The sequence below is a fragment of the Hemiscyllium ocellatum genome, chromosome 8 (assembly GCF_020745735.1).
Source record: "Hemiscyllium ocellatum isolate sHemOce1 chromosome 8, sHemOce1.pat.X.cur, whole genome shotgun sequence".
Taxonomy (NCBI): domain Eukaryota; kingdom Metazoa; phylum Chordata; class Chondrichthyes; order Orectolobiformes; family Hemiscylliidae; genus Hemiscyllium; species Hemiscyllium ocellatum.
Genome location: NC_083408.1, coordinates 100,535,448 through 100,657,343, shown reverse-complemented (window position 1 = coordinate 100,657,343; position 121,896 = coordinate 100,535,448). Strand labels below are relative to the sequence as shown.

The 121,896-nt window shown below is 40.5% G+C and overlaps 2 protein-coding genes across 2 annotated transcripts; one reads left to right on the top strand and one right to left on the bottom strand.

Moving 5' to 3' along the window:
- Window positions 1-1,490: 1,490 nt before the first annotated feature.
- prox2 (prospero homeobox 2) lies at window positions 1,491-51,273 on the bottom strand. Its single transcript, XM_060828997.1, has 4 exons — window positions 49,697-51,273; window positions 40,044-40,161; window positions 18,836-19,030; window positions 1,491-1,676 (listed from the first exon to the last, which is right to left on the bottom strand). The coding sequence occupies exons 1-4, from the start codon at window positions 51,271-51,273 to the stop codon at window positions 1,491-1,493; spliced, it is 2,076 nt and encodes a 691-aa protein (XP_060684980.1).
- A 14,647-nt stretch (window positions 51,274-65,920) lies between these two features.
- dlst (dihydrolipoamide S-succinyltransferase) lies at window positions 65,921-116,347 on the top strand. Its single transcript, XM_060829390.1, has 15 exons — window positions 65,921-66,036; window positions 77,028-77,061; window positions 78,967-79,006; window positions 79,823-79,884; window positions 81,704-81,778; window positions 84,106-84,161; window positions 86,168-86,279; window positions 86,756-86,914; window positions 87,540-87,619; window positions 92,530-92,627; window positions 106,653-106,783; window positions 107,982-108,055; window positions 110,564-110,647; window positions 112,414-112,581; window positions 113,726-116,347. The coding sequence occupies exons 1-15, from the start codon at window positions 65,962-65,964 to the stop codon at window positions 113,858-113,860; spliced, it is 1,383 nt and encodes a 460-aa protein (XP_060685373.1). The 5' UTR covers window positions 65,921-65,961; the 3' UTR covers window positions 113,861-116,347.
- Window positions 116,348-121,896: the final 5,549 nt, after the last annotated feature.

The following is a 121,896-nucleotide window of genomic DNA, read 5'->3' as shown; positions in this document are numbered from 1 at the left end:
ATTCTGTTTTGCTAACGCCCTTTGGAGAAAGAAACCTGTCATCCTTATTTGGTCTGGTCTACATATGACTCCAGACCCACAGCAATATGGTTGACTCTTAGCAATAATTAGGGATGGGAAATAATGCTGTCTTCGCCAGCAAAGCTCACATCATCTGAATGAACTTTTTAAAATATGCAGTATTATTTCAATGGAACTATTGATGCACTGTGTTTGAGAACAGTTTCTTTTGCATGCAAGATTTTATTACTTAATTTATTATTTAAATAGACATATTTAATTTTGTCCTCACCCCAGCCAGATTCCTGTTCCTTCTGAATTCATTGCTTGGATTATCTGAGAGTCAGCAGGGCAGCCAACTCAGATCAGAAAATCCAGTGTGAGCAGTTTGCTATTTTTGTTAGTTTCCTACCATTCATGATGCAGAGTATCAGGAGATTCAACCAATTTCCTCAAGAAGTTGATCAAGAACAAGTTGGTCAAGTCTTCTCCCTGACCAGCTCTATATCTTGTCATCATGCTATGGATGAGAGTAACACAGTGGGAGACAGTGCTTTATTTCAGAACTTAGTGTCTGATCTTTCCATCCATATTTGTCCTTCTTCTCTCAATTTTCTACATTTTGACAAAAATATTAATATTTGCAGCAGAATTCTACATATCATCAGATTTCTTTTTCAAATTTCGCACAGACTTTTCTCCTTCAGGATTGGATGGATAAATTTGGACAGATTATCCCCCTGTCAACTGAATCATGAATGTTCTTTCCATGGAATTGAACCTGGAGCTCTGGCCCAGAGACAGGGACAATACTCACTGAGCCATAAGACCTCACCTGCCCTTTGATGAAAGGGGCAAGTAATTTCAACCTTCCTCCTGCTGTGCATGGATGTCCCCCTTTCTACACTTCTAGTGCTTTTAGCCACAGCGTTTGATCGATCGCACCTGCTTCAAGACTCCTGGACACCCTCCTTAGCTGATTGTGAAATCTCCATTGAATTTCTTTCCCCCTCAAACATGTCCATTCTTGCTCAGCAGAACTCCAATTGGGAGTATAGTGGAATGGAAATGATGACCTTCCATTCTCTGGATTATTGACACATCAGTGCTTGAGTCCACTGAACTATTTTCACAACCAGAAATCTTTAGCTCGTATAATAAGAGGAAATTCTACTGATGTAGTCCTCTTGTCAATATGGAAGGTGGCTTGGGCGTGAGAAGAAATCCAAAACAGTTTTTTTTTTACTTTAAACATAGCAACAGTAGTAGGCCATTCGGGCCCTTTTGTCTTCCAATTAGATTGTGGCTAACATGCGTCTCAACTCCATTAGCTGTTTTAGTTCAAATCCCGCGATCCTGTGACAAAAACCTATGAACCTCAGTCCTGATTGGCTCCAATTGCCCCCAAACATCAAAATGTGCATTGTTGCAGAATGTTGTTCCCCCCAAGCCGAATCCCACAAACCCAGAAGCTGGTGCAGCCCACAGTTCTAATTGTACAGGATGTCTTGCAGACTCCCCTGAGAATTAAATATCTCAGGGACCTCACTGTCCAGTTTACAGATCACCTTATAAATGTTTTTTTTCCAGGAAGGGTCCGAGTCTTTTCCAGAGTAGATTGCATTAAAAAATTCTCGAAGTGTCACTTCTGCAACTTCCAAAAACTGTTTGGGAATCTGAGAAAAGAAATGATCAGAAAATGCTGATTGAAAGAACCTGGAGAAACAATGTAAAACAACTTTAAGGTCGTGCACTACCTGGGTGTATACATGTATAATTCATTAAAAGTGGCAAGACAGGCTAAGAGAGAGCAGTTAATAAAGCCTTCATTATCTTAGGCTTTATTAACAGCAACAATGAACACAAGAGCTAGGAGAATATGTACAAGGCACTATTTTGGCCTCTGATGGTATATTGTGTACAGTTTTGGCCCTTGCACTTTAGGAAGAATGTAAAAGCACTGGAGAGAGTTTAGAAGAGATTTACAAGAATCTTTCCAGGAATGAGGAATTTCAGCAGGATATTTAAAGGGGACCCAGGAAATGTAATATATTTGAATTTACAAAAGGTTTTTGATAAGGTATTGCACATGTGGTTACTTAATAAGATAAGGGCCTGTGATGTTTGGTAGCATGGATAGAGGATTAACTAACTGATAGAAGGTAAAAGGTAGACAATTGCGATAAGGGGGCATTTTCAGAATGGCAACCTGTAACCTAGTGGTGCGCCGCAGGGATCAATGCTTGCGCCATATATATTTACAATATATATTAATGACTTGGATGAGGGAAATGAAATATTGCCAAGTTTGCAGATAGTACAAAAATTGCAGGCAATGTAAGTCGTGATGACACAAAGTGAGCACAGAGGAATATAGTCAAATGAAGTGAGTAGGCAAAAATTTAACAGATGGAGTATATTTTGAGAAAATGTGAGGTTATGTAGATTGGCAGGAAGAATACAGAAGCTGAACATTTATTTAAATAGAGAAAGACTGCAGAAAGATAGTGGGGGGAAGGTGGCCTCGTGCATGAATCAGAAGAAGTTAGTATATTTTGCACATACTCAAGAAAAAGTCAATCACATGTAAAAGTGGACCCCCTGTTTTGGATCAAAACCATCTGGAATTTTCCATATATGTTGCATAACAGTTGATCCTAGTTCTTCACAGATAACAGATGAACATTTGAGAGTCAAGGTATTATCCTGTCCATAAATGTTCCAGCTACAATGATCAGTGAGACTGTATGAGAGTCAAAAGTCTGATAAATTTTTTTATCAGAAAAGTGTAAAATGTTAGTTCGAAGAAATAAAAACAACAGTAGACAAGAGAAAACGGAGGAAAGTGGAAGAATTTGGCACGAAAGTTTAAGACGCATCAGTCAGAGTCAGGTGACAATCTCCCTTTGTGTGTAGCTCACAATTATATGATTTGTCATTTTGTCCAGAAAAAACAATAAATATGCAGCAATGTTTGAACTGAAAATTATTGAAGTTGCAGAGAAGACTGTATAGCAGAAATTACTGTAATTCATTGTGTTTTATTTCTTTATTCGTTTAGCGATCAATTAGGCTTCTGTTAATGATACAATATCTTGGAATGTAGCATGAATTTCAGTCCCTCAAAAGTAGTATCCATGTGATAGTCAACAGCATAAATGTATCCTTAAAAATAGTCTAAAAAATACTTTTACACAAGTACATACAGTATGTTCAGCCGTAATAAGAAGTGGAAATGGAATGGAATGGGCTTTATTTCAAATCATATGATGTATAAAATCAGGAAAGTCTCGCAAAAATTATACAAGCCACTAGTTAGCCCACTCCTAGAATACTGTAATCAGTTTTGCTTCTCTAATCTATAAAAAGATGTACTGGCATTGGAGATAATTCAGAGAAGGATCATAGAGGCATAAAGTGATACATTACAGAAACAGGTAAAAACAAGGACTGCAGATGCTGGAAACCAGATTCTAGATTAGAGTGGTGCTGGAAAAGTACAGCACTTCAGGCAGCATCCGAGGAGCAGGAAAATCGACGTTTCGGGCAAAAGCCCTTCATCAGGAATAAATGCTACATTCCTGATGAAGGGCTTTTGCCCAAAACGTCAATTTTCCTGCTCCTCGGATGCTGCCTGGCCTGCTGTGCTTTTCCAGCCCCACCCTTTTCAACTCTGACTCTCCAGCATCTGCAGTCCTCATTTTCTCCTAGTTCAGTAGGTTGGACCTGTACTTATAGGAATTTAGAAGAATGAGAGTAACCTTATGGAAACAAAGGAGGGAGACAGAGGATGGTGGTGGAGGGTTGCTTTTCAGACTGAAGACTTGTGACCAGCATTGTGCCACAAGGATTCGTGCTGGGTCCACTGATTTTTGTCATTTATATAAATGATTTGGATGTGAATATAAGAGGTACAATTAGTAAGTTTGCAGACGACACCAAAATTGGTGGTAGAGTGGACAATCAAGGTGTTTATCTCAGAGTACAGCGGAACCTTGATCAGATGGGCTGTTGGGCTGAGGAGTAGCAGATAGAGTTTAATTTAGATAAATGTGAGGTGCTACATTTTGGTAGGGTAAATCAGGGCAGACTTCCACACTTAATGGTAAAGTCCTGGGGAGTTTTGCTGAACAAAAAGACCTTGGAGTGCAGGTTTATAATTCCTTGAAAGTGGAGTTGCAAGTAAGCAGGAAGTGAAGAAGGTGTTTGGTATGCTTGCCTTTATTGGTCAGGGCATTGAATATAGCAATTAGGTGGTCATGTTGAGGCTATACAGGACATGGGTTCGACTACTTTTGGAATACTGCATTCAATTCTGGTTGCCCTGCTATGGGAAAGATATTGTTAAACTCCAAAGGGTTCAGAAAAGATTTACAAGTATGTTGTCAGGATTGGAGAGTTTGAGCTATAGGGAAAGGCTGAATTTTCCCTGGAGTGTTGGAGGCTAAGGGGTGACCTTATAGACCTCTTAAAATCATGAAAGGTGTGGATTGGGTGAATAGTCAAGCTCTTTTCACCAGGGTAGGGGAGTCCAAAGCTAGAGGGCATAACTTTAAAGTGCGAGGGGAAAAGATTTAAAAGGAATCTTAGGGACAACTTTTTCATGCAGAGGATGGTGCTTCTATGAAATAATCTACTATGAAATAAATGGAATAAGCCAGAGGAAGTGGTGGCTGGTGCAATTACAAAACTAAAAAGGCAGCTGGATGTGTATATGATTAGGAAAGGTTTAGACGATATGGACCAAATGCTGGCAGATGAAACTAGATTAACTTCTGACATCTGGCTAGCATGGACGAGTTAAACCAAAGGGTCTGTTTCTGTACTGTACAGCTCTATGACTGTGAAACACACAAGATTCTTAAGGGGCTTGACATTGTTGATACTGAGAGATTGCTTCCCCTTCTAGGATGAGAAAGTATAATCTCAAAGTAAGGGTTTCCCATTTAAATCAGAGATGAAGAGGAATTTCTTTTGTCAGAGGGTAGTGAATCTGTGGAATTCTTTATTAGAGAATCTACGGAGGGTTTTTGAAGTTGGATTGTTCATTTATTCAAGGCTGAGGTTGACATTTTTAATCAGCAAGGGAATCAAGAGTTATGTGGAAAAAGCAGGAAAGTGGAGGTGAAGATTATCAGATCTGCAAATGATCCCATTGAAAGGCACAGCAGACTCAATGGGCCAATGGACTTCTGCTTCTGTGTCTTAGAGTCTTTTGGTGATGAAGATAAATTAGAGAAGTGGAGAATATTTTCCTCAGAGATAAGGCAGCTGACAGGAGATCTGATTGAAATATTCAAAATCATGTGAGATCTCGACACAGTAATAGGGATAAATTGTCCTTATCAAAAGAAGGATTAGGGATGGGTCAAAGATTTCGAAGCAAAGGTGGTATTAGGAAAAGCTTTTCATGCAACAAGGGGTTAGGATCTGGAATGTACTGCCTGACAGTATGGTGGAGGCAAGTGGAAATGATGGTCTCGTGCTATTATTGCTAGAGTGTTAATCCAGTGACCCTGGTAATATTCTGGGGACAATGGCAGATGATGCAATTAGAATTCACTAAATATCTGGAATTAAGAGTCAAATGATGACCATGAGTCCATTGTTGATTGTCGGAAAAACTCGTCTGGTTCATTCATGTCCTTTAGGGAAGGAAACTGCCATCTTTACCTGTTCTGGCCTACACATCCTTAATCTAGCTTTGTACTGCCTGGAGTCCTCAAAGCTGCTGGTTATGTGATTTCATCTTGGACCTTCACTCCATGGTCAGCGCTAACAGCATTAATATAATTAAAACCATGACTCCAGACCCACAGCAATGTGGGATTGTCTCTGGGCAATTAGGGAATGGGCAATAAATACTGGTCTGACTAGTGATGCCCACATTCCCATGAATGAAGAAAAAATTCCACCTGAACATCGGCAATTTTCATTCTCCATGATTGGTGGCTGCTCCTTCAGCTATTTGGACCATAAGCGCTGAAATACCCTCACTATTTCTCTCCCATGGCTCCTTCCCTCTCTCCACCTTTCAAATGTACCTTAAAGCCCATCTCTTTGACCAAGTTTTTAGTTACTTATCCTAATATTTCCTAATGTAGGTTAGTGTCAAATTGTCTTTAATAATGCTCCCATAAAGCACCATTGGGCATTTTATGATGCTAAATGCTTTATAGAAATATAAGTGTTGTTGTTAGTTCGCTCGGCTAAGGAGTGGGGAAAATGGGAAAAACTATTTCTGTTCCTGGTTACTATCCAGTGACTGGTACCGGAGGTTTGTTTAGATATTGTGGAGAACAGAATTATAATTGTGATGGTATATGTGGTCAAATATTTGGCCAGAACTTGCTACTGAGGCATTTTCATGAAAAATGGTTGCATGTATGAGCTATGGGAATGGAAAGACTCAGGAAATAAAAATCACTTGCTTATCCTTTTGACCCTCTACCCCACTATCCTAGCTGAGAGAGTGAACACAGACATATGATCCATTCACAGGAAATTGCCGATATGACTGCACCAGCAAGATAATGCATGCACTTTGGGGTACTGCATTGTACAGGAAGCAGATAGCAAACCTCTATCCTTTATATAATGTGTTGATAAAATAATCTGATCTCAGCATACGATGGTCAATTATTCTGTGTGTTAGTAAGTCGGTTTACTATTGCTGATCACTGTGCTTGTTGGCTTAAGCCTGGGTGTGGACTCAGAAAAAAAAAACAAGTTGGAGAAGGAAATGGAAGCCAGAGCTGCAGCATGAAATAGACATTTATAGCACCAAGTAAAATCGGTTATTCACATAGAATCTGGTATCATCTCTTCATTGATCGAGATATAAAATATTTAACATATCACACTGGCTAACTGCTGAATATGATAGGAATAAGGCCAGACTTGGAAAAAATGTTTCCCTAATTCACACCACTTAGATATCTCTATATATTCCTGCTGAAGTCAGGTACAGTAATATTCCGATGATTCCTCCATATCTAGCCATAAGCAAAAGGTACAACATCGCAGCCTATTCACCTGACCTGCACATCTTTGGACTGTGGGAGGAAACCCATGCAGACTACAGGGAGAATGTACAAACTACACACAGACAGTCGCCTGAGGCTGGATTCAAACCTAGGACCCTAGTGCTATGAGGCAGTAGTGCTAACTACTGAGCCACCGTGCCGATCCACCATGACTAGCATGCAGGTATTGAACTACCTAATCTGCATACAGGACAGAAGGTCAGAGTCATATATCCTATGCAAGGAGCCTGGTTACCCACAGTGGCATTCCAAGCTTAGATCCTATCAAGTTAGACAACCTAATGGAGCAACACTTAAAGGAAACTGAAGCCAACTGACCCATAAAAATATGATTGGATAATGAAGGTGTCAAAGATTACCATGCCAACAATCATCAATAATGACGCACAAGAAAATCAACTCACATGCAAGTGGGGAGCAACCAAGTTAAAAAATCCAGAAGGTTATTCTATTACAAAACCTGTAAAGTTTGTTAAACCTGCATATTCAGACCCTTATACTGTTAAACTGATGCATTATACAGTTCTTATGTCGGTGTAAATAGTTTTGCAACTACCTATTGTACATGTATTTTTATTCTACTGTGTGAAATTTTACTATGAAAGTAAAGAGAATTCTGTGTTACTGCTTTAAGATCTATGCTGGTGATCCAAAATGAACATATGACTAGCAGCCATAAGGAGTCTAAGTAACTGCATGTCAGACTAAGGATGTGTACATCAATTGGTGTGTAGCTGCAAGTTGTCAGTGTTTTTTTTAAGTAAACCTGTTTGAGATTTTATCCAAGAGAGGAGTAATTCTGTATTAAGGAACACAACACAAGAATGTGGCACCAATATTTTCTGTCAAAGAGACCTCCTGCATAAAATAACATGAGATGAAATGTAAATCGCAAATGTTGCCAATCTAAACAAAATGAATATGTGTTGGAAATATATAACAAGTTAACGTCTGATAGAGGAAAGACAGGCTGATGCATATGCTATGGTCCTAGGTCCCACTTTTCTGATCATTAAAAATTTCATCCAGAAGGCTAATTTTCTTGACTGACAATTGATCTTCTTTACATTTTCAGCAGTTTTCCTTTGTATAATGTCTGAGACAGTGTTCTAAATCCTACTGTGTCATCTCCACCCTCACCTTGTCTTCCCAATAGAAGGTCCAATATATGTGTTGCTGTAAATGTTAGTGAGGACTGAATTGAATAGCTCAACAGTCAGTATAGTGATCATAATGTATGTAATGTATAATATATGAAATGTGTCATATTTGAAATGTAGACAGCTCACTAAGTTGCCTGCTCACTGAAAAGATTTCTACCTGTAGTCATTGTTAACCAGGCTATTGATTGGCTCAATGTATCAGTGCATCAAGCCATAAGACCTTCAAACTTTTAAAAATTAGCCTCATGTTTAAATAGGGAACTAAATCTGTCTGGTGCTGAGAATTAATCTTTCCTGTGAAACAGTGAGGAATGAAAGAGAGCAGGCTCCAAGGTTTTTAGGTGCTGCACTGGAGGTTTTATGGAAAGGAGGAGAGAAAGGAATGAGGTGAGGAGCATATCAGCCATGATTGAATGGCAGAGCAGACTCAATGGGGTGAATGGCCTAATTCTGCTCTTACATCTTATGAACTTACGAACTGTGTCTGCAAAGTGCTCTCCAAAAATATGGTCAAAAGACAGTCGGAAAAGATAGTCATGACGGTCAATACCTAGCCTCAAGCTGTAAGGACTTGGATACAGTGCTAACAAGAAGTTTAGAGATGTCATATCAGTAATCAAAATCAGTGTATTCACCGTCAACTGCTATGCTTCATCCAACTGTATCACTAGACTCAGAAACTGTTCCATATCCGCCACAAGTTCACCTGTACCTCCACACACATCATCTATTGCATCCGCTGCACCCGATGTGGCCTCCTCTATATTGGTGAGACAGGCCGCTTACTTGCGGAACGCTTCAGAGAACACCTCCGGGCCGCCCGAACCAACCAACCCAATCACCCCGTGGCTCAACACTTTAACTCTCCCTCCCACTCCACCGAGGACATGCAGGTCCTTGGACTCCTCCACCGGCAGAACACAACAACACGACGGCTGGAGGAGGAGTGCCTCATCTTCCGCCTGGGAACCCTGCAACCACAAGGTATGAATTCAGATTTCTCCAGTTTCCTCATTTCCCCTCCCCCCACCTTGTCTCAGTCGGTTCCCTCAACTCAGCACCGCCCTCCTAACCTGCAATCCTCTTCCTGACCTCTCCGCCCCCACCCCACTCTGGCCTATCACCCTCACCTTGACCTCCTTCCACCTATCCCACCTCCATCGCCCCTCCCCTTAGTCCCTCCTCCCTACCTTTTATCTTAGCCTGCTTGGCTCTCTCTCTCTTATTCCTGATGAAGGGCTTATGCTCGAAACGTCGAATTCTCTATTCCTGAGATGCTGCCTGACCTGCTGTGCTTTGACCAGCAACACATTTGCAGCTGTGATCTCCAGCATCTGCAGACCTCATTTTTTACTCAGAAACTGTTCAGTTCACCAAACCTTTTGTAGGTCTCCTTCAATTCACAGACCATCCTGACATTGAATTATATCCCTACTGTGTCAAAATCCTGCTCCATCTTCCTTAACAGAACTGTGAATGTACCTACTCCACATGGTCCTAGCCTTGCCAACAATACTCACATCCTGATAATGAATTAAATAAACATCATTGATCTACCAGCAATCTTTATCCATCAGGACCCCTCACCAATATTCAGAGCTTCACCTCATCCTCATGCACTTGCTACTATTGCAAGCCTCACATCCACATCTCGCACTGCCAACCAGCTGTTCAACCACATTATCAAAACTGGTTGCATAGTACTCACTGACAAACTTCCAGGGTAAGGTGATGCTCGTAGGCATCACCAGAGGTAGTCGGAAATGTTCAAAAGGAGACAGTTACGCCTGCAGGTCCTAATTTCCAAGAGGTAGGGAGAGGTAGGAAAATACTTTGGGCAATTACTAAAATGTACCCATATCCAGTGGAACTGCTGCAACCCAATATGACAGTCGCTTTGTACCTAACATTTCTTCAGAAATCCAATTTCTCACTATCTCTCCTGATTTACAATCTGCAGGTAGTGTAAGCATGCACTTCTTAATTTCCTGCTCCCTTCACCACAAACCTAGCCCTGTGCCTTTCTCCTTTCACGACCTGAGAACTGTAGTCTGGCTGGGCGGAGGAGGAACACCAATGAAAGAGTGATGATGAAGACACAGGACTCATCAAGTTTCACACTCATTGTCTCCAGCTCAGATACTGACACTGATTGAGAGAGATTAGAGATGGGATCTGCAAGTGGTAAGACACAGAGTGTGAGTGCAGTGCAGCTGGGGGAGGAAGGCTGATGCAGATATCACCTTACTAGATACTGAGATGCCACAAAGCTGAGCAGATTCAGATGATGCAGCCAACAGAAGAAGGCTGATGGGTTTATTGTATTCAGTGAAATGATTGGTTTATGCCAAAAAGCCTGTACAGTATTTAATATCAAGAGATATTGAAGTATTAAACACTAACCTTGTACAGGAGCTTTTACAAATTATAGAGCCGATCCTTTCCAACATTGATGTAGAGGGCAACAGTGTTTACACACTTGTGCACTACTTCAAGACACATTCCAAGGCACTTGATATACAGTTAAGTTCTTTCAGATCTAATCACTGAGCTGTTATGATGTGAGCAATATGACAGCCAATTTACACATAGCAAGATCCTGTCAAAATAATGCAATAGTCTGTGCTTGTTGTTATGTTACTTAAGAGATAACCATTGGGCAGTACACTCATAATACCTTCCCTGCTCTACTTCAAAAGAACACCATGATGTCTTTTACATTCACCTGAGAAGATAGACATCTGAATATCTCATCTGAAAGGAGGCACTGACAACAGCTCAGTACTCTGTCAGTATTACACTAGAATGTCAGCTGAGATCTTTATGGTCAAGGATCTTGTCTGGGACTTGAACCTAAAATTTTCTGACTCCGAGCCAGGAGTGCAACCAAATGAGCCAAAACTGCTACATCGATTTAAATATAGTTTATGCTCCTTGAATAGATGAGAGCCTCAATGACTGTCCTTACACAACAGTGGATGCAAAACAGAAACATGATGCAAGTATCACCAGTTCTAATGTGGAAGGATCCCCAGCCAGATAAATGTTCATTACCATTATTTTCACTGACTATGTAATCCTTGCTGTGGTCAGAGGGTACAGTTATTACTGCAGTAAGTAGCAAATTTAAGCGAGAGCTTCTTTATTAAAATACAACTGTCTCACACATTGTGCATCAGTAAAGTGCGGCTGGAGAATTCCTCCCTGAACATTTTGCTGGATAAGTCTTGTGGCCAGGAAAAAGTCAGAAACCACTAACTGCAACACCACTCCTTTGCTGCAGACTGTTGTAATTAGCAGCAACAGACAGAAGAAATTATTCTGCATATTAACCTGCATATAGCTGCATATAGCTGATGACCTCCTTTAAATACTCTTGATAATGAAGTAGTAGGGGAATCCTTCCTGCTATTTAATATGAGCTGAGCTGTGCTAAGTTGCAAGAAAACATTAACCGGTGTGTTAAATTCACCAGGTTTGTACACTCACTTATGAAGACGCTCTGCTCTGCATATCAAGAGGCCATTAGCTACACCATACTACAATCCCTCACCGAGCATGATTCATGGCAAAAGTATATGAATGCTCATTCCATACCATTTTAGTCCCCAACCATCACCCACAGCGTCCAAACAGCTGGTACTATGGAATCCAGTTTTGCACCCAGTGCCTTGGAATGGAATGTCTTAGCGTTGAGATAAAGCAAACACTGTTAATCTCTCTCTGCAACCTTCCCACTGTAAGAATGCACACAATCATTTCTCAGGATCCTGAGCCAATCCTGGTTTCAGCCTCACTCAAGCGTGTGGATTACTTAATCCTGAGTTGTTTTAGTGTGATCGCGTGACTTCCGATTCCCACACTTTGCTTGATGAGTATATCATGGTGAGTTACCCGCAATGGACTTGACATCAAAGAGAAACACATCAAAAGTCATTCTCATCACTGGAAATAATAAGGATAGTATGGGATTTGGGAGAGGGAAGGTACATTGATATTGGAGGTATAACCTTGATATAATTCTCATAACATTTAAGTATTTAGAAGTGCGCTTGTGATGCCAAAACATACAAGGTTGGAGGCCAAGTGCTGGAAAATTGGATTAGAATAGTCAGGCAGTTGTTTATATCTGGCACAGATGCGATGGACTGAAGGGACTTCTTTTGTGCTGTGGACATCGATGACTCATTGAGGGTTGATTTGTGAGGTGATGAGGAGAGGATGGATATTCTGGTGTTTGTCTGCCAATAAGTGTGGCTTACCTGTTAGAAACCCTTCAGGCTTCCCTGGCTAAGGGATGTCAAGGAGATGATGTTTGTTTGAGGAATAATTATAGCACCACAAAGTGAAGTTAATCTACAAACAACAGTTCTTGAGTTAAACTGTACTGTTTAGAGAAGACTTCTGTTCAGATGTCTCCCATGGAGGCAGAAGGAAGAATTGAAAAGGAATAGGAAAATCATTATTAGATTGATGCTGAATACCTACTAGGCCTGAACCAAAGAGCAGCAATCATCATTCACCATAACACGGTGAACCTGCCCCCTAATAACGGGATTTGGGATTAAGAACTATTGCAAGGCAGAAGAGGGAAAAAAAAGAACCGTTACACCCTGAAATACATTATTAAACTAATCAGTTCTTACCATGGTATGGTAAATTTATGAAATTGTTTTAAAAAAGAATGTTTGGCTTCCTAATTCAATTTCAGATCAATTGGAATATTTGAAAATGGATCTCCAGCTCTCCTGACACCACAACCTAAAGCAATGTAAGCAAAGAGATTTACTGTGCTAACAGAACAGCAATCATGGCTTGTGGGTCTCTGAGTAAATGCAGGGGAATCAGTTTGCCTGCCTACTAGAGAAAGTGGTTATGTTCTATGCCATCACATCCGGATAGAGCCTGATTTCCAACAGTCACTAAACAACATCACACATGTGAAACCAGCCACTCAATGAAGTACCAAGCTCTGATCTCTTGTGACACCACCTACAAGCATTTCTCCAAGTCACTCACTATTCTTGAATATATATACTACTGTTCATTCAACGTGCATGGGTCAAAATCCTGGAATTCCCTCCCTAACAATATTGTGGGTCTGCCTACACCAAGTGAACTGCAGCCATTCACCACACCTTCTCAGGGACAGTTATGGATAGAGAATAAATGTTGGCCCCAGAGCAAAACCCATATCACGTCATTGAATTTTTTAAAAATGCAATTGTCTGATGGAATATCTGCAGAAGAGTAAATGGTTAACTACTGTTGATTAATATGATTTCCTCTGGAAAACAACTCCATAAACAAAGGAAGGCATAGCTAAGTACCAAAGTTAATCAGATTGTTGCAGATTCAATTCAATGTTGGAGAAATCTGAACTCATATACTGTATACTGTAGAAGCAAGAACAGAGAAAGGAAATATACCTCAAATGGATTACAGCAGCAGAGGGAATTTAGTGTGTTGATGCATAGCTTTATGAAGGCAAATGCATGAGCAGATAAGGCCCGATAAAAGACAAATTGGATCTTTGGTTTTGTACCAAGAGATAGGAATGGCAGCTCAACATTCCATGGTATAGAAGTTTCATGCACAACCGAGGGGGAAGTAAGAGAAGTGGGGGCATTGCATTATTGATAAAGGAAAGCACCATTGGAGTAATGAGGGAGAAAGTTCGAAAACAGTCTTCAAATGAGGCCATCTGAGTACAGCTTCTGGTAAAATGGATGTGAGGCTCATCCACCCCATTTGCTTTTCTCTTTGTTCTTTTTTTTCCTCTTTTTTCCTTGTTTCTTTTCTTTTTTTCTTTTATTTATTTTACCCACCTCTCGTTGAAGAATTCAGTCGCAGCGACAGCTTCGGTGGTGGGGACTGAGCCCAGCATGGACTTGTGACAGCGGCATCAGTTTGGGTTCCTGCCAACATGTGCACCCAACGCAGATTCATGGAGGCAGCAGTGGTGGAGGAGAATTTGGACCCAGTATGAGACCCAACAGTATCAACAAGGTGGGCCTGAAGCAGACACGTGGCGGTGGCAGAGTAGAGTTTGGGCCAGTGTGGCACCCCGCGGCATCCTTGGCATCTGCATTGGCGAGGTCTAGCGAGGACTCAAAGTGATGAGGGGGTCAGTAGAGGCAAGATGGTGCCAAAGAGTGGCAATTTTCATTCGAGCAGTGACAGCGCATTAAAGGGGGCTCGTGTCTGGCCACTAGGCCCACAGAGCATAGAACATTACGGGCCCATCAGCCCTCGATGTTGCACCAAACTGTGAAACCAATCTAAAGCCCGTCTAGCCTACACTATTCCATTATCAACCATATGTTTATCCAATGACCATTTAAATGCCCTTAATGTTGGCGAGGGGCATTCCACGCCCTTACTATCTCTGAGTAAAGAACCTCTGACATCTATCCTATACCTATCATCCCTCAATTTAAAGCTATGGTCCCCTTGTGCTAGCCATCACCATCTGAGGAAAAAGGCTCGCACTGTCCACCCTATTTAATCCACTGATTATCTTGTATGCCTCTATTAAGTCACCTCTTAACCTTCTCTCTCACAAAAACAGCTTCAAGTCCCTCAGCCTTTCATCACAAGACCTTTCCTCCATATCAGGCAACATTCAAGACTCCACCATGGCCCATGGTGGAGCATTTGACAAGAAGGACTGTAAAGTTGAATACTTTTTCTTAAATTCTTTATTTTTCTGCCTTTATATTCTATGTTTTAGTTTATTTTTCTGCATTTTAGGATGGCACCAAACAGTGGCAAACTACATAATACATTTCACTGTATTTTGTAAAAAAAAAATGGTAATAAATAAATCAATCAAATCAAAAAAAACTCAAATAGGCTCAGAAACAAAAACGGGGCAGTTACCTTGCTGGGATTATAGGATAGGCTTCCCAACAATCAGAAGGAGATAGAAGAGGAGATGTGTAGCCAATTCACAGAAAGGTGTGAGAGAAACAGGGTTACAATTGTAGGGAACTTCAACTTTGCTAACCACTATTGGCGTCCCCTTAGTATGAAGGGATTAAATAGGTGGAATTTTTAAAGTGCATCATGAGAGCTTTTTGTGCCAGTGCCCAGACAGTGCTCCTGGAGATGGAGCAGTGCTAATCCTATGGGATGAAGCTGGTCAAATAGTTGAAGTTTCATTGGGCGTGCATTTTGAGAACGAACCAAAACTCTGAAGTTTCAAAGTCATAATGGAAAGGGATAAGGATAGTGCACAAGTTAAGTGGCTAAATTGGGAGAAGGTTGATTTCAACATCAAACACAATCTGCACAATCTGGCAAACATTAACTGGGGACAGCTACTTGTAGGTGAGTCTATATTTGGAAGCTGGGAGTCTTTTAAAAGTAGTATAGTGAGAATTCAGGGCCAGCATGTTCCTCTTAAGTGCAAAAGCAGTTAGTAGAGGGAACCTACATGTCAAGGAACCTTCCTATTCCTGAAAAAGGGCTTTTGCCCGAAACATTGATTTTCCTGCTCCTCGGATGCTGCCTGACCTGCTGCGTTTTTCCAGCACCACTCTGATCTAAACTCTGGTTTCCAGCATCTACAGTCCTCACTTTTGCCGAGTCAAGGAACCTTCCAGCTCAGCGAGCAAACCTGTATCCAGAACCTCAACCTGAGCTACAAATCTTCTCAAAACTCATTAATGTCAAGGGATATTGAGAGTTTGAAAAAGAAAAAGAAGAAAGCATATTTCAGGTACAGCGTATTCAAAACAGGAGGGGAGGCCCTTCTCGGTACAGAGAATGTAGGGGGTTGCTTAAAAGGGAGATCAGGATGTCAAGGAGGTACCACAACATATCTTTGATAGATGGGATCAAGGAAAACCACAAGGCTTTTTATAATTTATTAAGAATAAGAGAATTATTAGGGAAAGCGACCAAAGGGCAACCTGTGCATGGAGCCAGTGGACATGGGTGAAGTCTTAAAGAATACTCCTCATCTGTATTCACAGAGGAGAAAGACATTGTAGGGGATGTTAATTGGGATGATGAGGTTCTAGAACATGTTAAGATAAATAAGGAAGAGATATCAGGTGTTTTACTGGAGATTCAGGTGCATTAATCCACAGGACCTGATATGGATTACTATGAGAAAAAATGGCTGGAGCGCTGGCAGAGACATTTAGGAACATAGGAACAGGAATAGGCCATTCACCCCTTGAGCCTGCTCTGCTGTTCAGTAGATCTATGGCCTAACACCATATGCCTGCCTTGGACCCTTATCCCTTGATATCCTTGCTTAATAAAAAATTCTCTCTCTCTGATTCAAGTTAAACAATTAAATTAGCATTGACCACCATTTGAGGTAGAGACCTCTGCAACTCTATGCATGTAAAAGTGATTTCTAACAGCTTTCCTGACTGGCGTGGCTCTAAATCTTAGAAAATGCCCCTTGGTTCTAGAATCTTCAACTAGTAGAGATTGTTCATATTTGTCTACTTCCCCGTTAATATCTTGAAGACCTCAATTAGATCACTCTTTAATCTTCTAAATTTCAGGGAATTAAGGCCTAATTTGTCTAATCTTCTCATAACTTACTGCCTGACCCCCAGGTATCATCCTTGCAAACATGCATTGAACTCCCTCCATGGGCCAAGACATTCTTCATAAAGTTTGGTGTCCATATCTGCTCACTGTACTCTAAGTGGGGTCTAATTAGGGTTTTGTATACATTGCAGCATAACCTTTGTATCCTTATACACCAGCCCTTTAGATATGAAGGCCAGTATTCTATTCGCCTTCTCGACTATTTTCTGCCTCTGTAGTGGCATTTTAAAGAGCTCTACACCTGTACCCTCAAATCTGGCTGGGCATCACCTGCATTTAACTTTCTGCCTGATAAAAACATCCTGATCTTTTTCAGTCTGAAATGGATAACCTCACACTGGCTTATTTCAAAATCCATTTACAATAGCTTGCCCATTCACCTAGTTCCTTCATTTAAGAAAGGCAGCAAGGGTAGGCCAGGTAACTACAGACCATTTGGTCTGACATCAGTGGTCAGGAAATTATTGGGAAAAAAAAATCTGAAGAAGAGAATTAATCAATAGTTGGAAAGGCAAGGATTACCCAGGAGTATTCAGCACAGATTTGTTATAGAGAGATCCTATCTAACTAATTTGATTGAGCTTTTGAAAAAGTGACTAAATATATTGATGAAAGTACAGGTACGGAATCCTTTATCTGAAATCCTTGGGGCCAGTTGTTTTTCAGAATTCAGAATTTTTCAAATTTCAGAATAAATGACATTTTCACAGTGAAATTTAAAAAAAAAACACCGAAACAGCAGACACACATGTGACTAGTATGAGCAGTGAGACACAGTTGGCCCCTGCCAGTGCTGAGCCACACCGCTACGTCACATCTGAGTGATGTGGTTTGAGTTGGGTCACCTGTTTGCATGCCAAAATGACACTTCACACTCCACGAAAAAGATTTCAGAGCCTTTCTGATTTCGGAATTTTGGACAAAGGATTGTGTGCCTGTAGTGCACGTGACGTGGTTTACATGGATGTCAGTAAGACTTTTGACAAGGTCTCACATAGAAGACCCATCCAGAAGGTGACAGCCCGTGGGATCCAAGGCAAGTTGGCAAACAGGATCCAAAACTGGCTTGCAAAGAGGCTACAGATGGAATACCATGTGCAGCTTTGGTCGTCACATTTTTGGAAGGATGTGATTGCACAAGAGAGTGTGCCGAGGAGATTCATCAGGATGTTGACTTGGATGAAAAGTCTCAGTTACGATGAGAGACTGGAAAGGTTGGGTTTGTTTTCCTTGGAGCAGAGGAGGCTGTATTATGCACTGTTTTGAACACCCGATTTTGGTCCAAAAATAGTCAAAATGGTGCAACATAAGTTGACTCAGAGGCAACCAGGAATGAGAGGCTATAGTGATAGAAAATTTTGAGAATATATGACTGAGAAGATTGAGAGGTATCTAATTTCAGTTTCTGAGATTATTTGAAGTCTAATAAAGATAAATGGTGATACCAGTTGGTGAGATGTTAAGACATTTCAGATAATCATAAAAGAGATTAGAAAAAATGTTTCTTTAGACTAAATTCAATTCAATCTTGATACGAAATCAGTGTAGTCTTTAAGGAAGAGTGCTAGCAAGGTGCCTGAAAAAGAAATGAAGGGAATAAGCAAGAATAAAAATTGGTGGAGAAACTCAGCAGCATCAGCAGAGAGAAGAGTTAAAGATTAGTCCAGTGACCTCAGTTCTGAACAAGTGTCAGTGGACTTGAAACATTAATTTTCTTTTCTCTTCACACACCTGCTGAGTTTCTCCAACAATTTCTATGTTTGTGTGTTTCACATCTCCAGTATTTGGAGTTCTTTGGTTCATTTCATGAATAAATAAGTGTTGATTGCATCCAAATGGGGAAACACCAGTACACATTGATGGAACAATGACTGACCTCTTTGCTGAGACATCAAATGATCTTTTGTAGTACGTATTTCATGCTTTATCCATAAATTACTGGATTTATGTGGATATATGTGGATCGCAGGATGGTGAAATGGGGTACAAGTGTCTACTAAATATCAATATCAATATAGAGAGAAATCTTCAAAGTAAATGTAAATGACTGACCTGAAAATCATTAGCTTTGTTGTAGTGCATGTTGAGTGCACGGTAAAGTTCAGTGTCTCTGGTGACTTTTAGGTCATTGGCATTGGTTATGCCATCACTTACAGCCTGCCGGGCAAATTTCTCCATCTGGATATAGTAAAACTCTCGAAAATTGCTGAACCATTTGATAAGCTGTGACGTGATACATCTGTTAAACTGGTGATAAAACAGATCAAAGAGAAGTTGGTCTTTACAAATCAGATCTGTCTCTGCATCACCTAATACATCCTTAATTCCTTTTGTTAAATCATATATTAATGAACTTATTAAAAATATACAAATGATGACAAAGACAGTATTAAATATCTGATAAATGTTCCCAAAATTCACAAGTAGGTATTATCTCATGATTAAGGAATTATATAATATGTATCAGAGATGTATTTAAAACCATGTAAATAGTTCCTTGGTTATACAGTATTTCTGATAAAGGAACAGGCTGTTGAATGTTTTCATCCTGGATTCATCAGGGCAGACACAGCAATTTCAAAGGAAACAATTGTTTATTGGCATGAGAAACATGGTGCCGACGAGATAACAAGTGGACTCTCTTTGGTCCGGGAGTTGTCATAGAAAACACAAGCTTTGTTTTAATTGAAAAGGTACAATCCATGGACAAGATTCTTTTCCTGCAGACGACCAATCCCTGCATTTCAATATATGTAGCTTCTCACACCCATTAATGAACCAACTTGCAAACTGAATCGATAATCTTCAGCTGTTTTTACCGTAATTCTTAGCACACGCAGGATTGTTCAGTAAATGCTGTGTGATTGCAGAATATCATTTAATGCTGAACACCATATTCCACGTTTTGAGAGCACAGGATGTTTAAGGATAATCTTTGCTTGTTGTGATCCACCAGTCATTAGGATGTATGGGTTATGTATCCAGCACTGCACCAGCACTGAAATTCATTATACCCCATTACTTATTTGTAGAATATCCTTTTAGCCAGACAGCTGTATCCTATTAATGGAGAATAATACTCATTTTATGACTGTATAGTAGCAAAGTGTGGCAGTTAGCTTTACCTGTTCCTCAAATTCTTGAGATAGCTGACTATTCTAGGGTACCTTGAGGTAGATTGGACACATTTCAGAACTGAAAATGACAAGCTTAGGCCTATTTGTGAATTCACATGTTATGTATTCGGTGCTGCATAGCTATTTGGGCATCAAGTTTACAAGTTAAGCAAATAGCTTTGGCCATTAATAGCAGGGGCTGATAAAACCAGTCATAGCAGGTGGAGCTATAGGAATTCCAATTGTATATGTCAAATAGTGAAGGAGGCTTGTTGTAAATTATCACATTGTGTAAAGGGACCGCTCCCTTTCAAATTTCTAGTTAATTGAGAGATGAAGCCCGTTAAGTGTTCTGTGCACTTTCTATGTTGAACTGAAAACTTGTAACTTTGGCCTGAATTTTTGTAATGGTGGAGAACATCTCTAACTTAGTCAATTTATCACTGAAGCCCCCATTGTGGAATCCCACCCCTGGGAAAACATGCAACCTCCAACAAACAGATCTATTTTTTGTTGGTGGGAGCACAGTTTGTGGATTTTATACTTTGCAAGAGAAGGTTTAAACTTATTGGAGCTCTTTGGAGATGTAGAGTCTCCTTTTGAAGAGGCAACATTTCTTTTTGGGTATTCCAGGGCCCTCTTTGGGGGAGATCAGGTACCCTTTGGGAGGGTAAAAAATGAGGTCTGCAGATGCTGGAGATCACAGCTGAAAATGTGTTGCTGGTCAAAGCACAGCAGGCCAGGCAGCATCTCAGGAATAGAGAATTCGACGTTTCGAGCATAAGCTCTTCATCAGGGGTCATGTTTCTTTAGAATGGTAAAAATGGACATGAATGTGCAATACAAGTGAATGAACACATTGCAACTTTTCAGCCTATCAGAACTATCGAGCTGTTAAGATAGCAAAATATCCCGTTATTCAAATTCTTAAAAAGTTTTTTTTAAATTCACTAACGGGACATAGGCATCGCTAGCTGGCTGGCATTTATTGCCCATCTCTAGTTGCCCCTGGGAAGGTAGTGGTGAGCTGCCTTCTTGAATGACTGCAGTCCACCTGATGTGGGTTGGCCCAAATGCCATCAGGAAAGGAAGTCCAGGATTTTGACTCAGCAACAGTGAAGGAATGGTGATATATTTCTAAGTCAGGGTGGTGAGTGGCTTTGAGGGGAGTTTGCAGCTGGTGGCGTTCCGATGTATCTACTACTCTTATCCTTCTATATGGAAATGGTCATGAGTTTGGAAGGTGTTGTCAAAGGATCTTTGGTGAATTTCTGGAGTGTATCTTATAGATGATACACACTGCTGCTACTGAGCATTAGTGGTAGAGGGCGTGGATGTTTTGTGGATGCGCCAATCAAAGTGGGTTGCTTTGTCCTGGTTGGTGTCAAGCTTTTTGAATGGTGTCGGAGCTGCCCCTATCCAACTGGTGGGGATATTCCATCACACTCTGACTTGTGCCTCAGACAAACTTTGTGGAGTCAGGAGGTGAGGTACTCGGTGCAGTATTCCTAATCTCTGACCTACTCTTGTAGCCACTGTGTTTATATAGTCAGTCCAGTTGAGTTTCTGGTCCATAACCAACGTTGAGTTTTTAAAAGATCATTACTTGGTGTTTCACTCCGTCTGTATGTTTACATAAACCGGATTCTTGCTCCATGCTCACTTCACAGTCTACAGTTAACATAACCAAGTGCTTGTCAATTCTCTATTCCTGAGATGCTGCCTGGCCTGCTGTGCTTTGACCAGCAACACATTTGCAGCTGTGATCTCCAGCATCTGCAGACCTCATTTTTTACTCACAATTTGATTGACAACTCCAAGTGGTTTGAATTAAAATATTTGCCTATAAGAGATTTGGTTGTTAAAGGAATGGAGAAGTAGTTAATGAGATTTTAACATTGCATTTTTTTAAGAATATGAAGTCAGCATAGACTTACAACATTATTGTATTTAATTTCAACATGGGTCCTGAGGTCTGCCTGTTTGGATGTTAGGTGAGTTGGCATGAGAGCGTAAGAGCAAAGGGTGGTGATTAGGGGTATGGGCTCATATAAGTTGGCATAGATGCTACAAGGGGATGTTATAGAATGGTTAGAGAGGCACACATTGAAGTTGGAGCAGGAGAAAGCACAGGACCTCACAAGCCTGCTTTATTATTCAATAAGATCCTGGATGATCTGATCACTCCACCACTGCTCACCCCTGTTGATCTTCCATCCTTTGTTTACTAAGAATTGATCTAGCTCTGCTTTTAATATATTCAAAGACGCTGCCTCTATCAAAGTTTGAGGATGACAGTTCAAAGTACTTAACAAAGAAAATGTTCTCCTCATCTCAATGTTGAATGATTTTAAATATTGTCCCTTCATTCTCCCAGAATAAGAAATATCTTTTCCACATGCACCTTATCAAGATCCCTTAGATTCCTATATTTCAAGTGTTGCACCTTACTCTTCTAAACTCCAGCAGGTACAAACCTAGCTGATATACACTGTCCTCAAAAGGTAATACCACTCAAACACACACCCCAACCCCACCTCCATGTATTAGCTTTTACATCCTTAAATAAGGAGGCTAATGCAGTATTCAGCACCTCAAATGTCCTTTCACCAATGCACTGTATAACAGAAACATAACCTCACTATTTTGTATTAAATTCTCCTTACAGCAAATAATTATGAAAGGTAATAGAATGTTATCATTTATTGCATCTGAATACTAACATTTTGCAATTCATGCACTAGATTACCCAGATTACAGCTGAAAATGTGTTGCTGGTTAAAGCGCAGCAGGTCAGGCAGCATCCAAGGAACAGGAAATTCGACGTTTCGGGCTAAAGCCCTTCATCAGGAACCTATTACCCAGATTACACTTCATCTCAGAGTTTTACAATCAATTACCATTCACATATGCAGATTGGGTGGATTGGCCATGCTAAATTGCCCAGGGATATGCAGACTGAATGGATTAGCCATGGGAAATGCAGGGTTACAGAGATAGGATAGGGGAGTGGGTCGGGGTCGGATGCTCTTTGAAAGATCAACATGGATCCGATAGACCAAATGGCCTGCTTCCACATTGTAGGGATTCTACGATTCTGCCAAAATGGATGATTTCACATTTTCCTATTGTATTTCATTTGTCAGATGTTTTCCCACTCACTTAATATTGCCATATCCATTTATAGCCTCATTATGTCCTTTTCACAGTTTACTTTGCTACCTACCTTTGTGCCATCAGGAAATTAGACAACCATATCATACCCAATACCATGAGCTTATATTTTCTACAATAACGTTTGATGTGGTGCCTCATCAACTATGTGCTATAAATTTAAGTATAGTACTTCCACTCATTCAATTTTAACCACAACACATATTACGTCTTCAAAGAACTCCAATAACATGGTTAAACATGATTTCCCTTTTGCAAAAGAATATCTACATTGCCCGATTATCTTGAATTTTATTAAGTGCTCTTCTACAATGTCTTTTAATAATAGCTTTGAACTATTTCAGATGTTAAACTAACTGGACTGAAGTTTCCTGCTTTTTACGTCTGTTCCCTTTTGAATAAAGGAATTGCATTCACTATTTCCCAATCTATAGGAATTTTCCCCAATCTACAGAATTTTGGAAAATAAAAACAGAAATTGCTGGAAAATCTCAGCATGTCTGGCAGCATCTATGAGAGAATTCAGAGTTAATGTTTCAGGTCCAGTGACCATTCTTCATACTGGAGATCTAATCGTTTGTTGTAAAAGGCTTTGAACAAAGGAACGTTTGAGTGCTATTGGAGTTGCACCTATCCAGACAAATTAGGAGTATTCCATCGCACTCCTGACGTGTAGATGATGTACAGGCTTTGTGAAGAAAGAAGGGGAGTTACTCAGTGCAAGGCTCCTGGCTTCTGACCTGTTTTCATAGTCGCAGTATTTATGTGACAAGTTCAGTTCAGTTTTTGTCAGTGGTGAACTCCAGGATTTTGGTAGTGAAAGTTTCAGTACCAGTGAATATCAAGGGCCAATGATAAATGTTCTCTTCTTGGAAATGGTCATTGCCTGGTATTTGGGTGACATGAATATTACTGTTACTTGTCAACATAAATTTGCACCTTGTCTTGATAATGTTGCATTAGGACCTGGACTGCTTCAGTGTCTGGGAGTCACAAATGGTGCTGAACATTGATGACTGCACAATGAACATGCCCACTTCTAACATTATCATGCAGGGAAGGTTATTGATGAAGTAGTTGAAGATGGTTGGAATAGGACACTACCCTTAAGAACCCCTGTAGAAATGTCCTGGAGCTGCAATGATTGACTCCCAACAACCACACCATCTTTCTTTGTGCCTGGCATGACTCCAACCAGTGGAGAGATTTCCTGCTGATTCCAGTTTTGTTGGGGCTCCTTGATGCCGCACTCAGTCAAATGTCACTCTCAACTCACCTGTGGAATTCAGCCTATTTGTTCATCTTTGGACCAAGGCTGTAACGATGTCAGGAGCAGAGTGACCCTGGTGGAGCCCAAACTAGGTGTCAATGAGCAGGTTGTTGCTGAGCAACTGCTCTTTGATAACACTGTTGATGATATCTTCCATTACTTTACTGATGATCAAGATGTTGTGATAATTGGCCAGGTTGGATATGTCCTGCTTTGTGTGGATGGGACATGCCTGGGTGATTAGAGAGATGTCGGGCTTATAGATGCCCTGGAACAGCTTGGCTTAGGGATTGGCAAGCTCTGGTGCACAAGTCTTCAGTATTATTGCTGGAATATTGTCTGGGCCCATGGCCTTTGCAGTATCCAGTGTCTCCAACTGTTTCTTGACATCACATAGAGAGAATCAAATTGGCTGAAAACTGATATCTGTAATTCTCGGACCATTGGAGGAGACAGAGATGGATCATTCACTCATTATTTCTGGCCAGAGGTTGCAGTCAGTGCTTCAGTCTTATCTTTTGCAATGACATGATGGGCTCTTCGATCATTGAGGATGTGGATATTTATGGCACCTCCTCCTCCAGTGAGTTGTTTAATTGTCCACCACCATTCATAACAGGATGTCTCAGGATTGTTAAGCTTAGATCTGTCTTTCACTTGTTGCTTATGGCTATCTGGCATGCAGGTAGTCCTATTTGTTGACTTCTTCAGGTTGATACTTCACTTTTAGTTCTGCCTGGTGCTGCTCTCCATTGAACCAGAGTTGGTTCCCTGGTTTTATCATAATGGTTGATTGGGGGGATTTGTGGGCCATGAAGATGCAGATTGTGTTGGAGTACAATTTGGCCATCGGTGATGGCCCACAGCACACCATAGAATTGAATTGCTCTGTCTGTTCTAAGTCTGTCCCTTTTTGCACAGAAATAGTGTCACACAATAAAAAGGTGGATGTTCTCAACAAACATGTGTGGAGGTCACTCTTACCACCACTTTCATGGACAGCTGCATATGCAGCAGGCAGATTGGTGATGATAAGTTCAAGTATGCTTTTTGCCTCTTGTTAGTTTCCTCATCAACAGCCACAGATCCAGTCCTGTAGCAATGTCCTTTAGGACCTGATCAGCTCAATCAGTGGTGATGCTGCCAAGCCAATCTTGATTGTAGACATTGTAGACCTCTACCCACAGGATATTTTGCACCCTTGCTCCTCTCGGGGCTTCCTTTAAGTGTGGTTCAAAATGAAGAAGCACTGATTCATTAGCTGAGAGAGGATGGTATGCATAATCAGTTGGAAGTTTCCTTGCTCATATTTGACTTGATGCCATGAGACTTAATGGGTTGGAGTCAATGTTCAGGACTCCTTGGGGCATATGCCTCCTGACTATATACCACTGTGCCGCCACCTCTGCTGCATCTGCCCTGCTGGTGGGTCAGGATAAGATGGTATTGTGTGGATGTTGTGTGCAAGGTGTGCTTGAGCATGGTTATGTCAGCTTACTGGGGGAAACTGAGGACTCCAGATTCTGGAGAGTCAGAGTCGAAAAGTATGGCGCTAGAAAAGCACAGCAGGTCAGGCAGCATTTGAGGATCGGGAGAGTCAATGTTTTGGGCATAAGCCCTTTATCAGGAATGTGGGGGCAAGGGGGTTGAGAGGTAAATAGGAATGTGGGAATGGGGCTTGGGGGAAAGTAGCTGGGAAAGCAATAGGTGGATGCAGGTGGAGAGTGATTGTGATAGGTTGGTGGGGAGGCTAGAGCAGATAGGTAGGAAGGAAGATGGACAGGCAGGACAGGTCAAGATGGCAGTGCCAAGTTGAAGAGTTGGATCTGGGATAAGGTAGATTTGGAAACTAGTGAAGTTGACGTAGATGTTGTGTGGTTGGAGGGGTCTAAGGCGGAAGACGAGGTGTCCTTCCTCCAGTCGTTCAGTGGCTTGGATTTGTTAGTGTAGGAGGCCCATGACTTTACATATCCTTGGTAGAGTGGGAGGGGGGGGCTGAAAAGGTCAGCCACAGGGCGGTGGGATTGTTGGGTGTGTGTGGCCCAGAGATGTTCCTTGAAACGCTCTGCGAATTGATGTGCTGTCTCACGGATGTGGAGAAGACCATATTAAGAGCAATGGACACAGTAGATGAGGTGGGTGGATGTGCAGGAAAATTTCTGCCGGATGTGAAAAGATCCTTTGAGGCCTTGGACGGAGGTGAGGGGGAAAGTGTGGGCACGGGTTTTACACTTCTTGTGGTTAAAAGCAAAGGTGCCAGATGTGGAGGGTGAGCTGTTGGGGGTCGTGGACCTAACAAGGGAGTCATGGAGGGAATGGTCTCTGCAGAATGCAAATAGGGTTGGGGAGGTAAATAATGTCTCTGGTGGTGGAGTCTGATTGTAGGTGACAGAAATGGCAGAGAATAATGCATTGCATCTGGATATGATCAGGTGTACCCGAGAACTCTGTGGGAAGCTAGAGAAGTGATTGCTAGGCCTGAGATATTTGTATCATCAATAGTCATAAGTGAGGTGCCGGAAGACTGGAGATTGGCAAATGTGGTGCCACTGTTTAAGAAGGGCGGTAAAATTAAGCCAGGGAACTATAGACCGGTGAGCCTGACCTCGGTGGTGAGCAAATTGTTGGAGGGAATCCTGAGGGACAGGATGTACATGTATTTGGAAAGGCAAGGACTGATTTGGGATAGTCAACATGGATTTGTGCGTGGGAAATCATGTCTCACAAACTTGATTGAGTTTTTTGAAGAAGTACCAAAGAAGATTGATGAGGGCAGAGCTGTAGATGTGATCTATATGGACTTCAGTAAGGCGTTCGACAAGGTTCCCCATGGGAGACTAATTAGCAAGGTTAGATCTCACGGAATACAGGGAGAACTAGCCATTTGGATACAGAACTGGCTCAAAAGGTAGAAGACAGAGGGTAGTAGTGGAGGGTTGTTTTTCAGACTGGAGGCCTGTGACCAGTGGAGTGCCAAAAGGATCGGTGCTAGGTCCTCTACTTTTTGTCATTTACATAAATGATTTGGATGCGAGCATAAGAGGTACAGTTAGTAAGTTTGCAGATGACACCAAAATTGGAGGTGTAGTGGACAGTGAAGAGGGTTACCTCAGATTACAACAGGATCTGGAACAGATGAGCCAATGGGCTGAGAAGTGGCAGATGGAGTTTAATTCAGATAAATGCAAGATGCTGCATTTTAGGAAAGCAAATCTTAGCAGGACTTATACACTTAATGGTAAGGTCCTAGGGAGTGTTGCTGAACAAAGAGACCTTGGAGTGCAGGTTCATAGCTACTTGAAAGTGGAGTGGCAGGTAGATAGGATAGTGAAGAAGGCGTTTGGTATGCTTTCCTTTATCGGTCAGAGTATTGAGTACAGGAGTTGGGAGGTCATGTTGTGGCTGTACAGGACATTGGTTAGGCCACTGTTGGAATATTGCATGCAATTCTGGTCTCCTTCCTATCGGAAAGATGTTGTGAAACTTGAAAGGGTTCAGAAAAGATTTACAAGGATGTTGCCAGGGTTGGAGGATCTGAGCTACAGGGAGAGGCTGAACAGGCTGGGGCTGTTTTCCCTGGAGCGTCAGAGGCTGAGGGGTGACCTCAGTTTACAAAATTATGAGGGGCATGGATAGGATAAATAGACAAAGTCTTTTCCCGGGGTCGGGGAGTCTAGAACTAGAGGGCACAGGTTTAGGGTGAGAGGGGAAAGATATAAAAGAGACCTAAGGGGCCACCTTTTCACACAGAGGGTGGTACATGTATGGAATGAGCTGCCAGAGGATGTGGTGGAGGTACAATTGCAACATTTAAAAGGCATTTGGATGGGTATATGAATAGGAAGGGTTTGGAGGGATATGGGCCAGGTGCTGGCAGGTGGGACTAGATTGGGTTGGGATATTTGGTTGGCATGGACGGGTTGGACCGAAGGGTCTATTTCCATGCTGTACATCTCTATGACTCTGTGACTCTATTAGTGGGGTGGAAGGTGAGAACTGGGTATCTTCTATCCTTGTTGTAGATGGAGGGGTGGAGTTCAAGGGCAGAGATGCAGGAGGTGGAGGAGATGCACTGGAGGGCCTTGTTGACAATGTGGGAGGGCAAATTGCACTCCTTGAAGTAGGAGGCCACCTGGGATGTTCTGGAGTGAAATTGCACCTCCTTGGAGCAGATACGGCAGTGGCAGAGGAATTGGGAGTAAGGGATCATGTTTTTACCGGGGGGTGGGGGGGGGCATGGGATGAGGTATAGTCCAGGTTGCTGTGGGAGTTGGTGGATATGAAATAATGTTCGTGTTCAGTTGGTTGCCAGAGATGGAGAGGTTCAGGAAGGGGAGGAAGGTGTCTGAGAAGGTCTACGTGAACTTAAGGTCAGAGTGGAAGGTGTTAGTGAAGTTGATGAACTGTTCCACCTCCTCGTAGAGCACGAGGTGGCTCCAATACAGACATCAGTGTAGCGGAGGAAGAGGTGGGGATGTTGCCGGTCTAACTGCGGAGGATGGACAGTTCCATGTATCCTACAAAGAGGCAGTCATAGCTGGGGCCCAGATGGTGCCCGTGGCCCTGGCCTCCAATGCCTCATCTTCCCCATGGACATCCAGTCCCTACACACATCCATCCACCATGGCAAAGGCCTCCAAGCCCGCTATTTCTTCCTGTCCTGCCAACCCAACCAGTACCCCACTGCCAACATTCAATTGGGGGAACTGGTCCTGACCCTCAACAATTTCTCCTTCGAATCCTCCCACTTCCTTCAGAACAAAGGGGTATCCATGGGCACAGTTCTCCCACTTCTGACACAAGCCTCTAAATGTTTGTGAGAAGGGCTTTGCAAGATTGACAAGACTGTTTCTGCCATTGTTGAGTCTGGTGCCTTATTCGATGCCTGGTTGTCCATCTGGTTGTCATTCCTTTTCTCCCTTCTAGCAGTTGATTCAACTGAGTGGCTTGCTTGGCCATTTCAGAGGATAGTTGTGAGTCAGTCACATTGCTGTGGTCTGGAATCACATGTAGGCCAGACTAAGTGAGCATGGCAGTTTCCTTCCCTAAAGGACATTAATGATTCAGATGGGCTTTTACAACAACCATTTCACAGTCACCATTAGACATGAAATTCTAATTTGAATTCAGAAATTAAATTCACCTTCCATCATCTGCTGTTGTGAGATGCAAACGCAGGTTCCCAGAACATTACATGGGTCTGTGGATCACTAGTCTAGTAACAATAGCACAAGGCCATCTCTCTCCCTGTAGCAGTGACTGTCTCCTTGCCATCATCTGGGGCCTAATGCCAACGTTTGAAGAATTATCGCACAGATTAATCAATTTATCTTAAAATAATGGTCTTAGCATAAATGTAAGTGTTGCTTCCTATTAATGCACTGGGAACAACCTAAGCCAGAGTATTCACAAGATTTTTTTTTTAAATTACTCACCTTAATTCTGAGTTACTTCCCACTCAAAACATAAGTTGTGGGAATTTCACCCCACTCACCAGCACTGGCTGCTTATTTCAGAAAGCAACATAAATATATCTTGAGTATACAGAGTCTTGAGACCACAGAAATGTGATTGCTGTGGGTTGTGGGCTGATACCTGAAATAACTTGATAGAGAACTTCAGAATCAAAAAGAACAGCACTGCTTTGTTCTAATTTTCAAGTTTGGGCAAATTGTAAAGCACTCTTTGTTTTTGGTGCTTTTATTTCATTTCAGAACTAGAGGGCATAGGTTTAGGATAAGAGGGGAAATGGATCTAAGGGGCAACATTTTCAGACAGGGTGGTGCTTGTATGGAATGAGCTGCCAGAGGAAGTGGTGGAGGCTGGGACAATTACAACACTTAAAAGGCATCTGGATTGGCATCTGGAGCAAATAGACAAGTAGTGGTTATAGGGGATTCTATAATTAGGGGGACAGATGGTATCCTTTGCAAGCCGGATCGGGAGTCTCGCATAGTGTGTTGCCTGCCCGGTGCCAGGGTGCGTGACATCTCCGATCGGCTTGAAAGGATATTGGAGTGGGAGGGGGAGGATCCAGTTGTTGTGGTCCACGTTGGTACTAACAACATAGGCAAGACTAGGGTGGAGGACCTGTTTGGGGATTACGAAGCACTAGGCAGGAAATTGAAGCACAGGTCCTCAAGGGTCATAATCTCCGGATTACTGCCTGAGCCACGTGCCAATTGGCACAGGGACAAGAAAATTAGGCAAGTAAACACGTGGCTAAGGGATTGGTGTGGGAAAGAGGGATTCCACTTCATGGGGCACTGGCATCAGTTTTGGAACAGTGGGGATCTGTACCTTTGGGACAGTCTCCACCTGAACCGATCAGGTACCAATGTTCTAGCGAAGAGGATAAATAGGGTGGTCAGTAGGACTTTAAACTTCTGAGTTGGGGGGGAAGGGAAAGTGAAAGCGACAGGGAGTACGGAGTTAAATGGAAAGATAAGCAATAGGATAGCATATGTGCAGGCGGATCTAAACTCGAGGCAGACTGGGAATGCAGCAAAAAGGAAGGATAACTTCGGACATCTTAAGACTTCCAATACCTCTAATGATAAAGTTAGCATTAAGGCACTTTACCTGAATGCTCGTAGCATTCATAACAAAGCAGATGAACTAATGGCACAGATCGTGATGAATGATTATGATATGGTAGGCATCACAGAGACTTGGTTACAGGGGGGTCAGGACTGGCAGTTCAAATCCTTGAAAATCCAAGGATTTTCAGCTTATTGAAAAGACAGGGAGGTGGGCAGAGGGGGTGGGGTTGCCTTGTTAGTTAAGAACAAAATTAAATCTATGGCACTGAAAGACATAGTGTCAGATGATGTGGAGTCTGTGTGGGTGGAATTGAGGAACCACAAAGGCAAAAAAACCATAATTGGAGTTGTGTACAGACCTCCTAACAGTGATCAGGACCAGGGACGCAACATGTACCGGGAAATAGAGAAGGCATGTCAGAAAGGCAAGGTCACAGTTATCATGGGAGACTTCAACATGGACTGGGTAAATAATGTTGCCAGTGGATCCAAAGAAAGGGAATTCATGGAATGCTTACAGGAACAGCTTGTCCTGGAGCCCACAAGGAGCAGGCTATTCTGGACCTAGTGCTTTGCAATGAACCAGACTTTATAAAAGATCTTAAAGTAAGGAACCCTTAGGAAGCATCGATCATAATATGGTAGAGTTCAGTCTGCAGTTTGAAAGAGAGAAGGCAAAATTGGATGTAATGGTGTTACAGTTAAATAAAGGTAATTATGAGGGCATGAGAGAGGAACTGACAAAAATAGACTGAAAGCAGAGCCTAGCGGGGAAGACAGTAGAGCAAAAATGGCAGGAGTTTGTGGGTATAATTGCGAACACTGTACAGAGGTTCATCCCCAAGAAAAGAAAGATTATCCGGGGAAGGATTAGACAGCCATGGCTGACAAAGGAAGTCAGGAAATGTATTACAGAGAAAGAGAGATCCTATAAAATGGCCAAGAGCAGTGGGAAATCAGAAGATTGGGAAGGCTACAAAAACAAACAGAGGATAACAAAGAGAGTAATAAGAAAGGAGAGGATCAAATATGAAGGTAGGCTAGCCAGTAATATTAGAAATGATAGTAAAAGTTTCGTTCAATACATAAGAAACAAATGACAGGCAAAAGTAGACATTGGGCCACTTCAAACTGATGCTGGAAGCCTAGTGATGGGAGATAAGGAAATAGCAGGAGAACTTAACAAGTACTTTGTGTCAGTTTTCACAGTGGAAGACATGAGTAATATCCCAATAATTAAAGGGAGTCAGGGGGCTGAGTTGAGTATGATTGCCATTACAAAAAAGAAAGTGCTAGAAAAGCTAAAAGGTCTTAAAATTGATAAATCTCCTGGCCCCGATGGGATACATCCTAGAGTTCTGAGAGAGGTGGCTGAGGAAATAGCGGAGGCATTGGTTGAGATCTTTCAAGAGTCACTGGAGACAGGGAAAGTCCCGGATGATTGGAAGATCGCTGTTGTAACCCCCTTGTTCAAGAAAGGATCAAGACAAAAGATGGAAAATTATAGGCCAATTAGCCTAACCTCAGTTGTTGGTAAAATTCTAGAATCCATCATTAAGGATGAGGTTTCTAAATTCTTAGAAGAGCAGAGTCTGATTAGAACAAGTCAACATGGATTTAGTAAGGGGAGGTCATGCCTGACAAACCTATTGGAATTCTTTGAAGAGGTGACAAGTATGTTAGACCAGGGAAACCCAGTGGATGTGGTCTATCTAGACTTCCAAAAGGCCTTTGATAAGGTGCCACACGAGAGGCTGCTGGGCAAGGTGAGGGCCCATGGTGTTCGAGGTGAGCTACTGGTATGGATTGAGGATTGGCTGTCTGACAGAAGGCAGAGAGTTGGGATAAAAGGTTCTTTTTCGGAATGGCAGCCGGTGACGAGCGGTGTCCCGCAGGGTTCAGTGTTGGGGCCACAGCCGTTCACATTATATATTAATGATCTGGATGAAGGGACTGGGGGCATTCTAGTGAAGTTTGCGGATGATACGAAGTTAGGTGGACAGGCAGGTAGTACTGAGGAAGTGCGGAGGCTACAGAAGGATCTAGACAGTTTGGGAGAGTGGTTCAGGAAATGGCTGATGGAATTCAATGTGAGCAAATGCGAGGTCTTGCACTTTGGCAAAAAGAATAAAAGCATAGACTACTTTCTAAACGGTGAGAAAATTCGTAAAGCCAAATTACAAAGGGATCTGGGAGTGCTAGTCGAGAATTCTCTAAAGGTAAACATGCAGGTTGAGTCTGTGATTAAGAAAGCGAATGCAATGTTGTCACTTATCTCAAGAGGGTTGGAATATAAAAGCACCGTTGTGCTACTGAGACTTTATAAAGCTCTGGTTAGGCCCCATTTGGAGTACTGTGTCCAGTTTTGGTCCCCACACCTCAGGAAGGACATACTGGCACTGGAACGTGTCCAGCGGAGATTCACACGGATGATCCCTGGAATGGTTGGTCTAACATATGAGGAATGGCTGAGGATCCTAGGATTGTATTCATTGGAGTTTAGAAGATTAAGGGGAGACTTAATAGAAGCTTACAAGATAGTACATGGCTTGGAAAGGGTGGATGCTAGGAATTTTTTTCTGTTAGGCGAGGAGACTAGGACCCGTGGACACAGCCTTAAAATTAGAGGGGGTCAATTCAAAACAGAAATGCAGAGACATTTCTTCAGCCAGAGAGTGATGGGCCTGTGGAATTCATTGCCGCAGAGTGCAGTGGAGGCCGGGACGCTAAATGTCTTCAAGGCAGAGATTGATAGATTCTTGCCGTCTCGAGGAATTAAGGGCTACGGGGAGAATGCGGGTAAGTGGAGTTGAAATGCCCATCAGCCATGATTGAATGGTGGAGTGGACTCGATGGGCCGAATGGCCTTACTTCCACTCCTATGTCTTATGGTCTTATGGTATATGAATAGGAAGGGTTTAGAGGGATATGGGCCAAGTGCAGGCAAATGGGACGAGATTAGGTTGGGATATCTAGTCAGCATGGATGAGTTGGACCAAAGGGTCTGTTTCTGTGCTGTAGTCTCTATGACTCTAATAGAAGCCTGCAGACAAATGTGTTCTGACTGCAGAAGATTCTTCCCAGACTCCTCTGGTACCTTGCCCAAAACATTTAATCCTTGCACATGATCTGGAACGCTGATTGGGGGCTGACTACATGAAGAGTACCACAAAACAATGGGGAGTTGTTCAGGCTCTAGCTTCCCCCTTCCCCTAGCTTTGTACAGTGATAAGCTAGTAATTTAAATATTACTAATAGTTTCTACCATGGCTCATTGGTAACAATCTTTCTTCTGAATCAGAGGTTGAAGGTTCAAGTCCAGCTCCAGCGATGTCAACACAACAATCTAGACTGCCATCCCAGCCCCATACTGAGCGCTTGCAGCACTGCTGATCATAATATCTTTTGTGATGAGGCATTAAACTGCAAACTACCCACAAAGTAAAACTGGTGAATGAGATTATACGTATCTGCTATACTTCAAAATGAAGGTGCTGTATACCCATTTCCAAGTATCACAGGCTTTTCCCTCTTGGTCATCGGCCCTGTCAATTTGAGTACATGAGAGAGAGAGAGGAATAGAAGGATATTCTGATTGGAGTATGTTGCAAGGTAGCTCATGTCAAACATTAATCTCAACACTTTTAAGTCTGAATGGTTTCTGTGCTGCAAAAAAAGACACAATTCTAATTCACAATTCTAAGAGCTGCAGTTATATTAGCTGCTGCATTTATGACAGTGCAATAACAACCAGATTTCAAAAGAGTTTACTGTAAAGAATTTTAGGATGTGCAGATTACGAAAGGTTCTACATAAATGTAGATCCCCAAATATTGTTTTGACTAATTCAGCACCATGTTTCCTCTTCAGCTCTGCTTGGCTTCACAACAAGTAGTACTTAAAAGGGAAGGACTTACATTTAGAGAAAGAGACCCTGAGTAAAACAGAACTCTTATCACAGACACAGTACCATTTCATGACACTGAACTATCCCAAATGTGTTCACATGCAACTGAATGATTCCTAAGTAGGCAAAGAGGGAGGCCATTTGCATCCACTAAGATTCACAAATGAATATGACTTAAGTCATATGGTGATCGCCTATTATATCACCATCTCTTCTTCCCTCATTGCCCACTTAGAATTAGCAGCCGTTTCTCCAGTTGAAACAGGTCAACCAAAGTTTGGACACCAACTTGTTTAATCTGTGACTAAGGAGTGATTGTTCGATAGAATGCTACAGTGGAAGCTATACTCTAGATTAAAGGAGCTGGATGTTAGGCAAGTTGCGTCAACTTCATTTTTGTGGTTCTCCCACTATCAACAATTTTTCTTCAAAGAGAACAGCCATAAGTTTTTAAACTGTGCTGCCAGTGTCGACCTACAATTCTTGGGTGCCTCACATTCTGCCATCAGCGCAATTGTTTCCTTTGTGGCCCACTAATCCAGGCCAGCGAGTCAGCAGGCTTGTGATGTGAAGCCAAATAACTTCATAAGCGCAACAACTGCTGACACATATAGGCTGACCCACCATAAAATTGTAATTGAAACAATCAAGCTAACAACAACAGGAAGATTCTCACCCAGTTACCTTTAATGATTTTTTAGATTTAGCTTGGAAAATGTAACCATTAGTGAATTCAGGATCTCTTCACGTGTTTGGTTGGGATTTTGAAGAGCTACTTTTTGAACAGATCTACAGGAAACTGGCAGTAAGAAAATGACTTACATTGCTGTAGTTCCCTTTTTTAATTCACTGTTGTAGAAAATGCATAATTAAGTTGCAAAGTCCCCAAAACAGATAAATAATTTATCTGATAATCTGTTTGAATGATGCTTATGATAAGTAAATAATTTTACACAACACATGGAAAAGCTAAAACTGAAACAGCTGGAGTTGCCCTGACTGTATTTCACCGTTACCATTCAGGCCTGCAGTATTGGGGAATGCTCTAACTTGAGCTAGCTGGAATACCATATACAATTCTGACCACCATACTTTAAAAAGGATACAAAGACATCGGAAAGAATGGTTGATGAGAATAAGAGCATAAGACTTAGCAGCAGAATTAAACTATTTAGCCCATCGATCTGCTCCACATTCGATCGTAACTGATATGTTTCTCAACCTCATTCTTCTGCCTTCTCCCCATAACCCTTGATGCCTTTATTAAGAAGAAACCTATCTCTATCTTAAGTACACTCAATGACTTGGCCTCCATACCCCTCTGTGGCACAGTTCTATGGATTAACCACCATGTGGCTGAAGGAATTCCTCCTTACATCAAAAAGGTTGTCTCTTCATTCTGAGGCTGTTCCTTCAGGTCCTAATTTCCCCACCTAGTGGAAACATCATCTTCATGTCCACTCTATCCAGGCCTCCCAGAATTCTCTAAGTTTCAATCAAATCCCCCCTTATCCTTCTAAACTCCATGAGTACAGACCCAGAGTCAGCAACCACCCCTCGTATGACAAGCCCTTCATTCTTGTAAAGGAGCATTCTTGTAAACCCCCTCTGGACTCCCTCCAATGCCAACTCACCCTTCATTAGGTACAGGGCCCAAAACTGCTCACAACATTTCAAATGCAATCTGACCAGCCCCTTATACAGCCTCAGCAATACATCTCTGCTCTTGTATTCTGAGAATGGTTCCAGGGATGAGAAAGTTCAGTTAAGAAGTAGCAAAGAGGATTAATGAGGGCAGAGCAGTGGACGTGATCTATATGGACTTCAGTAAGGTGTTCGATAACGTTTCCCATGGGAGACTGGTTGGCAAGGTCAGATCTCAAGGAGTACAGAGAGAACTAGCCATTTGGAAACAGAACTGGCTCAAAGATAGAAGACAGAGTGTGGTGGTGGAGGTTTGTTTTTCAGACTTTGACCAGTGGAGTGCCACATGGATCGGTGCTGGGTCCACCATTTTTCATCATTTATATTAATGATTTGGATGTGAGCATAAGATGTATAGTTAGTAAGTTTGCAGATGAGACCAAAATTGGAGGTGTATTGGGAAGCAAAGAATGTTACCTCAGATTACAACAGTATCTGGACCAGATGGGCCAATGGGCTGAGAAGTGGCAGATGGAGTTTAATTCAGATAAATGCGAGGTGCTGCATTTTGGGAATGCAAATCGTAGCAGGACTTATACACTTAATGGTAAGGTCCTAGGGAGTGTTGCTGAACAAAGAGACCTTGGAGTGCAGGTTCATAGCTCCTTGAAAGTGGAGTGGCAGGTGGTTAGGATAGTGAAGAAGGCATTTGGTATGCTTTCTTTTATTGGTCAGAGTATTGAGTACAGGAGGTAGGAGGTAATGTTGCGTCTGTACAGGACATTGGTTAGGCCACTTTTGGAATGTTGCATGCAATTCTGGTCTCCTTCCTATTGGAAAGATGTTGTGAAACTTGAAAGGATTCAGAAAAGATTCACAAGAATGTTGCCAGGGTTGGAGGATTTGAGCTATAGGGAGAGGTTGAATAAGCTGGGGCTGTATTCCCTGGCGTGTCAGAGGCTGAGGGGTGACTTTATAGAAGTTTACAAAATCATGAAGGGCATGGATAGAATAAATAGACAAAGTCTCTTCCCTGGGGTGGGGGAGTCAGGAACCAGAGGGCATAGGTTTAGGGTGAGAGGGGAAAGATATAAAAAGAGACCTAAGGGGCAACTTTTTCAAGCAGAGGGTGGTACATGTATGGAATAAACTGCCAGAGCATGTGGTGGTACAATTGCAACATTTAAAAGGTGTCTGGCTGAGTATATGAATAGAAGGGTTTGGAGTAATATTGTCCAGATGCTGGCAGGAGGGACTAGAGTGGGTTGGGATATCTGGTCGGCATGGATGAGTTGGACCAAAGGGTCTGTTTCCATGCTGTACATCTCTATGACTCTATGACTTTAAGAGCACAGATTGGACATATTGGGACTGTTTTACTTGGAGAGGTGAAGACTAAGAGGAGATCTGATAGACATTTTCTAAATCACATGGGGACTGGACAGAGAAAATATTTTGGAGAAGAAGCAAATGCATGGTGAGAAAAAACATTTTCATGCAGCAAGTATTTAGGGTATGGATCACAGAGCCTGGAAGTAGAGGGCAGTAGATAAATAGAAAAATGGAAAATAGAAAGTAAAAAATAGAAAAAAAAGTGCAGACTTACATGGCAAATACACAAGTTTGTGACAAGATCAAAATGCTTCACGAGCCAGTACAAACTCAAGGGGGCGAATGGCCTCCTTCTGCATCATAACAATTCTGTTTTCACAATCTTGATAAGTTATTTCATTCAAAATATGGAAAAACTAATATTGAAACAGTCACAATAATCCTGATAGCAACCAAAGAGACAATCAGATTATAATGTTGTGGCAATGCAACAACCGGAGGGAGGACCATTCAGCACAGAAATGAAGGGAAAGTGAAAGAAATATCACAGGAAGAATGACTGGGCTTTGATATTGGGCGTCTTTTCTGAGCCGTTTTCAAGAGACCATTGTGTTGTGGACAAGTTGGTTGGACTGACGTCTCATATGGGATTAACTCGCAGTTGAAGTGTGCAAATACTCCCATCCACTTCTGAGAAAACACAATATTCATGGGTGAGTGAGCAGGTCTGTGTCTTTCCTGGGAGATACTCTCAGGAGATTAAGGGATGAGTTTGTGCTTGGGTCACTGATCACCTTCTGATTTAATTGTCTGTTCAGCTGTCAGCTTCTGTCCACTTCTCAGCTGAAGACTGAGCTGTTTAGAACTTCAACCCTTTTCCACTCAGCATAGTCTCCGAAGGAACATTTCTACTATCCTGTTTATGAAGATTATTCTCTTTGGGTTAGACTAGTTGGTCCCTTGCTGTCTCGTACATTCCACATAACTTATCAGCCTGTCATTAACTTTACAAAAACTCGGACCTGCTGTGTTCATGCAACTGAGGAAAGGAAAATTAATACAGTTCAGCCATGATCTAACTGAATGTGCAATAAGATCGAGGGCTGAATGGTCTCCCTCTGTTCTTATGTGCAAGCCCTGTTTGGTTGATGATAAACAATTTATAGATTTTAAGACCAGCACTATCTCCAGCTGAAAAAAAAGTATTTGTATGTTGTCCCAGTTACAATGAGAGTGGAAAAGAAATGCTTTAAACTGCAAAATCTCTTCAAAGTGAAGTACTTTTATTGGGAAATACTGGCACTGAATTCTCCTTCACTTTCTAAAGCTGTAGAGAGGTAAAAGAGCCATGACGAATTGAGTCAGACACCCGGGATTAGCTTCCCATTGTTCCTGAAGACTCTCTCACGCTGAATTGCAAGAATGGGGAAGGGAAGCAAGTTCACTACATGACCTGTCAGTGACCTCAAAGGGGGTCAGTGATGCACAAAAACAGGGATCATACTCATAGAAGACCAAAAGGAAGAGATTGCTAGACTAAGACACTAGGATCAAACAGTTTGCACATGGTTATTTTCATAACAAGTGTTCTACTATTTAGCGAACAAGCTCCATGATCCACAGGATTGCCCATTTCCACTGTGGCTCAGTGGTTGGCACTGCTGCCTCACAGGACATGGGACCTGGGTTTGATTACAGCCTCGAATGACTGTATATGTAGAGTTTGCACATTCTCCCCATGTCTGCATGGGTTTCCTCTGGGTGTGCCAGTTTCCTCCCACATTCCAAAGATGTGTAGGTTAGGTGGATTGGCCATGGGAGAGGTGGGGTTATGGGGATGGGGTTGGGGACTGGATCTGCATGGAATGGTCTATGGAGGGTGAGAGTAGACTCGCTAGGATGTTTGGTCTCTTTCCTCACTGTGGGGATTCTCTGATTCTGAAATGGTGTTCTCATTAAGGATTTTTATTTGTGCAAGAGCCTGTTCTCATGAAAGCTGCACCCATCACTTTTTTTTTAACTAGGTGTCAATGTGAGAATAAGTAGAGACTTATTGCTGTCCTTTTCCAGCGCAGAGCTGACAGACCTTCAACCTGTCTCAGAGGCCACCAAGAACCCTGCATGCATAATCTAACCCACTGCACTACTGTACAGACTGTCCCTAACAGACAGTCACACATCCCCTTTCTGGAACACGCACGGTTTCTTGTCTCGAACACATACTTGGTGCTCCTCAGTTGTTGTCAAGGATCAGCTATGATTTTAATTTGCTTACCTTAACATCCAGGAAGTATGTTTTCAATGTGGCTGAGCTGGGATAACGGATGTAGAAGAACATCAGCTTGGCTTTCTTCAGGTGATTAGGCGTTAGTCCGTCCTGAACATGAAGACTGGTTAAGGGAAGATGCACCAGGATGGTCAACACTGCTACAAAACGTTAAACATTTCTGAATAAAAACTGAAAGAACCGCAGAAGCAAAAGCAGAAATTGCTGAAATAGCTCAGCAATGTCTGTGGAGAGAAATCAGAGTTAACATTTCAGGCCGAGTGACCCTTCATCAGAAGCTATTAAATATTCCCAACCTACTTTACGTTGTTACAGTGCCTATTCTTTAGAAAAACGGTCTTATTCTACCACTCACCAATTCCTAAAGATGAAACAAACTAAATGGAGATTATTTATTTCTTAGCACATATTGGAAGCACCACAACCTCTGCCTTTTGTGTAATCCCGATCCATTTCAACCAAAGCAGAGAATAACATTTAGTTAGAGAATAATATTAAATTTTTGCCTATCGAATTTGTCACACATCAGATGAAGTTTAAAAGATACATTGTCAAGATAATATGTTGTAAAGGACTGAAGAAGGGCTTATGCCCGAAACATTGATTCTCCTGCTCCTTGGATGCTGCCTGACCTGCTGCGCTTTTCCAGCAACACATTTTTCAGTAAAAGAAAATAGATTCAGGATAACGGGTCATTTTTACCCCGGGTACGTGCAGTCCCATAGGCAAGACAGGCCCACTAGAAGTGGTAGCACAGTGATATACAGTCAGGAAGAAGTGCTCAACATTGACTCTGGACCGCACAGTGTCAAGGCATTGAGTCAAACTTGTGAAAGGAAAACTCCTGTTGATTACTATCTCCTAGCATTCAGCTCAAGAATCAGTTCTATTTAACATTGAATGCCATTTGGAGGAATCACTTCAGGTACCAAGGGCACACAAAGTACTCTGGGTCGAGATTCAATGTCCATCATCAAGAATGGTTCATTAGCACTTCTACTGACTGAGTTCGTAAAGTCATCAAGGTCCTAGCTGCTAGGATGGGCCTCTAGGGGTGAGGGAACCAGCAAGAGGGAAAAATGTATTGATCTTATCCTTGCAAATCTACCTGAAGCAGATGCATCTAATGACAGTATCAGTAGGAGTGACCACTCTACAGTCCTTGCAGAAACAGAATCCCTTCTTCACATTGAGGATATCCTGTGTTGTGTTGTATAGCACTAACAAATTGTTAAATGGAATAGATTTTTAGCAGATCTGCTAACTCATACCTGGACACTCTTGAGGTGATGTGGACTATCAGCAGCAGCATTATATTCAACTACAACCTAACTTCACATTCCCAATTTACCATGACCATTAAGGAAGGATGAGTGCAGCTCCAGTCACAACCTTGTTTGGTAATAACAGGAAACACCTGTTCACAGACAAAGTCATTTCTTTGTGGAAGAACTTACGTTGTAAAAGATGAAGACTGACCAGGTTTATCAGCTCCTGAGAAGTCTGAAGTCACATGCGGCCTTGGTTTTTGTTGCTATGAAACAACATTGTATGTGTGTGTTTGGGGGGTGGGAGGGAGGTGGGGGTCCTGATCAGATCAACAAGCCTGCGCAAGCGAGGCAGCCACACTGGTCGACAGCAACAACCCTAACTGGGCCATGCAAGCTGAACTCTAAAGGTTCTAACAGAGGAGAGTTAACAAGAAAGGAATGGCAGGCAATGGAACTTAAAGAACATGGATAGAGGTAAGGAGGAGAAGGAAGGTGGGGACTGCCTATTTAGGGTGGGGGACACAATGGGGTAATTAGGAGTGCTAGGGAGGGGAGAAAGAGCAAATGAATCGAATACAGGATCAACACCGACCATGGGATTTGGATGGGAATGAGATTGAGAAACGAGGAGAACTATCAAGGGAAATAGCCGATTGAAGAAAGACAAAAGACACCAGAGAATAGAAGAGGGCCATCTACAGTGATGTAGGAAAATCATAGTGTAGAGCAGGAGGGTAAAGAGTGAACAAATCAAGTGCAAAATAAACAGTCTCCTAAAATGCATCACAACAAAAAAGGCCTCAAAGAGAATGGCCAGCAAGCTGTTTGCACATATTCCTATACAGCACTAACATATTCAACTGAAGTAACCATAACAGAAAGTGTTAAATACTACTGTGCATGCAATCTGTTAAAGGCTTAGCACTAAGCAAAGGTTACTACAGAACAAAGGCTCTGACAGCTCCAAACACTGACATCCTAACTCATTGATTAATTTAACTCTGAGAAGAAGGGGACTCAAGACTCTCTCAACAGTGCTGACAATGGTTTGGAGATGTTTGGACAGTGTGTGTGTGTGTGTGTGTGTGTGTGTGTGTGTGTGTGTGTGTGTGTGTGTGTGTGTGTGTGTGTGTGTTTCCACATGCAGCCTTGCAGGAGCATTAGCAGGCTGAGATACATGAAAGCAAAGAACATGGGAATGAAATCGTTATGCAGCTTGTACATTCCAAGGTTGTAGGACTATATTGCGGGGAGAATGAAAGCCAGTAACAGTCAGATTTGGGTAATTGTCATATGCATGGAGAGCAATGATCCAGGCAACAAAGATCTTTCACATTACTGAGGAATGAAGGGCAGGAAAAGCAGTCAGGTTGCGTCTGACCTTGTAGAGATGAGCATGTGAGCAGTATTTCCATAACAAATGTTTCGGTAACCAAACCCAATGCTTTACTGGCATTGGTGAGGCTAAGGAGGTGGAGTAAAAAGGAGCATCCAGCACCAGCCAGAGACAGGGGGCTACAGTTGTGGATAAGTAAGTAGTGTCTGAAGCAGGAAATCAGAATCTTCAGCACTCTTTAACCATGTACCAAGGCAATGTGTACTGATCGCATTGTAACAACCTAGAGGAGTGAAAGTCAGAGGTGAAGACATCTTCAGTTGCTGAGTTAGGCAGTCACCGATACCACCACCACCTAATGGCTAATGTGCAGTCATGCAGCATGGGAAGCAGTGTTATGACTGTGCTGCTGAAGGTCACAGCGGTATTGAACATGCAATCCACCAGGCAACCTCAAATCTCAATTCAGAACGTTTTATAAATTCCTATGTGGAACATGGGCCTTGCTGGCTAGCCAGCATTTATTGGCCATCCCCAGATGCTGTTGGTGAACTGCAAGCTACATCTGTGGTATCTCCCAATCGGTAGCCCACACGTGCATTTGTGAGCTCAACCAGATGGAGGAGTTGTGGATGGAAACGGTTCAGGACTTTTTTCCCCAAGAAGAATGAGAGAGCCCCGAGACCATCCTGATGGGGAATGGACACGTAAAAGGGCCAGCGTTTACTGTCCATCCCTTATTGCCCAGATGGCTGTAAAGATTCAATCACATTGCTGTGGAGTCACATGTAGGCCAGATCAGGTAAGAATGGCAGTTTCTTTCTCTAAAGGACATGAGTGAACCAGATGAGTTTTTCCTGACAATCAGCAACACCTTCACGGTCATTATTAAACTTTTAATTCCATTTGTTTTTATTAGTTTCAAATACCACCATCTAGATGGCAGAATATTATTTGGGTTCCTGGATTAATATTATAGTAATAATACCATCAGCTGCATCTCCCCGCAGCAGATTGGAGTGTTTCTGCTAAAGGATATGATAAATCAAAAGTTAAAATTGTTATGTTCTGACCTAAAGGATGCTATGATTGAATATTTTATCTTTCTCACATATGTATCTAAAATGCAAGGGTATACATCTATACCATTGCATACGCACAGAAAAGAATCTCTTGTCTATCTGGTGTATTTCTTTGTTTAGAGAATCTGTCTCTATCAATCTCTATGTTGATGTGTTTCAGTTTCTCCAGCTCTCATTCTACTTTTCCATGCTTGGATCCCTGACTACATATTTCCATGCAATTATTCCCCATGTATCGAGAATTCAATTAAACTGGTTGCTCTTGCTTCATTTGAATAATAAAAGATGGGCATATCAGATTTCAACCTATCTAATAGTTTGTGGCACTATTTGAGACACTGCAGACTACATTTGAAATTATATTTCGAAAGGGCTACTTGACTTGTAAAAAATAAAGAGAAGTGCATTAATGCTGATCACTCCCAATGATCAACCAGGTAAGAGGACATTATCAGCTGGAAACTATGAGATATTGTATGCATTAACATCAGAGAGATCACTGGAATAAGAGTGGGACTGGAGGAGTGAGTGGTAATGGAAAGCTCGGAGCTACTCAGCTTTCCTTGAGTACCACTAAATCTTATTTAAAACAAAGCACTCTAATAATTTAAAGTTTGCTAACTCATCTTAAATTAAACAAAAACATTTTTTACATACTAAATAAGCAAAAAACAAAAGGTGATCCAATTTTATTTGGAAATATGAATCACTTTAGGGGTTTCTGTATTAAGTCGCTCTACTTTCCCATTTCTTAATGTGTCAATGCATTTTTGTCTGTCTTCAACCCTCGGGACTGAAAGTGCTCTGGGGTTGGGGAAGCCGTGTTGGTGGAGTTACAAGTGGTGCAAGTATTTATGAAGAGCATTATGTTAAACTCTTAGTTATTGAGTGAAAAGTTCACTGAACCCCCAATTGTTATATTCTGGAAGCACATCAATGATCAAGATTTTCTATTTTGTTAGCTGTCCACATCACAAAAAAAAATGCTTTATTCATGGATGTAATAGGAATTTACTGAGAGTTCTGTTTCACTGGTGTTGTATTTCTCTACCCCAATCCACCTCCCCAAAACATCCCTCCCCAAAGCTGCCTCAAAAAGGTAGTGACTGGAGCTGTCCGTTCAATGGCACTACTGTATAGTGGCCATCAAACAGATTTGTTACGAATCTTAATAGAGGGGATCATCCAAGTCCTGGATCATTATGGACCAACACAACCACCTCTTGCATTATGCTGATCTGAATATACAATTCCAAAGCTGCTGTCCATGTTTCTTCAAACATTATCGAGTTCCTTTTGATCATTTCACCCTACTTGTGTGTGTGAGAGAGATGCCTGCAGAAAATCTGCTTGGCAAACCTTTTTTATTCCACTTTCAGATGGCTGGGTAACCAAATGAGCACCACGTTTGGCACAATGTCAAGCATCATTAATGTGGCCAAGTGTTTTGGTATTATTTATATCAGTAAACTTGCAAACAAAGGAAAGAGTGGCATTTTAAAATATTCCCTCAGGCAATGCGTTTTGGAGTGTGATGCATTGTGTCAATGGAAAAGAAAACTGTTAGAACAATGGACGGGCACAAACCTTTCTTTATTCAAGATCATGTTGGTAACCCCTCCAGCTCAGGGATTTCTATCTGTTCATTTTAGTAGGTGGTCACAGGCTGAGATGCTCAATTTATTTAAATTGCAGGGACACTGAAAGTGCAAGGACTCTTCTAGGAAGACCTAGGACACAATTTTCCCATAGGAACAGTGTGCCAGGTGACTAGCATATCGCCTCCACCACTGAGTTAACTCACCCAATCACACATATTAAGATATACTCCTTAAGACCTAACAAACAGTTTAGGAGAGATTTTTGGACCATCACAGGCTTTGACATTGGTGGCCTGGGCTAGAGGCAGGCAGCCTGTGGTTCCAAAAGACTACTCAGGGAGTCAAGAAGCCAAGCAAATGTTTTTTTATCTTCTTGTTGCATGGTGAAGGTCATAGGGAGAGAGGTGGTCAGAGACAAGAGTGAGAGGTAGCTTTGAGTCTTGATTCCACTTCTGCCTCCAATTGTCCCCAACTGGGTAAATTACAGCCCCTCCCCAAATTTGACAGGCAGGTCACCATAACTTCCCTATTGGAAAAACACCCCCCAATCTCACTCATTGGGAAGGTAGGTAATGAGGGAAACAGTGATTGAGGTACTGGTGAGAAATTGAGACTGTCCCGAATGGCGCTTCTTAGCAAGCACTTGATTGGTGATCCCTGTACTTCCCCAGAGATAACTCACTCAAAATATTACCCCCTTATTGATACCTCTCTCTCTCTCACTCAACAACTCCAATTAGAAGGATCAGCAAGACGGCTTTTGTGTGGAGCCGCAGAAAATGAGGCAGATACTAAACGAGTATTTTGCATTACTGTTTACTGTGGAAAAGGACATGGAAGGTATAGAATGTAGGGAAATAGATGGTAACATCTTGGAAAATGTCCATATTATGGAGGAGGAAGTACTGGATGTCTTGAAACGCATAAAGGTGGATAAATAGCCAGGACCTGATCAGGTGCACCCTAGAACTCTATGGGAAGCTAGAGAAGTGATTGCTGGGCCTCTTGCTGGGATATTTGTATCATCGATAGTCACAGGTTAGGTGCTGGAAGACTGGAGGTTGGTTAACGTGGTGCCACTGTTTAAGAAGGGTGGTAAGGACAAGCCAGGGAACTATAAACCGGTGAGCCTGACGTCGGTCGTGGGCAAGATATTGGAGAGAATCCTGAAGGACAGGATGTATATGTATTTGGAAAGGCAAGGACTGATTAGGGATAGTCAACGTGGCTTTGTGCATGGGAAATCATGTCTCACAAACTTGATTGAGTTTTTTGAAGAGGTAACAATGAGAATTGATGAGGGCAGAGTGGTAGATGTGATCTATATGGACTTCAGTAAGGCGTTCAACAAGGTTCCCCACGGGAGACTGATTAGCAAGATTAGATCTCATGGAATACAGGGAGAATAGCCATTTGGATACAGAACTGACTCAAAGATAGAAGACAGAGGGTGGTGGTGGAGGGTTGTTTTTCAGACTGGAGGCCTGTGACCAGTAGAGTGCCACAAAATTCGGTGCTGGGTCCTCTACTTTTCATCATTTATATAAATGATTTGGATGCAAGCATAAGAGGTATAGTTAGTAAGTTTGCAGGTGATGCCAAAATTGGAGGTGTAGTGGACAGCGAAGAAGTTTACCTCAAATTACAACAGGATCTTGATCAGATGAGCCAATGGGTAGATGGCAGATGGAGTTTAATTCAGATAAATGCAAAGTGCTGCATTTTGGGAAAGCAAATCTTAGCAGGACTTATACACTTAATGGTAAGGTCCTAGGGAGTGTTGCTGAACAAAGAGACCTTGGAGTGCAGGTTCATAGCTCCTTGAAAATATATAGGATAGTGAAGAGGGTGTTTGATATGCTTTCCTTTATTGGTTAGAATATTGAGTACAGGAGTTGGGAGGTCATGTTGCAGCTGTACAGGACATTGGTTAGGCCACTGTTGGAATATTGCATGCAGCTCTAGTCTCTTTCCTATCGGAAAGATGTTGTGAAACTTGAAAGGGTTCAGAAAAGACTTACAAGGATGTTGCCAGGGTTGAAGGATTTGAGCTATCGGGAGAGGCTGAACAGGCTGGGGCTGTTTTCTCTGGAGCATCGCAAGCTGAGGGGTGACCTTATAGAGATTGACAAAATTATGAGGGGCATGGATAGGGTAAATAGGCAAAGTCTTTTCCCTGGTGTGGGGGAGTCCAGCCTAGAGGGCATAGGTTTAGGGTGAGAGAGGAAAGATATAAAAGAGACCCACGGGCAACTTTTTCATGCAGAGGGTGCTATGTGTATGAAATGAGCTGCCAGAGAAAGTGGTGGAGGCTGGTACAATTGCAACATTTAAAAGATATTTGGATGGGTGTATGAATAGGAAGGGTTTGGAGGGATATGGGCTGGAAGCCAGCAGATGGAACTTGATTGGATTGGGATATCTGGTCGGCATAAACGGGTTTGACCTAAGGGTCTGTTTCCATGCTGTACATCTTTATGACTCTAAGAGATTTTTCCACCCTTCGGAAGCACCATAGCAATGGAGATATCAATGTGGACCCACCACCTTCTTTACATGGAAGTCACAAGCCCACCATGTTGTTGTGGCTTGGTTGTAGAAACATCCAGGTGTTTCTCCAAAGTGGATGAGTGGGTGGGTTAGTGAGGGGGTTGGCATTCTGGGCTGCTGTTTACAACTGTCAGGAGCCAAAGTGCAAACAGCTAAAGCATGGTCATCAATTTTCTCTGCTCTGGAGTTTCTTCCCTAAATCTGAGTTCTTCACCTCCCTCTCACAGAAATCAGAAATTTACAGGATGAAAGGAGGCTATTTAGCCTATTGTGTATGCCAGCCAACAAGTAACTACCCAGTCTAAAACCTCTTGCCTGTTCTTGGTCTAAAAATGTATTGTAGGTTTGGCAGTTCCGATGCACATCCAAGTACCTTTTAAATGTTATGACAGTTTCTGCGCTACCACCTCTTCAGATCTCAGCACTCTCTGCAATTGAACATACCCTTTTGAATCTCCTCTGGGTTCCCAAAGCATACCTGAAATCTATCCCTACTGTTTGTGGACCCTTGAACCAAGGGATATAAGTCCTTCCTATTGGCTCTGAATCCTTTATAATTTTATATATTGCAAATCCTTTAGGGCATGTCTTAAAACTACCTCTTAACCAAACCTTTCCCTCCCCAAATAGAAAAAAAAATAAAAACAATATTAAAAAAAAATGTTTGGGTCAATTATAGATTCGTAGAGCATAGAAACAGACTCTTCAGTTCAACCAGTCCATGCTGAACATAATCCCAAACTAAACTGGTCCCATCTATCTGCCCATATCCCTTCAAATCTTTCTGATTCATGTATCTATCCAATTTAGAGTCTTTTAAACTTGAAAGGGTTCAGGAAAGATTCACAAGGATGTTGCCAGGACTGGAGAATTTGAGCTTTAGAAAGAGGCTGAATAGGCTGTGGCTATTTTCCTGCAGCGTCGGAGGCTGAGGTGACTTTATAAAAGTTTATAAAATCATGAGGGGCATGGATAAGGTCAATAGTCTTTCCTCACGGTAGGGGAATCCAAAACTTGAGGGCAAAGGTTTAAAAGGTGAGAGGAAAGATATAAAAGGGACCTAAGGGGCAACTTTTGCACACACAAGAAGTATGGAATGAACTGCCGGGCAAACTGGTGAAGGCTGATACAACACAGCATTTAAAAGGTATCTGAATGGGTACATGAATATGAATAGGAAGGGTTTATAGGGATATGGGTCAAATGCTGACAAATGGGACTAGATTGATTTAGGATATCTGGTCGGCATGGCGGAGTTGGATCTAAGGGTCTGGTTGCGTGCTGTACAGCTCTATGACAGTGGCAGTGGCAGTGATGTGAAATTCAACACTGCACTTGAAACATAAAAGTTTGAATTAAATATAGATGGTATTTAAACACTCATATTATTGATGCAATTGAACCAGGAAAAGTACACATTTTCTTGAGAGTGGCAAGTTTGCTAAATCATGTAAACTCTTATCTACGGTTTCAGAAACTTGAATTTACACAGCTGATAAGATGATGTTCTCCTTCTTTTCGCTGTTCAATTTTACTTGAAGTGAAATTCAAGTCATCTAAGTGAAGATTCTGACTGGGAGGAATATTAATATTGACAGGCATCATACTTCAGAAAGCCCTTAAGAATGTGGAGGCAGTGGGGAAAGGATGAAATCTTGCAGACTCTTGCAAAGAAAGGTGTCCTTCTGAAGTCTGATTTTAATTAAAGTGGAACTTTACTCTGTGTCTAACACCCGTCATGTCTGACTTTGAACTTAACAGGTTTTGCAAAGTGATACTTAGAAAGGATACATTAACTGATTTGAATGGCGTGACATCTTCCATGGAATGCAATTCTCCACGTTCAGACTTAACGCGAGAAAGACAGAGATTCTCTGCTGGACTTCGACCTGATTGTGGGAACGGCTGTTCTGCCGTATGATGGGAGATAACCTTCGATCTCAGTTTGACTGCATCCCAGGAAGGAGGCATTGATTCAGAAGATGAATCCTTTTCAGTAGCTGAGAGGCAGTGGCTTATGTCGTTATGCGCATCATATCTCAACAGAGGTTCAGGCAATTCAGTCAGAGGCATCTGCGAACCTAATGCTAATGATAAAGGTATCTTGGCGTTAGAGTTACCAATGATAGATTGGTTTTGGGATGATTTTCTCACTACTAATGGTATTGCTTCTGTCTGATCCTGAATGTCATAGATAGAAGGGCTTTGAGAGTTGTCATAACATCTGCGTATCATCCTTGAATCTGGAGAGTGGTGAAGGTCATGACTGGCCATCCTCAAGTTTGAGTTCTCATTAGGCATGAGACCCTTAGGCAGAGAGGCTGGCAAGCTTTGAAATGCTTGGGAAGAGATGTTTGAAGGTTTCACAGAGAACAACTGCACTGCTGAATCTACAATGTGAGCTACTGCATTAGTTAATTCATATTTAAGGGCCTCTGCAAGGTAGCCACCCTTGACAAGAGAGAACGAAAAATGTGTATGATTGTTGAATTTCCTGTCTACATCGTGATGTTTGTTTGCATCTTTTGGCATTGTCAGTTCTTTTTCTTGGCCGAACGATTGAGCACAGTCATAACCTTGGTTCATTTCTGAAAGGCATCTTTCTAGAGTATTTTCTCCATTCTCTCCATTGCAGTCAGGACCACCCAAGTGGAAGCTGTAATCAGAAGTGTCCCCCTGGTCCTCTTGTTCAGACTCACTGGCATCATACATGTGGAAAAACTTTTCTTGAAGTTCAAGGAGTTTTCCCTGCATATCCTGTAACTGCTGCTTTAATTTATGACATTCCCGTCTCTTGTGATTCTTGAGGGATGCGGTTAATTTGGGAAATTTCCAGGGATTCTCCTTCTGCTTTTGCTGCTGTTGAGGAAGTCTCTGCTTCCGTTTATTCTCTTTGTATCTATCTCCCAAAATTCCAGGTCGTTGGCGACAGTCCCTCTCAAGCTCACTGTTGAGGATGGTGTTTGGAGAACTGCTCATTCCTCGGATGATGTTCTCTACTCTTGCCCTCTTTGCTTGCAAATGTTTGTCGAGCAATCGGTCCCCTTCAGTGTTGTTTGAAATATGGTACTGACTGAAAGGCGAGCCAAGGTCCTGTACACTATCTTTGAAGCAGTCACTGCTTCTGTCCTCCTGAAATGATTCTGCAGTGGAATGGGACAGATTCCTTGACGAGAAGTCAAAGTCTTGAGTTGTTAAACTATTTTTCTTGGTAGCTTTGCCCAGAAAATGAGAAATGATAGCCCTGCTGGAATGGGATGGCACAGAATCCTCAAAAGCATTTCTTTTCAGGCGCACAGAGAGCTGATTTGTTTTGTCTCCTTCTGCGTAGCAGCTACTGAAACTTTGCATTTCCTGTTTGGATATGTTGTGGTTCATTGCATAGATCAAGGGGGCTTGGACACAGGACTCAAAACAGTTCCTGACTTTTGTTGCAAAGTTTAAAGTTAAAAGAAGGTATCAAGCCTAGTATTCAGGCAATCCGATTAAGTCAAAATACTACTGACACAGTATTTCGAAACTGCTAGAGGTCTGGATCCTGGATAATAAAAGAGAAGAGTGAGGTTACTTTCCCAGAAAATTTATTTTAAGTCACATGGAGTGTACAACACAGGAACAAACCATTTAGCTCGACAAATTGATGCTCTCTACATGCTCCTCAAAGCAGTCTTCTATCTACCTTCATCTCACTCCATCAATATGTACTGCTATTCCTTTTTCATGCGCTTATCAAGCTTCCCCTTAAATAAATCTATACCAATTGTCTCAACTACTCAGTTTTTGTCCAAATTCTTATACTTCTGAGTTAAGATGTTTGTCTTGAATAGCTATTGGATTTTTTATTGATCGGCATATGAAGGACCTCAAGATTTCATTTCATCCACCCCCGCACCCCCCCCCCCCCCCCCCCCCCCCCCATCAACTGTAAACTTTATTTTCCACATCAAACCCTTTTATTACTTTAAAGAAGCCATCATGCCCTCCTACGCCTTTTGTTTTGTAGACTAGAGCCCCTGCCTACTCAGTCTTTCCTAATTAATATATCATCACTGTGTCTTGGCATCATCTTTGTGAATATTCCTCTATATATTTTCCAGTCATTCTTTGTACAGTTAAAAATGACTTTAGATATCTTTGCATCGGTAACCTCAAATCCTTCTGCTCCTTTACTCCATTATACACTTATTATTGAGGCTATATCTGGCCTCCTTTCTCTAACTAAAACACATAACCTCACACATAGCCATACTGAAATTCATTTCCCAATTCCATGCTTATTCTGTAAGTTTGTTAGAGTCCACTTATTCATAAAGCTAATATGTTCTCTTCATGTGAAAAGTTCTAAATGTGCTGGAACAAAGACTAATATACATCTAGGAACCAATACAACCATCCATTCACCTCAACACCATCTAAATAGGCAGCAAGAATCCACAAAGAAGTGTCTGACCTCATTTTCAAATGCCAAGTTCCCCTCTACAGATCCTTTCCTCACCACTTCTGCCAGATCTACCAGCCTCTTTGTGGTCCTATTAAGCCCCAGGATACTCCTCTACCAGTAACCCCAGCCACTTTTTTCAATTCTCCATGACCATTCACCAGTGTTTGCAATCTTGTTGTCAGCTTTGATCCATCACGGAGATCATCGGTTTTCACCAGTGGTTAATTCTGCTCTGTCTCAGCTCGTCTACTGTTGAAATCCTCATGAGCGCCTTTCTTACTTCTTTTACTTGGAAAAATCAACATACCCTTGGCCAGTCTCCCACATCAGACCCCCAATGAACTCAGTCTTCCAAAACTCTACTTTCTTGTCCTAATTCATCCTTTTCACTCATACCCCTCACTGATCAAAATTAGCTCCTGGTTAATCAATAACTCAATTTTAAAATTTTCATCCTTGATTTGAGATCCTTTCATGGGCTGACCCCTCCTTTTCTCTGCATCAGCCACTGAGATGTATGCAGTACTCAAATTCTGGCCTCTTGTGTATTCCTGATTTTAAATGCTCCTCCATTCAGGCCACTGTGTCTTTAGATGCCAAGGGCCTAAGTTCTGGATTTCCGTGCTACCTTTTCTGTCTCTTCTCACCACTAGGGTTCACCTTACAATTTAACGTATTGACCAAGCTCTTGGTCATCTGCCTGATATATCGACTCAGTTGCCTTGGTATCAAATTTAGTTTAGTAACACTCCAATGAACTCCTTGACATGTTTTACTACATTAGAGGTGTTATATAACTAGAAGATGTTGTTATTATTGAAGGATGGAATTATTTCCATTTTTAGCAGAGCACAGGGATGCCTTCAAATACATCTCAATCTCCCTCTTGTTCTCCCATACAAAACTTGCCCCTAATTCATACTACTTGCAAACCAACTTGCTCTAATTATCAAACAGGTATCATTGTCAGTTGAAAATTGAAGTTACATTAAATGGAGAAAGACTCTCACTTCACGCTGTTCTTTCAGTCTTCAACCAGGCAAACATGGAAATGATGATGAAGGGCTTATGCCCAAAACGTTGAATTTCCTGTTCCTTGGTTGCTGCCTGACCTGCTGCGCTTTTCCAGCAATACATTTTCAACTCTGTACAATTGCAGGCATGAGTTTACATTAGGAAAGCTCATTATAAATGTGAATATAGGACTTTTGCAGTGGGAATTCTTAGAAACTGTGACAAAAAAATAAGATGACATAAAAATAGAAAATGCGACAAATACTTAGCAGGCCAGCTTGAATCTATGGAGAGAGAAATACATAACAATTCAGATTCATGATCTTTCATCAGATAAAGGTGGTGGTGTTGTGCAATCAGGAGATGTTGGTAAGATGGAACTCAGAAAGGAGAGGGAGGGAGTCAAGATTTAGGGCAGAGGGAGGGACGAAGAAACATTTCAGTCAGGATCTATTTCTTAACTCCATCGCAGAATCAGTTTCACTATGCTGTACATTTGATCAAGAGGACAGCTAATCTCCTCAGGAACGTTTCGATTAACGGTCATTCCCTCTCACGAGCAGAAGAAAAAAATTAACTCAGATAATGGATGACACACCTTCTGTTATTCTCCTTTAATTGGGGAAAATTCTATTTGGTGTCTTCTGGCAACAGTACAGCTCTGTTATTTGGTTTACTGCAGCACACATTGGAACTAAATTGGACCATTCCATGTTAGGAAGCTTTTTTGTCACAGCCGTTAGTCTCAACAATAAAAGGTAATTAACTTTTGAGTTCCTGTACAGATCTTACAAAAGCCACTGTTATGAATCCATTTTATGACTTTGATTTTTGTTTTCCTGCTCTAAATGCAATCGTCTATTGTATCAAGCCTGTCGCTGATAAAGGAAAGTCAAAGGGGTAGAAAGATCCACTTGTCCCATTTTTATTCACTGATGTGTCTCTCCTCCTGGACTGGATCTAAACATATTTGAAAAAGCCAAAAGCACTTTTTTTCTAATACTGTGAGGCAGATTATTTCAAACCTTTATTATTTTTGAGTAAAAATTTATTTCCAAATACATTGCAATTTCAAATTTATCTTATGCTTATTTAAATTTATGCCCTTTGATCCTACCAGCCTAATTCATTTTCAAATATTGCTTCTTGGTTTACTTAACCTATACTATGTAATGTGCTGTACATCGCAATAGGTCCTTCCCTTATCATGGTTTGATCTCAATAAATAATATTTTCTATGACTAGCCAGGCAAACTTATTTCCAATTTCGACGAAGATGAACCTTTGAGCAGAGTATAACATTCAGAGCTGAACAATAACATGTATTTGTTACTGATAAATGCGCTGAATATTGCACTACCTGAATCTTTTGAATGGATGAATAGCTCAGCAAGCAAACCACAAAACATATTTATTAGAAATATTAATTGTAAGAATTAACTAAATTGGCAGATTTTACTACATTACGTGACATCATAATTCCCAAGTATCTTGTTTGAAACAACAATTAGGAATGTTTTAACAGTTTTCTGTTGTACTTTATTGTTGGTTATTTGTTCATATAATGTGGGCTAGCAGGTATAGTCCATCCAAAACTATGTTGGAGAAAATGGCGATGAACTGCCTTCTTGAACTGCTTCAGTCCTTTGAACAGCAGGTTTCCTTGTTAAAAATTTTAGGAGGAGACTAATTCACATTCTATGTTTGCCTCCATCTCAACAGTAGTAGAGCAAAAATGTGGTGTTGGGAGGTGCAGGTCATTCTGCTATATTGCGCGTTTCGTCAGTGCAAGTTGGTTATTACGCGATTGACGAATTGTGGATGTTGTTTGGATATTGCGAACTTTCTACTGAAAGGATAGATCGATTTTATATTAGCGCCCTTCTACGGTGCAACTTTCTATAGCATGAGATTGTAGAGGAACACAACTGCCGCATTATAGCAGAATGGCCTGTACCATGACTATACTCAGTGTTACTCTTTAATGGTACAAAATTTACTTTTTAAGAAAAATGTTGTTGCATTGTGTAGGACTGGGAAAGTTTCTATTCAAGGGGCTTTATGAACCCTGTTACATGAATTACAGAAAGTTAACATGCAAGTAGATATAGCATGAAATTAAGGTAGCAAATGCTATGTTAGATATTGTTAGAGAAGGAGAATAGGAGTAAAGAATTTTTAAAACAATCATGCAGGGCATCAGTGAAATTACACTTGAATACTTTGTGAAGTTTTGATGTCCTTACCAGAGGGAGGATTTGCTTGAATTAGAGGGAGTGTAACAAAGATTCACTAGACTCGTTTCTGTGATGAAGGGATTGAACTGTGAAAAACAATTAGGTAGACTAGAACTATAGTTCCTGGAGATCTGACTGAAACGTAAAATATTCTGATTGAATTCTGACATTGGATGCCGGATGCTGAGTTGTAAGCAAGAGAGAGTGGTCAATAGATGTTCAGGTGCAATGGACATTACAGGATGGGGGTATGAAGTAGAAAGATGGAATTGTAGTAAAAGATCAGCCCAGATTTTGTTGAAATGAGCTCAAAAGGATCAAATGTTCAACTATAGTTCCTTTATCTTTTTAAAAAAAAGTGTCTTCTTTTGTAGAAAAAATTGCCAAAAGCTGGTCATCAGATTGTAGGACTAAACTGGTGTTTGGTATGAGGAACAGAATGCCCATTGAGATTGCATCTTTGCAAATGCCCTTTAGGAGACAGTATATAATTACAGAAAATAGACTGTACATCCAAAGAAGGGTCAGAGAACCTTTGATCAAAATTACTTACAATCAACTGTATGAACTTTGTTTTATTAAAGAACTGTGGATGGCGAAGACCTGAAAAAACTAAGAAATAAATTGCTGGAGAAAGTCAACAGGTCTGGAAGCATCTGTGAAGAGAAAAACAGGGTTAACATTTAGAGTCCAGTGATACAGATGACGGGTCACCAGACTTGAAATATTAACTCTATCTTCTTTCTATGGATCCTGCCCGACCTGCAATTCCTGTTTTCGTTTGTATGAATTTTAATCTTTGTTTCAATTACTGAACAGTTTTTTTAAAAAATTGCATTATAACCTTCAATTTACTCAAAATAATCATCTGAATAAAGGCATCACAATCTTAAGCTTTCACAAGGAAACATTAAAAATATTAAAAATGGGACTTTGGTAAAATAAAAATTAGTACATGAGGAATCAGTCATGATCCTTCCTGAAGTACTTTTCCCATTATTTGGATAGTTCAACTTCTCCCTCCAGATTGATTATTTTACATTCAAAATTATTCTGTTTTCTCTACTCTCCAAACAGATTGATTTCCTGTTCAATGTGATTATATTCAAACACTACAGTCAAAATTGCCTCTGGGTAATAATCATTGGCTGCTGATGGTTGAGGAAGGTCACCTATTCTCCTTTCTACCCCTTTAGATGAACAATAATAGTTTAGACAGTTTCTGGTAACAAAACATTAGGACCTTCTATGCTAAGGGCATGTTTAATGTTAGTGGCAGAGGATAGACCACTTGGGAGTCTTAACAAGAAAAGTCACTTGTCTTCAACTATACTTCCTGCACACTTGGGAAAGCGACCAACATAATCAAAAACCCCTCCCACCCCAATTATACTTACTTCCACCCCACTTTTGGTCAGGCAGAAGATATACACGTACAAACAGACCTTCTTCCCTGCTGCTATCAGACTTTTGAATGGACCTGTTTAATGGTAATGTTGATATCTCTGCACCTTCTCAGCAGCATCCTTCACTCTGTTCTTTTATACTGATGCGTTTGTAAAGTACAATCTGCCTATGAAACAGGTAAGACAACGCTTTTCACTGTACACGTGACAATAATAAATCAAATCTTTCACAACTAGGTGTTGTTTATATTTTGTGATCAACCTGTTCAGGGAGGTTATTACACATCTCTGGAGCAGATGGAACTTCAACCCAGGCCACCTGACTCTACCACTTCACTCCAGGGCCACTCAAGGTGTTATTTATATTGTATGATAGCAATAGTTACAATTAATACTAACTAGACAGACATAATTACAATCATCAGGAGCCAGGTATGTTACATTTCTCTCCAGGTGGACTTTGCGCAAAATAAGTTGATTTTCCACCCAATGCCTTTCAGAATCATTACATTACACAGCAATTGAGGTCTGATAATGGAAATTTCTTAGCATTGAATTCTGGTCTGACTGTACATCTAGAGCTTTTATTTATTTTTTTAAAAATTGCTTCATTGCAATATCTCTGTATTGGAAATGCTGAGTTAATTATTACTTCCATTATACTCAGTCCTGTCGTGTGAATTCAGTTCCATTATCTACCTATTCAGATTGCTTTTCAACTGATGTGCAAAGTGAAATTTGTCTACCCATTTGACTAAATGGTCTAAGTCTATCTTAAGACGTTTAAATGGATTATTTTTCCCTATTTATCTTAACTTTGTCATCCACAGATTTAACAAAAAATATGAAAATACTCACAATTCATTTGAATGTTAAGACAACAAGTATTGAACTAATACGTTTAATGAAAATTAGCACAAACTGTCTATTATTTCTTCTCTGTTTTTATAATATCATTTCACTTCGCGGGGTAGAACAAATGGAACTTTTTAACCATTTCAATGACAATACAGTTATTTTTGATACAATTCTTATGCTCTCTGCATTTTTCTGTTTACTTTTTCCATGTATTCTGATTGATGGCACTATATACAACACACAAGTAGGTGAACAGACCTAACCTGCTGCTAGATATTTGTTAACTCAAGTGAATTTCTCACTAATCGTTCCTGTAAGAGTTCAATGCAATATCTTCTAAAGTCAGCCTTCTAATGCACCAAGAGCACTGTGACGCTGTATGAAGACTTCCTTCTTAAAAAAAATAATCATTTGAAATGTTTCATGGCAGAATTTTTCATTGTTCTAGCTATATCAAGAAAATATTACATATTTTTGAATGCTATTTGTCATAGCATTATTTGTATAAGATTGTCATTCGACAACATGTTCAGTTGCAATGACATTTCACAATAAAATAAAGCTTATCGGATGCTGTTATGTATTTAACAACTTGTTTGTATCTACTATACAAAGTGGAATGTTACTACAACTACTTGAACTTATATAGCACCTTTAAAGGATGTCCGAAGAGATTCACAGGAGCATTACCAGACAGACAAACATTGGTATTGAGCCATATGAGGAAAAGTTAGGAGTAGTGGCTAAAAGTCTAGTAAAAGAAATAGGCTTTATGAATGTCTTAAAGGGATGAGAGACAGTGAAGTGGTAAGTTTACAGTCTAGATAAACAAAAGGTATGGTCATCAAGATGGAAAGTGAGGAAAATTGGGGAAACTTAAGAGGTCAGAATTGGAGTTAAGAGATTTCTTAAGATTTCAGGATTGGATGTGGTAACAGAGGTAAGGAGCTGAGGTCATGAGATTTTAATACAACATGAGAATTTTAAATTAGTAAGCTTTCATATAACATAGCTTATTTCAGTATAGGAATGGCAACATTTATTAAGACTAACTCTAATGACTTCATTTGTATGAAAATCCTAGTGAGATTATTGCTACAGAAAAACTGAGTTTATGATCATGACAAAGAAAATATGTTAATAAACCATTCCATATTATTACTTGTAACATTATTTTCTTTTAAATTATGTGGTTTAAAAGATTCCCCTTTAAGATGCTCATTAAAATTTAGCTTTTTGATCCATCTAAATATCCTTATGTGGATCAGTACAAAACATTCTTGATCATGTGTCTGTGGACCATTTTGGTTAAAAGATAGTACACGTTGTTACTGATACATTCAGCATCTGAATTCATGCCATGTATTTTCCAAAATCTCTTCTCAGGATCCCACCAAAGCTTGGCTTGTACCTATCTGTCTCATTACCTCTCAAATCACTCCACAGTTAATGGCTTACCCTCAGATTATTTTTCACATTCCCTCAGTGGTTACACCAGACCTGGACCTGTTTTCATTCTGTTCGCACCTTATTTCAATTACCTTTTCAGATAAAACTCTCTTGACATTTTTGCTGAGGACTCCATTCTACATTTATCAATTTCCTTCAACATTCAGCTGGCTTGTTTTAAAGGATAAGTTGAATCCTGCTCATAACCCAGTAGGCTTTGCCCATCCATCACCCTCTCTAATGATCAGTGGTCTCTCTACTCAATTCTACACTCCATTTCCTTCCTTAAATGGATGAACACCTTTACTTTCAGTTGTAGTGCCAGCTGTAAGCTAGTTGGTCATCCTCTTGCTTCAGAATCTCACTTAAGGCTCAGGACACACTCTAGGATTGGAGTACAAAAGGCTGATATTCCAATGCCGTATGGAATGCAGGATTCCCCTTTAAGAAGATGAGAGTTGAAGCAAGGAAACCAAACAACTATGGAGGCTGGAAATCAGAAATGTAAACCAAATTTGCTGGGAAAACTCAGCAGATCTGGCAGTATTTGTGGAGAGAAATCAGAAATGTTTAGGGACCAATCTGAAGAATGGGTCATTGGACCCGAAACATTAATTCTGTTTCCTCTCCATGAAGGAAGGCCTTGTTTGTCCTCTCAACTGGATGCAAAATAAAACCATGACACCATTTTGAAGAACAGGGGGGTTGTGCCTGATGTTCTAACTAATCTTATCCCTCAGTCAAAATCACAAACATACATTTCATATGAACATTTGAGTGAAGCTCAGAAGTGTATCACTTAGACCCCCAGACCTCTTCTACTGAACAATATGATCATGGTTAGTCTGATCCATCCACATTTCCACAACCTTTCACTCCCCCTTGTTACCAAGAATCTATCTATCTCTGTCTTTAATATATTCTAGGAGTCTGCTCCCACTACCATTTGAGGAAAAAATTTCCAAAGATTCACGACACGGAGAAAAAGATTCTGTTCATCTGTCTTAAATGGGTGACCCTTTATTTTTAAACAATGACCTGTAGAACTAGATTCTTCTACAAGGGGAAATGTCCTTTCCAAATGCACTTTGTCAAGACTCCTCAAGATCTAATCTGTTTCTGATATATTATCTGGTCATTGCACATTTGTGTTTGTGGGAGCTTGCTATGTGCAAGTTAACTGCCATGGTTCTTATACGGAACAATGTCTTCACTTTAAAAGTAAACTATTGGTCATAAATAAATGTAGGATCATAAAACGGCTTCAGATAATAATTAAATTCCATTTTGAAAACCAGAGTGAATCTGTTTCCAGCACACTCTCAGATGGTACATTCCATTTCCAAACAACTCACTGCAGAAATGATTTTTTAGGTACGCCAGCTTTGGTTCTTTAACCAATCACCTTAAATTGAGATTCTGGGTTCATGACCAGTGGGACTTGCTGTGTGCAAGTTAGCTGCCATGGTTCCTACAGTGAGACCAGTTTCTCATTTCCAGGATTTTCTCCTTGTGGTTTTGAAAACCATTATCAGATCTTCAGTCAACTTTCTTTTCCTTTAGGAGAACACTCCCCACTGCCCCCCACCCCCACCCCCCAGCTTTTCAGCCTACTAGAGAAGTACAAGTCTCTCATGTCTAGAGCCATTTACATACATCTTTTCTGGATCTGCTCTGAAGTTTTCAGATCCTTCCTGAAGTGTATGCCTAATCTCTGTCTCATTCACAGAGTTCATTATGCTACATGCATTATTAACCACTTTCTCAATCTTCCCTACCATCTTCAATGACAGTCACCCAACCTCTCGTTATTCTCTACTTCCTTTGCAATTGTATTGTCTATATTGTCTCAACTTAATTGTACAGTCAAAACATATCATTTCACACTTCTCTACATTAAATGTCATCTGTGAAACATATCAATAACATCATCAGAATCCACCAAAACTTCCATGTTTTGTGTCACCTGCAAATGTGTGTTGCACTAGTACAGATTGTCAAAGCTGGGGTCATTACATTGACCCCTAGGGAACCCCATTATGTACTTTCTTCCAGTCTAAATGAAACCCTCATCACTATTCCCTGTTCCCTATAGGGAACCACAGATCTAAATCCATGGTCTCCTCTATTCCCTGGGCTTCAGGTCTGCTGATAGGCTGCCATGTATCACTTTATCAAACACCATCCATGTATACAGAATATGATCTGCCTTACTCTCATCAACTCTTCCTGCCATCTCATCAAGAAGAAAATTCAATCAAGTTAATTAAACAATTAACAAATGTTCTCAAAACAAATCCATTGTGCTTTCCTTTCATTAATCCACACTTGCCCATTTTGTCAGGGATTCTCATTTTCCTCCAGGGAGGCTGGACTGACTGATCCTTAGCCTGACACCCTCTTCTGAATACAGATGCGACATTTGCAATTTTCCAGTTCTTTGACAGCACTCCATATCCAAACAAGTTTTGTTGTTGCAAATGCCTTTGGGTCTTCCTGTATAAAAGGCAAATTTTTGCTTCCTTTTTGTTGCAAACTGTCCTATGAAGGAAAGTGGGCGGCACGGTGGTTAGCACTGTTGCCTCACAGCGCCTGAGATCCGGGTTCAATTCCCGACTCGGGCGACTGCCTGTGTGGAGTTTGCACATTCTCCCCATGTCTGCGTGGGTTTCCTCTGGGTGCTCCGGTTTCCTCCCACAGTCCAAAGATGTGCAGGTCAGGTGAATTGGCCATGCTAAATTGCCCGTAGTGTTAGGTAAGGGGTAAATGTAGGGGTATGGGTGGGTTGCGCTTCGGCGGGTCGGTGTGGACTTGTTGGGCTGAAGGGCCTGTTTCTACACTATAAGTAATCTAATCTAATCTATGAACGAGACAGTGAAGAGATTAGATGTTTCTTGGCTCTGCAGGGAAAAAGATACTGAGCTCCTTTGGCTACATCTGAAGTGACAGATTCAACATGGGAAACTACACTTTAAAAACACATGGACCGAGACATAATTCCCACCACTTTCAAAGCACAACATTAAAATTAGGCAGAATGACTAAACTACAATTGTGCCAATGAATAAGAGAAACTATTAATAAAATAATTAGAAATATCAAGAAACTATTCACATTCCCCAAACAAAGCCTAGTGCAAGAGAGCACTCTGTTCTGAAGAAGGCCTTGGGTTCGGCATATTGCTTTCAATTCTGGTCTCCCTGTTACAGGAAACCGTTGTTAAACTTGAAAGGATGCAGTAAAGATTTATAAAGGATATTGCCAGGGTTAGAAGATTTGAGCTATAGGGAGAGGCTAAATACGCTGTGGCTATTTTCGCTGGAGCGTTGGAGGCTCAGGGGTGACCTTATAAAGGTTTATGAAATCATGAGGGGCATGGACAGGGCTATTATCTGAGGATATTTTCCCCAGCATCTGCGTGTCCAAAGCTAGAGGGCGTAGGTTTAAGGAGAGAGGGAAAAATTTAAAAGGGACCTAAGGGGCAATTTTTCACGCAGAGGCTGGTGAATGTGTGGAAAAAGTGAGGACTGCAGATGCTAGAGATCAGAGTCGAAGAGTGTTGTGCTGGAAAGCACAGCCAGTCAGTCACCTTGTTGGCAGACTGAGTTTATCCAATTGCTAAATTGGGAGGGTTTCAGGGTTTGTTTTTTGCTACATTGGGGGATTTGAGCAATGATTGTCACCACATCTTTCAGTTCTGAAGAAGGTCATGCCGGATTCAAAATTAACTTCACAACTGCTGGCAGATCTGCTGAGGTATCTCTCTCTCTGCCGTCATTTCCGTATCTGTTTTAGGAATGTTACAGTTGGTATCTGTATTGCTGGGCTGGAAGGGACAAACTGCCCACTAGACTGGTTCTTGCTACCTGAACTTCTCTATCCCGGACGCACGAAGATAAAATAAACTTAAACACGGTAGTCTGCTTTCAAATGACACACAATGCCAAAGGTGTATGCGTACTTAAACAGCCGTTTCTTCCCTCCAGCAGAAATCCCCAAACTTGCAACAACAAGGTAACAAATTGCTGGAGAAATCATACTCAGAGAAAAACAGAAGCAACATTTCAAACCCTCCTTCAGTACCCTAAACTTGCAGCTTGGACTGGATGGAAGAGGAGGTGCTGAAGAGTTTGGTGAGGGGGAACAATAAATAATCCAGACTCGAGGCTGTTCTAACATTCTGCCTCTAAAATCCTAACCCAGGCACAGTACCAAGCTAAAATTTGAATAAAGAAATTAAGCTTTCTATTCTATTTGACCACGGCACTGAAGCTGTTGTTAACCTGACATCTAGAACCAGATTTTGCAGTGCAGGTTGAAAATAGTATCCAATTGTTTGGTTCAAATATCATAAAGATCATAACATTTAAATAAGTTTTATTAAGGAACAAAATACTTTTTTTTGCACGTGTTTACGATTTTTTAAAAATTTGGAAACAATACATGTACAGGCTACTCCGTGATGACTCTCCTCATATAAAAGGATTCAGTTTTATTTCTGACATTCCTCATGTTTAAGTTGGAATTCGCGATGTCTGATTCGCCGTCCTCGTACAAGGTGTGAGAAAATGCGGAGCTTTATTTCCGATTTAAAATCGTGACCTCAACTGCTCCGAAATTGTTTGTAAAATGCAATAGGTGTCGAGTCGCGGAAACAAGCAACAGATTGTGGCTCATTCTCCCTAATAACTGAAAAAAAGGTTTCATAACGGGTTGATAGCCCTGCGCCTCTCTGTGTTGACTTGCTGCAGATACTGTATATCGATCCCATTATAGCTCTTAATTATTCTTGCCTTAAAGATATCCACTAGACCACAATTCGAAATGATATTGTTCAATGGAAGGCTCAAAGGTACTATTTTAAAACAGTTAGCTATAGTCGCCCAAATAAATATATTTCAAATGATTTTAAGAATTCTAAGTGCATCAACGAAATCTTGCAAGCGGACAGCTTCTGCAGCCCAAATGTATTCCCCCGGAACATTTCAAATAGATAGTGTTGAACAATAATAAAATCTGCAAAAAAATGGCCAGAAAGAAATAAACACTCACCAGTTCTAGCCAAGAGTGTTAACTTGTATTTTCTTTATTGGCAATGGAAGAAACTTTTAAGCATCTAAGGCTTTCTTTTAAAAAGAATAAATTCCATTGAATAAAGAAGGCGTAATTTCATTAATGTATACGCGAAACAACTTTATGAAAATGATTGATTTGCCAGCGATTCATCCGCATAAACCTGGTTTGATATCTGTACTCAACATCAACTTTCACTCACAACGTAATGGAGTTTTAAAAATCAGAAAACGCAACATGGTAAAGAAGTTATTTGTTCCCAAGAACAATCTGAGTTTTAAAGAAAAAGATTGATCCAAATGAGATTGGGCATCAGTTGAATTTATGCCGTCGCCAAATGGGAAACGAATGCCGAGTGATGTCTTGCAATTATTAATGAGAACAAGTGCCTTGAGATATCTTCATAATCATTAACATAGAAACACAGCCAAGAGAAGTCACTGAACATTTTATCTTGTTAAAATGGTATTAAAAATAGAGGGGAAAATCTCAAGTCACTCTTCCCTAATCTCTCAAATTTGCCAGATTCACTTTAGCAACTTCAGTCAACCTGTTTGGACTTGTTATGACACAAATATGGACAGGTGGTACTTGAACGTGGACCTTTTCGGCCAGAAGTAGTAGGGCCAATGAAACTGCGCCAAAAGAGCCCTTTTTCACTTTATCATTCAGTTTCGGAACATATCAGAGACAATTATGTTATTTACAGTAATTATTACCGTATTGTTAATCAGAATAAGAAACAATTGAATAACAATAGTGAACATTCAATATTAAGGGTAAGGCTGACGATAATACCGTAGCCCACACTCACTATAAACATTCAACATTAAGGGTAAGAGTGATGATTACTGTAACACAACACTCACCATCAAGCTCAGTATTAAGAACGAGTGTGATAATAATACTGTAGCCCCCAAATTCACTATAAATATTAAATATTAAAAGTGAGGATGACGATAATACAATAACCCACACCCACCATGCAGCTCTCCTCTCGGATACACTCTGTCACTCCAGCGCGTTGTCCTCATTCATTCATCCTCATTCCTTAAAAGGAGGGAGGGGGCGTTCCCAAAGCAGCCAATCCAAAGTCATTATTAGCATATATGCAAATGACCACCGTGTGGAACAGCCCATGAACGTAAAGGGAGGATGACATTTTCACGAAACAAACATCTAAACGATATGACAGTACTGTTGTAAAGGAAAATAAAAACAATGTATATTTGGAGATATTTATTTTTCGGTCTTACATAGGTTGTTAGTTTGCACTTGTTTGTTTGTTACCCATCCCACTCATTCTGAACATTCGTATAGTCCAGCAGCAGCTTGGACCAAACCATTTATTTAAGTGGACCATGATGGATTCATTGAACACGCACACAGAAAGGTCAATTTTTCGTAAGTCTTACAGCTGTTATTGGGGTGAAAGGGTGTCTTAGTTTTAATATTTCAGACGGTACAATATACCATGTCATTAAAGTTTCCCCTCACCCCCCCCCCCCCACCTCCTGTGATCCTCGGTATTGGTGTAGCCCAGCTGGTTTCCGGTCTCGGGTCTGTCTGCTCGAGCTGCAGCACCGCCATGTTGTCCCGTTCCCGGTGCCTGGCTCGGAGCCTGAGCCGCTTCGCCGCCAGCCGCAATCCGGGCGGCCTGCAGGTAGGCGACACCGGAGGGATTGCCCCCTTCCCGACCGGAGCGGCGGGGAGGGTGGAAGGAGCTCATCCTCGAGCCGGCTGGAGACAGAGGAGGCCCGAGGCCTTGTCCAAGGGCAAGCTGTTACTCCGAGCCTGTGTCTGTACGGGTCAGCTCTCACCGCGCCCCTCTCCCGGGCTGCGCTCTTATTATCCCCCGTCAGCATCCCGGGGAGGGGGGGGGGTCCGCTCTCACTCCTAGCCGGGGCTGGCCTCTCTCTCGGGGTCCGCTCTCATACCCTCCCAACCTCCTCCGCCCGGGTCAACTTTCACCCCGGGGTCATCTCCTTCCCCTATCCCCGGTCAACTCTTCCGCCTCAGGGTAAACCCTCTCATCGACCCTCCCGAGGTTCGCTCATCTCACTCCTCCTTCCCTGGGGTCCGCTCCTCCTTTCTCTCTTGCCTTCCCCATTCCCTCATTGCCCGTTCCTTCAGAATTGTTAATGTCCAAAAGTGCCTCACTGCTGGTCACTGAGGGGAAATGTAGTCGTAATCAAAGCTATGCACGACAATGTCTTATAGGTAACGATGATCAGACTTATAGGTGATCAGCTTTCTCATTGTGATGATGGTGGAACGGTAAAGGCTCATTAGTACTATAGGAGAACTCCTTTTCACTTCAAAATTATCAAATTTTGCTTTGATCTTATCCAAACGGGACCAAAGGTGATTTTCTCTATATAAGAGTCGAAATTGTAAACATATACAAATTATTCTCATGTTGGAATAGGGGAGTTTGGTTTACAAGCGTGGTGGATGATTGATTCCTTGATGTTAAAACAGGGGTGGGGGTAAAACTTAAAGATGTAACATCTGCAAATTTGATCAAATATTTACCTTACCAAAAAGATCTCCCTGATCCTTTATATTTTGAGCCTCAACAGAAAATAATAAGTATCTTGTATTGTGCTTTTATAAACTCCATATAACTTGCAGCATTTTGCAATTCATGTATTTTTCATGAGCATTCTTTTGATCGGTTAATTTGCTTGTGATGTTGGCTGAAGGATAAACATTGGTCTGTACAATTGTGGAAAACTTCTCTGCTTCTCTTCAAACTAGTGTCACAGGATCTTCTGCATTGTTTGAGAAAGCAGATGGTACGGTGATTTATAATGCCTTATCCGGGAGACAGAACTTGCAGCAGTGCAGCATTTCTTTATTCACTGGAGTAGAAGTCTGTTCTTTGACCAAACTTCTGGGGCGCACCTTGAGCTCTCAACCTTTTGACTGAGATATGAATATGACTGTTAAGTCACAGTGAACAGAGTAGTCAGTGATCTTGATCTGCATAAGCAGCTGCTCATATTGGATAATTTTTTGCTTTTTTCAACTGAAATTCTGCAAAAGGTGCTTTCAGGATCCCTCAATAGTTCAGTGATATTCTTCAATGCATATTTGAACGATACAGATCAGAAGGTTCCATCTCCAGTCTCTGCTGAGCAACTTTCTTCATCCAGAGGATCCCCTGAAGAAGGGCTCATGTCCGAAATGTCGATTCTCCTGCTCCTTGGATGCTGCCTGACCTGCTGCGCTTTTCCAGCAGCACATTTTCAGCTCTGATTCTACAATTGTCCAACCTCAGTGCTCCGTTCCACAATAGTTAGGATTCTTGTAGGATAATGAACCCTAACTGGGAACAAAGCCAAATCCAGCAGGCTATGACCTGCCCTGGTTATATATATTTGTCAAGCCTCTCAAAAGAATGTTAGCCACTAAGGGGTGATACTGTAATCTTTCTTTTGTATGTAGAAAGAGGAAGATCACTTTCATTTTTATGCTACATTTTATAGAGATTAATAAGCTATCCAGGAACCATTAAACTGGAGTGGTTCATTGAGAGAAGACCTGTAATGTAAAATTCAAAATGGGTGTAGAAAATGACTCCCAGCCTAAAAAATGAGATGGTAGAATGGTATTGAAAGCCTAATCTAACATGGGATTTGAGAAAAATTTAAAGGTGTCAATGGAACTTTACTAAAGAGGAGCAAGGCTGCTGAAAGCTGTGTCATAGGTAGCGAGAGGAGAAGGGCATGGAGGCAGGATTCATAGCAAATGTATAGAACTCCAAAAAAACCCCACAAAATCTCTGAAGAAATTAGAACAGGAAATGAGAGAGTCAGTATGGGTGAGGCTGATGGTGTAACAGTTTTTTTTCTACTACTATTTTTTTAACTCAACAGGTCTGGCAGCATCTCTGGTGAGAAAAACAATTACTACTTCAAGGCCAAAGCATCTCTTTGTTCCAAATGAGTCACATTGTACTTGAAAGCTTAACTCTTTCTCTGGCCATAAGTACTGCCAGATCTACTGAGTTCTGTTTTTATTTTAATGTTCAGTATCTGCAGTTATTTTGGGTGTAGCAGTGTTGATTGGGTGAGTTGGGGTTTATTAAGAATGGATGATGGAAGGACACTGGAGGCCACTTCAGAAGCAGACAGTGTTATGAAGTTTGAAATAAATCAGCTTGATGTATGATGAACTCCATGACCAAAAATGCTGTGAAAGTGGCAATTTTCAAGCTGTGGCTGGGGAAGGAGAATTAAGTTAATGGAAAATAAGCATGACTTATTTATGGTGGTGGCTTTAGACAGCAGTCTATCTAATGAACAATGCCGACACATGAACTGAATTTTATAGGTGTCATATATTTCCTGGAGGCATTTTGTAGCATGAAGCATGAGAAAGCAGAATGGTAATGGCATGCGTTAGAATGTATTGACTGGTATTACACTCGCTTCAGTCTGATAAATATACTGGTGCCAGTTATGTTAAATGGAGGATAATTTTTTACTATTCTGCATTCAGGTCTTAATTAGGATCATGTTTAGGGTCAGACTTGATTAACAGGGAATTCCCTGTGATGCTGTACTAATCTTAATTTCAGGGAACCAAGAAAAGGAGTACTGCATCTTTAATCCTCCTGTTCAGAATGCTGGATAAGAATCCGCATAGATTTCTCTAAGAAAATGGGTATCAGCATCTTTGTTACCTGGTGGGGGTTAGCTGAAATGACATCCTCCTTTCAAGGTTATGGTAAGCAGAACTCATAGAAATAGTTGGTTAAGTATTGAACTGAGCAAGAAGCATCACAACTACTGAAAAGGTAATAAGAGGTATATTTATATTGTGAGAAAATATATAAGCTCTCCTGTTTTGTCGGTTCATATTGGCCTACTCAACATTTGGAGGAATGACCACCAGTTGTGGGCCAAAGACTGAGATGGAATGTGCAGGAGGCTGTTTTGGTGAATGCAGAGTTCAGAGTGTTGTGTAGCTGGAGGTAGGCAAAGTCCTGAAAAGCTTTTAACATGTGACATTTTCATTTTGTAAGTATTGGAAGACATGACCATAAAACAATAAGATGTAGGAACAGAATAGGCCTTTGAACCCATTTTGCCACGGGGAGGCGATCGCATAGTGGTATTATCGCTCGAGTATTAATCCAGAAACCCAGAATAATGTTCTGGGGACCTGGTTTCCACAGCAGATGGTGGAATTTGAATTTGAATTTTAAAAAATCTGGAATTGAGGGTCGACTGATAATCATGAAACCATTAGGTAAAAACAATGACTGCAGATGCTGGAGACCAGATTCTGGATTAGTGGTGCTGGAAGAGCACAGCAGATCAGGCAGCATCCAAGGAGCATCCTGATGAAGGGCTTTTGCCCAAAATGTCGAGTTTACTGCTCGGATGCTGTCTGAACTGCTGTGCTCTTCCAGAACCATGAAACCATTGTCAATTGTTGGAAAAATCCATCCGGTTCTCTAATGTTCCTTAGCGAAGGAAATCAGCCATCCTTACCTAGTCTGGTCTACATGTGACTCCACAGCAATGTAGTCGACTCTTAGCTGCCCTCTGATATGGCCTAGAAAGTCACTCATTTGTGTCAATCGCTAGAAAGTCACAACTAAGGAATCAACCAGACAGATCACCTGGTATCAACCTTGGAACCAGAAAAGGTAACAGCAAAAACACACAGTCCTGTCGACTGTGCAAAGTCTCCTTACCAATATCTCTCGGCTAGTGCCGAAATTGGGAGAGCTGTCTCGCAGACTAGTCAAGCAATAGTCTGACATAGCCATTCTTATGATATCATACCTTACAGATAACACCCCAGAGATCACCATTACCATTCCTGGATATGTCCTGCCCCACCGGAAGAACAGACCCAGCAGAGGTAGCACAGTGTTGTGCAGTTAGGAGGGAGTTGTCCTGGGAGTCCTTGGCATCAACTCCAGACCCCATGAAATCTCATGGCATCAGATTAAACATGGGCAAGGAAACCCCTTACTGGTTACCATGTACCATCCTCCTTTGGCTGATGAATCAGTACTCCTCCATGTTGAATAACGTACGGAGGAAGCACTGAGGGTGGCAAAGGCGCAAAATGTACTCTGGTTGGAGGATTTCAATGTCCACCACCGAGTGGCTTGGCAGTAGCATTTTTAATTGAGCTGGTCAGGTCCTAAAGGATATGGCAGCTAGACTGGGTCTGCGGCAGGTCTTGAAGGAACCAACAAGAGGAAAAAAAACGTACTTGACCTTATCCTTACTAATCTGCCAGCTGCAGAAGCATCTGTCCATGACAGTATAGGTGAAAGTGACCACCTCACTGTCCTTGTGGAAACAAAGTGCTACCTTCACATTGTTGTGTGGCGCTATCACTGTGCAAAATGGGCCAGACTTCAAACCGATCTAGCAGTTCAACACTGCACATCCATGAGGTGCTGTGGGCCATCAACCGCGGCAGAACTTTACTCTAGCACAATCTGCAACCTTGTGGCCTGGCATATTCCCCACTCAGCCATTACTGTCAAGCCAGGGGATCAACCGTGGTTCACTGGAGAGTGCTGAAGGGCATGCCAAGAGCAGCATCATGCCCTCTTAACAATGAGGTGTCAACCTGGTTAAACTACTGAATAGGACTACTTGCATACCAAATGGCATAACCAGCAAGTGATAGACAGAGTTAAACGATCCCACAACCAATGGATCAGATCTAAGCTCTGCCATCCTTCCACATCCAGTCGTGAATGGTAGTGGACAATTAAATAACTCATTGGAGAAGGAGGCTCCACAAATATCCCCATTCTTGGTGATGGAGAAGCCCAGCACTTGAGTGCAAAAGATAAGGTTGATGCATTCACAATGATCTTCAGTCCGAAGTGCTGAATGGATGATCCATCTTGGGCTCCTCCAGTGGTCCCCAGCATCATGGATACCAGTCTCCAGCCAATTCAATTCACTCCAAATGATATCAAGAAAAAGCTGGAGGCACTGGATACAGCAAAGGCAATGGGCTTTGATAACATTCCAGCAATAGTACTGAACACGTGCTCCAGGACTTGCCACTCCCCTATCCAAGCACTTCCAGTACAGTTACAGCACTGGCATCTACCCGACAACGTGGAAAACTACCCAGGCATGTCCTGTGCATAAAAAGTAGGACAAATCCAACACTGCCAATCAGTCTACTGTCCATCAGTAAAGTGACGTAAGGGGTCATCAATAGTGCTATCAAGCAGCACCTTCTCAGCAACAACCTACTCTGTGACTCCCAGTTTGGGTTTTGCCGGGGTCACTCAGCTCTTGGTCTCATTACAGCCTTGGTTCAAACATGAACAAAAGAGCTGAATTCCAGAGATGAGGTGATTGTGACCCTTGACACCAAGGCTGCATTTGACAGAGTATGGCATCACGGAGCCCCAGCAAAACTGGAGTCAATGGATATCAGGGAGCAAACACTCTGCTGGTTGGAGTTGTACCTGGCACAAGGGAAAATGGTTGTGGAGGGTCAGTCATCTCAGCTCCAGGGCATCTCTGCCGGAGTCTTTCAGGGCAGTGTCCTTGGCCCAGCAATCTTCAGCTGCTTCATCAATGACCTTCCCTTTGTCAGAAGGTCAGAAGTGGGATGTTCACCAATGATTACACAGTGTTCCGCACCATTCATGACTCCCCAGATACTGCTCAAATGCAACAAGATCCGGACAATATCCAGATTGGGCGCACAAGTGGCAAGTAACATTCACACCACACAAGTGGCAGACAATGGCCATCACTAATAAGAGACACTCTAACCACTGCCACCTGACATTCGGTGTTAGTACCATCACTGAATCCCCCATTGTCAACATCCTTGGGGTTACCATTGACCAGAAACTCACCACATAAATACAGTGGCTATAAGAGCAGGTCAGAGACTAGGGATACTGCGGCAAGTAACTCACCTCCTGACACCCCAAAGTCTATCCACCACCTACAAGACACAAGTCAAGATTGTGATGGAATACTCCCCACTTGCCTAGATGGACGCAGCTCTAATAACACTCAAGAAGCTTGACACCATCTAGCTCAAAGCAACCCGCTTAATTGACACTGTATCTGCAAACATTCAATCCAACCATCACTGGTGCTTAGCAGCAGAAGTGTGAGCTATTTTCAAGATGCACTGCAGAAATTCACCAAAGATCCTTAAAGAGTACCTTCCAAACCCACAACCACTTCCACCTAGAAGGACAAGGGCAGCAGGTACTTGGGAGCGCCACCTGCAAGTTCCCCTCCGTGCCACTCATCACACTGACTTGGAAATATACTGCTGTTCCTTTGCAGGCGCTGAGTCAAAATTCTGGAATTTCCTCCCCACCAGCATTGTGGGTCAACCCACGGCAAGCGGACTGCAGCGATTCAAGAAGGCAGGTCTCCATAACTTTCTCAAGGGCAAATAGAGATGGGCTATCATTGCTGGCCAGTCAGCGACACCCAAACATAACAAATGAATAAAAAACAATTCAGTTATATCCTGGCTGATTTTAATAGTTATTAATTCCACTTTCCTGTTCTTTTTTCACACAACCTTGTTTCCCTGACTGATTAAATATCTGTTTACCTCAGCCTTGAATATACTTAATGACCCAGTACTATGACAGGTCTCCATGGTAAATAATTCCACACATTCACTGCCCTCAAAGAAATTCTTCCTTGTTTCTGTCTTAAATTAGTGCCCCTTACTCTGAGATTGCACCCTCTGGTCCTAGACACACTCGCAAGCAGAAACAACCTCTCCACCTCTACCTGTTGTTATACCTCATTGGGATCACTTGCTGGAAATCAAGCCCTGCTATTGTTAGATTTATTTTTGCACGCCCTTCTGAGAACTAAAACCGAAACATCCAAAGAGGGAAGTCTTGTCCCATAATCTATAAAAAGAGGTGAAAAGTGGTATAACCTGTTTTTCAGCCTTCTAGTAGTTAATAAAAATAAATCCCTAACACTTCAGAATCAACAAAGAATAATTTATCTAACAGCGAATAAGTTAGCTAAACTATTGACAAACTGAATAAAACCCTGCTAACTTGCTGCTCATAAATAAAGCAGTATGCTGTTCCGATAAGTACAAGTTCCACTCAGCGTTTTTAAAAAGAAACGTTTTGTTTCTTGAAATTGCAGCCAGGTTACATGTCTTCTGGAATGTTTTGTGCCTTCTCTGCTGACTCTTCTGTTAGGAATATGAGCTCATGATGTTGGTACCATTGTAAGTTTGATGGTGCTTTCTTTAAGACACAAACAAGCCTGTGAGAGCCAATGATTCTCTCTTGAGAGCTGAGGGCCATTCACTTTGGCGGATGGCAGATTGCTCTGAGGTCTTTTTATGCTCATAATGTCATATCAATATTTCTGGCATAGGATTGGTCCTAGTTTGTATAAACCATCAGACTTAGGTAGCAAATAAAAACTTTTAAATTTAAGTACCTGGTTCAAATTGGTTAAATTCAAAAGTCTGCTGTCTTGGTAAAAACTGCTACTTGGCCTGCTAACTGTATGACCTTTCGATAGATTTTTCCAATTCGGGTGTTCTTTGTGTACTTGCAAACTTTCAACTGCTGCTTACAGGCGTCTTTTTTAAATCTCAAAGCACAGAAAAAGTACATCATCTTTTAAAGGGACCGTGCAATGCTTCCCACACCAGCACTTTACAAACACAGAAGGAGCTGAAGATTTTGTACGAGGAGTGCAGCAGAGTGAGGAAGATGAAAAGAAAGCTGGAGTCACATGTGAAGTATCTGTCATTGTCTTGTGTCATGATGGTGATTTGTGCCATGGTGGTGGTATTGTTAAGCATTGCCTGGTGCAGCTCAGAAGCCCCACTCTAGCACCACAGTTTTTGCTGTATTTGCTACACAAGGTGACAGTAGACTGAAAAGGTACATGATCGTTCCTTCATTACCTGAACAATGACAGTATTGAATGTTATTCAAGGTCAAAATATTATTGTGATTTTTATTTTCAAATTGATTTTTGTTTTGCTTAAATTTTTTGAGGAGGATTATATCAATTAATCTGATGATCTCAAAGGAGATTTATGTCACAGTCTTAAATTTGCTATGACCTTTTCTCTTAATAACCTGTCCTCTGACTGCTTAAAATGAAGAATGGCGGATGCTGGAAATCTGAAACAAAATAAAGAATCCTGGAAAAACTCAGCAGGTCTGACAGCATCTGCAAAGACAAAGCAGAGTTAACATCATCTGAGTCAGCAGCCTTGAAACGTTAGTTCTGTTTCCTCCCCCTGAGATGATGCCAGACTTGTTTCTCCTGCAGTCTCTGTTTTTGTGTCTGACTGCTTATCCTGTTCACACAAACACACTTTCTGTTGTCAAAATTTTGGCAAAATGTAAATATAAACTCTTTCTCTGTAACTATACTTTCCCAGCAGGAGTAGCATGATGATACTGCTTGTATGCTCATAATGCTCATCTTGTACTTCAGATAAATGCTGCTGATCCAGCCATCTCCACTTGAGTTTTCAAAACATGTTCTTATTAATAGTTAAACAAAGTAAAATCTAAACATTTAAACTAGATATTTGACTTTAACATGGAAGCTGAATTATACCTGCAGATCCTGGCTCAATTATTAGAATGTATGAACATAAGATCCAAAGTAGGTCTTTTGGCATTTTAAGCCTGTTTTGCAATTCAGGAAGATCACTTTCCTATCTGCGCTAAGTAACTCTCTATTGCCTTGTTTCTGAAAAATCTACTTATCTCTTTATTCAGTAAATTTCAGGACCCAGCCCCTGTTACCTTCTGGGAAATTTTTTAAAAAACTGACCCCACTATCATCAGATTGCTACAAAGTGAGAAACGTCACATTTCGTGGAGTAGAACATTGTCTCCTTATCACATAGAAGGTCATAATCACAAAAGTAATGAGATACTACCTATGCTTTAAACCACTTCACAGAAGTCTACATTTTTTCTTGATTACTATGTCCAGTGCCTTGGGAGATTAAGTTGTGTACATACTTGATTTGTGTATAAGGAGCAAAATAATTCATCATTTTGCAAAATAAGGGACATGACAAACAAAGGGAAAATGTGAAACTCTGTTGAAGGCATTGATATTTTAAGGCATAATATAGTTAATTGTTCTCTATTGAACTGAAATATCAGGAAATGCTGATGTGCAGTTGCTATTTTATGTGCAGTACTATACAATTTTGGGAACTGTATTCTAGAGAGGATATCCGAGCCGTGAGAAAATGTCTTATGGCTATGATTAAGGAAAATAACAAGAATTTTGAGAGATTTTACATTTAAACAAACTGGGATTATGTTGAAAGATGATGAAGGAAACACTAATCAAGTTCAGACTTAGAAATAGGGGTGAGCAGATGATTGCAAAAGGTGATCTCCATTGTTGATAGATTAAAAACTGGAACAAAATTATTGATACCAGCAAAAAGGAAGAGGAAAAGAAAACTTGTATTTAATGCTTTCTTGACCGCTGGACATCACAAAGTGACTTGAAGCCAGTTACTTACTTTTGAAATGTGCTGATTAATTTAGAAGCATGTAGACATTTTTCCAGACAGGTTCTCACAAACCGTATTCTTGGAATGACAGAATAATCATGTTAATTTGAATAGCAATTATTTATTAGAAGACCAAGCATAATACCAGGCCTGCCCTTCAAAATACTACCGTAAAATGCGTTTGAGATGCTATTGCATTCACTTGAACAGTGAGATGAGAATGGGTTAAGGGTGACACTATAGAGGTTTACAAAATTATAAGGAGCATGGGTAGGATAAATAGACAAAGTCTTTTCCCTGGGGTCGGGGAGTCCAGAACTAGAAGGCATAGGTTTATGGTGAGAGGGGAAAGATATAAGGGGCAACGTTTTCACATAGAGGGTGGTATGTGTATGGAATGAGCTGCCAGAGGATGTGGTGAAGGCTGGTACAATTGCAACATTGAAGAGGCATTTGGATGGGTATATGAATAGGAAGGGTTTGGAGGGATATGGGCCGGGTGCTGGCAGATGGGACTAGATTGGGTTGGGATATCTAGTCAGCCTGGACAGGTTGGACCGAAGGGTCTGTTTCCACGCTGTACATCTCTATGACTCTTATCTTCTCGGAGACATGTGCAACATGCTGTCAGCTCTGCGTAGCAACCTTGTGACTCGAGGATTCTACTAACTGAACCAGATTGGCCCTTGAGATTGAGAGAGTTGCTCATTTGATGTAAAGGTAGCATAGGTTGATTCATTTCTATATAGAATTTTGATTCTGTAATTGCGCGTACTCCAAACAAGAGAAAGATAGCGAATGAAATACAGGTGGAGAATATAATATTGCAGTAACTGAGAGTTTAGCGATTTCTATATATACTTAGCTCTGAGCCCCTTTGACAATGCAGTGGTAATAGCTGTTGAATAGAATGGTAATCATTCTGGCTATGATGTGCAGGTTGCACTTTGTTCCTTTCCTTCAAGGTTCACAAGTGTGATGATGCAGAAGAAGGCTAATAAAATTTAATTGTAAAATTTCAGCCTTGTATATCAAGATTAAATATGGTGTTATTAATGCAAAATATTAGCAACTTGTTAGCTGGTTATAAAAATAATCTGACCTGAAAAAAAAATTTGTATTCCTTCCTTACTGCAGGGTAATGGCTCACAACGATGTAGAGGTCCCTCTGGTGAGTAGATGATCCTTAGTAGAAATATGGAGAATTTAATTTGTTATAATCCTTAAGTTTGTGTTGATTCAGTTTATCTTATGATCGTGTTACTGTTCTTACAAATGAATTTTGATTGGTCCCTGCTCTGCTTGATCCCATATTTCCTCACCTATGTGAGGAACTCAGATCTTCAAAATATAAAGTTTTTATTTTATGGTTAATTTGAACAGCCTATTCTAAGATGATGAGCAGATATCTAGCAGTACATTGTATCAGTTTGTGCAGTTCATGATAGCTTTTACGCTGGCACAAAAGTTGCAATGTTCTCTGCACTTAATGAAGGTCATCTGGAATACTAGCCACATTGAGTAGCCTAATAGAGCTAATCTCAAAATCATTCTTGGAAACTGGCTCTATTTTTGGAAAGTTTGAGAATGGCAAAGGAGGTTTATTGACAGCCAAAATTCAATATTAAATATGAAGTTTTTCTGAGAGGAGTTAAATAAATTAGCTTTACACGATTACCACTAGCTGAAAAATGGGTGGTATTCAAACTGAACTAGGTGATGGAGGCCCTGATATTCTCTTTCTAGTGAAACCTGGCAGAAAATAATGGTCTTGTAGGCTGGATTGTTGGACTGGACACTTTTGATCATTGCTCAACTGCCTGAGAAGGATCCACGTGAATCTTTGAGTGTAACTTAATCTGCCCTCTTGATATTGTCTATGCAACAGGTTCTGCATCATTAAGATCAACAATGATTAAAGTGAAGACAGTTAAAATATTTACAGAATGCTTCTAGTTTTCCAGACAAACATATAAATTGTCATGAAATACTCTGGAATAACAGACCATCTGATGAATTCCCAGCACGGACTGTTGAACAGTGTTAGCCATTGCAGCTTCAGTTTACTTAGGTATGAAGAAGATGCCTAGTTCATACCCTCTGGGAGAAATATCCATGTTAAATATTTAAACTACCTGGGTGTTAGCTTCAGAGTGGAAATAACTAGAGGGCAGGATGCTTACCATATTTGGTGCATTAACATCATGGTGATTCTGAAGTTATTCTGTGGTTACTGAGTAAATTAAACTTGTACATCAATCATATTTTGAGTATATAAAACTTTGTTGAATCTTCTAAACTATGCCATAACCATTTTGATCAGCTTCCAAAACTGAAGTATTGAATTCACTGTCATGATTCTGTGGCGATTTTCTGAAACAAGGTGCCAACAGTACAAGATGTCACTTAAAAAGTCCATCAAAGAAATGCCTATATCCAGGCAGTGGTTCAGATAGGAAATTGTCACTGTGTGTATTAGTTGAGAGGAATAGTATAGATGCCTTTTCAAGGGAAGGTGGATTAGTACATGAGAAAGAAAGGAATAGAAGAATATAAAAATAGGATAAGAGAGGCTTCTAAGGTGTATAAACCATAGACAATGCGACTTGATGGCTTGTTCTTAGCTATATGTTCTTTAAAAATGTGGCAAATTCTTAGTATCATTGGTCATATTTATTTATTCTCTTACTTTATTAAGAGTTATAGGCATAGTCATAGAGATGTACAGCATGGAAACAGACCCTTCGGTCCAACCTGTCCATGCCAACCAGATATCCCAACCCAATCTAGTCCCACCTGCCAGCACCTGGTCCATATCCCTCCAAACCCTTCCTATTCATATACCTATCCAAATGCCTTCTTTTAAAACATATCTAGTTTCAAGTTGAAGAATGGGCATGGAATTCACAAGCTTTTAAAATGGAGCAATATTGTAAGCCGGAATAACTACTGCCTGAACGTTTACCTTGTTGGAATTGTTTAAAAAGTATTCTTTTTAAAGTGCCTGCACCATTTTATTGTCTTTTACTGCATGTAAAATCTGAGTAACTAAATATGTCTTTCCTTGGTCTTTCAGTGTGCTATCGGTCAATCCATGATCAAAGCAGACAGCTTTCGTAAGTACTAGTATAGCAGAGGTATTAATTGAAAATACGTGCTGTAGATTCCAGGTCTCTTTTCTTTTTCTCTTTTACTCTTTGAGCCATTCCTTATCAGTATTTTTTAACTCATCTTTGTATTTTTTCCTTCTTCAGACACTTAAGATGTGCAGGTTTTGGATTTCAGGCATCCAGTTGCTTAATTCACCTTTCCTTCTATTATATGGCCACTGTAAAGTGACATTTGACTGTTTGCTGAATAGGGATGTTCTTTCCATTATAATATAGGATACCATTCATTGATAATATAATGAAGGTTGATTCACTGTCCTGTGTGGTTTTAAAAAAAACCAGAAAGTTACTGTGCTACTAATCACATGCAGCTGGTTATCGTCTGTCACACTAACCATCAGCAAAAATGTAAACATACTCTAAAAGGGAGCTAAGAATCATAAAAGGTTCATTAAAGAACTGTGATTTGTTTATACAAAAACATCGTCACAATAAACCTGAAATTTAAGATGGAGCAATCTAAGTAATTGTATACAAGGGATGGGTTGTTTATGAACTACATGCGCATATTCACTGGAATTTAAAGGGATATGTAGTTTTATATGGAGAAATCGTAAATAAAATTCTTTCTTTGATCTGAAGAATGCAATTATTTGTGAATGGATCTCTTTTTTTTTGTCATTGGCCTTACCTATCCATCTTCAAATATGTAAACCTGCAAGTATTACCAACCGTAGACTAATTGAGAGTGGAGGTTGCTTTATTTGTAATCTGATCTGTCTCCTCTGTATAATGTTTGGTTCTAATTATGGTTGTTTACAGACAAAATGTCTCTAAATTCAGCATCTTCCACCTCCGACACTTTAAGACATCAGCAGTCTTTAGTAAGTAATGTATTGTTTCATATGGCATACTGGTCCAAGTCCATTTGTCCTATTTGAGACCTTAAGACTTCTCATTGTAGCTAGATATTCATTATATGAATCAGCTGTGCTACAGTTACACAATGTCAGGAAATTGTTTTTAATTGTGTAACCAAATTACCTTATTAAGTGATATCTTGTATTAAGTGACAGAGTATCATAAATGTTGAAATAACATTTAAAACTGAAATATATCAATTGTATTACATTTGAAAACTTGTTTTAAGCTTTTTAAAAATGGGTTCTGGAAAGAATGCAGATGAAATGCACATTTTTTTTGTGCAGGGGCAGGTGGAGTAATACTTGGTATGATATTGGATTAATGTTCATCATGAGTACTGTTAAATATCTTGCATCAAATGTATTCTATTTTGATCCTTGTCAAAGCTTGATTCTGATAATGGTGCTATGATCAACAGCAAGGTATTTTATGAGAATGTAGCAAAGGAAGCTTTAGAGTGTGCTAATTTTATATGAATGTACTAGGCATTAACAGTAGAAAGACGTTAAAAGTTGTGCAATGCTTGCATCAGGTCATTCCTGATGAAGAGCTTATGCTCAAAATGTTGATACTCCTGCTCAGATGCTTCCTGACTGGCTGGGCTTTTCCAGCACCACATTTTGACTCTGATTTTCAGCATCTGCAGTCCTCACTTTCTCCTCACATGAATAATCTTTTGATTGGCTGGCAGGATGTATGCACATAAATGCGTCTTTGTCTGAATGGCAGGATGTGATTAGTGACATGCTCTGTGCAAGGGTCTCATCAATTTAGAATTTATATCATTAATTTAGATGAAAAGAGCTTAGGCATGGTAACTAGGTTTGTAGATAACATCAAGAAAACATCAAATGGAAGTTACAGGCGAATATAGATTGGTTGAGAGTGGGCAGAAATCTATCCTTATATAATGTGGGAAAACATGTTCACTTTGGCAGGAAGAATAGAGTATTAGTTAAACTGAAAACAAAATTCTGAAGTGTGGAAGAATTTGTATATTCTTGTATATGAGTACAAAAATTTAATGTGCAGATACAACACGTATGACGAGGAATTGAGCATAAAAATGAGCATGTTTTGCTTCACTTATACAGGACCTGGGTGAAACTATGTTTTGATTACTGTGTGCAATTTTAAACAAATGCATTTACATCCTTCATTAAATAAGATGAAGTGGTTAGAGAAGAATCTTACTAGATTAAGTGGATTCTCTTAAGATGTTACTTTGGGCAGGCTGGTCTTGTTTCCACTCAAGTTTGAAAGATTGAGAGGTGACTTGATATTTTTAAGATTGTAAACAGTCTTGACAAGGTGGACGTGGTAAGTATTCAAGTTTCCACTTGTGGATGAGTTCAGAACTACAAGATATTTTAATATTAGTGATTGCTGTTTCAGGGCAGTGATTGGAGAATGTTTTTCTGAAGGATTGCTCAACATTTGGAAGATGCTGAAGGTGGGATTGTTAAAAATATTTAACAATCCCACCTTCAGCATCTTCCAAATGGATAGACTCTTTGGCAGAGGAATCTGAGTTAAAAATCAGGAGTTGATGGGAAAGTGAAATTTGAAATAAGAACGTTAGCCAAGCTACTATTAAATGGTGGAGAAGGCCCAAGGGGCTGAATTGTCTACTTTTGACTTGAATGTTTGTAATTTATAAGCCTATTAAGCTTTTCTGCTTGATCAAATCTCTAAATGTAAAATATTTTCTCCAGTCCAATTTGCAACAGATGTCTTTTTCATGCAAGTTTTAATAACTTTGTTGTTTTGCTTTTACAGATAATGAAGTGCTAACAGTAAATACACCACCCTTTGCAGAGTCTGTCACAGAGGGTGATGTCAGGTGGGAAAAAGGTACAGTACATTGAGGGGAGCTTCATAATTATTTTGTAAAAATATGCAATTATTTGAACCGCAGTGGAGTCACTACATTATATTTGATACCAACTGTTGTTTCTTCCGTGACATTCTTGTTGACCAGTTAACTTATTCCTTTAAAAACGCAATATTGGGACTGTTATTGTGGGAAGTTCCCAACATGTCAGGTATTCAAGGCCATTTTAAGTAAATGTCATGTGAAAAAAATTAAAGTAGTGCAGTTTACTCAAAGAAAATCACCTAGCCATATTTGGAACTTGGTATTTTTTGACTGTGGCCATTCTAGGTTATTCCTTCTCAACAGATCTAAAATCTTTAACTGCAGTTACCCATAAAACCTTTCCCCAGTGCCTTTCCTTGGTTATCAAGCAGGGCGGGATTGCACTTCCCTGGTTCCATTCTTATCTATCCAGTTATTATCATTATACCTTCTTATTCCTACATGTTGAACCCCTCCTGTTCCTCATCTACATACTGCCTCTCATTACTGCTTTTTCCAATGTCAGATTGCACACATTTTGATTATGCTGACTATCTATTGTTTACACCACCATTAGATAGCACAAATCTGTCATGACCTTATGTCACAAAGTGATAGAAGTAAATGGTAGCACCAGGTGCAGTGAGAAGTGAATGACTTCATTGAATACAGAGTGAAGAGTGTGGTGCGGGAGTTCAAGAGAGGTGGGGAGAATGGTTTCAGCAACAGTCCCTCCCCCAGTCGTGGCCTCCAAGTTCAAGTAGACCCCCCCCACAGAGTCAGTGAAGTGGCAGCAGTTAGAGAGAGTAGATGCTCCCAACCTCTCCTCCTGGCCCTGCTCTTACACCCAGCCTTTGTCTCAGTCCTGCTAGGGTCAATGTCTATGCCTCACCAGTCCAACCTGTTCTGATGATGATTTATGGAAATGCAATGACATAATTGGAACATGCGTAGTCACTTCCTGATGCTGGTCCTTGTGCAACATGTGACAACTGGGTTTATCGCTGTGTCTGCATGTGCTTGGAGGGCAATACACGTTATATCTAATTACTGGATAATACCCATCTTCATTTCAGCACCAGCACTGATCTTGGTTTTGGTACACTGCCCATCATCTAGTACTGCAAATAAATACATTAGTCCCCCTGTTCCCACGGGGGATACATTCCAACAACTACTGCGGATAGGAGCAAACCCATTCATTTAAATGGAATATTTACCTTCCCGGCAGCCCTGGTCCCTGGGTCTGGAATGTTCCCTGTAATATGTTCAGGCCGTGGTAAACCGTAGGTAACTGAAAACTTGACCCAGCTGCGATGTTCAGGGAACCATTCCCTAAGTTTGTTTGGTCTCCCCAATGTGGAGAAGACTACATCGGGAGCATTGTCGGCCCAACCCGAGCATTGCAGCCAGTCTTAAGGGATGACCGGACCTCCCAGACACCGCTCATTTCAATTCCCCCAGTCACTCCTTTTCTGACATGGCCATCCTTGACCTCCTCCATTGCCACAATGAACCATATCGCAAATTGGAGGAGCAACACCTCATCTTTCGCCTGGGCAGTCTACAGCATGGGGGACTCAAAATTGAGTTATCTAATTTCAAATAACCTCCCTTCCCATCCCCCAACCCTCTTCCCAGCCCCTCCCAAAACTTTCACTCCTCCCTGCCACCAACAGGATTCATTCCTCCCATTGACCAAACAGGTCATATGCTCTTCTTGTCTTCACCTATCCCCACTGCCATCCCCTTTATCTGCAGCTCCCCCTACACCCACTTCCAATCCTGAAGAAGGGTTACACCCGATATGTCAGTTTCTCCACCTCCTGATGCTGCCTGACTTTCGGCCTCCTGCCTGAGCATCTGCAGTTTGTTTTGTGTCCAGCAAAATTCTCAGGCTGACTTAGGAATAGCTGCATTTGGAAGGGAGAAATGCCGAGAAAACAAAACATGAGGGTAGTCATTTAAGACTTCCAAATGCACTGATCAGGTGAGCAAGATGCAATGGTATAGCCTTTATGATATCAATGTAAAACAAATTGAGGGGAGCTACTTTGGCAGCCTGATGGGTTTTATTTACCTTAGGATTATGACTTGAAGTGACCTATTGTACTTTAAGGCTTGTTATAAATTTCTAGACTTGGGGAGTTTTATGAAAGCTAAAGGGAAACACCTCTGTCTTGTTTCCATTTTACTTTGTTCTATGAAGCCCTCGCATGGATATGCATGCGGGTGTTGAGACGTTATCACAGTTCCTGAATAGTTTTTTATCTTATTCTGAATTCTCATATGAAATACCCGTATTTCATCTGTTTCATTACAGCTGTTGGTGATGCAGTAAGTGAAGATGAGGTGGTATGTGAAATTGAAACTGATAAGGTTCGTAATTTTTCTGACCAGCCCTTTTTTAATTTCTGAACTAATCGTGTTTGAAATGATAAACAGTCTCCTGTATAATTGCTGATATTAAAATGGTAGATGATCCCAGGGTATCCCAGCCCCATAATATTTCCCTTCCATGTAACATTGTTACTCCCATGTTGATAACCACTGTTTGCAAATTGTGATGAGGTGAAACATGTCCAGTCTGTATAGTTCCCACCACTACCAGAAATATCAAGATCAGTGTCTGTGATACCACAAACACTTGTCTGTTCCCTGAGCTTTTGCTTTCTTAATCTCATTTGCCCACCTTTACAGCTGAGTCAGCTATGTTGCTGTGCAGTTGGCTTTGGCAGCATTCCCAGATCATATCTCTCACTATTATTAAAAACAGAATACTGGTTGGAAAGTGAGATGCACTCTGCTATCTTGAGCATTTCCTACTTCCTATTGATTGTCACCCATTCCCTCTCTGCATTCCCTTATACAGCAAGCAATATCCAGAAACACAATATCATGCAACCTTCCGTTTCATGAATGCATCACAGCGATTCAAGCTGCTTCTCGAGCTCCAAAGCCTGTAGCCATGGGAGTCACCAGCTTATGCCACTTTGTGCAATGGTTGTCCAGCATTCAAGAAACATCCTGAAATTCTCTCTCACAATATTGTGTGCATTTTACAGGACTGAAGTGCCCTGCCATTCCTCACATTTAACAGAAATAAATCAAATACTTAGACTATATAGAACACTTGATCAGCTATCCTCAATCTGCACCTTCTCTTGTGCTGACGTCACATTATTTTTGCATTATACTTTGCTTCTGATTCACATCAATTTAGCTGACTCTTAACTGCCCCCAAATCAATAAATGCTGACTCAGCCAGTGATGTCCATATCCTGTGAATGAATAGAAAGATGTTGGTAGCTTTCTGAACCAAAGTAATTTTCTATGTTCTCACCTGATTCATTCTTCTCTTGGAGTACCACCTGTGTACTTGCTGTACTCGATGATGTCACCATTTCAACAGGATTCTAAAAATCCTCTGGTGTAAATGCTAGACAGTTCCTGTCTCTATTTGATACTGACTGGAATTTCTCCGACACTGGTACTCATTTTTGCACGCACTGGGCTCCATCCTTGATGCTGATGTTAAACCTGTTACTATACATATTCTTTCACATTTTTCCTGTCTAATTACCATTATCACTCCTTTTGTTCTAGTCAGTCATATGACTGTCCATCAGCAGAACACTCCTCACCATCTCATTAATTTAATAAATCACTCCCAGGTAGCCAGTGCTAGACTTTAGATGCATGCCACAATGACTTTTTTTTTGTTCAGGTTGCTGAGTGAGGATTAAAAAAAAATGAGCTTGAATACACCAAATTCTTTTAACCTGCCTCATTGCTGCTCCTTTTTCTGTACTTTAGCAAATTTTCATCAGTCATCCTTTTGGTTCAGTTAATTGTCAGCGTATATTTATTGTGCAACAATTGATTATTTCAGTCACCTTGTTACTTTAGGGAACAGGATTCAATTTTATCTGTCGAAATGCTGTTATCCATGCAAAGCACTTAACTATTCCATTTTCTATCATAATGATGTTAATTTCCTCATGACAATTGCTGCTTTAATTTTGTCATTTTGGACCTAGATTATTTTCAAAATCGAAATACAAGAATCGCCCAATTTCCATATCTGTATAAAGGTCAATGTTGGTTCAATGTTTCTGTGATTAGTATTTAATTAGCCATATTATTAGTCAATATGACTGATATTTGGTCCATCTCCTGCACCTGAAAACCGTACTGTTACATTGACCATGATTCTGATCGTTGAACCAGACAGATTCTCTCATTCTGTGAACAGAAGCTTAAAATTATGGCACGCAACCTCCCCATTAATAATCAATGTTGGAAAAGAAGTGTGGGAATTCTTTGGTCACTACAATACATGCTGCTAGGCTATAGTTTCTAAAATTAGTTCCTCTTCATTTCAGACATCAGTGCAGGTTCCTGCTCCATATGCTGGTATCATCGAGGAGCTTCTGGTACCTGATGGAGGTAAAGTGGAAGGAGGAACCCCTCTCTTCAAACTCAGGAGGGCAGAAGGTGGGTTTCTCTTTGATTGTTGGCCTACATTTGCACCTGCTTAAGCAACATTTCAATCTTAAAAGTTCCCATCCTTGTTTTGAAATTCCCTCCATGATTTGTGATCTCAGATCCACAACTCTTCGAATTATCTGTGCTCCTTTAATTCTGGACTCTTCAAGCTCCTTGGTTGCTATTAGTGTTCATGACTACAGTTACAAAGATTCCATTTTCTGTCCCCATAACCACCACCTCTTTGTGTTCCTCCTCTGAAGCCCTTCAAAACCTACCTTTCTTTGACCAGCCTTTGTGCATTAGGCAATTAGGGTGGATGATCAATGATAAAGTTTGCTTTTTAATGTTCTGTGAAGTCCTTGGGACATTTTATGTAAGAAAAAGTAGCTAGATAAAGACATGTTATCTATTGCGAAGTGTTTTTTGAGACATGGCATCTTAAACTTGAGTAACACGTGTCTTTTTACTTATTGCTTTTCCAGTTGGTGCTGCAAAACCTGTACCAGAAGTCTCTCCCACCCCTAAACCAGATACAGCACCACCACCACCACCACCTCCAGCTGCAGCTGCAGCAGGGGCAATTCCTACCACAATGCCACCTGTACCACCAGTAAATATGCAGGCCATAGATAGTAAACCTGGTGAGTAAAATAAATGAATTTCATTTAAAAAGGGCTTTACAATATCTTAGTAATGTCTCCAAAACATCATCTTGAATGCAAGTGAGTGACTTATCATGTTGGTAAATGTGTTGATCAACTTGTGTACCACAGAATCGCACAGGCAGCTATGGGTTATTGATCAAGGAGCAGTGTTAAAAAGGGGTACAAGGGGATTCCTGCCATGTAAAAATCTGCTAGCAGGAGGTAGGTGGTTGCCTTTTCTGAAGGACAGCAGCTCCAGTGATGTAGCCCTCCTCCAATGCTGCACACCCTTGCTATCTGGATATGCCTCCAAACTTAGATAAAGCTTGATTCCATAGTATTTTGACTCTGAGGTCAAATGCTGTTGAGTCAGCTAAGTTGACGCAAAGAAAATAATGGGGAAAATAGATTGTTATTAGTCTTGTATGTTTGGTGATCGTTTGCTGTAAACAATATTCATAATGCTGTTTACAGTATTAGGTCTGTGATTTCTAACTACTGGGTTTGTTATCATTCTTCCTCTATGTGCCTATAGTGACTTGGATAGTAATCCTAATAGGATATAATGTAAGCTTTTCACATCCAGCTCCTTACATCATCTCATGTTCTGTTTTTGTTCCAGTGTCGGCAGTGAAGCCTTCTGTTGGATCCCTCGCCCCAGCTGCAGATGTGGGGGTGAAAGGTGTCCGATCTGAGCATAGGGTATGCATGAACTTCAAGCAATAAATAAGACCTGTTACAACCAAAATGTTTTAGTTAAGAAGTGGGAAGTTCTGTTCTTTGTAGTTTGACGGGGGGGACTATTGTAAAATCTGATCTCGAATTCACTCCTACACACAAATATATTGTTGGCTTTTAACTTTCAAGGTGGTAATGTGCTGTAGTTTGATCTGTAAGTTTGATTCCATCTTGCTGTGCTTATGATCTCAAGTGGAACATGTCAAAACAAAGTAAAGCATCTCCATATAGGAGAAAAGGACCTATCAAAGCATGCCATTCATATATGATTCTCCCTTGGGCCTCTGCACCTGACGGTATGACTTTCTGGATTGCAAGTGGTATCGGGTCTAGGAATTTAAAGCTGAGCAAAAGAAGGGTCTGAGTAGTAAAATACCCTCAACTTGCCAAGCTGTAAGTGGGCATAAATGTGCACTATTCATAATTGACTAATTATTGATAAATTGTTTTTTACACTAGCTAAAGAAAAATTATTGGCATTTTGATGTGGAAACATAATTAACCATGAGTTAACTCCATTGGCAGATACGACACAGAAAAGTGCAAATTTAGAAAGTTTGCAAGTTTCTTTCTATATACTTGTCCTGAACACAACAGTTAATGTGTTGTTTTTTCTATTTGTTCATAAACATATTGGCATCAAAGGCTAGATCTGCATTTATTTCCCATTCCTGGTTTCCCAGGAGAGAGGGATGGTGAGATACCATCTTTAATAGCTGCAGTCCTTGTATGTAGAGACACCTGCAGTGCAATTAGGAGTTCTATTATTTGAATCCAATGATAGTGAAGCAATGGCAATATGGAGGTTCACATGATGGTATATGACTTAGTGGGGAACTTGTAGGTAATGATGTTTCCATGCATCTGCCGTCCTTCTAAGTGGTAAAGGTTGTGGGTTTGTAAGGTACTGTTAGAGTTTTGGTGAATTGCTGCAATATATCTTGTAGGTGATGCACAAGATGAGTGAGTGTAGTGAATGCTCAAGGTGGTTAGGAGGGTCAATCAAGTAGTTTATTTTGTTCCCAATTCTTCCTGTAGTGTGGCAACCAGAACTGTACACACTGTTCCATATGTGACCTTACTAAAATTTTATACAGCTGCAACAAAACTTACCAACTTCTATCCTCATTCCCCGACCAATGAAGGCAAGCATGTTATATTCTGCCTTTACCACCTTATCCACTTGTGTTGCCACTTTCTGAAAGCTATGGGAATTCCACCCCATGATCCTTCTGCATATCAATACTCCTAAGGGTTTTGCTATTTACTTTACACTTTCGTCTTGCATTTGACCTCCAAAAATGCAATACTGCATACTTGTCTGAATTAAATTGCAACCATCGTTTCTCCATCCAACTTTCCGACTGATTTATATTCTGTGTATCCTTTGACAATCTTCAGTATCCACAACTCCATTGATTTTCATGTCTGCAAGCTTACTAATGAGACCACCTACATATTTTCATTCAAGTCATATATGTTATATAAAACAAGAGATCCTGGCATTGATCCCTGCAGAATACCAGTGGTCACAGACGTCCAGTCAGTACAAAACCCCTCCAAAACTATCTATGACTCAGCCAACTTATCAATGAGTCGCATGGAATCCATGGCACAATCTTCTGGACTAGCCTACTTTGAGGGAGCTTGTGAAATGTTTTTGTAAAGTCCATATAGATATCATTCACTACCCTTCCCTCCTCAATCGCTTTCAACCCTCCCTTAAAAAAAACTCAAATTTGTGAGGCAAGACCTCCCTCACATAAAGTCATGCTGACTATCCCTAATGAGTCCATTATTTTCCAAATACATGTAAATCATGTCCCTAAGACAAATCTCTAATAGACAATTAACTACTTACTGGAGGTGGTGGTTCTACAGATATCCCCACCCTCAATGTTGAAGGAATTCAGCACACCACTTGTCCCTAAGAAGAATCCCTCAACCATTTGATATAAGGCTCACATGCCTATAATTCTCTGGGTTATTCCTGTTGCCCTTAAACAAATGAATAACATTGACTATTCTCCAGTTTTCTGGGAGCTTGCTTGTGGTGAAAGGAGATACAAAGATCTCTGTCAGGGACTGGCAATCTCTCCTCTTGCCATCTCCAGTATCCTGATCTACTTACCCACGTTAATGTACTTCAGGGCACCAAACACTTCTCCTTTGCTATCATCCGAATTTGATGGACCTCAAACAGCCGCAACCATCCTTCTTTGAGCTTGGTTTGACTTCAACCAGTGGAGAGTTTTCCTCCTGATTCCCACTATCTCCAGAGGAAACGTGAGGTGCTGTTAAAGCACAGCAGGTCAGGCAGCATCCGAGGAGCAGGAGAATTGACATTTTGGGTATAAGGAGTGTTGGGGGAGGGGGCAGAGAGATAAATAGGAGAGGGGGGATGGGGCTGGGGGAAGGTAGCTGGGAAGGCAATAGGTGAATGCAGGTGGGAGGTGATAGGTCAGGGTGGAGTGGATATGTGGGAAGGAAAATGGGCATATTATCTCCAGTTTTGCTAGGGTTCTTTGCTCAAGTCAGTCAACTGTTCCCTTAATTTCAATGGCAGTCTCTATCAACTTCCCTCCTGGAGTTTGTGTTTGGACTATGGCAATATTGAGGGCTGGAGCTGGGTTTCCCTGTGAACAATGCATAGGCTATTGTTGAATATGTGCCAGTTGCTAACATGATCAACGGCCCCTTCAATCATTTTGCTGATGGTAGAGAGTAGACAGACATCAGTAATTGTCTGCTTTGGATTTGTCCTGCATTTGTGAACAGGATGACATTGAGCAATTTTTTGTATTGTGAAGTAGACTAATTAGCTTTACTGGATGAGATTTGCCAAGGGCATGGCTAATTCTGAAGTACAAGTCTTCAGTATTATTGCTGGGCTGTTGTCAGGGTCCATTGTGTTTGTAGTGTCCACTGCCTTCGAACATTTTTTGATATTATTTGAAGTGAATCGAATTAGTTGAAGACAGGCTTTTGTTTTGCTGGGGACCTATATAGGAGGCCAAAATGGATCATCCACTCAGCACTTATGACTAAGAAAAGGAGCAAATTCTTCTGCCTTGTCTTTTGCACTGGTGTGGTGGTTCTTCATTATTGAGGGTGAGGATTTCTGTAGAATCGCCACCTCCAGTAAGTAGTTAATTGTCTACCTTCACAACTGAGTGCAGCAGGACTACAGAACTTATAGATCTGACAGTTGTGGAATTTCTTTACCTTGTCTATTGCATATAGTTTAACTTCACCTTATTGCATACTGCTTCTGCTGATTATGCAAGTAGTCTTGTTTTGTAATTTCACTACTTTCTCCCCTCATTTTTAGGTTTGCCTAACACTGCTCTTGTCACATCCTCCTGTGCTCATTGCAAGGCTTGATGGTAATAGCAGAGTTGTGTGTATGGTGTGCTATGGCGTTACAAATTATCATTGACCATAATTCTCCTGCTGATGGTCCATTGTGCCTCATGAATGCCCAGTTTTTGAGTTACTAGATCTGTTCAAAATATGTCCATTTAAGATGGTAATGCCACGCAAGATGGAGAGTATTTTCAGTGTGAGGATGGGGCTTAGCTTCCTCAATGACTGTGTGCAATGATCATTCCTACCTATTATGCCATGGTCGGATGAAAATGCAGCAGACTCAGTCTAGCAGCTACGTCCTTTAGGACTAAGCTAGTTCAGTCAGTCATAGTGCAACTGAACCACTCATGGTGATGTGCATTGAAGTTCCCCCAACAGATTGCATTCTGTGACCTTGTCATTCTTAGTGATTCCTCTAAATGACCATCAGCAGCTGAGGAGGTGTCTCTCATTGGTAATTAGCAGAAGATTTCCTTATGTAAAAAGTGAGGTCTGCAGATGCTGGAGATCAGAGCTGAAAATGTGTTGCTGGTTAAAGCACAGCAGGTCAGGCAGTATCCAAGGAACAGGAAATTCGACGTTTCGGGCCAGAGCCCTTCATCAGGAAGATTTCCTTATCCATGCTTGACATGATGTCATGCAAATTCATGGGTGTGGAGTTAATGTTAAGGACTCCCAGGATTAACTTTCCCAACTATATGTCACTGTGCTACAGTTGCTGGGATGGTGATGGTGGCACGTTGTCTATAAGCTATGATTCTTGAAATAATATTGTCAGAATATTATTTGAGTAGTGTTTGTGGCAGGTCTCCTCGTTTGGCACAAGACTCAAGTTGTTAATGAGAAGTTTACAAGATTGGCAGGGCTAGATTTGTCATTATTGTTTCTGGTGCCTAGGTCAATGCCAGGTGGTCTATCTAGTTTCATTCCTTCCTCCAGGTTTTGTAGCTAACCAGGCCAATTATTTGTTCATTCAAATGAACTGTCATTTATTTTGGTCATGGCGTGGGCTAGGAATCATAAGTGGGCCAGACCAGGTAAGCATGACAGATTTCCTTCCCTAAAGGACATTAGTGAACCAGGTGGATTTTCTCAACCACTGACAATGGTCATATGATCATCAGAGTAGTTTTTAAAATTCAATTATGTCGTTGGGATTTGAATACATGTGACCAGAATATTTGCCTGGAGTTTTCGATTAGTACAGTGATTTTATCAGTCTGCCATCCTTGTTGTACCTGTGGAATAGTCAAGTTTTGTATCAATCTTTGTCACCAGAAGTATCAGCAGGACCCTAATAAGGTATTTTTATTTGTAATTTTGGGAGGATATTTTACTTTGATAAAGGAAATATATGGTTTACAGCAACTCTGAGAGCTGTCTACAGATCTTATTCTTGCCTGTCCTTCAACATATGGCATACTATGTAAGTAATGTATTTAAACTCTTGAATATTAATCTTGTATAAAATAGAGTAATTTTGTAATTGACTTCTAAACGTTTAGGTTAAAATGAACAGAATGCGGCTACGAATTGCGCAGCGACTAAAGGAGGCTCAGAATACTTGTGCCATGCTGACTACCTTCAATGAAATTGACATGAGGTAACTATTACACTCAGTACTTTGGGAGACATTTAATGCAAACATATCAACTCAGTCTTTTTTTTTGTGCTTTTGGTTGCCTATCAGAAAACTTTGAATATAAAACCATATTATTTAACATAGTCTAGCTTAAGGTCTATTACTGAAACCTATATCGGGCTGGAGTCTGGTACAAGACCTATAACGGAATAAAGTATTTGTATCTGGTTTCCATTGAGGCAGGGGCGATCAGTTCATAATGACTTGCGTACTAGCATCAATAAGAACAGAGTAAACTTGTTCATTCTTTGCTTTGAAAGGAGACGCAGAAAGCTTATTGCATTCAGTTGGGGAATAGGAGGTATAAAGAGGAACATGTAAGAAATGGCTTATCCTTTCTTGGATCTCTAAAATAGCAACGTTCAGACCAAAGATTCAGAGAGCCTGCTCTCGTGTTGTCTGGAACCAGCCAGCTACATCAGAAAGCCCATCCTGTAGTTATTCCTTCCCTAAAGTAAGCCACAATGGAATTGGTTACACAGTGCATGAGCAATCACTGCCCGAAACCAATGTCCCTTCACTTCAGGGCACAACAAAGTGGTCCACCATCATGGTACATCCCCAAGTCCTCTTCTATGTATTGAACTTGCTACTGCCTCCTTTTCCCTCTTCTTTCCTAGTGCCATCCCTAACATTATCTCTATTGAATTGATCACCGAGCTCTTGGGGCAACTTTCAAAACTAAGCAAGGAGGTGATTTTCAGGGCAGAATGTTAGATTTTAACTTCAAAGTAAAGAAGGCTGCATCTTAGACTATTAGGCAATTTCTTTCCAAATACCATTTAAGCACTTCAGCAAACTGAAACATAATCTCCACTTAAAGACAAAGTCATGTAAATATTTGTGTCTAATGTGCTTTTGTTGTAAGATGGACAGACTGCACAATATTAATTTAAGGGAAAATATTTGTCTCTTGTGCTGGAAATGATGCTTTTAACATTTCGTTTAGAGGACTAATATGCCAGTTTTGGTTTACAGCTCTTCAGGATAGTGTTGTGAGCTGTAATAATACCTATTTAAACAGATTAGTGAAGAATGCACTTTACAAGACTGACATCTGCCTGGAGACTGAAGAGAAGGAGAGAAGAGATGGGGGGAGAGATAAACCCTCGAGGGAGAAGGTTGGTCTTTGAATGAAGGCAGTTTAATGATGAGGCAATGAAATTTTGATATAGTTAGACTCAAAGATTTTATCATTCCTGGCTCCTTTTCTTGTGTTCTTGCATCTTGGGGATGCATAATGGTGTTAGGGAAGTAATCCTAGAGTTAATAAGCTTAAGTGCAGGAAAACAAACAGGGTTAAGGGGAAAACACAGACATAGACACCTTTTTATCAGGTCAGTGAACATAATATCCATTTTCACTCGCCTTTAACTATTTCATTGCTAGTTTTGCTTGAAATGTATTTGCCATTTTTAACTCTTGCAGGATCCTTATCTCTAGGGAACTCTGTCTTCACTGGATAGTTTAAGATTGCAGTTTAACACCAGAGATTGGAAGAAATTTTTTTTCCACCTTTGATACCAAATTTTTACTGCATCAAATGCTTCAAGAACAGTTTTTCTGTGCATTAGACACAGAGTGAAGCTACTGTTCTCAACATTGTATATTAAATAGGTTCATATCTCCAGTTGTAATATGTCTCATTTTTCTGTAGTATCAGTAAAGGAAGACTGAAACTGAATCTTTCTGGTTTATTATTTTGCATTTATTTTTTGTTTTTTTTCTCCCTGGAGAAATTCTGTAGTGAATGCAAGTTGTAATTGGGATTTGTCTTTGAGTATTGCATGGCTGCAACCAAGATGGAGTGTTGGTGTGGAATATGGGTAGTAAGAGTGAATTGTATCAAGGGGATCACATCTGACCCTGAGATTTCTTCTGACAAATAGGCCAGCGTAGTGAAGGCACTTGTTCCACCTCTAACATCACCTGATTTCACTCTGTTTATCTGCTACCTTGTTCATGTCTTTATTACTTCTAGACTCAACAATTCCAGTGCATTCCTGTTTGTTCTCTCACATTCTACCCTCCATAAACTCGAGGTCATCTAAACTGTTTCCTATGAGTTGACTTGCAGCAAGTCTCATTCCCTCACCTCTTTGCCAGCTGACCTTTCATTGTTTCTGGTCAAACAATTTCTTAGCTAAGAAATTCCTATCCTTGTTTTCAAATCCTCCTATGCTCTCACTCTTGCTATCTTTTATAATCTTGTGCAGCACTGCATCTTTTCAAGTATCTGTCCCCTTTAATTCTGGCCTTTTGTGCATTTCCTATTTAACTGTCCACCTACTGGTTGACATCAGTTGTCTAGACCCACATATCTAGAATACCTTAACACACCTCTGCTTTAAGTGTGTAATATTTATAAATATAAATACATATGCAATATTCATCTGTAGCAAGATATTATTTCCTTGTTTTCCTCCCGCATTCCCCCTCCCCAACTTCCTTTTTGCCTTCCCCCCCCATCACAGGATTATAAGTTTGCAAAAGAACTAGTAATATCACCAAGAGGTAGCCTGAAGCATTTAACTGAAGTTGTTTCCAGAAAAGTTGGTGTGTCACATTTGGGCCAGTTGGTGTTTGCTTTTCCAGTATCAATTCAGTCAGAAAGGAAATACTTTTGAATGACTCGTTCTTGTCTCATTCTGCCTCCCACAGCTTTCACCCATCAGAGCTGCTCTTTGTGTGTAGTGTAATCCTGTAGATTTGTATCTGACAAACAGTGCTTGTTCATAAATTTCACCTGCCATGGAGAATCTTGATCCAGCCATTGTAGAATCATTGTATCTATGATTCCGTTAAGATTTGTCAGAGCAAGCAAACTTAGCCTTACTAATACACTTGGCCAATATTCAGTCACGCTATAAGATCAATATATTAGAAAATTTTTAAAACCTCTAGATAATAGAACCATTTGATTTGTGAAAGCTTCAAAAGAAACATTTTCTGTTGGTCAAAGTATCAACTTTCCTGTTTATCGCTTGTTTGTATGTTAAGAAATGTCTCATTCTGTGTGAAATTAAGTGGTGCAATTGACTTTACAATGTGTAATGCTCTGTGTTCACTGATCGCCTGACCATGCAAATTTGATTAATCAATTCTCCAGCCTTTTGAACCAAATCCATGCACATTCCATAATGTGAAAATTCAAAAAGTGTGCACTAAATTCTGCTAATGTATGTGAAAATGTTATGGGGATGTATAAATTGAGCCAAAATATGGAACACAAATTTTTTTCTTTTACTTTTCTCCAAAAATTACTTTGTGGAAAAGTTATGATAATTTGAAATCAATGTTTTCAAACTGATATGGGCAACTTAAACTTCCTTCAATTCTCTGTAAACCTTTAGATTTCCTTGGTGAGATGTAGTAAACAACGTGGAAGTGAGTATTCCTGTGAAGTGCAGTGTAGACATAGATTGGTGAAATGAGAAGATACATGTCAGATGAAATTTAATTGTCAATTGTCTTTGTGTGGAGAAAGTTGATCAAACTGTGTTTGTTTCTGCTGGAGTTCAGAAGAGTAAGGGGTGTCTTGATGTATGCAAGATCCTGAATAGTCTTAGTGATGTGCTTATTAATATTGCCTCTTGTAGGCAGGTCCTGAAGTAGGATGCACTGTAAAATTAGGGGTGGATCCTTAGGGTGCAGGTAAATGGGGAGAATGCTTTTCTCTGAGCATTGTGCGACATTGAAACTCTGTTTGAAGGTGGCAGAGGCTGGATCACTGAATACTGTTAAGGTGGTGATTGATAAATGTTTGATAGGCAAAATCGCTGTATGGAATTCAAAGTAAAAACAAATCAGGCATGGTGTTAATGGATGGAGGAGCAGACTCATGAGGCCAAATGTTACCCTGTTTCTATTTTGTATGTTCATAACGTTTGTGAAGAAGAAAGGCATTATAATCTAAACAGTATAGTTTAAAGGAGCAGTAGGAACCTAAGATCATTTTGCGTACACAAATTTTGAAATGTGGCAGAACAAGTTGGTAAGACAACTAAAAAAAAATGCGATTGTTAGCTCTGTAAATGGAGTCATAGAATAAAATGCCAATGAAATTATACTAAACCTTCATAAATTATGGTTCATCCACAAATGCAAATTTGTAAACCAATCTAGGCCAGCCGATGTCAATGCATGGAGAGAGTGGAAAAGAAATCGATCGGACCAAACAACATTGGAAAGGATAGTAAGGAATCTGAGAAGGCTCACCAAAAGAACAGTGAAGATTAATAAGCAGTTTAAGTGTTCGGCGTTATGAAGGGGTTTAATAGAATAAATAAGGGAAACTATTTCAATTGTCTGGAGGATTGGTAACGACTGAAGACTGATTTAAGATGATTGTGGTTGTTATGGGAGACTTTAACTTCCCCAGCATTGACTGGGAATACTACAGTTCAAGTAGTTTAGATGGATCAGTTTTTGTTCAATGTGTGCAGGAGGGTTTTCTGACACAATATGTAGACAGGCCAACAAGGAGCGATGCCATATTGGATTTGATACTGGGGAATGAACCTGGCCAGGTGTTGGACTTTGAAGTAGGTGAGCACTTTGGCGATAGTGACCACAATTTGGTTATGTTCACAACAGCAATGGGTAGGGATAGGTATATACCACAGGGAAAGAGGTAAAACTGGGGGAAAGGCATTATGATGTAAATAGGCAAGATTGAGGATGCGTAGGACGAGTAAGGAAACTGCAGCGGATGGACACACTTGAAATGTGGAGCTTATTCAAGGAACAGCTATTGCGGGTCCTTGATAAGTATGTACCCGTCAGGCATGGAGGTAGTTGTCGAGAGAGGGAACCATGGTTTACTAAAGAAGTTGAAACCCTTGACAAGAGGAAGAAGAAGGCTTATGTGAGGATGAGGCGTGAAGGCTCAGTTCGTGGGCTTGAGAGTTATAAGTTAGCCAGAAAAGATCGAAAGGCAGGACTAAAAAGAGCCAGGATGAGACATGAGAAGTTGTTGGCGGATAGGATTAAGGAAAACCTTAAGGCACTCTATAGGTATATCAGGAATAAAAGAATGACCAGAGTAAGATTAGGGCCAATCAAATACAGTAGTGGGAAGTTGTGCATGGAATCTGAGGACATGGGGAAGCGCTTAATGAATACTTTTCGTCAGTATTGAAAAAGGGCAATGTTCGTCAGAATATGGAGCTACAGGTACTAGATTAGATGAGATTGCAGTTGACAATGAGGTTTTAGCAATTTTGGAAGATCTGAAAATAGATCAGACCCCTGAGCCGGCTGGGATTTATCCTCTGATTCTCTGGGAAGCCAGGGAGGATATTGCAGAGCCTTTGGCTTTGATCTTTATGTCATCATTGTTGACAGGAGTAATGCCAGAATGTTGAAGGACAGCAAATGCTGTTCCTTTGTTTAAGAAGGGGCGTCAAGATAACCCTGGTAACTGTAGACCAGTGAGCCTTCGGTTGTGGGTACGGTTTTGGAAAAGGTTATAAGAGATAGGATTTATAATCATCTGGAAAGGAATAATTTGATTAGAGATAGTCAACATGGTTTTGTGAAGGGTAGGTCGTGCCTAACCTTATTGAGTTCGTTGAGAAGGGCACAAAACCGATAGATGCAGTGGTGTGAATATGGACTTCAATAAGGCGTTTGATAAGGTTCCACGTGGTTGGCTATTGCACAAAATTCGGAGTTTCAGGATTGAAGGTTGGTTAGCAAATTGAATCAGTTATTGGCTCACTGAAAGAAGACAGCAGGGAGTGATTGATGGGAAATGTTCATTCTGGAGTTCAGTTACCAGTGGTGTGCCACAAAGATCTGTTTTAGGGCCACTGCTGTTTGTCATTTTAACAAATGATGTGGATGCAGAAGGACGGGTTAGTAAATGTTCGGACAACACTAAGGTAGGCAGAGTTGTGGATAATGCCAAAGCTTCTTGTGGGTTACGGAAGGACATAGATAAGATGCAGAGCTGGGCATAGAAGTGACAAATGGAGTATAATACGGAAAGGTGTGAAGTTCACTTTGGAAGAAATAACAGAAATGCAGAGTACTGGGCAAATGGTAAAATTCTTGGCAGTATAGGTGAACAACGATCTCGGTATCCAGATGCATAATCCCTGAAAGTTGCCACCCATGTTGATAGGGCTGTTAAGAAGGTATATGGTGTGTTGGTGTTTATTGGTAGGGGGATTGAGTTTTGCGCCACAAGGTCATGTTTCGCCTATACAAGTCATTAGTAAGGCTGCACCTGGATTATTGTGTACAGTTCTGGTCACCGCATTATAGGAAGGATGTGGAAGCTTTGAAAAGGGTTCAGTGGAGAGTTACTAGGATGTTGCCTGGTATGGAAGGTAGATCTTACGAGGATAGACCAAGGGAACTGAGATTGTTTTTGTGAGTGTGACTTAATCGAGACATATAAGGTAATCAGCGGGTTAAATAGAGTGGACAGTGAGAGCCTTTTTCCTCGGATGGTGAAGACTAACATGAGGGGACATAGCTTTAAATTGAGGGTGATAGATTTAGGACCAATATCAGGGGTAGTTTCTTTACTCAGAGTTGGAGGGGCATGGAATGGCCTGTTTACAACAGTAGTAAACTCGCTGACATTAAGGGCATTTAAATGGGGCATTGGATACACAAATGGATAATAACGGAATGGTGTCGGTGAGATAGGCGTCAGATTAATTTCACAGGTCAGCGCACCGAGGGTCGAAGGGCCTGGACTGCGCTTGACCATTATTGAATAGTTCTATCAAAGAGTCAGCAGTCACAAAAGACTGACAGCAAGCCTGTTGACTGTATGATTCTGTGGTAATCTCAGGGGTGATGTTCAAACTGAAGTTGCAGATCATTGCAGGATTGACACCCTACTTAAGCTGTTGGAGTTAGAGACCATGGTTTTCACCGATTTAAATTAACAGCAGCTGCCCCAATTCTTCTTGCTGGCCAAGAGCTGGTACATTTCGTTGGATTTCTTGACTTTTATCCATTCTTATCAAGGAAGAATTTGACTCTAAAAGGATTGCAGAAAAACTAATTTCAAGTTCTGTGGGAATGCCGGAATACTTTTTTATGTAAGGAATTAACAAAAGGATGCATTAGAACACTTTAAACTACAAATGGGCATTGAGTCGTAGAGTTGTACAGCATGGAAACAGACCCTTTGGTCCAACTCGTCCATGCCAACCTGATATCCCAACCCAATTTAGTCCCACCTGCCAGCACTCAACCCATATCCCTCCATACCCTTTCTATTCATATACCCATCCAGATGCCTTTTAAATGTTGCACTTGTACCAACCTCCACCATTTCCTCTGGCAACTCATTCTACACACACACCACCCTCTGTGTGAAAAAGATGCCCCTTAGATCTCTCATATTTTTCCATTCTCACCCTAAACCTATGCCCCTTAGCTCTGAGCTCCCCCACCCCAGGGAAAAGACCTTGTCTATTTACTCTATCCTTGTCCCTCATGATTTTATAAACCATTATAAAGGTCACTCATCAGCCTCCGATACTCCAGGGAAAACAGCTCTAGCCTATTCAACCTCCCCTTTTAGCTCAAATCCTCCTACCCTGGCAGCATCCTTGTAAATCTTTTCTGAACCCTTTCAAGTTTCACAACATCTTTCTGATAAAACAGAGACTAGAATTGCACGCAATATTCCAATAGTGGCCTAACCGACGTCCTGTGCAACCGCAGCATGATCTCCCAACTCCTGTACTCAATACTCGGACAGCCTATCAAACGCATTCTTCACTATCCTATTTACCTGCCACTACATTCAAGGAGCTATGGACCTGCACTCCAAGGTCTCTTTGTTCAGCAACACTCCCCACGTCCTTACCATCAAATGTATAACTTCTGCTAAGCTTTGTTTTACCAAAATGCAGCACTTTGCATTTATCTAAATTAAACTCCATCTGCCACTCCTCAGCCCATTGGCTCATCTGATCAAGATCCCATTGTAATCAGAGGTAACCTTCGCTGCCCACTACACCTCCAATTTTGGTGTCATCAGCAAACTTACTAACTGTACCTCTTATGCTCGCATCAAAATCATTTATGTAAATGACAAAAAGTAGTGGACCCAGCACCAATCATTGTGGCACTCTACTGGTCATAGGCCACCAATCTGAAAAACAACCCTCCAGCACCACCCTCTGTCTTCTACCTTTGAGCCAGTTCTGCATCGAAATGGCTAGTTCTATTCCATGAGATCTAACCTTGCTAACCAGTCTCCCATAGGGAATCTTGTCGAACACCTTACTGAACTCCATATAGATCACATCTACTGCTCTGCCCTCAACAATTCTCTTTGTTACTTCTTCAAAAAACCCAATCAAGTTTGTGAGGCATGATTTCCCTGCACAAAGCCATATTGGCTATCCCTAATCAGTTCTTGCCTTTCCAAATACATGTAAATCCTGTCCCTCAGGGATTCCCTCCAACAACTTGCCCACCACCGACATCAGGCTCACTGGCCTATAGTTGCCTGACTTGTCCTTACCACATTTCTTGAGTTGTGGCACTATATTAGCCAACCTCCAGTCTTCTGGCACCTGACCTGTGACTATCGATGATATAAATATCACAGCAAGAGACCCAGCAATCACTTCCCTAGCTTCCCCCAGAGTTCTAGGATACACCTGATCAGGTCCTGGGGATTTATCTATTTTTATGCATTTCAAGACATCCAGCACTTCCTCCTGTGTAATATAGACATTTTTCAGGATGTCATCATCTATTTCCCTGCATTTGATATCTTTATCCTTCTCCACAGTAAACACTGATGTAAAATACTTGTTTAGTATCTCCCCCATCTCCTGCGGCTCCACACAAAGGCCGCCTTGCTGATCTTTGAGGGGCCCTATTCTCTCCCTAATTATGCTTTTGTCCTTAATGTATTTGTAAAAACCCTCTGAGTTTTCCTTAACACTATTTGATTAGATTAGATTCCCTACAGTGTGGAAACAGGCTCAACCAGTCCACACCGACCCTCTGAAAAGTAACCCACTCGGACCAATTTCCCTCTGACTAATGCATCTCGCACGATGGGCAATTTAGCATGGCCAATTCACCTGACGTGTGCATCTTTGGAATGTGGGAGGAAACCGGAGTACACGGAGGAAACCCATGCAAATACTGGGAGAACCTGCAAACTCCACACCTGGGACCTGGTGCAGTGAGGCAGCAATGCTAACCCCTGAGCCATCGTGCTACCCATATTTGCCAAAGCTATCTCATGTCCCCCAATTGCCCTCCTGATTTCCCTCTTAAGTTTACTACTACTGCCTTTAACTCTTCTAAGGATTCACTCGATCTCTTCTGTCTATACCTGACATATGCTTCCTTCTCTTTCTTAACCAAACTCAATTTCTTTAGTCATCCAGCTCTCCCTGTATCTACCAGCCTTTCCTTTCACCCTAACAGGAATATACTGTCTCTGCACTATCGTTATCTCATTTCTGAAGGCTTCCCATTTTCCAGCTGTCCCTTTACCTGCTAACATCTGCCCCCAATCAGCTTTTGAAAGTTCTTGCCAAATACCATCAAAATGGGCCTTTCTCCAATTTATAGTCAGAGTCATAGAATTTAGAACTTCAACTTTTAGATCTGGTCTATCTTTTTCTATCACTATTTTAAAACTAATAGAATTGTAATCACTGGCCCCAAAGTGCTCCCCTTCTGACACCTCAGTATCCTGCCCTGCCATATTTCCCAAGAGTAGATCAAATTTTGTATCTTCTCTAGTAGGTACATCTAAATACTGAATTAGAAAATTGTCTTGTACATGCTTAACAAATTCCTTTCCATCTAAACCCTTAGCACTATGGCAGTCCCAGTCTATGTTTGGAAAGTTAAAATCCTCTACCATAACCACCTTATTATTCTTACAGGTATTTGAGGTCTCCTTACAAGTTTGTTTCTCAGTCTGCAACCTGTCCTTGTACAGGTCGCTTCCACCCCAGAAGAGATTCCAAAAATGTGAATCCTTCTCCCATACACCAGTTCCTCAGCCATGCATTCATCTGATTAACCTCGTATTCCTACTCTCGCTAGCATGCAGCACTGGGAGTAATCCAGATATTACTACTCTCGAGCACCTCCTTTTAAATTCCTGCCTAACTCTCTCTCTCCTCCCTTCAGAATTTCATCCTTTTCTCTTCCTATGTCATTGGTTCTGGAAATCTCAACTTCAGCTAACTGCTGGACCAATTTCTTGGGAATCACCTGCTTGAGTTTCATATTGATTCCTGATGAAGGGCTTTTGGCCGAAACATCGATTTTACTGCTCAGATGCTGCTTGACCTGCTGTGCTTTTCCAGCACCACTCTAATCTAGACTTTGATCTCCAGCATCTGCAGTCCTCACTTTTGCCTGTTTGAGTTTTATGACTGTGTTTTATTTGAACAGTGTGTAGCTTGGCATTCATTTGGTTTTCAGTTGGGGAGTAAAGCCAGGTGAGGAAAAGCTGGCCGACTCAACACAGTCCTGTTTCTGAAGTGCTCTTGTGCTGATGAGACATGATTATCCCTATGAAAAGCATTGGAACTTGGAACAAGAGTAGTCATTTGGCCCTTTGAGCCTGCTCTGCCATTTAGTATATAATGACTGATCTGATTTTAATCTAACTCTACATTCCTGTATATCCCTGATGATCTTTCATCCCCTTGGTAATTGAAAGTCTGTCTACCTTAAAATATTTAAATATTCTGTATTCTGTGGGTAAACATTTGGAAGATTTCTTGATGCAGTGTTTCATGAGCAAGTTGTGTCTACCAAGACCTGAGAGACAGCTGTCAGTCCAGTGATTGATAGGCATTTGAACATGTTGCACTGCAGCCTCCCCTTTCTCCCCTCCAGGAGCTAACCATTATTACCCTAAAGTGTTTCTTCCCAAAGTGAATCTCTGCCAAAGAAACCTTTTTTCCCCCTGTACCTATCTACATGTGTGCACTTTGTTTTGGGCTATTTCATAAAGGCAACATTTATTTTCCTATTACAAACTCTTTTAATCAGATTTTCAATATTTGTGGAATACGTTTTTTTGTTTTCTAATAAATCAGTAATTTTCTCTTTATTAAAGAAACTTGACAGATTAATTTTTTAATACTAAGTCCAGTGTAAAGAAGGCATCTGGTTATATCATAAAGTGGGCTAAACATTTAAATTGTTACTTATGTTACATGGGGTGGTTAGACTAAAGAGAGTTCTGTCCTCTCATTTCACTTGTAACACTACTCAGCTGCACTGAGAAGATCTAGGTATGAATACTCCTTCACCTGCACTGTCGTGGTAAGCAATTGTAGCAGCAACCACCTCCTTTTAGAGGTGGTGTTGAAGGTGATATAATAGCAATGTTTAAGTGGTATCTTGACAGCTGTGTGAATAGGCAGGGGAAAAAAAAGATATCGATTGTGTGGAGACAAAAGGTTTCAGTTTAGAAAGGCATCATGTGTTAGTGCAGTCCCGATAGGCCGAAGGGTCTGTTCCTGCATTGTACTGTTCTTTGTTCTAACATAGCAACACACAAAAATGAGCAGAAGGACCTGCTTTACATAAATGCTCTTTACATTTTTTCATCAAGTCGAATTGTGATTTTTACAAGTGATTAATTTGTATCCTGTGTACTGTAATCCAGTAATTTGTAATTTATACAGAATAACTTTTCCTGTGACGTAATGCAACAAAATTGGAGTGTTACACATCAGATTGTAGCATTATCAATATTATATTGTACAGTTCGCAGATATAAATTTCTGTTGCAAGTTGGAATGTTTTGTTCCCTGTTAGAAGAATTTTTATGAACAACTCCCCAGTTTTTCTCTCTCTCTCTCTCTCTCTCTCTCTGTTATACCTATTGCTCATATACAACAGAACAGTAATAAGAAGATTTGGAAATAATGTAATTTAAAAACTATGCCAATGACACACAAAAGGATGAGTTTTGGTGAGAGATGAGAAACAAAGCCAAACCAGAAGTGTAATAAAATCATATCTTTAATGACTGGAAACTATTGCTAGAGTAATGTACATAGGTGACAAGGTCATAAATATTTGCCTTGAACTGGAAAGACTGAAGAACCGTGCAATTTATTGTGTGATAACTCTAGAGTAAGAAACTGAAATTCTGCTCAGGTCAAACAGATGTAAATTATAGTGCTGGAGTGGCCATGTATGAATCAAAAGCCTTAAGCTGATTTCATTACTGTGACATTTAAAAAAAGTAGTTCAAACAATTATAGAAGCCATTCAGATGATAATCAACACAGCACAATGTTATCGAATACACAGCTTTGTACTGAGCTAGAAGTATTTTGCATAGAAAATGGTGTTCAGCTTCCTCTTCACAAAAGCTTAACATGATATTTAGTGATGGGAGATATGAGGTAAGTAGTCTTGTTAGTCTTACGGCTGAGTTGTCTCTAAGTGAATGTTTGTTGAGTGAAATTGAAAGTCATTAATGAAAAATAAGAGCTAATAATAACTGTTTATTAATGTAAGTGAAGTAGAGAATGAAGGGAGATGCTATTGTGCTTCAATTGAGAAGCCTCCGTATCTTAAAAGCAGGAGATGAATGTGTACTTTTATTTGCCTACTTCAAATTAATAATATAACAAAGGACACGAATACAAATAAAATAATTGTGCTTTACTTAAATCAGAGAAAAAAATTGTTTCATGAAAAAAACTGGAGGGTTTCAAGTAAGAAATAAAACTTGAAAACAGAAGAGACTTCTGGTACTTTAAAAGAGCCTGAGGCCTCCTATAATTATACACACTTGGTTATCTCTACCTGTACGTATCTATGTTACCTTTGTTTCTCTTCCTAAGAAACTAAGCATCTCTGGTCATTCTTGCTGTTAATCTGCAATTTCTGTGAGTTGGAGCAGAGGAAATACCTTCTAATCTTCAATCTTACTAATTCTTCATTTCTAAGTGTAAGTTAAATTCTTTCACGACATTACTGACAAGAATAGCATTTGTTGCCCATTCCTAATATTTCAAGTTAATGGCTTGCTAGGACATTTCAGCGGGGAAGTTAAGTATCCACCACACTTGTGGGATTACATGTCAGCCAGACCAGATAAAAGTGGCCGATTTCCTGCCCTAAACCTATTGGCAATGTTGGCTGCATCTAATTCTTAAAAGACTTATTGTCATCTCTTTCATGAGAACCAGTATAATTGTGAAAGAACAGAATGCAAGAAATATTCAGCACAAAGCATTTGTAGAGGGAGTGGCTAAGTAAATGCTTTAGTTCACATTACTGTACTTGGGTCTGACAATTGCAATAATCCACTCAGTAAGAAATGAGCATAGTCATAAGGATAATTACTGGACTGGGTATAGCTCAAGGGCATTTGATTGAACTATTAAAAACAAGTTGTAACTTTTATATTCAAAGCTTGGTTACTTTTGCAATGTGTAGCATTGTACATCATTGAAGAAAACCATTGACTTAGGGGTGGGTTCATATCACATTCTCTACACAAGTTGATTATCTTTTTCTACATTGAAGGTACAATGTAAAATCAAGATTATTTAAGTGCATTTCTTACCAAAAATGGCAGTATTTTGATTTTGATCTATTCTGAGTTAAAGTTCTCATTACTCCACTTAAATCAACCTGGTTGCTCTTCCCAGCTGTCAATCTCACTATTCATTAGGTTTCAGTAATGTTTACTTTTTAAATAAATACTTGCCTCCATTTTTAAATAAACTTTTTTTTCTTTATTTATTTGAGCTATTTAGGAAGAAATATTATTTGGGATTTTTGGCTAAGAAAAGATGACGAACAAGTTTTAAATTTTGTGATTGGTTTTTTGAATCCTACGTAGCTTATCATGAGAGGTGCATTTCTGCCTCCTGTTGTTTTATAACACAGTCCATTGAAGCACTAACATACAGTCCAATTTTTCTAGGGAAATCTCTATACATTGCTGTTTAGTTTCAAAGACTAATGGTTCTTTATTCTCACTTTTCCTAACAGTAATATCCAGGAAATGAGAACTCTACACAAAGAAACTTTCCTCAAGAAACACAATATAAAGTTAGGTTTTATGTCTGCGTTTGTCAAAGCATCTAGTTTTGCACTGCAGAATCAGCCAGTGGTAAATGCTGGTAAGTATAAACCAAGGATGAGACCATGTTCTACTCGACAAGAAACTGTTGTACTACTTTACCACCTAGGAGGCTAGGTTATTAAATGTGTTCAAGACGAAGGTGGACTTTAAGTCAACATAAGGAGTCCAGGATTATCAGGGAGCAGGTAGGAAAATTGAGTTGCTACCATAAATGAGCCTTGATTTAATTGAATGGCAGAGTAATCTTGAGAAACTAAATGGCCACTTCCTATTTCTAATGTTCAGATTTTAAGAGCACTACAGTGATGGAAAAATGAAGGGTCTACTTGTGGGAAGTGAATTAAAATTTGTCTTTCAGTGACTCTTAGCGGAGTTTTGATGAGTTGGTCAATGAATATTCTTGTTTCCATATTTATTTAACTAATGCTTGTTGGCTAAAAACTGTACTATTATCCACTCGAATTCAATGTTTTCAATTTTTTTTTGATTTGCAACTATGTTTCAAGATAAAATGGTCAAATTTGTCAGAAATTTTAGTCTTGCAATATGAAATTGTCCTTCTAGTTTAAGTAAATAAAGCTACTGAGTTTTAAATGGGAGTTTCTATTTTTAAATGTGAACACTGATGTATTTATCCTTCTGATTCCCCTTTGGTGAGACTACTATAAAATTATTTATTTGATCGAGTATCTAATCTGATTCAATCTGTACTTTACAGGACTGTATTCTTGTCATTTCATTTTACTTGCACTAACATATAGTAAAATGACAATCTCAAAGCTTTTTGTTTGTAAAGCAAACTAAACTGAGGGAAGCATTTCTCTTTTAAAATAAAATCAAAATCTACTCTTTGCTTCATTCTCCTTATACTAATTACTGTTCATAAGTAAGGATGATATAACGTATTCTAATTGAGTTGAAGCTACGAAAAACTGTTTGGCCATGTTTTCCCCCACCTTACCCCACCCTGCTGGAAAGTAACAACATGTGGGACTTTTAAAATCTAAGGCTAGAACAAAGGTGAAACAGCAAAAATTCACTTCGGATAATAAAAATATACTAGTAGTCTCTGCACATGGGCAGACAATATTAAGATTGCATTGTGCAGTAAGAAGCCACTTCGGTGTGGTAAACTATATCCACAGCATTTGATTCCATTGCAGTGTCATAGTTTTATTTCTGACATTTGTCATTAATGCAGCTTGTCAGTGGTTTAATTTGTGTTTTCTGTCCAGTTATTGATGATACAACCAAAGAAGTGGTCTACCGTGATTATGTTGACATCAGTGTTGCTGTAGCAACCCCAAAGGTCAGTATTGAACAATATTTATTGGGTCACTGGCATTTTTTTTTATTCTTCAGAGGATGAGAGCTTGACTGGCAAGGCCAGCATTTAATACTCAGTCCCAAACTTATCTTAAAGAGACGGTGATCTGCTCTCTTTAACCGCTGCAGTCTGTGAGATGAAGGAATTCTCTTGGTGCTCTTGGGTCAGGAGTTCCAGGGTTTTGACAAAACACTGATGACAAATATTTCTAAGTCAGAATATTTGTAACTTTCCATGTGTCTACTTGTCTGTCTAAGATTTCGAGATCACAGGCTTGGGTATGTGCTGTGAAAAAAATCCATGGGAATTATTTGTAAAGTAATGAAAGGAAAAGAATTATTTTCCATGCCAAATAAACATGCAAGTGACTTTTAGATAGTCAACATATAGCATTATTTCAATTTATATTCAAACTGGGAACTGTAGGGTGCAAATGATGGTAGTCCTCTGGTCATGGTGATCAGACATGCAATTGTATTATGAGAAATAATTACCATATCAATTCAATTACATAATTCTCATTGGTTCCTAATATTTTCCATTTAGTTACATAACAATTTAGTAAATATTCTGAGATGTTGCCCATTTGGAGTTCCAAGTCCTATTATTGAGCATGTTAATATTAGATTTGAGATGGTGAAAATAAAAGTTATAAGTAATGAAGATTTGCCTCCTGTTTTTGTGTACATTCTTGACAATCTATGGAATAATTCTAAATCCCAAAACAATTTGAGTCAGAAATTTAGTGTAGCATTATTTCTGATTTTCTGTGATGTAGTGAACTTGAATAGAACTTGTGGGCCGCACCCATCTCTGGAGGGAATTTTCTATTCAAGAGCTTTCTTTTGGGCACCTGCTGCTTCTAATAATTTCCAAGCATAATAAAACATAGATGGACTGAGAAGCACCATAATTCTGTGTAAAGGTGCCTTAATACCAATTAAGACTACATAATCTAGTTAGCTTCAACTCCTTCAGATATTCTTGATTAATTTTGCTCTCCTAAATATAAATTGACATAGGCTAGGTGGCCTCCATTCCTGAAGAAGGGTTTTTGCCAGAAACATAGATTTTCCTGCTCCTCAGAAGCTGCCTCACCTGCTGTGCTTTTCCAGCACCACTCTGATCAAACCATTGGCTAGATATGTTCAAACCATTGAACAGTTTAGTAAAGTGTGTTTTCACAACTGAATGAATGCAAGGTTTGTGAAGGCTCTCGTTGTCTTTGGTATTTTATAATGCTGGTCTTACTTAAAATTGTTCTTCGGGTTTATCTTGTCATGTGATAGCATCAGGAATGTAATTCTGTACTTCTGTTCAATCGCTGATATATTAGGGTGTCTATCAGAGATAAGAAACAATTTACCTATTGTCTTGCGTTCCCATTTATTAAAGAGAGTAGCTGAAGAAACATGTAACCTTTTTTGTATCCAGCCTAGTTAAGTGTAGTCTGGGTTTATTTTAGCCTTTCAGCAACTCCTTTTTAATCCCATTGATATTATTCTTGTAAATCAGAGATATTAATGAGAAACTGCAGGTTATATGCATTATATGCTGGGAATCCTCTCTCTTAGATCCTGTTGACTAATGATCTACTGGAGGTTTTCAAATTATGACTTTGCTTTATTGGGTAGAAATGTGAAAGTGTTCATATTTCAGGGGTGCTCAAATCAAGAGATCATTTATGTGTAGTAGTCACTAATAACTTCACCCATAATTGAGACATACAATAAAGATACATTTAAGGGAAAATTAAACTATATTTTTCTCCTTTACAATATTGCGTATATGCTGGTAGGTGGATCAGTTGCACTGTATGCATAGAAACCATTCTATGTAATTCTCACTACATGTGGTTTAAGCCTTGTTCCAGAGATTTTAATGCAATCCAGGACATGATAATGTCAGATTATACTCAGCTGTATCAAGGAAATACACCATTTCCAGAGTTGTTGCTGTTTGCAAGTCCCTGAAGTCCCATCTGCTCTGTCTGACAAACGTTAGAGACAAACTATTTAAAGAATGAATAAGGTTTTTTTATTCAATGTCCTGGAGAACATTTATTCCTTGAGCGACATTACTAAATCAAATTGTTGACTCACTTTTCACATTTTTGTTTGTTGGACCTTGTGCATAGGTTTGCTGGTGCATTGAACGTTATTACTACACCCACCAAACACGTTGTGGTACTTCCAAGATAACATTTGGTTTTAAAAACTACTGTTACATTGAAGAGTTTTTCATCGTTACACTCAATTTATATTGATATTCTTTGAAAGAGGCATCTGTTGGTTAAAATGGCTTAACTTATCCATTTGGATCATTCATTCTTTTTCATGTTCAAAATATTAAATCATTAGAATTGTGTATTTCTTGTCATGTTAAAAAAACAAAGTTTTCCTGCGGTATTGTATACAATCCAAGTCTCCTCTTTGATTCATTTTGATACATGATTAATCACCTCGTATTTATATATTATTTCTGTCACAGGGCCTGGTAGTCCCCGTGATCCGAAATGTTGAAACAATGAACTACGCTGACATTGAGAAAGCAATCAATGAGCTGGGAGAGAAGGTAATTGTATTTCATCTTAGTTAATGTTGAAGATGCTGGTTCTCTAACAGTCTAAATTACTTTTGATTTAGGTCCCAATTGTTCTGCATTGCTGTTTGTTAATTACAACTTCTGTAGCTTCGTGCACATGGTGTTGAATTGCTCTTTGGGTTGGGGTGCCCATATTTGTTGGGCTTGACTAATCAAAGTTCATGTAGTTAGGCAGAAAGTCTAATTATTACAGAATTGATTGTTAACTCTGTGGTACCAAACTGCTTTTCACACAATGGAATTCAGTCTGGATAAATGTGAGATGATGCAATTGGGCAGGACAAACTAAACAATGGAATACATGATGACCTGTGCAACCCTGTGAAATATTGAGGATCAGAAGAACCTTGGTGTGCATTTCTGAGGCAATTTTTGTTCACACACTGGATCATAGCCCAATATAAAGTTCCCTAATATTGCTCATGGTAAAGTGCCAGCTTTGTAAGGTTTTTGATTGAAACCACCCATGACAGGAAACAACAATCAGGTTTTCTAGCTAGGGAATAAGGCCGAACGCTGCCTTTTCTAAAACGATCAAGAAGTCCACTGCTTTTAGTCACTTATGTAAGTGATTTGGTTGTGAACATTGGGTAGGCCACTTTTGGTAACTCCTACGTCCTGTACAGCTGTAACATGACTTCCCAACTCCTATACTCAGTAGTATAACCAAGAAAGGAAAGCATAACAAACACCATCTTCACTACCCTAGCTACCTGCAACTCTACTTTCAAGGAGCTATGAATCTGCCCTTGAAGGTGTCTCTGTTCAGCAATTCTCCTCAGGACTTTACCCTGGAGTGGGGGAGTCCAGAACTAGAAAGCATAGGTTTAGGGTGAGGGGGAAAAGTTATAAAAGGAACCTTAGGGGCTACTTTTTCACACAGGGTGGTGCGTGTATGGAACGAGCTGCCAGAGGGAATGGTGGAGGCTGGTACAATTACAGCATTTCTAAGGCATCGGGATGGGTATATGAAGGGTTTAGAGGGATATGAGCCACGTGCTGGCAAATGGGATTACATTAGGTTAGGATATCTTGTTAGCATGTGCGAGTTGGACCGAAAGGTCCTTTCCGTGCTGTACATCTCTATGACTCTGAAGTGTTGGCAAGGAATTACACCACAGGTGAGCAATAGGTGTCAGACAAAACTATAGAATGATTGGACTGGTGTCTTACACTGTACGGATGAGAGATGATGTAAGATAGAGAAAGCTGCAGATTGTCTCTGCCATAATCATTCTAATTACCAAGAGATAATGTTAATTGAAGATCTGCAAATAGCTGAGCCAAGGGTTATGATGGAGCCTTGGCAGATAAGGATGATCCATAAAGATTACACGTGTACATTACAGCAAAAGAGCAACAGGATAGAGAGAACAGGGCCCCTTAAAGATTGTCGAGGTAGCCTGTGTCAAACCATGGAGATATTAAATATGTCGCATCAATTGTTTTATTGTGCAGAAAGGAATGGCAGCTAGATCCTGTTGATAACATTTCAGCATGCTGGTCCTTCTTGAAACGTATCAATATGCTTTGTGATCTCATCATTCAACATGCCACCTTCAATGCTCTATACACTTAGTGTATTTGTCTTTCACTGTTCATCTGTCCACGTGAACTATCTCACATTGTCCTTTTGAAGGAGTAGGGTAGGATATAAGATGCATTTACATAACATGAGGAAAAATGCATGCACAATTGAAGAACCTAATGCATTTTTGATGAATTTCTTGTTGCAGGCCCGTAAAAATGAGCTGGCTATAGAAGACATGGATGGAGGTACTTTCACGATCAGCAATGGAGGAGTGTTTGGTTCAATGTTTGGGACACCAATCATTAACCCGCCCCAGTCTGCCATTCTTGGCATGCATGGCATTTTTGAGAGACCAGTTGCAGTTAAGGGCCAGGTGAGTAAAATACAGTCTTGTTTTGATTCCCATATAACTTATTATTGTCAAAAGATTGAAAGTGTTTATTCATTGACAGAATAGACTGCAACTTACCACCAGAGGTAAAATGTACATTTAGAATATTTAGTAATTCTTGTAATAGATTTGTCTAATTTCTTTGCATCCTCAAGTTGTATTGCCATCATTTTCTAACACTGTAGAGATCTCTTGAACCTGACATCTGCAGAGGTGTCCTCTGGAGCATTAATCAATGCACCAGCTTCAAACTCTACTTGATCCCCACTCGAGTGACTAAATCTGTTTACAGGAATTATACAAACAGACAGCATTTGTACAGAATACCTACAGGAAAGTACCAGGTTGTGTAAATCTGAGTCTACTCCAGTGGCAGAAATTCTTTTCAACTGTTGGTTTGGAATTGGGAGTTGATCTTCCTTCTACCTTTACCATTGTTGCATATCCCATGGCATATTTCATGATGTTGTAATAAGGACTTTCACAGTTTAAACCATGAAATTGTAACTCAACTGAAACCAATAAATGTACAAGACGTGTTGTATTTGATGACTGGCCTCCCGAGTTGTGGCTTGGTTTTTAATCCAGCTGTTAAGAATTTCACATGAGGTAATTGATGTTTAAAAAAAAATTAAAAATTGGTGTCAGCAACCTGCATTTGTTAAAACACCCTCATCTCCCATCCAGGCCAATTCTGTAATTTCAACATGTTCTGTTTTAAAAATATAATTAGATGTGGAGAGTTACATCCACAGAAGTCAAATTTGAAGGGTTTGTGTTGTCCTGCATGAAAGGAACTGACAGGCCTCCTCTTGATAGTGGAAACATTGCCTTCGCCTGGTGTAAATGCTGTCCTACATTTGGTGCTGATAGCAACTGCAGAAGGATTATCTTACAGTCTATGACCAGTAAATGAGTTGCGTTGTGCTGATTGTGGGCTTGTATCAGAAGGGTCAGTGACTTCTTTATCAGTGCAAAGCCTTTGGCCGGATGAGTGCATTGCTGTATTTTGGAGGTGGGCTTTTGATAGTCAAATACATTAATTTAACTAGTGCTGCAAAGTTTCCATTTCAAGGGACAGCTAATATCCATTGTCAGCATGTCGTATGTTTTTCTCTCGTTGCAGGTTGTGATTCGTCCAATGATGTATGTGGCCCTTACCTATGATCACCGTTTGATTGATGGCAGAGAAGCTGTGCTTTTCCTTCGAAAAATTAAAGCTGCAGTTGAAGACCCTCGTGTGCTGCTTCTTGACATTTAGACTCAGTTATTTAAAGGAAAACATACTTAATATACCACATGCATTTTCACATATTAAATGTTTGTTCAACTTTTTTTTGATGTTTAAAATTATAAATGAATGTTTTATGGACAGATTGCAATTTTGTAGGAGTGATTTATGATGGAAGGATATTGCATGTCAGGGTCTTAGCTAAACTGTTTAAAGTAACTGGGTATACTAGCATGGCTAATTTGTCACTGGTCTTTTTGTTGAAGAAAGCAACTTTGAGATTCCTCCCTCATAATTTGGTAATAAACAAACACAAGTGGTTACACTGCAAGAAACTGCAATGGTGCACTGGTGCAAGAAGTGGAAACGTCATACTGATACATTGGGTTTGCTTATCTTTAGATTGTCACAAAGGCAAGTTGTGAAGCCTCTAAGAAATAATGTTCTTGATGGAGTATTTCATAATTGTGGAGCAGTGCTAAAATATTTCCTTTTCCACCACTGACCATGTTTAAATGCACTGTCTAAACTGAGAATACCTCAGCAACATTGCTGCCCATTTATTTAAGTATAGGGAGAAGCTAAACTCATTGTCCTTGTTCTGGGATTTTGTGTTGCAAAAATATTACTGTTCCTGCAGCAAAATTGCCTAAATCTGAGAGTACTTGATCTTAACTTCCCAGTTCCTGTGACTCACCATGAGACTTCAGGCTAACAGGATTAATGTGTTCCTGGAATTTATTTCTGCTGTTAAAGTTCATGTACATTTGTAATTAAGGAACCTCAGAAGATATTTTGGATAACAAAGGTAGACAGTGGGGTTCTACATCTCTCAAACTATGATGAAACCATTCTATCGCAAAACCAATTTAGAGTGTTTTGTCAGATGAGGCAATTTGAATTACAAAAATGCTAATGTTAATGTCGAAGTACACGGTTCCCTTTGGTATAGGGAGGTCACTAGAGTTGCCTGTAGGCTTGCGTATAAATTTACAGCATTAAAAAATTGTATTTCACTTGCACTAAACCTGTTCAGGTTTTGCCTATTGCTTCATCTTTGTATAAGATTTGCTACTATTTCATTCTTTTCACCTTCCATCACTCCCCTTTCTGAAATGCTCAGTTGAAATTAGGGAATTTAAAGCACCTATGTGTCAAACAGGAGATCCTCTTTGTCAGTCTGCTGTGCTGCATAATATTAGTCAAGTTGCCCAAGTACCACACTATGGGACCACGTCACTACATTGAGAACAAAGCAGTATGTTTCAAACCAATCCAAACAACTTCTGGCATGGAATTACTTCCTGCTCTCAGAATTAAGCTAGCTTTACAGATGGATAAATACGCACAATTTTTTCATCCCGCATGGTGCTGAGGTCTGCAGACAGTATTAGTAGGGTTGGCAAACTTAAAACACCATGTCAGGGCATTATTTAAATTAGCATATCTTTGTATCTTTATAGTCTTTTTGTATGTAAGAAAATATTCCTCCACCCTTGAGTGAGTTCAGTTCTTTAAAAGTAATTATTAGCTGTAAAGTATTGCCTTACATGCAATGTCCTTCTTATGTAGATGGATTATAATTGTACAAATTGATAAATGGTTGACAGCTGGTTCTGAAAAGAAAATAAGGACAGCAGTCTACTATTCTTCTGGAGAACATGGCAGTCAGTTGGGATTTGCCAGTCTTGCACTGTGGTCAAAAGTATACAATACATTAAAAGATTGAGAATGAAAGGCTGATTGGGTGGAGTTGAGTGATATTGTTTGGTGATGGGGGTGCTGATGGAAGCAAAATGTAAAATGCTGGGAATGAGGAGAGAGAGCATTATATTTCAATTTACAGGGTACATGTATCCTCTTTGACGTTACTGGGCTTTAATCAAAACAAAATGACCCAGCTATCTTCCTTGCTGAGGACAAATAGACATAGTCACTAGTGTTGTTCCCAGTTTCCCTCAGACTTGCACATTGTTGCCTAACAGTGATACTGAGTATCCATATTACTTTCCTCAAATTGTGCAACTTTTAAATATTTGGTACATGGTCATGGCCATGTTTTTACTTGTGGCACAATCTAATTTGTTGCAATTCAGGCCATGGGAGACAGTTAGATGTATGTATGCCTTTTATTCTTTAAATCACCTGCACCGCAGTGCGGTTAATGGGAGAAAAGAAGCCAACCTGAGAGTGCTAAATAGATTTACTAACCAAAATAGTAAAGAGAACAAAGTCCTGGAGGGTTACTGAGGGCTTGCTTCCGTACAACCTTTTGTGTGCTTGCTGGATGACTCATATTTCATTGTATCATTTGATCCACTCCTAGTTGCTGCTTTGTCTGATGTGACTTTCATGACACTTGGGATGTTTAGTATTGCCATGTACCACTCAGTTATTGAAATTCCAAAGAGATTAACATTTATAACTGGGAATGTGACAGTAAAGTTGGAATGAAGCCAAGGAAAAATTGCTATGTAATAGTTTATTGAAAAACAAAAATAAATGTATCTAACTGTTCAGGTTCTCTTGTAAATGCTTTAGGGGCTTGGGCAACAACAAACCATTCTGAATGGAAGATGGATGATCGTTTTGTTTTTTTTACCCTTTTTTCATGTTATTATGTAGAAGTTATCTGTGGTGTTTGCATTAGTTTAAATTCTATGCTTACTCTATATTGAAAGATGAATCCTTAATGTTTTTGGTTGTGATGATGATTGTTGTTTTGGTGGGAGGGTGGGGTTGATAGGATTGTTGCAGTTGTTTGCTATGTGCTATAATTCTGATCATCTGAGACGGCCAGAAAGCATCTGGAGACTGATTGCAATGAATGGGTTGTCGCCCATATTAGGATTTATAGATTAGTTTTAAAGGGGAAGAACTCACTTTTTGTTTCCTTATGCAAGACCAATGACTTGGAAATCAGTCAGAGTTGGGACCATCCTGGGAGTCGAGAGTGTGGTGCTGGAAACGCACAGCAGGTCAGGCAGCATCTGAGGAGCAGGAAAATCGACATTTCGGACATAAGCCCTTCATCAGGAATGAGCGGCTTGTGGGTCGGGACTGAGAGATAAATGGGAGGCGGTTGGGGTTGGGGGGGAAGTAGCTGTGAAAGCGATTGGTGGATTTTGAGAGTTGCTGGAATGATGCGTTAATAACGGATAGGAGGGTAACTGAAGTGAGAGTTGCAGGCCATCATTTGTGGGCATGAATTGATAAGGGTGTCTGAAAGAATCCCTGAAAGAAGAAAGTGATTTTTTTTAAGTAAACATCTGAAAAGGAGGTGAGCAGTGTATTTGGCTCCTAACTCCATATGGCAGTACATTATTATTGATCCATACTTGTGTCATAGTTAGTGACCGTGCAAGCACTAAATGGAAAAAGGATAACACAATTATAGTAGTTACATCAGAATTGTCTGTCACAATTATCACATTGAATGGGATCACCATTTACTGGAATCAGTATCCAATGATGCTCCACTGAAAGCAGCTCTTATAATGGCCATAGTGAAGTACAGGCCAATTTAAAAAGTGCCAAATTATCAATGTGTAACAGGATAAATGGATTGTTGCTACTGCAGCAGTGCTGTACTGTCCCAGGTCATTGTCACAGATATTCCTTTTACCACCTTAATTTTCTTTCACGGCCATCTGGATATATATTCCATCAAGTACATTCCACTTTCTTCAAATGTTGGTTGGTAAGAGCTCTTAATTGGGAGAAGCAAATGATGAACTCCTTTCCCAGCTTTCTGCATTTCAATAATTTTGAAGTTTCACTTTTACTCCACTAAACGTTCCTGCAGTTGACACTGTCCCCAGGGCAGTGCAGGTATAGCTAATGCAATGCCCTGGGCCACAGAGAAATTTTATTTAATTGGAAGATTGTGGTAGCTAAGTTTTAATTGGTCTAATCAATGTAAGAACTTTAGATTCCCTACAGTATGGAAACAGACCCTTCGGCCCAACAAGTCCACATCAACCCTCTGCAGAGTAACTCACCCCTCTGTAGCTAATGCACCACCTAACAACTATGGACAATTCAGCATGGCCAGTTCACCTGGCCTGCACATCTTTGGAATGTGGGAGGAAACCCACGCAGAGAATGTACTCCCACACAGGCAGTCGCTCAAGGCTGGAATCAAACCTGGGATCCTGGCGCTGTGAGGCAGCAGTGCTAACCACTGAGCCACCGTGCCGCCCTAAACTTGTGACGAGCAGTTTGGTTTATCTCATTCCCCTTTGGAATGCCTCAGTAAAGTCTTGCACTCCTGTAGCTAAATGCTTTTTGTTTTCCTTTATTTGGAGGATTATGGTAACTGAATTTTAATGAGCCTAATCAGCTCATCTGGTCATGACGATCATTTGGTTTATCTCACCACATTGGAAAGCTCTAGTAGGACTCTACAAAAATGCCTTCTCCACAATGGTATTGGCACATATTTGGTGTAGTACACTAGATTTATACACAAGTCCTTAAGGACTATATGTTCTGGAGTTTGATTCCTTAAAGCTATTGTGTTTATGTTGCAAATTATCAAAGTCCGCACACATTGTGTTTGTGAACCTGCCTTGCTGACTCGCCCTGCATGGTGTGCAGTTTTATGGTTTCAAAAGCCCAATGTTCATACTTTCACACTTTATTTACTGTTCGGTTTGGTGATTAACCCCCAAAAGTCCTGTGCTTTCATGCTTCCATATGAACTAATGCATGTATATAAACCTATTTCTGTCAAGTCTGTGGAAAACTTTGAAAGGAAGAGGTTTCTTCTTAAGTCCATTGATCCTTTTTTGCTCCACCCCCACCCACCTCTAACCAAAAACATATCAAGTGTACACAGCTGCGATGGTGAACCAAACTATTTTTTAAATTGACACGAGGTATTCAAATGAATCCCTTTGTCTTGCTGCTGGAGTCCACACTGCTCCACACAATGAATTAGCAGATAAAGAAAGAGTTGCCCTTCATTAGACCCAATGTAGAAATGAATGCTTGATCTGCATGAGAATAGAAGTAGTTCTAATATGGACATGTGGAATGAACAATATGTTTTTAGATTTTTTTCAATTCCAGCCTCTTCAGGTTCCATTAGCAAGGGGGTGGTAATTAATACGGTTGTTGCTGCTTAAGGTGTTTTTGATACTAATTTATTTATTTACACATCTGTGTTCTTTCAGAATTTGGCACCAAGGTGGAATATTGGATAACTCGTTTCTTTTTCAAAAGAAACAACTGAATAATTCTGTTTTCATGTGTACTTCTGTACAAAGTATCTTGGTCTTTTCCTGCCAAATAGAAGATGTAAAACAATAGGATAGTATTGTTTGCTGTTAGTACTAAAGCTTGGCATTATGCAAAGTTGAATTTTATTGTAACAAGGTGAACAGTGGCCTTTCATCTCATGATCCAGATGAGAATCTATCCTAGGCAAACAAGATAAAGGTCTTGTTTTGCTAGAGTGAAACAATGGGCTAGGATGTTAATCCTTCGTGTCTAATCTGGAAGTGAACCTATCCAAAGCATATGGAATGAAATTCTTGCTCTGTTTAGGTGTCACAGATGGGTCTTAGGGATGCTGATCTTCCATCACATTTAATTGTCCAAGTCACAAGATGGTTGCTTTTTAGTTAGGGAACAGAGATCTAGTAGCAAAAGTTTTTTTAATAATATCATTGTCTGCCAATCCAAAACAAAAGGCTACTAGTTCCCAATGTAAATTATAAGCTTTCTCTCGTTATGAGCTCTCAGCAGTTGAATCAGTAATGTGAATTTACCAACCAGCTGTATGATGAACATCAGAATGATGTCTGGAATGGAGGGGCAAGAAAAATAAAATGCAATGATTGATCATTTTAGCATTGAGAGAATTTTTAAATGAGTGAACTTAAATATTGCAGGTTTCAGAAATTAAATTCAGAGCAAGTTAGTCTGCACGACAATCCTTTGAGAAGTGCACCATGATCCCCATTAATTCTGGGCCTCTGGTGGGTCCAGTGCTGACAGATGCTATCTTGATCATAAATAAGGGAGGAGAATTAGGCCATTCAGCCCGTTGAGTCTGCTCTTCCATTCAATCATGTATGATATGTTTCTCAATCCCATTCTCCTACCTTATCCTGGTAACAGTCGATCCCCTAACTAATCAAGAACCTAATTTTAAATAAATATAATTTAAATTTAACTAATCTTAAATATATTCAATGACTTGGCCTCTGCGACACAAGGTTGTAATGAGTTTCACAGATGCACCATCCTCTGGCTGAAGAAATTCCTTCTCATCTTAGTTCTAAAGGGTCATCCCTTCCATCTGAGGCTTTGCCATTAGGACCTAGTCTCTTCTACTGGTGGAGACATCTCTGTTCACTCTTTCCAGGCCTCTCAGAATTCTAGGTTTTGATGAGATCACCCCTCATCCTTCTAAACTGCATCGAGTATGGACCCAAAGTCCTTAATCATTCCTCAAATGACAAGCCCTTCATTCCTGAGGTCATTCTTGTGAACCTCTGGACCCCTTCCACTCAAGCATATCCTTCCTTAGATACAGGACCCGAAAATCATGTCATTCCAAATTTAGTCTGACCAAATCCTTAAACAGTCTCAACATACATCTCTGTACTAGGGCTCCTAAGTCATAGTCCTAGAGATGTACAGCACGGAAACAGACCCTTCGGTCCAACCTGTCCATGCTGACCAGATATCCTAACCCAATCTAGTCCCTCCTGCCAGTGCCTGGCCCATATCCCTCCAAACCCTTCCTCTTCATATACCCATCCAAATGCCTCTTAAATATCGCAATTGTATCAGCCTCCACCACATCCTCTGGCAGCTCATTCCATACACGTACCACCCTCTGCGTGAAAAAGTTGCCCCTTATGTCTCTTTTATATCTTTCCCCTCTTACCCTAAACCTTTGCCCTCTAGCTCTGGACTCTCTGACCCCATGGAAAAGACTTTATCTATTTATCCTATCCATGCCCCTCATAATTTTGTAAACCTCTATAAGGTCACCCCTCAGCCTCCAATGCTCCAGGTAAAACAGCCCCAGTCTGTTCAGCCTCTCCCTGTAGCTCAGATCCTCCAACCCTGGCAACATCCTTGTAAATCTTTTCTGAACCCTTTCAAGTTTCACAACATCTTTCCGATAGGAAGGAGACCAGAATTGCACGCAATATTCCAACCAATGTCCTGTACAGCCGTAACATGACCTCCCATCAGATTTCTGAAGCCTTTTCCCAAGTAGAAAATAGTCTACGCCTGGATTCTTATGAAAGTGTACAACTTCTCCCTTTCCCACACTGTATTTCATCTGCTACTTCTTTGCCCACTCTTCTAGTCTGTCCAAGTCCTTCTGCAGTCTCCCCGCTTCCTCAACATTACCTGTCCCTCCACCTGTTTTTGCTTCATCTGCAAACTTAGCAACAATGCCTTCAGCTCCAGATCATTAATCTATAACATGAATACTGTGGTCTCCATACAGGCCCCTATGGAACTCTATTAGTCACTGACTGTCATTGCAGAAAAAGACCCTTTTATCTCTGCGCATGCTTTCTGCCAATAAGCCAATCCTTTATCCCCACCAGTGCCTTGTCCCTAATACTGTGTGTTCTTGTTTAGCAGCCTCCTGTGCAGCACCTTGTCAAAGCCTTTCCAGAAATCCAAACAAGTCACTTCTCTGGCTCTCCTTTGTCTAATTTGCTTGTTACCTCCTCAAAGAATTCTAGCAGATTTGTCAGACCTTTGACAAAACTGTGCTGACTGTTTGATCAGTCATTTCAAGTACTCCACAATCTCATTCTTAATAATCATTAATAAAAATCTTACCAACAATGGAGTTCAGGCTAACTGGCCTATATTTCCTGCCTTTTGCCTCCCTCTATTCTTAAATGAATGATGTTGCATTAGCCATTTTCCAGCCCTCTTGGATTCTTCCTGATCTCAGGAAGATTCCTGAAAGATCACCACCAATACCTCCACAATCTCCTCAGCTATCTCCTTCAGAACTCTGGGGTATAGACCATGTGGTCCAGACAACTTATCCACCTTGAGACCTTTCAGCTTCTCCAGCA

Excerpts from the sequence above, each read along its gene's own strand:
- prox2 (XM_060828997.1), bottom strand. The coding sequence starts at position 51,273 with ATGAACCACAACATATCCAAACAGGAAATGCAAAGTTTCAGTAGCTGC. Across the intron at positions 40,162-49,696 it reads GAAGATGTCACGCCATTCAA|CAGTCTTCATGTTCAGGACG; the intron begins ATCAGTTAATGT and ends TCTTCCCTTAAC. Across the intron at positions 1,677-18,835 it reads ACAAAGCTAATGATTTTCAG|ATTCCCAAACAGTTTTTGGA; the intron begins GTCAGTCATTTA and ends TTCTTTTCTCAG.
- dlst (XM_060829390.1), top strand. The coding sequence starts at position 65,962 with ATGTTGTCCCGTTCCCGGTGCCTGGCTCGGAGCCTGAGCCGCTTCGCC. Across the intron at positions 79,885-81,703 it reads TAAGACATCAGCAGTCTTTA|ATAATGAAGTGCTAACAGTA; the intron begins GTAAGTAATGTA and ends TTGCTTTTACAG. Across the intron at positions 81,779-84,105 it reads TGATGTCAGGTGGGAAAAAG|CTGTTGGTGATGCAGTAAGT; the intron begins GTACAGTACATT and ends GTTTCATTACAG.